Genomic DNA, 144,179 nt, shown 5'->3' on the forward strand with positions numbered 1-144,179 from the left:
AGTTGGTTTTCACCATATCTGATAAATTCGTATGGGTCACGTGAGTAGTTAACTAAGCGCTCCTTCATTTGGAAAAAAATGTTCGCAAAGGGTGACAACTCCTCCAAAGATGAACTTTTACTTTTTGAAAACACATTTCAAACTTATAAAGCAATAGAATTTATAGAATAATACGCAAACATTTACATTCTAAATGAAATTGAGATTTTATTACCTTTAGGTTCAAGTTTTTAATTACTATGTATTATTTTCCATTTTTTTTAATTATAAATTTGTGTGTATAGTATTTTTCATTATTGCTTTAAAATAATATTTTTTTTATTTTATTTTTATATATATAGCATGTATATTATAACAATTGGTATGTATCGTGTTTGGGAAAAACATCACAATAATTAAATCGACAGGGCGATTTTAAGATAGTTTAATTATGAATTAGTCAACCATATAAATTAAGCGAGTGATAAATGTCCATAGGAATTAATTCATCATAACAATCAAAACGTTTTCTACATGATACATCTCATGTTGCTAAAATTTAAGAAATAAATAAATAAATTATAACTTTATTTTAAATTACTACTATTATTACTAATTATAAAAATGATTACTATATATGTTAAACATTTATACATTTAAAAGAACATATGGAACAAGATTTTTGAACATGGAGATTTAGCCTCATTCTACCCAATACTATGGGGCAATACCATGGCTTATCAATACCATATGCCGATAATTCACTTTATATGGCACTTGTTCATATAACGTTTTTTTTAATTAATCAATTTGATTAAAGGACGAAAATGGCATAACTACTTTAGAGATAAAATTTAACCTTTGATTTGTGTATACTACTACGAATTTTCTAGAATATTCTATGGAGGTTAAATCCCTACCATCTACCTAATAATTACCGATGATTAAATTAAAATTCTAGAAGCCCTATTCGAAAATAGACATGCAGTGAAAAAACTAAAATATAAATATCATATTGTTATTAATAAAAACCATGAACATTATTATAAAAATAACAAATATTTTACAAATAAAAAAAACTTTCAATAGAAATGACATAGGAGAATTTTTGTCTTGTAGTTCATAATAGGACAAGATGGAAAGGCAGATCAAGGCATGTGCTTAAATACAGAACAATGTAGAGACCCTTAGTTCATATAACGACTAGTTTGTAAATAGTATTATTTAATTTATAATATTAATTATTAAAATCAAATAATATTAAATAAAATCTAGTAAAAAGTTAATGTTCGAAATATATATATATATAATAACAAGGATTAAAAATCAAAGTCAAACTTCAAACCGGAAGTGAAGTCAAAAATATAACAAAAAGAGTCAAGACCCTAATAATAAATAATTCAGTAAAATCCTATTAATAAATAAAAATAATTAATGAAAAACAATAAAATATTTACATAGTGTAAATAACTAAATTCAAACTAAAATAATTAAAATAGAAGAGAAAATGAATCAAGGTCAACAATAAAATACTAGGCTCAATTAATATAAAGAGCCAAAAAAATCAATTAAATAAATAAAATATAACATAAAAAAAACTTTAAAAAACTAAAAATAACAAAATGATACTTAAAATAGCCCAAAAGAAAATTAAGATAAAAATTAATAAATGAAAAAACCAATCAAAAGATTATTAACCATAACAACAAACCATATTTATTAAAACTAAATATATAGAAATATTTATTAAAAATTTTTGTATAGAAACAGATGACTATATCTCGTAGACATACTCATATAATTTATAAATTTACTAATTTCATGACCAAAGTTTTATCGTTAAAAATGTTCGAACTAGTAGCACATTCAACTTTATTGAAAAACGTGTTAAACATTAATTCGACTTAAAAAAATGCTTGAAGAGACACACACTTGTTACAGAGAGCTTTCTGTATATTATTTTTAAAATCGTTGATTCGAACCATTGGATTAAATATATTAAAATTGTTAAAATGTCGGTCGTCCACCCCATTCTTCTATATTGGTTAGTTGTTTGTGTGAGGATTGAGAAAAAGAAGGCCACGACGTAGTTAAGGGACTCAGAGAACCCAATGACAAAAGGCCGAGCACATACTTATCTTCTATACATACTTTATTTGAGAAAATCATTGAAAATTTAAAGTGTGAATTTAAAGTGTGGTCATTACTTCTACTAGTGGACATACTTTTATTTAACAACTGTTCATTCAGTTGGCTTTGCAATTTCAATCCATTACAGAAGCAGTTGGCTTTGCAATTTCAATCCATTACAGAAGCAGTTGTTTGAAAACAATCTAATATAATCATTTTCAGTTCTTTCTTCCACAATTTCCTGGCTTCAACATAACATTAATAACAATTCTAGGTTATTTTATGGTTCCAAATGATATCTCTACTTATTTATGGATTTCGTTTTTCATTTTTGTTTTGATGGACAAGCCTCTGACAAAAAACATATGTATCTGAAACAACTAAACTTGTGTTATTGGGACTGCATATAACACAAAGCCATACTCTATGTATCATTTTTCATATAGTCGAGCATTAAACAAAACAAAACAAAAAAAATTATTTCTACATATAAAAATGTGAAATATAAGAGTGGATGGAGTTACAGTGACTGCAACTATGCAAATGAGAGTTTAGCTTTTGTGAAGGGTTGGGCCTGAAAAGCCTCTAACCACTCTAATATTAGTTATAGATGTGGAACTGATAGACTATTTATAGGACCCATAAGAGGGCCTCCAAACTTGGACTTACCCTAGTATGCCCTCCCCTTTGATTCCTCTAACATCTTGGGAACATCCTAGGTATTTTTAGGCCCTACCTCCTAGTATAGTATGCGCAACTCCCTCCACATTGTCGACTCCTCTCTCAATAGCACTCTCACGCTCCCACAACAAATACCATCCTCCCTCATTGCCATCTTCGTTAGTGAACTCTCACCAAACGAATCCTACTCCAAATCTACCTTGTCATGAATCCTCCATGACAATGACTTATGGTTACTTATGCTCATCTCTATCTCTACTTGACATTTTAGAGGATTTGGCTACCCTAGTTCTGGTAATCAACCCCTATCTACCTACCACCTCTTATGATTTCCTTTGTGACCTCCTTACCTTGGATATGCTTAGTGGGGGTACCTCCTCGAATAGTTGATTTCCATCCCTCCAACTGGCATCGAAAAATGCCTCTAAAACAAGTAAAAAAAGTGTGAAAAAGAAGGTGGAAGAGTTAAATCAAGTTACAGGTGTAGGTATCAAGTTGAATGATATCACTAAGATGGAAGAGACTAAAATTGTTAGCCATTTCGCTAGTAAACAAATGGGCATGGTGCTTATACAGAGCTATATGAAAAAGCATTTTTCTCATGTGCTAGGATACTCACCTCGTTGTATCATTCTAGCTAAGGGTTGGATGGGTTGGGTCATGTCCTCTCGAGCAAATGCAAACAAACTTATTTAGCAATGATGGTTGTGCAGTTCACAAGCGTTATATTTGAAAAGCTGGACAGTACACTTCAACGTATGTTCCAAGGAACTTTCACTGGTTCTAGTTAGGGTTAGGCTTCCACCCTACCACTGCAAATTTTGGTCAAAGGAAATGTTCAAAGAAATCGATAATATATTAGGTTTTTTCTATGAAGTTGATTCCTCCTAAAAAAAGATTGGTTACATAGCAATGGCCATAATACCTTTGGGTCTGAACCTAGCATATGGCCTTCGAGATTTCATCTCCATTCAATTTTGAACAAAGAACCATAAGTAGGACCTAGATTATGAAGGAATTCCATATAAGTGTGCCCACTGTCATTCCTATGACCGCCCTGGAAAATGTTTCCCTAGCGGAAAGATTAAGAAAAAATGGACCCAAAAGGTCACAAAGGGTATGGACTCAAGAAACATCACTTTGCATAGTATGGACTCAAATGATAAATATTCAAAGGAAAATTTCTCTTCCTCCATGTTTAGTTCAAATGGATGAGGGATGCCTCTTGTGGAGACAATTTAGGGCACCCTTGCTATGACCTCAACGTTGCCTCAAATATTTTGTATACCTACTACAATGGCCACCATGGCTTCCTCGACTAGTATGTCTCCCCCATTTATCCCTTACTACTTTTCCTTTGATTTTTTAAACCTTATTTCTCTGAATTTTTCTCATGTGCCTACAGGCCTATCGAATCTCCCCAATATTTCCTTCCCTCCTCCCCCTCCTTCATTTACTTGTTTTTCCTCTCCCCCTTCCTTAAATCCTTTTCCCCTAGTTTGAGCCTTTCTCTCCTCTCCGAGGAAGCTTTCCTCCCTCCTCCTGTTCCTCCTCAGACTCATCATGGTAATCTTAAGTCACTTTCCTCTTGCCCATCAAAGAGTGGCCTGCCTAATGGTATTTTCGAACTAAAACTTGGTGGAGGTTTAGGAATTATAGATTACTAGTTGACCTAGGGATCTCTCCATGAAATAAAGTCATGTATCTCCTTATCATGAAGCAAGCCTCCTTTGAGGTTTAATAGGTAAAGAAAAAGTGCATCATCAGTGCACTTATAGCAATGGGCCCTAGGAAGGGTTAGGAATGAGGGTACTTTGTTTCAATGTAAGGGGTCCTTCCAACCCATGAAAAAACTAGGCCACAAAGAGACTGATCTCATCTCTTTCGCCTCACATATTTTTTCTTTAAGAAACTATGATTGATGGAACAAGAGTGGAGTCCATTCTTCCACCTATGTTTCCTTCTCCGTTCTTTAATTATATAGATTCCTTGGTTGTAATTAGGAGCTCTGGTTACTAGATGGAATAACTTTGTTCTCCATTGTTTATTGGCATGGGCTTCATGGTCATGTCTAGAAACAACCTTTATCTATAGAGACAATGGTTTCTCCTTCATTGCCTTAAATATATATGACCATTACATGGATAGGAAGATTTTCTAGGAAAACATCTTTAGATTTCCCTATTTTGGATCAAAATTTGTTTGTCTATTGGGGAGATTTAAATTTCTCTCTAGGACAATCTAAATTCTGGGGACCCTTGCATCATCTCGACCCTCTGGAAGATTATTTTGTGGATAGTATTGAGAATGTAGGTGTAGTTGATATCCTCCCTACAAAAATACTTCCTACATGGACATATAATATGACAAGACCTACTTACATAGCTAAGATACTTAATCACTTCCTCTTTTTTCAAAATATACTAGATCAAAATCTCCAAATATGGTAATGGGTAACTTCAAGGGGAGTTTCAGATCATAATCCAATCATCTTGGACATGAATTCTAGTTCCCAAAATCCTATGGTTCCCTTCAAATTGGACCCCAACTAGTTTGACCATTCTTCCCAAATTATTGAAAAAATCAAGGAGGATTGGTCTATATACAATCCTTCCCTAGGATCATCTCCCCTGATATAATTCTAGGAGAACATAAAAGAGACAAAAAAATTATCTCTTGGTGGGAAAGAGAGAAAAAGCTTGAGGATGAGAGGATTCTATCTGAAATTAAGGATAAATTATGAGATCTCTTGGAAAATGTTAATCATTCCTCTTTCTTTAATGATACATTAGCTACTCAAAAATCCCTAGAGGAAAAAAAAAGGGTCCTTCTTAAAAAAGAGAAGGAATGGTGCTTAAAGAGCAGAGCTCTATGGCTTCAGGAAAGGGATGAGAATACAAAATATTTTCATATAATTGTAAACCACCAATAATCCGTAAACACTATTTGGGAAATCAATAAAGAATATGGCACTAAAACCTCTTCCTTTAAGGAAATTACAAAGGAAGGAGTTTCATACTTCGAGGGCATCTTCAAAAAACATGAAAGAGAAAATAATGACAAGATCCTCCAGATAATTGAATTCTTCCCATGTTTTATAAATGATGATGACAATGAAGAAATAATGAAAGAAATCACCAAATTGAAACTGAAAGTAGTTTTACATAGTTTTCAAAAGATAAAAGCCCTAGACTAGATGGCCTCTTCATTTAATTTTGTTAGTCTTGTTTTGATTTCATCGGTGGTAACTTATTGAGAGTGGTGGAATATTCCAGACAAAAGGGTAGAGTCTTATCCCCCTTCACCTCTAGCTTTATCACCCTAATCCCAAAAATAGATAAGACGATTTATTTTGATCATTTTCAGCTTATCTCTTTTTGTAATTCTATCTACAAAATCATTTCCAAGATCATCACCATCTGACTAATGCCAACTCTATCTAAGCATATTTCATTGGAGCAATTTATTTTTTTGAAGGATTAACAAATCCACAAGATGATAGGGCTCACCAAAGTTGGACTACAATCTATCCATACACATAAGCAAAAGGTGGCCATTTACAAAGTGCAATTATTCAAGGCCTTTGATAGAGTGGATTGGCTCTATATCAAACTGATTAATCTTCATCTTGGATTCAATCCCTCCTTTCTAGACTATATTTATTGTTGTATTAGCACATCTCATATGGAACTATTGATCAATGGATCGACTTCATCCTTATTTAATCCTTAGAGAGGTCTTAGGCAAGGCTACCCCTTGCCCCCTCTCCGCTTTCTTCTTATTACTGAAGCTCCCAGTAGGGCTATCATCAATTCCAATAGACATCATATTATTAAAAGAATTGATATATCCCCAACCAATTATCTCAATCACCTATTATTCACGTACGATATCATCCTTTTCCTTTCATTAGATGTTGTAATTCTACAAACCATAAAACACATACTAGAATTATTCTCTATGGCAATAGTTATGATGATAAATCATGGGAAGTCTATTCTTGTAGGGAATTCCATAGATCAAAATTATTTTATCTTCATTTCCGCAATCCTTTCATAAGTCCCCTCACATCTTAGGGATGATATAAAATACTTGGGATTTACGCTAAAGTCAAATAATTACAAAAATGAGGATCGGGCTTGGCTCATTGCCAAAATTGAGCTAAGAATTCAAAACTGGCATAATAGATGGTTATCTAGAGTTGGAAGGCTATTTTTATGCCAGGAAGTGATTTAGGCTATTCATGTATAATATGAATCATTATCGTGGGTTCCTTTGGGCATCCTTACTAAAGAAAAGAAGATTTCCTTACGATATCTTTTGGGTTGGAAATCATGACCATAAACCTTTTGCACTCATAGCTTGGTGCTCTATAGCCCTTCCAAATCCCTTGGGAGGATTGGGATTGAAAAATATAATTTGGTTTTCAAAATAATTAGCTGCAAAAGGTGCTTGGAGGTTGATACAAGGAACTAGGCTCTAGGCACAAACTATGGTAAAAAAATACATTCTCCCATCTACTACTCTAGATTGGATTAGAGCCCCTATAAGACCTTTACAAAATGGATCTATAGTTTGAAACTATATTTTAAACTCTATGAATATCATCACTCAAGGTCTCAGATGGAAAGTTGGAGATGGTCCAAATATTTTGGTTCAAAAGGGCCTTTAGATAAGGAGCAAGGAATCACATATTCTCTCGGAACAACTTATACATGCTCTAAATAATCAAGTTATCTTCTACTTGGATCAGGCCTCCACTAGGATGGAATTCCAAGGCCATCAATCTTGGAAGAAAGCTGAGGATCTAAATATTGATGGGGACTTGGCTCTAGAATGGAATCGATAGACCATTTCTCTTCAATACAATCTCATCTCTCTCTCTCTCTCTCTCTCTCTCTCTCTCTCTCTCTCTCTCTCTCTCTCGCCTTCTAAAGATATTTTTTTTATGGTCATATTCCTATTGGTTATTACAATCCAAAGAATGGATACCTTTCCATTGCTCAACAACCCAATGTTGAGCAACCTCCCTGATAGGTCAAAAAAATATGGAAACAAATTTGTACACCCAAAACAAAATGCTTTATATAGTTGCTCTTAAAAAACAAAGCCCCAACTTGGTACATTATACAAAAAGGATCGTTCTATGTCTCTAGTACATGCTCTCTTTGTTTAGAGGAAATTGAAAATACCCCCCATCTCTTTATACAATGTCTCTTCATAGGAAGCATCTAGAAAAAAATATAAAAATCCATTGGAGAAAACTACACATGGAAAGTGAACTCAATGCATGAATGCTTAAAAGTTGGGATGGACATAAATCCCCCTAATAAACTAAGATATCTACCTCTGATAGTTTGTTGGAGCATTTGGCTAGAGAGAAACAACACAATTTTTGAAAATTAAGGGCAATATTTTATCAGAGTTGCAATAAACAATCTAGCTTTATCAAATTCTCTTCCAATACACTAGTCTACTATCAAAACCAAAAAATGTTTTGAAGTTAACATTAGTAAAGAAAATTTGTGGGCCTTCTTTGACAATAAAACAATTTCATGGGTGGCTCGAGGGGTCTCATCTATTTGTCAGATTCTCATTTCTTCTCTTTATCTTGCAAAATTACGAAGGTGTCAAACAATTATGTTGAGTTATTTACATTAAAATTACTACTACAATTGACAAAATTTCTTCATATCTCTGACCACCTCAATATATATGGAAATTCCTTGGTTGTTATAAAATGGATGCAAGGAACAACTAGGCTAAAAAATCATATGTTAATCCATTTATCTCAAAATTTTATCAATCGTGTAAGAACATTCTCTTATCTTTCTTTCACACACATCTTGAAGGAACAAAATGAAAAGTCTTATCAAATTTCTAAAAGAGGATTGAGACTGGATCAAGGACAACGACAAATCAAATAAAGAAATGAGGGCACAATCAACCACCGCTAGTTGTGCCCCTGCGCATACCTCACCAAATAAGAATTTATTTATGTAATATTATATGACATGTTAATTTTGGAGATCATAGGAACATGTCTCATATAGAAGGCACTTTATTGATGGCTTTTACAATATTCAACCTTACTATCAGTTTCAATTTTTCATAGAATATGTTGTACACAGATAGTAGGATACCTACAGTTGAAATGTCTGATGTTAAAGTTTCTTTATATTGGACCCTTTTTTTTATGGAGAAAACAAATACTTATGTTATCTCTAGAGTTTTAGGATATGTTTTATTTTGAAAATGTACTTGGTTATGAACTCGTGAGATTGGATTATTTTTTTGGAACTTAATGCCAATGGAGTGCTACCACATATATGTTAAATGTATTTTATTTTGGCTATAAATAGAATATTTATTTTTTTCTTTTCAATAAAAAAGAAAAAATGTGAAGTATATATAAAATATTAGTAATTATAAATTAATATCCTTTACCATATAAATTAAAATAATAATTACCTCACTCACGAGGCATAGAATATACAATGATGGGGTGAACTGTTAGGTCACTTTGTGATGTGAAAGTCATCAGTTTTAAACTCCTTGGAAAAAAGCAAGTCATTGTAAGGTTTGGTGTTGCGGGGTGTGATCCCTGGGTGATTTTGATGGCTTAGATGCCCCTAGATCATGGTTTCTCAAACCATAGCTCAAGCCTCAAGTAATCTCTGGAAAATTCAGACAAACAAGAAAATAATATTAGTTAATTTTAATATAGCAAATTATAATTGCCTTTAAATTTTATGAAATAATAATTAAACATGTAAAATGTCAATGAAATTTATGTTTTATGTATATTATTAATTTTATAATAAACACTGATTTCTTTCCAATTCCCAAGGGTTAGCTCAATTGGTGGAGTTCCCATTGTTAAAGTGCCTCTCTCATTGGGAGGTCACAAGGTCAATTCCCCTCGGCTGATTGGGAGGTCACAAGGTCAATTATCCTCAATGCCCTTGGGGTTGGCAGAATGTGATCCATTTCGGTTGATCCACTTACATTTTCCCTCATTGGAAAAGAAATAAAATAATTACTCATTTTTTCATTTTTCTAAATTATATTTTTAATTAAAACTAGCATATATATTATGAAAAATCCTAATATAATATTTTTAATTATTATTTTAATAGGAATATTATTAATTTTAGAAATATTATGTAAGCCATAAGATTTAAGATTCAAATATAACAATTTTAATATGTTATATTTATAGGAAAAAATAACAATAATGTATATTTAAGTAAAAATAAACATGGTTGATATCATATATGGAATTATATTATGTGAGAGTAACATTAACAATATGATAAGAAAAAAATTATATATATATTTTTAAATTATTAATTTTAAAAAATATTTTAAAAATTTTAAATAAATATCAGTATATGATAACAATTTGAATATGTGATATTTATAAGAAAAAATAACAATAATATATATTTAAGTAAAAATAAACATTGTTGATGTCATATATGGAATTATACTTATGAGAATAACATTAAAAATATGGATTTCAGAGATCTGTGGTTTGTGCTTTTTGAATTTTTGACCGGAGAATCCACAGTTGTAGAATTTATACACCAACGTTTCGAATCCCAAATGGGATCCATCATCAGGGAACAGAGAAAGATGATAAGAGAAAGATGATAAAAAGAAGAGCCACATGAAGGAAATAAATACACATGAGGGATGAAAGTTTAAAGGAACAGCACAGGTCGGCCAGAGAGATTAATAATGAAAACCTAATTTTAATTTAATTTTAAATTAATATTATTCAATTAATATCTCTAAAAATAAAATAAAAACTTTAAACTAAAATCTGAATTAATATTAATATTAAAAACTAATATATAAATTAATATTAATATCATAAAACAATAAAAACCTAAAATCTATAATGATAATGATATCTAAACCTAAAATGTAAGTTAAAAATGATAACATAAACCCTAATATATAACTTAAAAATTTTTATAAGTGAAATATGATTAATATATGACTAAATGATTGTATAACCTAAAATCTATAAAATCTATATAACATAAAATATATATAATAGAATTAAAATTAATAAAGCCTAATAACCATATTAGTCTCTAAAACTAATATAAATATTAAAATCATAATACTTTAAATATAACATAATTTTTTTATTTTTTTTGTTGAAATCTAAAAATTAATATGTAAATTAGAATTGATGTTATAAATCCTAATAACTATATAAAATAATATGATTATTAATATTTATATAATCTAACATATAATATTAATATTTATTTAACTTTAGACAAAATAACTTAATGCTTTTATGAAACTAGAGCCCTAAATAACTAAAAATTTTTACCTAAAAACCCATATCACCTAATGAGTAAAACCTAATATCTATAACAATAAATTAATTATTTTTTTTTTAGTTATAATAGAATTAATGAAACCTAATATCTATAACAATAGATTAATATTAAAATAACCTAAGAATTATATTCATTTTAAATTAAATTTTTAATTACACTCTATATTTAAAATCTAAACTATATTAAAACATACAATAATGTCTAAAAATCCATGCTTATTTAATAATTAGGGCTTTTATGGATTATAAATAACTTAATGACAAACCTAATATTAAAATAAAAACTATGTTAATATCTATAATAATAATATGTAAACTTATGTTAATATCTATATTAATAACCAACTTACCTGATCGACAACTTACCTGGGGCCGGGTTGACGTTTCTTGATTTCACTGATGAGGGGAAGCCAGCTTCCGCTAATCTCCAAACCGCTGTCTCTGTTCAGATTACAAGGATGCTTCAAAATCTCGAGGGCTTCTCTGATTTTCCGTTTCTGATGATGCTCTTCTCTCGCAATGATTGATGCGCTTTCTAAGCAGATGTGGTGTTTTGTATTAAAAATATGATTGCAAAGCTGTAGAAGTCTACACTCTCAAAAAATATATATTATTAATTTTTACGATTTAAAATAGATACATAAATAAAAATTAAAAAAATTAAATAAAAGTATAATATATTAAAATATATATATAAATATAAAATTTTCTTCACCAAAATGATATTATATCATTGACAATTTTCATCACCAAAATTATATTATCGCTGGTTACACTTTCAACTTCAGTCAATAAAAAAAGGTGCTAAACATAAATATTTTGAGACATTCTTTAAAAAACATAAAAGACCCACACTTGTTAAAAAGGGCTTTCTTTATATTATTTTGAAAATCGTTGATTTAAACCATGAATTAAATATATTAAGGTTGTTAAAGTATCGGTTTAAAAAGGGCTTTGTATATATTATTTTGAAAATCGTGGTTGTGAACAATGAATTAAATATATAAAAATTGTTAAAATATCTTCTACTAATCGTTTGTGTGACGATTGAGAAAAAGAAGGCCATGACGTAGGTAATGAACTAAGGGACGCCACTGAGAAAAGGCCGAGGACATAATAGTTATCTTAGGGAGATATTTTATATGAGATTATTATTGAAAATTGTAAATGTGTTTATTATTTTTTTATGATGAAATGAAATGATATATTAAGGTTTATGAGATTAAAAATAGTTTATGAGATCATTAGTTCTTTTTTTTTCATTTTTTGTAATTCAATCCTTTTCCGATTCAATTTGATGATGAGCTGGCCCAACTTTCCAACAATCTCCTCACTAAAAAGACAATGCCAAGGAACTGATGCTAACATGTTCTCATAACTTTCTCTGATGTCTTTGAATGCATCACATTCCAAAATGAAATGTTTTTCTCATTCCACAGCCTCAGACATGCAAAATGTACACACTCCTTCCCAAACTTTTTTAGGCCTTTTCCACCATCCTATTTCACACCAAAGTTGACGTGAGTTGGTCCTTAATTGAGCAATAAAAACCTTTTCCCTCCACAAAATGCTAGCTCCAATGAACTCTTTTTGTTGTAGATCACACGTAGGGTTGAATTCCTCAATGTAATATTTCTTCTTTCTACCCAATTCTTTTCCCCATACCTTTTTACGAAACTTCTTCATAACAAAATCCTTTAGGTTTTTGCTATTTGTGGGATAGGCATTGAGGTAGATATTCCATTTTTGCATCCATTTGTAGTTTTGTTTCATCAATGTTTTCTTTCTTTCACTCATGCCTTCATTGAAGATAACATTAGGCCATCTACCTACTCTCATTTGCTCAATTCTTTGTAGATATCTTATGAGCCGCACCATAGCAATTGCTTCAATGGGAGTTGCTCCTGTTTCACTCAACGTTATCTCATAAGGTACTAAACTTATTATTTTGAACTTGCTCATGATCAAGTGTTTTTGGATTTTCTCAATTTGTTTCCATTTTGAGACGAAAGTGCTGCTAGCCCACAATTCACACCCATATAGCATCACTAGACAAAGTAGGAGTCCAAAAAGCACTTTAATCGTTTTCCAATCCCATAACTCTGCTTCTCGACCTCTGTTTTGAAGAGCATATAATGCTTTCCACCCTTGTAAAATTCTCTTCTTTCTGCAGTCCTCCCAATTGAGTTTGTTGTTGAAATCAATCCCAAGGTACTTGTACTCATTTACTTCTTCAGTAATGTTGCCTTCAAAGAAGAAAGTATGTTGGCTCTTCTTCCTTTTATTAGAGAAACTCATTATTTTGGTCTTGCTAGTATTGACTTGCATCCCCACTGCTCTACAAAAATTCTCAAGGGCATATAAGTGCATTTCAATCCATGGGCCAATTTAGATATCAATACAATATTATCAACATATAAAAGAAGCTTTATCACAAACTCCCCCAACCAAACACCATCTCCACCTTGCAGATTTAGCCACTATTCCAATTTATCAATATATAGACAAAAAAGAGCAGAGGATAGAGGGCAACCTTGCTTGACTCCAATGTCACTTCTAAAGCTTTCTAAAATACTTGCTGAGGTTCTAATTTTGACTTTCACTTTTTCATAAAGTCTATGGACAATAGCTCTATAATTGACATGAATTTCACGTTCTTCCATTCTATGCCACAACTTATCCCTAGGGATTGTGTCAAATTCGTTTTTGAAGTCAACGAAGCAGCAAAATACTTCTTCTTTGTCCTATCAAGCCATTTCAACAATGTGTCTCAATGTGATACCATGATCCACTGTAGAATGTTTTGGCCTAAAACTCGCTTGTCCTCTTGCCCTCTTTTCTTTTACTTTTTCCCACTTACTAATTCTATCTTCTACCATGTTATCGAAAATCTTTTCAAACAAAGTATTGATTATAATTGTTCCACAGTTGGATGGATTATTAATGTCTCCACTTTTAAAAAGGGGTATTCCTAGGCTAGTTGTCCAATCTCTTGGGAATCCTTGCTGAATGATGTTGAATATTTCCATGATGTGCAATACAAGAGCGTTCATTCCCCATTTTAGATACTCTGCTTGAAGTTCAACCAAGTCCTTTACCTTTCCTATTTTCAGCTTCTTAATTCCATTCTCCACCTCCTATAATGTGAAGAGCTTTGAATTTGTGTTGATCCTAGGTGGGGGCTCTGCCTTAGATTCTTTCTCATAGAGTTTCCTTGCATATTCAAACCATTGATTGGCTATAATATTATCTTCAATTTGCTTCTTCCTTGGTTGCAGTTCCTACCATAAAAGCTTTGGATTATTCTTGCTTAAATATATTAACTCTTCTCTCCTTGTTTGCATGAACTCATCTTTTTTCCTTTTTAGTATCTTCTTATATAACTTTACATTCATCTTCTCCTTTCTTGACTTTTTCAAGGTTCTCCTTTCCATTTTGCATTCCTTATCAAACCAAGCATTTACAAGAAAACAATTTGATTCTGATTTCCTATTTTTTGCTCTTTTGCACTTCTCAAGTGCACTTTGAATTATATTTGTTAACTCATGACTGTTGAAGCTTTTGAAACCAGTTTTCACCTTCTGAATTAATCTCTATAACATTGTCTTGAAGATAGTACAATTTTCTTGTGTTAGAAGAATTTTTCCCCTTGATAGTGATTGTCGAGAGGATTGGGTTTTCCTCCTATGTTTCCTTTATTCTAACCATGATAATCTTATATAAATTGGGTAATCGTCTGATATTAATTCCCAAATATGCTCTCCAATACTAACTTCATCTATCTTTTCTATCAAGCTTTGTGAACACATCACATAGTCAATGACACTTGCCCCACTGTATGTGTTGCAAGTGAAGTTCCCAGACCTTTTCCATCTATCTAGGCCATTGCAAATAATTAAGTTGAAAGCTCCACACAGTGTAAGCAACTCCTCTCCAAAATGATTGTTGACTTTGTCATCTTCTGAACACCTCACCCTTTGGGGATTCGCCTCTTCAGTGAGCCAAATAAGATTGTTATCCTCTTTGCAACAAAGAATGCTAGCTTGATTATTTTCTATTCTAGCATTTAAATCTCCCACTAAAATAACTTCTCCTTGCTGAGAGTACATGGAAATATCTTGTTTTAAAGCTACATATGGATCCTTGCTGTCAAGACTTGAGGGGAAAAATAGTATGCTGCAATTCTTTTGTGATTCTCATTCTTTGATATTTTCAACCATATATATTGATTATTTGCATTTTCTTTAATTAACTAAATGTGATGACCTTCATTTTCTTTCACTGAAACTAGTATGCCCCATACCATTTTCCATTTTCTGCTAACTTGTTCCAAACTGCCAATTTCAAATAACCGTCAAACATAGGAGTTTTTCAACCATCATGCTCATGAGTTTTCGTGAGACAAATTATGTCTCTACCTTCCGCAATAGGCCCTAACACAAGTCCCCTCCTCCAAGGGTAACCTCTACAATTCCAACAAACTAAACTTAGGTAGACCTGGGTATGTTTTGACTGCTACACTGTTATGCAACCAGCTCAAGAAAAGATAGAAAAGATAGATCAACGCCTTAGAATTCAGCCTCTTCGAGGGGGCAACCTCCTTTACATTACATAAATGAACAATTCTTGGATGATACAAATGACAAAACCTCCTTTCTATATATAGGAGTCTAAGGAGTCATAATATAATCCAGCCGACCTAACAATAATAATATAAAGCCACAAAAATAACAATAGAGGGATTCTATGGGGCACAGAAATAACAATATGGGGGTAATAGGGGCACAACAATATAAATAAGGGGTATAACTACAATAGTAATGGGGTAATCACTAGTATTATAGGGACCCAACATGCCCCTCTCCTTCAAAAAAGTGTTGTCCTCAACGCTTGAGTAGTTCTGGATACTTCTGCATAAAATTCTCATCCTCCCATGTGGAATCTTCAGCGGATAAGTTCTTCCACTTGATAAGATACTCTGAAATTGATCGATTTCGTAGCTGTCGAGTTCTTGTTTCTATAACTGCTTCCGGTTCCAATATAAATTTTCCTTCCTCGTCAAGTTCTGGCAATATTGTTTGAATTGGGAGCTTGTCACCTATAACCTTCTTTAAACATGAAACATGGAAAACTGGGTGCAATCGAGAAGCTGCAGGAAGCTCCAATTTGTATGCCATAGTACCAATCTTTTCCAACACCTTGTATGGACCATAATACTTTGGTGATAATTTATTATCCTTCTTAGCTTGCTTTAGGGACATTTGCTTATATGGTTGTAGCCGTAGGAATACCCAATCACCTACATCAAAACTTCTTTCACTGCGATGTTGATCTGCCTGTTGTTTCATTCTATTTTGTGCCAACACGAGGTTATCCTTTAAGAGTTGGAGGACTTGTTGTTGATGTTCGATGTGATGTTCCACTGCCTGAACCTTAGAATTTTCTCTTAAATATGATGTGATGGATGGTGGTTGATACCCATAAAGTGCCATAAATGGGGTCATTTTTGTTGCTGTATGGAAGGAAGTGTTATACCACCATTCAGCTAGAGGCAACCATTTGACCCATTGTGTCTGTTTATCAGATACAAAGCAACGAAGATATCCTTCCAAACATTTGTTTACTATCTCAGTTTTCCCATCAGATTGAGGATGATAAGATGAGCTATGAGCTAACTGAGTACCAAGACAAGAAAATAATTCTGTCCAAAAATTTCCAGTGAAAATGGGATCTCTGTCACTTACAATAATCTTTGGGTTTCCATGTAGCTTTTGAATTGTTTCCATAAATGCAGTAGAAACTGTACTGGCTTTAAATGGATGTGATAATGCACAAAAGTGTGCATACTTGGTAAGTCTGTCAACTACCACCATGATGACACTCTTTCCCTCAGACTTGGGTAAACCTGTGATAAAATCCATTGAAACCTCCTCCCAACGTTGGCTTGGAATGGATAAAGGTTGTAATAGACCTGGTGTCTTAATTGTTTCAACTTTATTTTGCTGGCAAACCAAACATTCCGCCACAAACTTTTGAATATCTGATTTAAGGCCATCCCAAAAAAATTCCTTCTTAACCCTGTGGTAAGTTTTTAAAAATCCTGAGTGCCCTCCTAAGGGAGAAGTGTGCAATTCCATAAGAATCTTTTGTTTTAGCTGGGAATTCTTACAGAGGTATAAGCGATCTTTGTACCATAACGAATCATTTTGCCAGCTAAATGTATCAGAAGTACTGGAATCTTGTTGTAGCTTTTGAATAAGTGCCCACACTTCTTCGTCATTCTTCCATTCCTCCCTTGCTTCGTTTATCCAATCTGGTTGGATAATAGAAATGGCACACAACAATGCTTCCACATCCTCATCCTTTCTTGAGAGTGCATCTGCCACCACATTTTGCTTCCCTTTTTTGTAGATGATTTCAAAGTCATAACCCAACATCTTTGTGACCCACTTTTGTTGCTCTTCAGAGGATAATCTTTGTTCTAAAAAGTATTTAAGGCTATCATGATCCGTTTTTACCTTGAAGTGTCTTCCCATTAGGTAGGGTCGCCATTTCTTAAGTGCATGGAGTATTGCCAACATTTCCTTCTCATAAATAGCTTTGCTTAAAAACTTTCCCTTGATTGGACGACTTTCAAAAGCAATGGGTCTTTCATCTTGCATTAGAACAGCACCAATTCCATTTCCTGAAGCATCACATTCCACAATAAAGGTTTTTGTGAAGTCCGGTGTAGCTAAGACCGGTGCTTGGCACATTGCCTCTTTAAGATGTTCAAAGGCCTTTGTTGCTTCCGGAGTCCATGAAAATGAATCTTTCTTCAATAATGTTGTTAGAGGTGCTGCTATTCTCCCATAATTCTTAACAAACTTGCGATAATACCCTGTCAACCCAAGAAATCCTCGCAGATGCTTTATGGATGTGGGGATTTTCCATTCCTTAATGGCTTTAATTTTGCTAGGGTCTACCTTAACTCCTTCATGAGATACAATATGACCCAAATATTCCACCTCCTGGACTCCAAAGAAACATTTGGATCTTTTTGCATATAATTGTTTCTCCTCCAATAGTTGTAGCACCCTGTCAACATGTTCAACATGATCCTTCCAAGACTTGCTGTAGATTAGTATATCATCAAAAAATACTAACACAAATTTTCTAAGGAATGGTTTGAAAATTGAATTCATCAAACCTTGAAATGTTGAAGGTGCATTGGTAAGGCCAAAAGGCATGACCAAAAATTCATAATGACCCTCATGAGTTCTAAATGTCGTTTTCGGAATGTCTTCAATCTTCATTCTGATTTGATGATATCCTGAACGAAGATCCAACTTGGTGAAGTAAATTGATCCATGCAATTCATCCAGTAATTCATCAATAACAGGAATGGGGAACTTATCTTTAATAGTGAGCTTGTTGAGCTCCCTATAATCCGAACACATGCGCCATGATCCATCCTTCTTGTGCACCAATACTACTGGAGCTGAGAAAGAACTTTGACTTGGTTGAATTATACCAGCCTCTAGCATTTCTGCAACCATACGTTCAATTTCACTTTTTTGGGCATAGGGATATCTGTACGGCCTGATGTTTGGAGGAACACTTCCTGGAATCAGATGAATAGCATGATCATGATCACGCATAGGTGGGAGACCTTTGGGAGTCTCAAATACCTTGGAATGATTGTCCAGGACTTTTTGGAGATCTGGAGAAATAGATGATTCCAATGTGGAAACATCTAGCGAACATAATTGTGCAATTACACCTCTTTGCTCCTTTTTTAGAAGCTTTGTCATGCCATTAGAGCTGATTATCTTTCCTGGTTTCCCTGCAATACCCCTTAATTCAACTTCCTTTCCTTCCGTAGAAAATTTGATGAAAAGTTCTTGAAAATTAAAAGCTATTGTACCCAAGGATTGTAGCCATTGGACTCCTAGTACAACATCAACACCTCCCATTGGAATGGAAAGCATTGGGCTAGTCAATACATATTCTCCCATGGATAGCTTGATATTATGGCACTTTCCAGAGCAATTTATTGTTCCTCCATTTGCAATCATCACTTGACACTCTGGTGCTGGATATAGGAAGCAATTCAATTCTTTTGCTACCCTACAATGAATAAAATTGTGGGTGCTTCCTGAATCAATCAACACTATTACCTTTTTCTTCTTGATTTGTCCTTCTATCTTGATGGTTTGAGGAGTGGTAATTCCTGCCAATGCATTACAAGATATGGTCGGATTTATTTGTTCTTCATCTAGGCTTTGTTCCTGGAGTATATCTTCTTCTTTTGACCTTTCTTGCTCCTTTTCTTCTTCCTCTTCACAATCTATGTAGAATAATTTCTTCTCAGCACACTTATGACCTTTAGTGTATTTGCTATCACAACTGTAACAAAGCCCTTTTGCTCTTTTTTCTTCCAATTGTTGTGGTGTCAACCTTATAGGTTGTGGAAGACTAGGGGCAACAACACTTCCGTCTTTATAGTTGTGAGTGGTATGCTTCCTGGTTGCCATAATTTTGCTTTCCATTTTTCTTGCTAACCTGAATGCCTTCTCTAATGAATCAGGTTCCCAAAGGCGAACATCATGTTGGATATTATCCTTTAAAGACCCTATGAACACATCAATCCTATGCTCCTCTGGAATATCTTTTACCCTTATGTTCAATTTTTGGAACTCCTCAATGTGCTCCATTACTGAACCCTTTTGTTTGAGACTTATCAATTGGCTAAAAAAAGTGTTGCTTTTTGTATCTTCATAATGTGCTATCAATTCTTCCGTAAAAATTGCCCAAGTGATAAATTTTTTACGAGAGAAAAGCCATTGATACCATACAAACTGATTTGGTTCCAAATATACAGTTGCCATACGTACCTTTTGTGCGTTTTGCACATTATTGAGATCGAAGAATTGCTCCATCTGTAATATCCATGTGGCGGGATCCTTGCCATCAAACTTCCTCATATCGATTTTTGGAATATGGTGATTCTTCGATCCAACATTAGTGTCTATGGAATCATGATTAACATTTCTTTTGTTCTCATCATGAGTTTCCTTTACTACCTTTTCACCATTAGTGACCCTTTCTTGTAGCAACTTCTTCAATTCTTCCATGTCTGTCTTCAAATTTGCCATCGAATCCTCCATCTTAGCTTCCATGCCCTTTATCTTAGATTCCACGCCATTTACCTTAGATTCCACACCATTTATCTTAGATTCCACGCCACTTATCTTAGCTTCTGTTAGCTTTTGTGAGCGTGACATTTGTTGCACTTGTTCTTGTAATTTTGATATATCATGTAGCATTTCTTCCTCTTCTTCATGAGTCATGCTAGAGCTTTCAGGTTCCTTACTAGGTGTTTGCATTTTCTTTCCTCGGGGCATCAGTTACCGATAATAATGCTTTACTATGCCTTTTGAATTCTGTTAAACCAAGCTTACACAAAAATTTAAAAAAAACTACACACCTTTTTTCACTTTATAGAAGCCTGATATTGAATCTGATGTATCTCTGTAATTTTGAATCATCCAGTTCTGAAATTGCTACCTTTAGTAGCCTTCTGCGTCCTCTTTCCAATGCCACAAGTCTGAGCCAAATTGGATTCTCCAAGAAATAGTTATGCACAATCTCCCGCAGTGACCTGATTATAGAATGGTTCAGTAGAGCAAACTTGTATGAAGTTCCACGTGTCACTGTTTCAACCTTTGACTCTGAAAAATATATAAAAGAAAACTATAGTCCGTCCTCTTTCTGTACCTTCTTACGAAATTTCAATCCGATGCTTAGAAAGAAAGTTATGACGATTTTCCCAGGTCACCTGTTTTGAGTGTAATTCAGGAGTCTGCAAAAAGACCAACTTCCTCAGATCATATCTCCGAAAATATCGCACGAAAATATTTGAAATTCGGACCCAAGGTTCAGCGTGAATTCTTCTCAAATGGGTTTTTCTTACGACTTCTGAAACGTCACAGAAAAAAAGTTATAGCAACAATTCCACGATGCCCTGTTTGGAGCAGCGAAACCCTAGAATCCAAAGCTCTGATACCAAATGTTATGAAACCAGCTCAAGAAAAGATAGACAAAATAGATCAACGCCTTAGAATTCAGCCTCTTCGAGGGGGCAACCTCCTTTACATTACATAAATGAACAATTCTTGGATGATACAAATGACAAAACCTCCTTTCTATATATAGGAGTCTAAGGAGTCATAATATAATCCAACCGACCTAACAATAATAATATAAAGCCACAAAAATAACAATAGAGGGATTCTATGGGGCACAGAAATAACAATATGGGGGTAATAGGGGCACAACAACATAAATAAGGGGTATAACTACAATAGTAATGGGGTAATCACTAGTATTATAGGGACCCAACATGCACAGTTTGGCACATAAGACTCAAATTTGAGTCTTCACCCATTTTCATCCATGTTGCTCTTGTTGTTTTCGTCCCGATTTTCATTCATGTTTCTCTTGTTGTTTTCGTCCCTATTATTAAATTTTCCATTTTTTCTGTTTTTTCTTTACTACAAGCTTGCTATCCTATTTATCCCGGAGGACCAAACACTACAATAACAACTTTACCATTGTACAACCATGCCCTTTTCCCTTCACTTCTTGCTCTTCTAATTTTCTCCACTTCATCCCTTCTCTCATCTTGTTGTTTTTTGGTTAAATATTCATCGAGGAAAAAGTGTGAGCCTTTCAAGAGTTTTTTTTTCCCAAAAGCTGGTGTTTGTCTTTTACTCTTGCCATGGTTACTTTTATGGGTCGAGGAATCTCTTCACATATCGTCCTAGCCCTTCTTGCTTGGCAAATTTTCTCTTTCCAATGTAGTTTCTCTTTCAGAAAATCTCTTGTCAAATTGAGATTACTTTCACTCTTTCCATAATCTCTTATTCCCCTGATAATAAAGTTTGTTTTCCTGTGTTGTCTTTCTTTGTGTTCTATTTCTTGTGCTTTACAAGAACTTTCATCTTCTTCTTCCTTTACCCTTATGTAACCATTACCGTCTTCAGCTCTAGCTTTGATTTGTTTTGGACTATCTTTCCCACTGTTCCTTTTTTCCTTCTCTTTGGAAATGTCTGTTTGCTGAGATACTTATGTATCTACCTGAGTTTGTTTAGAAATTATCACATCCCTATTTGTTGTTATTAATTATTTCATGCTTTGCCATGCTATCTTCATGCTTTTCCATTCTTGTTTTCCTATCTCTAAATCCTCTTATAACATTGTTACCTATTCTTTTAAAATTATATTACCTTCCATTAGACATCAGTTTGCAACTATGATCTCTAAAATTTTGCGGACCCTTTCCTGTTCTTTGGCTTCCAAAATCTCCAGCCTTATGCTGGACTTCATCAATTCTTAGGCAAATAGATCTAATGACCAAGTAAGAGGTGTAGATGTGGGACTGTAAATGATTGATTCTTCTTTATTTTTGTTTCTCTTATTTATTTTCTTTCTCTGGATCAGTTTTCTTCTCATTTGTCCCCATTTAAGGCGAGAAAACATACGCCTTAAAAAGCTCTCATATTGCTTTGCATTTACCCAAATCCACTTTCCTGTTTTGTGTGTTGAAGCAATTTTGACTTGAACCAAATGATTTGTTTCCACAAAATCTTATATTACCTTGTCATTTTTTACATTTTTACCATTTTTAGTATTGGCAACAGCTTCTTTCCCTTTCCCTTGAAACAATTTTTCTACAGCAACATCATAGGCATCCCTACTCTTTACGCCTTCGCTCTTCTGAGTGTTTTCCTTGTTCTTGGTAGACACTGCCTCTCGACAACTCTCAGTTACTTAAATCCTCTCGGAATCAACTATTTGTTTCTCTTTTCCTCATTCATGTGTGCTTGAAGAATGACTCTATCAACGTTGATACCACCAACAGATGCTATCTACTACCATCCCAAACTGATATTGAATCCACTACGATACTGTGCTTTGGCCCTTGCCTCCTATAGAGCGCAATTTGTGGGATTGGTCATTTCATAACTTTCAATCAAATAATCTATAGAAGCTCCCTTTGCTAGCATCTCTGTAGTAGTATCTCCAACATTTCCACACCAACATTGTATCCGAACCAACAAGATTTCGAAGATTCAATTAAATAAAACCAGAGGAATTTGGAATCATCCTCAAGTCTTGTAGTCGCAGCTAATATGTGAGTTTAGTGTAAATCAACCTCAAAACGTGAAAGGGTATTGAGGCTTACAAAGCTTCTGAGCATGTATCTCTATGTGGCACAGAATGTAACTTCAATGGCTAACTACACGTTTCCTTTATTTAAGGGTGGATATACATTTATTTAAGATCTCTGCTTTCCACAGTATTATTTAAAATTATCAATGTATTACCAGTCCCGTCGGACGCTTTGTTTAGGTCATTAACAAGCTATGGAGCGCTTTCATTCAGTTGAATTTTAAAACCAATTACAAGAAGTGGTTTGGAAAACATTCCATTATAACCATATAACATCGTGCCATCCCAAGTTGCATCTAAGTTAAAGTTATAGCTAGATTTAGTCACAAGGAATGGTTGAATTTTCTATTTTAGAATAAGGTTTTCATAATTTTAATTTAATTATCAATAATTATTAGTTGGATTGTAAAATTTAACTTTCTAGAATATTTTAAAATATTTTTAATAATATACATAAATTAAAGGTTGAGATTTATCTCCAAAGTAGTTATATTTATTTTTAGGTTTTAATTAAATAAATGTCATATGAACAAACTTTATTTGAAGCGAATTATGGTTTTTTGAGCATGTGGTTTTGATAAGACATAGTATTAGCCCATGGTATTGTAGCAAAACCTATTTATAAATTAAGAATATCCATATTAAAGCAAATGTAAATCTCTTGTTCCATATTTTTCAAATCTATATATGTTTATTATTATTATTATATAATAATAATAATAATAATAATAATAATAATATTAATAATAATAATTTAACTACCTCTAAGGGTTAACTCAATTGTTTGAGTTCCCGTCTTTAAAAACACCTTCTTAATGAGAGGTCACAGGGTCACTTCTCCTCGACACTCTAGGGGTTCGGCTTTGCTAATGAGTCAACGGGAAGTGATTGAAGTGATCCCATTGGATGGATTTGCTTGGATAGTTTTCATGCACATCGCAACCATTGATCTTAGATAGTTTCTATGGGTGTAACAACCACTGATCTCTGGTGTACATGAAACACACATAAAGAAAAATAATAATTGTATTTTAAAATAAAGTAAATGGCTTATTATAATTCATGCTCTGTGCATTGACTAGCCATGACTACACTAGTTATAATTATATTCAATTCCTTCCTTGGCTTAAGCATAAGATTAATAATACTTGGACTATTCTCTAAAACAGAGACATGCATGCAATAATTATAACTATAATGTTTTTCCCTAGTCCAATGAAAGGGCTCTATGTCAACTGCTATAAATAGGGTTGGTCAGTAGTACAACCCTCAACATGTAAGAGATTATGTTGGAAAGGAAGATGAATAAACACACAAATTCATACATAGAACACATGAGCTATTATTCTTCTCTATTAATCACATAAACTTGATTGATTACAATTGAAACCAATGTGGGGTATTTATCTTTTCTAACTAGTGATTCAACTGAAGCTCACTCAGACTAACTTCATCATGCAAAATCTCACACTAACTTGAATTTTCCAAATATAGACTGAACTCAAACTAACTCACATTGACTCAAATTAACTCACACTCTTAAGATATACTTCACTACATGCGAGAGTAATTAGTTATTTTATCACTCCCCCTTAATTACAATAGCTAAACTAAAACATGACTCATCACAACTCAAACATGCATGTTGGTCTAAGTCTCAGCTAGGCTTATAACACTAAAGTTTCCTATATGAAACTCAAATACATCTTCTACTAATGGCTTAGTGAATATATAAGCCAATTGATCACTCGATTTACAAGGCTCTAAATAAACTTCTACATTTCTCTTAAGTTCTCTTATAAAATGATATCTCACATCTATATGTTTTCTCTTTTGATGGAACACACTATGATTTGATAATGCAATGATTGAGGTGTTGCCACAATAGATTGTTGTTGATTCACCTTGTTTATGCTAAAGTCCTACAAAACTCATCATAACCATATTCCTTGACACACTGTCGATGTCGTTGCTACATATTATGCTTCTACTGATGAAAGTGTCACAATAGGTTGCTTCTTGGATGCCCATGATATCACACCTGGACCAAGATGAAACACATAATTATAAGTGTTTTCCCTATCATCCAAAGTTCCTACAAAATCACTATCATTATATCCAACCAAATCTTTATTTTTTGTGATTTCATACAATATGCGACAATTTGTGGCTCCTGTTATGTATCTCAGAATTCTTTTGTGAGCTTTACAATGTGAGCCTTTTGGTGACTCCATAAATCTAGAAATCAGACTAACTTCTTGCACAATATTTGGTCTTGTAGTTGTGAGATACATAGCGTTGCCAACCAATCTTTTAAACAAAGTGGGATTGACATGTCATCCTTCACCATCCTTACTTAATTTTGTACCTATCGCTACTGGTGTGGGAAAAAGTTTACAAATTTCCATTCTGAATCTATTTAATGATTCTTTTGCATATTTATTTTGACAAATAAAAATCCATTTCTCTAATTTCTCAACTTCTATACTAATAAAATACTTCATAAGACCAAGATTTGTCATTTCAAATTATTTCTTCATTGCTACTTTAAACTAATCTAGTTCAAGATTACCAATATATATCATAGCATCTACATACCAACAAACAATCAAAATTTGACCATGCTCATTTACCTTTGTGTACAATCTTGGTCCAATTTTGCTTATGCTAAATCCATTCTTGATCATATAACTACCAATTCTTCTATACCAGGCTCTTGGAGCTTGTTTGAGTCCACAGAGCTCTTTCTTCAATCTGTAAACTTTATCTTCATATCCTTCAACTTCATAACCTAGAGGTTGTTGCACATAGATTCCTTCTTCCAGAATGAAATTTAAGAAGGTTGGTTTCACATCCATATGATCCACTTTCCACTTATTTTGAGCTCTTATTTCCAAGACTTCTCTTACCATATTCAACCTAGCTATAAGAGAAAACGTTTCTCCAAAGTTTATTCCTAGTTGTTGTGATAACCCTTTTTCTACAAGCCTTGCTTTAAATATGTCAATCTCTCCCTTTCCATTCAACTTTGTCTTGCAAACATATTTCACACCAATGAGATTTTTTCCTTTAGGTAAATCAACCAAATCCCAAGTATCATTCTTCTGTATATATTATATTTCTTCATCCATAACTTGCACCCAATTCTAATCTTTGATAGATTCTTCAAAAGATGAAGTTTGAAATGACAATAATACAAAACTTGAAATAACATCCAAATCATCATAAATATCTAGTACAATTCGCATTTTTCTCTTACCATTGCTTGATTCATCACCTGACTGATCTCATGGAGTTTTCTGATCTGTTGATTTGCTTAAATATCTACAGTATCATGGTGTCTTTGTTGTCGTGTCTCTGATTATTTTCTTCTCTTGTGATCCCTACTTCTCATTTTCTGCTACATCCTCTTCTTCCATGAGTGACACTCTTGCATCAACAATTTTGTCTATACTCCAATTCCATGACTCTTGTTCTTTGAACACAACATCTCTGTTGATTAAAGTCTTTTTGGTGACAATGTTATATAATTTATATGCCTTTGATTACTCATTGTATCTAATAAATATACAATTTTCACTTTTATCATCTAACTTGCCTCTTATCTGTTTAGGTACATGTGCATATGTTATGCATCCAAACACTCTAAAATGAGATACAATACATGACATACCTGGACATGCTTATTGCAGAACTTTGTTCATCACACTCATTCTAGGAGATCTATTTATCACATAAACAACACATGAAAATGCTTCTGCCCAATACTCATTTGACAATTTTCTTCCTTTCAACATATTCCTTTCCATGTTCATAATTTTTCTTTTCTTTCTCTCTGCCACACCATTCTATTTCATTGTGTATCTCTTCATAAATTTCCTTCTAATTCCATGTTGTTTGTAGTAAACATGGAATGCCTTCAAATCATATTCTCAACCAAAATCTTATCTAAATGCTTTGATATGATGATCACTTTGGCTCTCTACTAGGGCTTTGAATTATTTGAACTTTTCAAAAGTCTCAGAATTCCGCTTAAAAAAATAGATCCATGTCTTTCTACTGAAATCATCAATAAATGTGAGGAAGTAACAACTTCCACCAATCGACTGTGTCTGCATGGGTCCAAAAAAGTTTGTATAAACCAACTCTACTGGCTATATTGATATGTATGCAACTACTTTTAGAAAACTTACATGGTGTTACTTTCCAAAAATACAACACTCACAAGTAATAGAGGGTTCCTTGATAGGAGGTAATATTCTAACCATCCCTTTTTTATACAACAATCTCAAACCAAAGAAATGAAAATTTCCAAGCTGAAAGTGCCATAACCAATAATCATCAACACATGCAGCCTAAAAAGAACTAACCTAATTTCTGTAATTCTTTATTAGAGGGAACAATTCGTTCCTCTTCATCTGCACCTTCGATATTAGCTTCTTGCTTGGAGGCTTGTCATATATGAGACAATATTATCCCTAAAGATAACTTTTTATCCTTTCTACATTAATGGACCAACACTTATCAGATTATGTTTTAGGTTAGGAACATAGTATGCCTTTGAAATTTTGTTCAACTCCCCTTGCTTGGTCAATATCTTGACCACTCCTTTGTCGTCTACATCCACAGTGTTGTTAGTCCCTAATTTTATCTCTGTCTTAACCTATTGATCCAAATTTGCAACCAGTTTCTTGTTGCTAGTCATGGGGTTACTACAACCACTATATAACAACCAAACATTATCAGAAGGTTCATGCATGGTATGGAAATCTAGGAACATGGAGTCATTATTTCCTGTGGTTACATTTTCTCTTTGCTTTCCTTGATCAACTATCCTCTTTTTGCAATCACGTGCATAGTGACCAAATTTATTGCAATAATAACATTTCACCTTTGATTTATCAACTCTTTGATTATTGTTGAAGAATTTTTTATTTCTTCCACTTTCTTGTTGTTTCTCTTCTCTACCATCTCTCTGACCACCATTTCTTTCACCTCGACCTCTGTCTCTTGAGATAGAAACCTGGATTTTAAAAGCAATTTCTATGTAGGAATCCTTATTTATGTTTATCCTTTCTTCATGGGATAGAAGTGATGCCATGAATTCATTAAATGTTAGCACTACCAAATCCTTGGCTTCTTCAATAATTGCTACTACCACATCAAATTTAGTAGACAAAGATCTGAGGACCTTTTCAACCACTATTTGATCTTGAATGTCATCACATAATTTTTTAACTGATTTACAATGGTCAAAACTTGATTCATGAAATAATTGATATTCTTTGTTTCTTTCATTTTCAAACATTCAAATTCTCTCCTAGTATTATGTAACTTAACAATATTTACTTTAGCCAAACCTTGATAGCTCATCTCTAAAATCTCCCACGTTTTCTTTGCCGAAGACGTGATCATAATTTTTTGGAATATTGCTTTGTCCACTGCTTGTTGGATAAGTTGCAATGCATGTGCATTGTTCCTTTTTTTAGCCTTAATTGATCCCTCTGTGAATTTGTGAGGACTTCTTTTGTTGCCTCATCCTTAGGTTCAACATATCCAATCTTGATGTAGTTGCAGACATCTTGAGCCTGTAGCATAGTCTCCATCTTAGTGGCCCACATATTATAGTTCTTCCCTATGAATGGTGGAAGCTACGACTGGAAGCTCAATGAAGTCATTCTTTTTTCTTAATCTCCTGAAAAATATTTCTTGATTAATAATAAAATTTCTTGGAAAAACTAAAATTCTCTTTTTAATAAACACTATATCTATATATATATATATATATATATAATTAAAAAAAATACCATTTATAGAGCACACCCACCAAATAATAAAGGCTCATAAGAAAAAACCTTTATAACCCAACTCTTTTAATAAGCCCTTTATATTTTTTTATACAATAAAAAGAACTTTACCAAAAAGGAGTTGTCACTTACTAAAAAAAACCTTTAATATCAGTCAAATAAAAAACCATGTAACTTTAACTTTACCCCTAACGCTTTCAAGCTTGTGCACTTGATTTTTTTAATGAATTTTCATGTTTCTTTTTTAATGATGGCTGACACAATTTTTTACAGGTGACACCTGCGGCAAAAAACCCAAAATTTGCCAAGTTGAAAGTATGCCCGAAACTTTGAGTGTTTAGGCTTTAAGCTTATGATGATGATCACTCCTTAATCTTCTCCAAAATGTCACATTTGTAAGCTTTAATCTTGTTATTTTTTAAAAAAATCGTAGGCCTTTTTTTCTTAGTTCTCTTCTTGATAGCTCAACAGGCTCCTCAGATCTTATGACTCTTCCTTGACTCTAATACCAATTTGTTGGAAAGGAAAAAGCGGAAAGGAACAAATTCACACACAAAAAACAAGAGCTATTGCACTTCTCTATTATTGATTATAATTGAATCCAATGTGGGGTGTTTATCTTTAGCTCACTCGAACTAACTCCATCATGCAAACTCTCACACTTACTTGACTTTTCCAAATTTAGACTCAACTCAAACTGACTCAAATTATCTCACACTCTTAATATAGACTACTTTTCATGGAAGTAATTAACTATTTTAATTAGATTATACCATGTAATGCAATTGAAATTACCAAACAACTTCCTTTCTTTCCCCTCAATACTCCATCCTTTGTTGGAAAGGTAGAAGAGGAAAGGCACAAAATAAAAAAAAATAACAGAAAATAACACTCTCATTTTCAATGAGTTGTGGAAAGGAGTTTGTGTAGGAGAAGGAGAGAATGAACCTTCAAAGCCCACCTCAGATAAGGATATTCCCTTTTGGGAAAACAAGAACAACAAGGCCTATGCCTTGATTGCAACATCTGTGAATGAAGAAGTGAGTCACTATATTTCACCATTTTCAAATGCTTTTGAAGCCTTATGAGGTCTAGTATTTGGGGCGGGCACCATGGCATCCTCAATGCTACACCAGTTAACTAAATATTCACTCATAAATAACTCATGCATGTCAATTTAGAGGAAGGCCCAATTGAGATTATTCAGCGACAATGTACTCTTAGTTGTATAATTTTCTGAGTTGTACAGATGGTGCATGCAATCAATTGAGGGACTATGGATGGATTTCAAATTTATGGAGTGAGGATTTCCTAATTAAATATGGGCTAATTCTCTCAGGAATTGTCCAAGGAAGTAGGGGCTTGGCAGGCAGTTGATTTGGCTAAATGTTGTCTTGAGCTGGTTTGTGAAGCAGTGAGACAGATTGTACTTGTTCAGAGATTGTTCGGGTTGAACAAACATATTACTTAGATCTTTTGGTTAATTCAATATAGATATTCTAGTTTTTTAGCAGTTATTACCCCATAGAATATTTGTGTTATGTGCGATTGATATTCTTCCTTTTTTTCTTATTGCTTTAGTCAATCAATTTTGGTTTCCACTAAAGAGTAGAGTAGATTTGTGTCTTTTGTTTTAACATATCACATACGCTGTTGAATATACAAGTAAAAATATACATGGTATCAAAGCTAAACACAATATAGAAGAGGAGAATTTGAGTTTGTTGTGTAGGTGAAATCAAATTTTCAACTTCATACTTCAAAGTTAGCAATATGTCATTCTACGGTTTGAGACTTGATTATGCCCTAGAGGGAATCTCAAATTAAATAGCTTGGAAGGACAGAATGGAGCAAGTGTTGGAAGACAATGGCCTCAAGGAATTCATAGATCATGATATTCCGAAGCCTACAACATCTGATGCTAAAGATCTGGCTGAATGGAGAAAGTGTGTGGAAAAGGTGAGAAGGATTATCCTTGAAGGAGTTCAAGATCCCATTGTCTCGAATCTCCATAGTAAGGACACTCTATTTGCAATGTGGAAGGCATTGAAAGACCTATTTCAAAATAACATTAACCATAGGGATTTGGCACTAAAGGACAAACTCAGAAATATTAAGATTGAGAAGGGCAACTTAATTTCGAAGTACTTGACCAAGTTCATTCAATGTCGGGATGAGCTTGGAAGTGTCAGGATTACCATTGTCGAAGACGGTTTGGTGAACTTGACACTTCTAGGACTTCCAAAGAGCTGACATAGTTACGAGGACTCTGTTAATGGGAGGGAGAAGCTACTAGAGTGGGAGCGGTTGTGGTTTGACTTGGTACAAGAAGAGATTCGGCGGAACACCAAAGACGAATCCTCAGCAAAGCATGATGATGAGGAGAATTGTGCCTTAGAGGTAAGGCAAAGAAATGGAAGGGGAAGTCATCCCATTCCAAATCAAATTCTTGTTAGGGTGGTAAGAAGAAGGACATGTCGAAAGTAAAGTGTTTTCACTGTCACAAGCTAGGACATTTTGCCACAAAGTGACCTCTCAAGAAGGTTGGCAAGAAGTCCTCAGGAGGAGCGGTAGGTGAGGCTCTTGCTTCAGAATTCGAACTAGACTTTACCCTCATCGCTTATATGGTGTCATTGATGATGGGAAGTGTGTGGTATGTGGATAGTGGAGATTCTTTCCACATGGCTAGTAAAAAAGAGCTCTTCAGTAACTTGAAGGAGAAGGATCTCCAGATGCATATCGAGATGGGTGATGACGAGAGGTATAATGCTACTAGGATCAGTACAGTTACCTTTCAAAAGGAATCGGGTTCTCCCCTCACTTTGTAAGATGTTATGTATGTTCCTGGTTTGAAGAAGAACTTGGTATTTGTTTCCATGCTAGAGGATAGAGTATATGATGTGATATTTAGTAAGGGAAAGGCGTTCTTCTTCACATAGCCACAGGATAGGTGAAGAGGATATGGGTTTGAGTGAAGAACCTCTACAAGTTGGAGGTAGAATATTGTGGTTCCTTGAGCACAAAATCAGATAAGATGCAGAGCCGAGATATCAATGACTTGTGGCACAGGAGGTTGGGTCACTTGCACCATGGCACTTTGAAGATTATGCAACAAATTTTTACCGATCTTCCCAAGGGTACACTAGAGTAAGTAGACACATGCAAAGGGTGTACATTGGGAAAATACACCAAATCTTCCTTTCATGACAAAGACATTCAAGCATAGGCGATCCTTGATCGAGTTCACTCAAGTGTGTGTGGACCATTCTCGACAACATCCACGACTAAGCAAGGGTATTATGTTATATTTTTTGACGATTTTTCTCGTAAGTGTTGGATCTTCTTTATGTAGAAGAAAGATCAGACTTTTGCAATTTTTTTGAATTTAAAGCACTGGCCGAGAAAGATAATGGAAGGAAAGTTAAATCTCTCATGATGGATAATGGTGGAGAGTATGTGTCGAATGAGTTCAAAAACGTTTGTGCATCAGAAGGCATTTGATAGGAGTTGATAACACCTCATAACCCAGAATAGAATGGGATGGATGAAAGGAAGAACAGAAGCATTGTAGGAGAAGCACAAGAAATGTTGCATGATCAAGGCCTACCATTACACTTGTGGGTTGAAGCATGCAACACAATTGTTTATTTGCAGAATAGAAGCCCTCATCGAATTCTTGGGATGAGTACACTGGAAGAGGATTTTTCAGGGAAGAAACCAAATGAGGGACACTTCAGGATTTTTGTTTCGTCAGTCTATTTCCATGTAACCAAATATGCACAGAAAAATCATGGGCCAACAACTGAGTTGGGGATATTTGGGGGTACACTGATATACCTCACAATTATTAGGTGTGCCTTCCAACCAACAAGATGACAGTGGTTCACAGAGATGTAAAATTTGATTAAGAGAGGGCCATGAGATGTTCCCTTGAGAGGGAGATTTGATGTAGGAGCATGAGACTTGGAGGGAAAGGAACTTCAAACTTATTCCAAAAATTCCAAAAAATCTACAAGGAAAGGAGTGGGATCCTTTAGCCATCAATTTCCATGTTTTTCTAGTTAAGCATAGAGATAAAATCTATGAATAAATCATGATGTAATAAATGTTAAATAGTTAAGCTATAGTGGAGGTTCTCGAGGAGAATACCTCGCTGAATAGATAGGATTAGTTAGCATAGTGGAGGTTCTCGAGGAGGATGTCTCACAGAACTGATAGTTGCAATAAATTTAAGCCTCTATTTTAGGATTTGGTTGTTAAAATGAACTAGTATATATGTAATTTGGATGCTATTGTAATGGGATTTGGACGACATGCTTTTATCACATATCTTTCGAAGAAAGAAGAGGATTTCTCTGTGTATTGGTCGATCTCAGAGGCGTGGTGACCTCTAAAACCCTTTCTGTCCATTTGAACTTGTATTTATCTGTTAAATTGGTGTTTATGCATAATTTTGGCTTCACGCAACGCTATTTTTTAAGCTTTTATAACAGTGGTTTGGACTTGTTTTCCAACCAATACTTTGATTGAAGTCTGTTTGAGTGTGCTTCCTTCATATTGACATGCCCTGTTTCCTTTATATACGTCGTTTGGTCCTGCAAGTGAAATTCTGGGTTACACTAAGAAACCATGAAAACTTAGTCTGAATTGAGAATCCGAACTTGAAATATTCTTAAGTGTGGTTGATACCCATATCGAGTCCGCAAACACTATCACATTGCAACGCTTGAGGGGAGAAGGACTGGCCTTTTGAACCACCGAAGTCCAAAGTTGCGACACATTCAGATCTGAAACACTATAGGGGAGGTTTTATAACCTATCGGGTCCACGATAGTTATCGCATCGCAAGTTTGAAGAAACCGTGGGTGGATTTCGGCTGGATGAAAGACCGTAAACGGTATTTCATCTTTAGCTCCGATTCCATACATATTGTGCCACGTAGCATCGAGGACGGAGCGAGAAACCACCTTTTCGGGTGGATTTGGAGTGCGCAGGTCTGACGGCCGACATGTGTATGAACCATTAGATCTTGTGAGATAAGATCAACTGTCCACAGGCGTGAAGTTCAAAGGTCGGTGAGCATTGAGACCCTTGGATCTTAAAGAGATCAACGGTGAAGAGGTGCGACAGGTTTAGAAGGCAGATCTCAAGCTTATTAAGCCATGGTTTATATTACCTTTAGGTCCATTTCTCATGGAATAACCCGCCGATAGTGTAATTAAAGCGCTGATAGTGTTATTCCATTTCTTATGGAATAAACTTTGCCGATAGTGAATTTTGCATGTTAACGCATTTCCTTTGGGAAACAATGCCCGATAGGGTATTTTACACATATTTACATTATTGCCATTCTAAATAGAGCCGATAGTAAATTACGTGATTCCTATGCAATTACAACTCCGATAGTGAGAAAAGGGGCTCTATTATGAAATTGCACCCGATAAAAAGGGTTGGGGCGATTAAAGGAAAAGGATTGGTAATAGTGGCTAAAAAGGGGAAAGTTTATAAAACAATTAGTCTAGGAATAGATTACTGATACTCCAGTTGGGATTGAAGAAGAGATTCAGCCAAAATTAGAGGAAATTGTATCAAGGTTTGGTTTGTCCATATCGCCTACACCCAGGCCACCATTAGTTGTATCAGAGCCAGGTTTTAACACTGAATTGAATCTCAGAAGCAAGAGAAGGAAACCTAATATGGCTTTCAGAGTTGGAAGAGGAGTAGGGTGTGGTGGAAGAGGTCGACCAGTTGCAAATGCTAAAGTGATGGAAGCTATGCAATAGATGCAGGCTAGAATGGAAGCATTAATAGCAGGGAGAAATATAGATGATGGAGATGTTAGTGAGCCTGAGGTTGAAGGTGAAGGAGAGGAGGAAACTGTAGTAGTTAATCCTGAGATGAGATTCTTCCAGTTAGTGTTGAGATCCACAACTAGGCCAAAGGACTGAATCCAGAAGAATTGGTAGATTGGATAAATGGCATGGAGAAATTCTTTGACTATGAAGAAACAGAAGATGAGAAGAAAGTAAAGTTTGCTATCACCAAGATAAAAGGACATGCAACAATTTGGTGGGATGGAGTGCAGGCAGCCAATCAGAAATTGGAACAAGATGGTAGCAAATATAAGAGGTAAGTTTCTACCAAGTAATTATTAGAAAACCTTGTTCAGATAGATGCAGAATCTTAGACAGAGGTCTATGACAGTGAGAGAATATACAGAGGAATTCTATAAGGTAAGCATAAGAGCTAGAAATAATCAAGATATAGATGAGAAGGTGGCTAGATATGTGAATGGTCTTAATATGGACATTCAAGATGAGATAAGTATACTGTCTCCTAAAATAGTAGAGGAAGCTTATCAGATGGTATTGAAAGCTGAAGAAAAACTCATGAGGAAGCAATCTGCCAGAGGGAGAGGTACTTCCCGAGGAAGGGGAAGTCAAGCTGGTAGAGGAAGATCTACAACACCTAAAGATGGAGCTAGCAACAGCTCAACCCAGCATGCAACCATAGGAGGTGATGCAAGTGGCAGAGGGAGTTTTTCTAGAGGAAGAGGAGGCAGAGGCAGAGGAAGAGAAGTAAGATGTTACATATGTAACAAACTGGGACACAGAGCTTTTGAGTGCCCAGAGAATGCAGGAACAAGTCAGAGGAATGAAATTGTTGCTCAAGTTGAGGGAGAAGAAACAACAACAACATTGATAGAAGAAGAAAATATACCAGAGAGAGGAGAATCTTTTGTAATCAATAAAGCTTTGCTTAAGTTAGCAAAGGAGATAGTTGAACCATCACAAAGAAATAATATGTTCAGAACAATGTGTAAGGTTCAAGGGAAATGCTATAAGATTATCATTGATAGTGGTAGCACTGATAATTTGGTCTCTACATAAGTGGTGGAGAAATTGAAGCTGAAGATAATGAAACATCCAACACCTTACAACGTGTCATGGTTACAAAAGGGAAATCAATTGTTAGTGAATGAACAGAGTGAAGTAGAGTTGCAGTTGGGAAAATATAAGGACAAAATTGTATGCGATGTGATGCCAATGGATGTGTATCACATATTGCTTGGAAGACCTTTGCAATATGATAGAGGAGCTATGCATGATGGGAAAAGAAACACCTAAAAGTTTGGTAAAGATGGTATCAATCATACATTGCTACCTATGGGAGAAGAAGATGCATCAGGAAAGAAAACTGATCCAAAAACTCTATTAATTGGAGGAAAGTAATACTTGCAGCAGATCAAAGAGAATGAGGTGAATTTTGCTGTAATTTGCAAGCCCAAGGTAATAATGACTTCTACTAAAGTTTCTGATTTACCCATTGAAATTCAAGAAATGTTGGACAATTATTGTGATATCATTGTTGATGATTTTCCTAATGAGTTACCACCCATTAGAAGAATTAGCCATCATATAGATTTGATTCTTGGAGCAAATATACCTAACAAAGAAACTTACAGAATGACTCCCACAAAAAATGAAGAGGTTAGAAAGAAGGTTCAGGAACTGCTTGACATAGGATTGATCAGAGAAAGTTTGAGTCCTTGTGCAGTACCAACAGTGTTGATTCCAAAGAAAGATGGAGACTAGAGAATGTGTACTGATTCAAGAGCCATCAATAAAATCATAGTCAAGTACATATTTCCATACCTAAAATTGAATATTTAATGGATTGTTTGAGTGGAGCAAATTATTTTACAAAACTAGATCTTAAGAGTGGGTATCATCAGATAAGGATAAGAGAAGGGGATGAGTGGAAAAATGCTTTTAAGACAATTGAGGGATTGTATGAGTGGAGAGTAATGCCTTTTCGGTTGTCAAATGCACCAAGTATGTTTAAGAGACTCATGAATGAAGTTATTAAAGAATTTATTGGTAAATTTGTAAGAGTATATCTGGATGATATATTAGTTTACAACAGGTCTAAGGAGGAGCACATGAGACATCTGAATTATGTCTTACAAAGGTTATAGAAAGAGAAATTATTGCTAAATTTGAAGAAGTGTTCATTCATGAAAGAGGAGTTAGTGTATTTGGGTTTTGTTATTTCTGCTGAAGGGTTGAAGATGGATCCAGAGAAGATCAAGGCAATCATGGAGTGGCCTTCACCTAAAAGTGTTTTGAGGTAAGAAGTTTCCATGGTCTTGCTAGTTTTTATAGGAAATTCATAAAGAATTTTAGTAAGATCATTTCCCCTATTATTGAGACCATAAAGAAGGATAAACAACCATTTAGATGGACTGCTGAAGCAGAAAAGAATTTTCAGCTATTGAAGAAGAAGATCACTAAAAAACCTGTTTTGGTTCTACTTGATTTTAGTAGGCCTTTCCAAGTGAAGTGTGATGCTAGTGGAGAAGCTATTGGAGGTGTTTTAAGTTAGGAAGACAAACCTATAGTTTATTTTAGTGAAAAGTTGAATGATTCAAAGAAGAAGTATTCTTCTTATGATAAAGAGTTTTATGCAGTTGTAGTGTCGTTGAAGAAGTGGAGACATTATCTAATGTCAAAAGAGTTCATACTTTATTCAGATAACCATGCACTGCAGTATATTATGCAGTAGCCAAAGCTTAACCAGAAACATGCCAAATGGGTAGAGTATCTTCAGGGCTTTCATTTTGTCTTGAAGCATATAAATGGCCAATCAAACAAAGTTGCAGATGCTTTAAGTAGGAGAAATACATTACTTCTAGAGAGTCAAATTCAAGTGTTGGGTTTTGATTTTATTAAAGAATTGTATGAGACAGATTTAGATTTTAAAGAAGAATTTGAAGCTTGTAAGAATCCTGCATTGATGGATAGGAATAAATGGTTGGATTATTTATTACAAGATGGACTATTGTTTAAGAGAAATCAGTTGTGCTTACCAAATTGTTCTATGAGGGAGAACTTAATCAAAGAGAAACATAGCGGTGGACTTGTAGGACATTTTGGCATAGATAAGACTTATGAGGAGTTGAACAGATTTTATTTCTGGCTGAAAATGAGATCTGAAGTGGAAAGGTATGTGACAACTTGCAAAATCTGTCAATACGCAAAGGGAAGAAGCCAAAACACAGGTTTGTATGTTCCATTACCAATTCCAGATAGACCTTCAGATATGGTAAGTATGGATTTTGTTTTGGGCTTACCAAAGACTCAAAGAGGGAATGATTTGATTTTTGTTGTAGTGGACAAATTTTCAAAAATGGAATATTTTATTCCATGTTATAAAACTAGTGATGCTACTCACATTGCTAATTTGTTTTTCAAGGAGATAGTAAGACTGCATGGGTTGCCTAAGAGTATTGTCTCAGATAATGATTCCAAGTTTGTTGGACATTTCTGGAGGACATTATGGAAAAATTTGGGAACTAAACTGAGTTTCAGTTCTGCCTATCATCTACAGGCTGATGGATAGACTGAAGTTGTGAACAAGAGTTTGGGTAATCTTTTAAGGAGTCTTACTACAGAAAATCCAAAGCAGTGGGATCAAGTGTTGGCACAAGCTAAATATGCATATAATGACTCACCTAACAGGAGTATAAGACAAAGTTCATTCCATATAGTTTATGGAATGCATCCAGGAGGAGTATCTGAGTTAAGAAACTTGGGAAAAGATGAGTTGAGAAGTGCAGTGGGTGAAGATTTTGCTTCATAAATGCAAGCAATATATGAATAGGTGAAATAATAGCTACATGATAGCAACATCAAGTAAAAAACCAGAGAAAACATGAAAAGAGGAGAGGTGAACTTTGAAGTTTGAGATTTGGTTTTAGCACACTTAAGGAAGGAAAGATTTCCAAAGAGGGAGTATAATAATTTAAAGTTCAAAAAAGTTGGACCTTGCAGAGTATTAAGGAATTTTTTGCAAATGCATATGAAATTGAAATACCCCCTGATGTTGGAATATCTCCAATTTTCAATGTTGCTGACCTGTACAAGTATGAAGGTGAAATTGCAGATGATACAGAAAAGGATCAGGAGACATAGGAAATTGATTGGGTAAAACAATTACCTACATCCAAGGAACTGTGACCAAAAAGGATTCTGGACAAGAAAGTGTTCAAGAAAACTAGAGGACATGAGTAATTTCAGTATTTGTTTAAATGGAAGGATCAACCAATTGCTGAAGCTACTTGGGTAACAGAAAATATGCTACAGAAGCTGCGCAGTTCTATAGAAGAGCTCATGTATAGGAGCCCATCAAGAATTTTGTCCTCAGGAGTCTGATGTAGGAGCATGAGACTTGGAGGGAAAAAACCTTCAAAATTATTCCAAAAATACAAAACAATCTACAAGCAAAGGAGTGGGATCCTTTAGCCATCAATTTCCATGTTTTTCTAGTTAAGCATAGAGATAGAATCTAGGAATAAATCATGATTAGATAATAAATGTTAAATAGTTAAGCTGTAGTGGAGGTTCTCAAGGAGAATACCTCGCTGAATAGATAGGATTAGTTAGCATAGTGGAGGTTCTCGAGGAGGATGTCTCCTAGAACCGATAGTTTCAATAAATTTTGGCCTCTATTTTAGGATCTGGTTGTTAACACGAACCAATATATATGTAATTTGGATGCTATTGTAATGGGATTTGGACATCATGCTTTTATCACATATATCTCAAAGAAAGAAGAGGATTTCTCTATGTGTTGGTCGATCCCGGAGGCGTGGTGACCTCTGAAACCATTTCTGTGCATCTGAACTTGTATTTGTATGTTAAATTGGTGTTTATGCGTAATTTTGGCTTCACGCAGCGTTATTTGTTAAGATTTTATAACAGTGGTTTGGCCTTGTTTCCCAACCAATACTTTTATTGAAGTCTATTTAAGTGTGTTTCATTCATATCAGCGTCCCCTGTTTCCTTTATATATGTTGTTTGGTCCCACAAGTGAAATTCTGGGTTACAATAAGAAACCATTAAAACTTAGTCCGAATTGAGAATCCGGACTTGAAATCTTCTTAAGTGTGGCTGATACCCATATTGGGTTTGCAAACACTATCACATCGCAATGCTTGAGGGGAGAAGGATTGGCCTTTTGAACCGCCGAAGTCTGAAGTTGCGACACATTCGGATCTGGAACACTATAGGGGAGGATTTATAACCTATCGGGTCTGCGATAGTTATCGCATCGCAAGTTTGAAGAAACCACGGGTGAATTTCGGGTGGATGAAAGACCGTAAATGATATTTCGTCTTCGGCTCTGATTCCACACATATTGTGCCATGTAGCAGCGAGGACGGAGGGAGAAAGCACCTTTTTGGGTGGATTTGGAGTGCGCAGGTTTGACGGCTGATATGTGTATGAACCGTTAGATCTTGTGGGACAAGATCGACGGTCCACAGGCATGGAGTAAGTTCAAAGGTCGAGGAGTGATGAGACCCTTGGATCTTAAAGAGATCAACGGTGAAGAGGTGCAACGAGTTTAGAAGGTGGATATCAAGCTTATTAAGCCATGGTTTATATTACCTTCGGGTCCATTTCTCATGGAATAACCCGCGGATAGTGTAATTAAAGTTTCGATAGTTTTATTCCATTTCTTATGGAATAAACCCCACCGATAGTGCATTTTTTGTGTTAATGCATTTCCTTTGGGAAACCATGCCCAATAGGATATTTTACACATATTTGTGTTATTTCCATTCTAAACAATGTCGATAGTGAATTACATGATTCCTATGGAATTACAGCTCCAATAGTGAGAAAAGGGGCTCTATTATGAAATTGCATTTGATAACAAGGGTTGGGGCGATTAAAGGAAAAGGATTGGTAATAGTGGCTAAAACGGGGAAAGTTTATAAAAAAGCCAGTCTAGGAATAGATGACTGATACTCTAGTTGGGATTAAAGAAGAGATTTAGCCAAAATTAGAGGAAATTGTATTAGGCTTTGAACGTTTGTCTATATCACCTTCAGCCAGGCCACCAAGATTCAACTACATGTTTTTGAGGAGCTTCTAGCTCCTAAGGAGGAACCTAAAGATGATGTGTAGAAACCACATGTAGAGGATCAGGAAGTGGAGACACCCACTCATGCAGAGTCTTGCACCAGAACGGCTGACAGGTTATTACATGATGTTAGAGAGAATGTGGGAGAACCCAGATCACAACACGAGTAGAGGAGGTCACCAGAGAGGTACACTAGATACATGGCTCTGATGGGTGGATGTGTAGATATTGAGCAATCCTATTTTGAGGAAGTAGTGCAACAACCAGTTTGGGTTGATGCCATGTTTGAGGATTATGACTCCATTGTCAGGAACAGTTTTTGGGATGTGGTCCCGAGACCGGCAGACAAGTTAGTGGTGAGGGCCAAATGGCTTTACAAGTTAAAGCGAGCATTGGATGTTAGTGTGGGGAAACATAAGGCCAGTTTTGTGGCCAAAGGTTTTTCTTTGGTGGAAGGGATTAATTATGATGAGACTTTTTCTCCTATTGCAAGGGGATTGATTACGATGATATTTTTTCTCTTGTTGCAAGGTACTCATCAATCAGATCTATTCTAGCATTGTCAGCACAGATGAGATGGAAGATACATTAGATGGATGTAAAGATAACATTCCTCAATTACATGATTGAGGAAGAGGTGTATATTGAGTAGCCTGAAGGATTTGAAACCTTCAACAGAGAGTTGCATGTGTTCCAACTCAAGTGAGTATTGTATGGACTAAAACAAGCACCCTGTGCTTGGTACATAGGGATCGATAGCTATTTCACCAAGTTGGGCTTCACCAAAAGTGAAGCAGATGCGAACCATTACCATTTTTTGGTTGAAGGTAAATTGTTGATTATTTTTTTATGCGTCGACGATTTGATTCGGATAGGTGATGATAAGTTGATGAAGTCTTGCAAAGAGGATCTTGCAAGAGAGTTCAAAATGAAGGACTTGGGGATCATCCACTGCTTTCTTTCTATGGAAGTATGGCAAGCAGATTAAGAAATTTTTTGTCTCTCAAGGAAAATATGCCAATGAGATGCTCAAAAGGTTCCACTTGGAGAGCAGTAAACCCATGGAGACTCCTCTAGGAGGTAACTAGAGGAAGGAGGATGCTACTTCCAGTGAAGTAGTGGACGCTACTATTTACATGTAGCTCATGGGTTCACTTATGTATTTGGTGAACACATGACCGAACATCTGTTATGTAGGTAACCATCTTAGTCAAGCGACGGTTAAGCTGACCAAGTTGTATTGGAAGGCAGCCAAACATGTGTTGAGATAGCTCAGACACATTACTCAGTATGGTTTATGGTACAGATGGGTAGATGGAGTCAAGATTCAAGGCTTCACCAATGCAGATTGGGTAGGAATTCCATTCGAGAAGAAGAGTACATCAAGTGAGATCTTCAATATTGGGTGATGTTGACAGTGCTGGACCCACCAACATTCAGGGGCTCTCCCCAATATGATGTCCCAAATAGGCCTCACACCATTTGGTTTGGGAGTCCCATCCAATATAAAGGCTGAGTTTCCATATACTTAGAGATATGCCTTCACTCCAACTTTCAGCACATGAGAGCATTACGCTGGTATCTTCAAACAACAAGGTAAGTGTGCCTAGTGAGTGTGTAATGTAACTTGTGTCTCGTTTCTCTTACTGCAAAAGGGGAAAGTAAAATGAGCCTCTAAGTGAGAGGTAATAGTACCACCCAGGAAGGGACACATGCGAACCAGAAAGGTTTGTCCGGCATCTAGCAGAATAGTCCACAATGGATATGGTAGTTGTTAAAACCGAAGTGTAGGGGACAACACATACACCACCTAGTGGAATAGAAACACACGGATGTGACAATCGTTAAAACCAAAGTGAATGGGAAAACACGTACACCACCCAACAGAGAAGTTCACATGGATGTGACAGTCTTTATAACCAGGAAACAAAGATGATCTATCTAGTTTCCCATGGAGTAGTCCACAAGGATGAGACATCGGTGATAACCAGTACAACACATTCACAACATTGTAAGTACTAAAAAAACCAAAGCAGTTTAATTATATTAGAACAAGTGAAACAAACATGCATTACAAATGCTGAAAGAATAGTCTTACAAACATCTACAAAACATGCATGAAAATGTGCCAACCTTAACAGGCTTCTGAATTAAGAAAAATTCCCAAGACACATATATACACCATACATCACTAGTCCGAGTAGTGGGATATTGGAGCCACTCCTTGCTCCTCAAAGAATTGACTTTCTACTCTCAACGCTATGTGGGAGGAGCCAATGTGAAAAGTCCTTTCTCATACAATGGTAGGGGTATATATAGCCAAAGGTGATGCTTGACCCTTGTTACTCCTAGACTACCCTTGTGACCATTGAACTTCCTATGAATTTTCAACTGACATCACTCTTCAACTTCTTGTGTGTGTCCATTGAACTTCCACTTTACATTATATTTAGTTGCAACAAATATTACCCATAGTGGTGATGTGGCCCTGAAAACTCATAACACAACTTGACACGACACTGCTGAGATGTACTGGTTGGCTATGGTGTTCATGTCAAGCTACTGCACTACTAAGTGATGTATGTACTCTCAGGTGTGCTTTGTCTTCTCCTCTGCATGACTTGATGTTGCGGGGCCTTCAATGGTCTTGGCCTTTCAAGATGGTTCAATGCATGTGTTCCTTTCGCTTGCTGCTTGTTGTGCTTTGTTCGTCCATCTAGTTGCAAGTAATTCTTCTAGTAGGTGTGCTCCTTATTCATCCCATTCATCGTCTTGCCATGATCCATCTATGTAGTTTATCCTCGAATTCACTTATGACAGGACAAAAGAAAATGCAAAACCTCCTAGTCTAGCATGATGCATTGTTTTCATGTTTTGAGCATGGGACAAATGACAGGATGGGAAGAGGTCACAACAACTACGCAATGTGCAATTTGAGGTGACAGGGAGGGAGGAAAAGTCACTGAGACAGTACAGAGCACAACTCAGGCTAGGATGAGGTACCTCTGGTCACAGTCTTCACTGTTAGGGAAAACTGCACAGTAACCATTGGGAGGTAGAATTATGCAGTGAAGGACACCATTAGCAGCTGCAAGGTGGTACCTTGCGGAGAAATTCTGCGTAGTTCTCGGAGAGAAGAAAATATAGGGATGTAGAGTTCCATCTGGGCAGTTCTATGCATATTCCAGGAGGAAGACATGATAAGGAAACAAGGGACCAGTTGGGCATTTCTACGCAGTTCCCAAGGGGAAGAGAAGACAAGGCAACAGAGGACCAGCTAGGAATTTCTAAATAATTTTTTAGAGTAGCACAGGCCTAGGTCTCTGTGCAATGTGGGGTTCCAGTAGGAAGCAAGGAGGCTTGATGACTATGCTTGGGAAATACGAGTTCACCAAGGTTGTGAAGTAGCTTTTGCATAGTTCTGGGAAGGAATACAACTACTCATTTCAGGGATTACGTAGTGAAGCTGGCCCGGAGGATAGCCTCAAGCACTATGCATTTCCAGGAGACAAAGAAACACCATTGAGGGCTGAGACTATGCTGTGCAGCTCAGTTAGGGTCCGGTGAAGTGGAGTTTTTCCTTTGAGAGAATTTCAGGAAAATGGCTAAGTGTGAAAGGTAAGTGAACTCGTGAATACTCGACAATGTGATCACACACTTAACATACTTCAAAAAAATGATGGCAATAACCACTAGGAAAACATAGCATAGCATGACCCTCTGGGAGAATTTCTAGAGGTGACAGTGACAAGTGCGACACTTCGGATAGACCTTCGAATGCCCACAACGACACTTTCTTGACAATGCTTACAAATTTGTGTGTGAGTACGACGAATGTTCCTAGAGATAGGTCAACCCAAACAAACAAAGACAAACCTTTGAAATCACTAGAACAACATCAAAAGCATCACAAAGAAATCAACATGCCAGAAGATGATGGTTGGTTGAGTAAGAAAAATGGAGTAAGACACGTAGAGGAAACATAGGGAATGACTTTCAGTGCTTGCAACTATGCATGTTATTGAAGACAAAATGATATGACAATGATAAGCAGACCTTCAAGCTACACTAAGAGGTCTATTTCAAAAGATGTGCTTTGTTTTCATACCTACCCTCCAAGGATTGTGCATTAGATGGAGTCTTCATGTGGTCTCAATCTTCTATCATACCTTCGATTCCTTAGTCTACTCATCTTCTTCTTCAGCTCCTTGAGATTCCTCTAGCATGTCCTCCTTCTTGTGATCACTTAGAGACACATCTACGCAATTTTAGTGGCTAGTGACTTGTTACGGGATGAGGACCTAGGAGGATACATCTATGCATTTTCAGGATGCAAGGCATACTAAGCAGCTGATGGAAAAAACTGCATAGTTTTAGGATGCAATGCACTGCTGTAGGATGAGGCCCTCGGAGGACACATCTGCATAGTTTCAGGATGCAAGGAAGACTGGGCAACAAAGAGACAAAACTGCACAGCTTCTAGAGACAATGGGTTTCAGTTTAGGGAAGGACACTAGAGGAAATCACTGCGCAGTTCTAAATGCTAAGCAAGGCTAGGCAAATTTCCCCTTGAAGCAAAATAAAATTCCCTTTGCATAACAAGTGATAATCCCCACACCCAAAGATGACACATATTGTAGGAAGATAAAATTGTGAAAAACTCTTCAGATCGAAAAGGGTATCTTGAAATCATTAACTTATGAATAAGTGAATAAGGAATGATTAATCACAGGATCCACATTAGGCTTTGAAATTTGAGTACATAACAAAATTTTGGAGGGTGTTGCAGCCACTACACCACTTGGTGACACACTGGTTGAATTCCATATTCTCTGTCTTGGTTCATTTTAGTGCAGGGCCTTGGTCCATTATGGAGTATTGATTCATCATGCATATTACCTCGGCTTCCCCACTTACCCCATGGGAAGACATGGTCCCTTGTGTGCCTTCTTAGTTGAACACAACATAAGATTCATCCAAATCACAATGTTTTGAATTGGGAAGGGTAGTTTAGCTCACGAGCTTAAGATTTTTAGAGTATAGTTTTTAATCTCTATTGTTGCTCCACTGTTAGTAGGCCTAGACAGTACCTCGACGGAGTCACGCACGAACCTAAGCATTGCTCCACTGCCAGCGAGCCTCGACAGTACCCTGGTGGAGTTTCCTGCTTCACCTCTCTACACAGGAAGACTTTCCCTTCTTTCACCTTTTTTTAATTTTAAAATAGAAGGAACTTATTTATTTTTGGGGTAGAAGAGGGACCCTAACTTATTGATAGCAAGAGACATTGTTCCTTCAAAGAAGCATGTAAAGATCTCTGATTCAAGTTTGCTCATTTAAATTTTCCCCTACTTCGTTTCTACATGTTGGATAAGCTTGAACACACCAGAGGAGAAGACTGAGTACAGGCGTGAAGTTTCCCAGGCTGGACACAAATTCATGGTTTGACCAAAACTCTCCTTATAGACAGATCATATTTTCCGTCAAGGCTTCATCGACCAAAAGTTATAATAAAACACAAAGAGGATAGACATAGGATTGGCCAAGTGCTGTAGTGTCACAAGACCCTTTGAACTCCAACCACATACACATTCAGAAGCCAGGACGTAGGTCCAGGCACAACACTTATTCGCGTAGCGAAAACAAAATGACAATTCAACATGAAAGGGAAAAATAAGATGAGAGGAAAGGAGTACACAACAAGCAAACAAAAATAGAAGATAAGAAAGAAAAATGGCCAAAGAAAATAGGATGTAAAACCATGGTAAGAAAACCATGATGGACTACAAGTGCAAGATGAGTGCAAGGAAGGGAAAACTAAGATGCAACTATTTCTACTTCTATCCTGATAGCTAAATGTTTGGGATTACGTGAAATGAAATTTCCAATGAAGCAATTGTAGTTTCTCTCGACCTGCATCCACAAACATACGAATGATTAAAACAGAGAAAAAGTAGTGTGCAAGAGAAAAATACAAAAACTTGAAAAATTTTCACATGGGAAGGAAGGTCTTTCCTGTGGACAGAAAGGTGTGTCACAACCAATACATTTACCCAAGGCATGTTCTTACCTCTTTGATGGATACCATTTTTCAACAAACCTTGGAAACCTCTTGCGAGTGCATCCTCATCTGCACTGAGCCTCTTGGCAAGTGTGTGGACTAATTAAAACTTGTAGTCTGCAACAGAGGTTTCCAAATAAGATTGTTCCAACCATTTAGTGATTGGATCATAAAATTCATTATGGTTGTCTTGAAATCCTCGTGATCTTTGAGAGGATGAATTCTCAATTTGATAAATGGGATCACAATGGGAATCTTGTAAGGAAAAATAAATCTGATCATTCTCAACACTCATGCCAAGACAGTGAGGACCTGCCATAACCACCAGTGCTAGCTAAAGTGCCTCATTTTCTTGATGGAAATCTAAACAGAGAGATGTTAAACAATGAATATCAGAGAGCACAAAGCAACTATCATCAGATTTGCTAATGGGAAAATGATAAAATGAATGACAGTCACCCAAGATAGAGCAATGATCAGATGAGCTAGTTGAGACGTCAAATTCCCAGTTTTCAATGAACAAAGAAAATTCCATTTGAACAATCTTGCGAACACTCCGAATAATGGAACCAAGTTAATTGTGAGCTAGATATGATAAACACATTTGTAGTGAAATGTTCGCAAGAAGGCTGAGCAGTTGATCATGAAGAGGAAAATTTGATAAGTAAGATCGCAGGAAAAAAGAGTCTTTGAGGTGATCAAATTCAAAATCCCATGATTTCATAAGAGACAGACACTCCCAATGTGATTTCGATGTAAGAGATGTGCATGAAGATGGACGTGCTGTAATTGATTCATGAATTCAGTCATAAGTTAAATTTTGAAAATTTGAGCAATTACATCCGGAATACCAAACATATTTTACATGTGAATTCACATCGAGTGCAACCATGTAGATAGATGGATTATGCATGAGAAATTAGATCTGATTTGGTTCCGGGGACTTGCTAGAGTCATGATGTCTTGACATAACCATCAATGGATGTTGAAGTGCCTCGACTCCGTTGCATGTCCCGAAACTTTCTAGAATTGCAGAATCCCATTTTGGAGCTTAAACTAGATCATGCATGGATTGAGGATGGTTGTTGTTGCTGATTTTAAAACTGTTCTTTGGATGGAAGCCATATCTGTCATAGGTTTCAACAAAAATCAGATAAATCAATTGAAGAGGCTCTTCTGATGGTACTTCCAAAGATAAATGAATTGGTGATCTCGCATGAGCAAGTTGATTTGATGAGTTATCTTCATGCAACATAAGAGATGATGAAGGGTGGGAAGAGTCTTGTGCAATCAAACTATTTTCATCATGGATAGCCTCACTGCCTTGTGTTAATTGAGGAGATAGATCATTGGATGAAGAAGCAATATAATATGGAGTATCTCTGCCACATGTGAATGCATTGTGAATGGTAGGACACAAGGGAAAGTTAGGTGAAGAGGAAGTTTCGATATTGATGTCTTCTTTGACCGAAGCACATTCTAGATATGAGTTAGAGTCTTCATGAGAAAACGGAAGATCACATGATGTGTTTGGGCATTACTCACAAAATATGGAAGTATGGGAGTGATGACTGCCCAAGACTGAGGGTTGATCGAAAGAATTAATTGTACAAGATGTTCCACTGAGATTAGAAGATTGAGAATCATTCAAAAATGACAACTTATTATTTTGATGTGGAAAATTTTGAAACAGAGAGGGAAGATTGATAGTTTCCTCACCTTTCTTCTCCTCTACCTATGTAATGTGACTACCTCGCCCCTAATTGTAATTTGAGCCAGATGCTTGAGAATCAAGATAATGCAAACAACTAGCTAGTGAAATAGATTTATCAAGTGAGTCATGGTACAAGGAGTCATGGCTTGTAGCTGATAGAGGATGGCAGAGATGCAGATCAGATTCAAAACTTGACTTATGAACAATGACATCCTCTTGTGGAATGGAGGAGTGAGTCTTCATTATAGGCTTCCTAAGCCATTCTTGAATTTCCCCCATTCAAACATGAGACAAATGAGAAGATGGGCTAGGGACATGCTGTGAATATTTCTCAGCTTCGTAGTCACTACTAGGGGCCACCCACATTAGGACCGGAAAAGGAGGAGGACAAGGAAAAAACGGGGTGGTGGGCTCCTCCTCTATAATCTGAGGTGCCTCATGATTTGCAAGAGTTGGGGAGGAAGGAAAATTAGGGGGTTCACTATATTGGTGAACATGAACCAAGCATCTAAACTCTTGTCTCAAGAAATCTGAGTTCAAAAGTTGTTTAGGAATTTCACAATAGAGGTGAAGTGATCAACAAAGTCCTCAACTGATTCGTCAAGCTTCATTCTTAAACTGCAATTTTTTTAATAGATATCACAATGGCTATACTCATTGAATTTTTAAACCATCATCACAACAAGCTGACTAAATGAATCAATAAAGGCAAAGGGTAATTTATGACACCGGTGTTTAACATGACCTTCGAGTGTGGAGGTGAGTAGTACAACCCAAACATCTTCAGACTTTATTTGGTGACGATGACAAAGAGTCATAACTTGAACCAAATGTACATAAAACGACAGTTCACCCTCACCATTGAAATTCAACTTGGACAGGTCACGAATAACTTCCCTATGGATGGTACATTTAAGATTTTTAGAAAAACTACCTGGGATTATGATTTCAGGAAAAGCCATTTTAAAATAAGAGATTCAAACCAGACTCTATGGGTGTAGCCTGTCATCTGGCCCTCCTTCTAGCGCTAGAAATGTTGGTGGTGCCAGACCCACCAACATTCAAGTGATCTCACTAGCTTTGAAGTCCCAACTAGACTTCACATCGTTTGGTGTACTAGTCCCATTCGGTATAAAGGCCTAGTTTCCATATACTTAGAGATATACCTTAGCTCTAGCTGTCAGTACATGAGAGCATTGTGCTGGTATCTTCAAAAAGTAAGGTAAGTGTGCCTGGTGAGTGTGTAATGTAACTTTTCTCTTGGTTCTCTTACTACAAAATGGGAAAGTAAAGTGAGCCTCTAAGTGAGAGGTAATAGTACCACCCAGGAAGAGACATGCATGAACTAGAAAAGTTTGTCTAGCATCCAACGAAATAGTCCACAACAGATATGATAATCATTAAAACCAAAGTGCAGGGGAAAATGCGTACACAACCCAGTGGAATAGTCCACACATATGTGAAGGTCATTAAAACCAAGGTGAAGGGGACGACGCATACACCACCCATTGGAGTAGTTCACACGGATGTGACGGTCGCGATAATCAGGAAATAAAGATGGTTTCTCTAGTATCCCATGGGGTAGTCCATAGGGATGAGACAACAGTGATAAACAGTCAACACATTCCCAACAATGTAAGTACTAAAACAACCGAAGTAGTTCAAATATGGGCTAATTCTCTTAGGAATTGTGCAAGGAAGTAAGGGTTTGGCAGGCAACAAATTTGGGTAAGTGTTAGCATGAGCTTGATTGTGAAGTAGTGAGATAGATTATAATTATGAAAAGATTGTTCAGGTTGAAAAAGCATTGTATTTTCTTCTCAGATATTCTAGTTAATGCAATATATGTACTCATGGTTTTTAGCAGTTGATTTCCCCAGAGAAACATTGTGTTATGTGTGATTGATATTCTTCCTTTTCTACTTCTTGTTTTCATCGATTAATTTTGGTTTCCATTGAAGAGTAGAGTAGATTCTTGTCATGTGTTTTATCATATCACATAAGTTGTTGAATCTACAAGTGAAAATCTACACTTGTATTCTAGGAAAACATAGCAAACAATATTTTCATGATTCTCATTCCATAGCACATAGAAAACGTGAACTTATCCATTCAGACTTATGTGGCCGAATGCCTCTTCCTTCTGCAAATGGAAATAAATATATGATGACATTTATTGATGACTAAACCAAAAATTTTTGGGTTTATTTTTTGAAGAACAAATCTTATGATTTTCAAACATTCAAGAACTTTCATGCATGGATTGAAAATGATGCACAATATCATATTGGATATATCCGCACTGATAATGGAAAAGAATACACTTCAAATGAATTTTGAAACTATCTTTGCCAGCATGGGATCAAACATCAAACAATTGTGCCTTATAATCCCTAATAGAATGGAGTAGCTGAAAGAATGAACAAGACAATCTTAAATATGGTATGTTCCATGATGTTTTTCAAGAATGATAAACTGATGTTTTGGGCTGATGCAATTCTATGTGTTTTGTATATAAATAATAGGTGTCGTTTTAATGCTATTACAAATGAGACACCTTATGAAATTTGGTATGGCCACATTCCTTCGGTAAAGCCTCTCAGGGTCTTTAGTTCCACCTGTTATGCCTTGATACCTAAGGAACAAAGAAAAAAACTTTGTGCAAGGAATCACAAGCATATCTTTTTGGGGTATTAAAATACCTCCAAATCATACCGTCTCTATGATGAAGTTAATAAGAAGTTTTCATTGTCTAAAGATGTGATATTTCTTGAATCTTCCAAGGCTAACAATGTTGTTGAGCAGCAAATTGATCACTTGGATAGATTCGGACATGCCAAGTCCTTTCAAGAATTTGATAATGAGTTCCACATCTTGAAGGGGGAATTCCTATATTGCGTCAATCTATGAAATATTCTTTTGGAGCACTCTCTCCCCCACATGAATCTTCAACCATTAATGACAATTTGAGTGATGTGATTGATAGAATTTGGAGACTCAATCTTGATTTAGTCCCATCTTAGTCAACTAAACAGCCTGGGCCATCTCAGAAAGGTCCTCCAAAATGGCTAACATAGAAACTTGAAAGTGTTCATCCTGATGAGGTTGGAAAGACATGAACAAGAAATTCAACCAGGCCAAATGGAGGTGATGTAGACGATTATCACCTATTGATATGGATGTTTCTTATGATTTTGAACTGAATCTTTCTTCAAATTTTGAACCAACTTCCTTCAAAGAAGTTGCTTCTCATGATGAATGGAAAGAAGCGATGTAAAAGGAGTATGATGGCTTGATAAATAATGGCACTTGGATGCTGATTGATCCTCCACTAGGAACCAAACCAATGGGCTACAAGTGGGTCTACAAGAATAAGCATAAATCTGATTGCTCACTTGACAAGCATAATGCCAGGCTTGTGGAAAAAGTTTTTACACATAAGTAAGGGGTCGATTATGAGGATACTTTTCCCCCACAACAAAATGGGCTACCATCCGAACACTCTTTTCCTTGGAAACTTAGAACAGATGGAAAGTCCATCAAATGGATGTAAAAACTGCCTTTTTGAATGGATATCTCAAAGAGAATATTTTAATGTCCCAGCCAGAAGGAATTTTTGTGAAGGGCCAAGAACACAAAGTATGGAAGCTTGTGAAATACTTGTATGGCCTAAAGCAAGCACTGTGAGCCTGCTATGAAAAGTTAACTAAGCATCTTCTGAAAATCAAGTTCAAACATTATGATCTTGATGATGCAACTTTGTTTATCAAGAAAGTTGGAAAAATAGTCGTATATCTTCTGGTGTATGTAGATGACCTTTTGATGACTGGGAACAATGAGAGCTACATTGCAACCATAAAGAAGGAATTGAGGAAAGGTTCACCATTATCTTGGTATTGAAGTAACTCAACATCTAAATTTTATATTCCTCCCTCAAAAGAAGTACATTGGAGATCTGTTGAATAGGTTTGGCATGGATGAGTGCAATCCTTTGACTACTCCAATGGAATAGAACTTGAAGCTCACATCTATTGAAGGAAAAGAATTTGAGGATGCAACAAAGTATAGATAACTTGTAGGAAGTCTCAACTAACTAACTACTGCCAGACCATACATTTCATTTATTTTTGGAATCCTCTCTAGGTTTATGCAAAAGCCTTGTGAGGCACATTGGTATGCTACAAAATTATTTCTAAACTACTTGAAGGGAACTCAAGACTTTGGACTCAAGTATACACAGATGGGTCACTTCAACTTGATTGGATACTATGATTCAAACTTTAATAGAGACAAAGAAAATAGGGTATCTACTTCAGGTTATGCTATGAGTCTCAGATCAGGAGGTGTCTCCTAGAGATCATGCAAACAATTAGTTCTAGCAGATTCCACAACTGAGGTAGAATATGTGGCAACATCTGAAGCAACAAATTAAATTGTGTGGCTAAGGAAAATTCTAGAATATTTTCAAGAGAAATAAATGCATTCAACTCCTCTCATGATTGAAAACGCTTCTGCAATAAAGTTGGCCAAGAAACCAAAGTTCCATGATCGAACAAAACACATCAATACAAAATACCATTTGATTTGACATCATGTTGAGGCCAATACAATCCATCTACGCCATTGTTCCACAAATGAGCCGATTGCAAACATCTTCACCAAAGTGTTTGGAAGAGAAAAGTTAGAAAGATTCAGAATGATGCTTAGACACACTAACATCCCTTCACATTAAGAAGGGGAATATTGACACCTAATCTTTGGGATTAGGAAATTCATGTAAATAATGTAAATAGAAAAGAAAGAGATTAGGAATATGAAGAGACACTCGGAGGTGAAGCCCAAGAGTGTCTCCCTCCATATTAATATCCATGAGCAATCTTAATGCAAAAACACAATTCGCATTATGGAGTTACCTCCTAGCCTAACGAATTCACACAAAACACACATGAGCTACAAATTTTCTATTGATCACACAAAAACTTGATAATTACAATGAACCTTGTGAGGGGTATTTAAATTTTTTCAACTAGAAACTTGCCCAAAATAACTCAACATGAAATCACACACTAAATTCTAATTTACCCAAAATATGAATTAACTCGACTTGACTCAACTTGACTCAACTTGACTCAGATAACTAACTCTCTAAATTTAGCCAACTCTTCATGTGGGAGTAATTAGTTATTTTAAAACTTCCCCTTAACTATGACCATTAAACTAAGAGATGACTCGACAACTCAAACATGCATGTTGGTCCATGTCTCAACTATGCTTACAAAACCCAAGTTTCCTCTATGAAACTCAAATAAATCTTTTGCTAATGGCTTAGTAAATATACCATCGAATTGATCACTCGATTTACAAGGCTTCAAGTGGACTTCTCCATTGCTCAGAAGTTCTCTAATGAATTGATATCTAGTATCAATATGATTTCTCTTTTGATGAAACACACTATTCTTAGATAGTGCAATTGTTGAGTTGTTGTCACAATATATTTTTTTTTATTCTTATTGTTTCCATTTGAGTCCATCCAATACTCTTCTTAACCATACTACTTGACATGTTTCTGATGTTTTTGCTACATATTTTTCTTCTCCTGATGATAGTGTCATAATAGGCTTCTTCGTAGATGCCCATCAGATGACACCTAAACCAATAAGGCACACATAAACAAAAGTGCTCTTCCTATCATCTAAACTGTCTGCAAAATAATTGCTAATGTATCCAATCAAATCCTTCTTCTTTGTGCTTGCATACATTATGCCATAATCTCTAGTTCTTGCTATGTATCTCAATTATTTTTCATGCTCTCCAATGTCTATCTTTCATAGTCTCCATAAACATGGAAAATAAAATAACTCCTTGCATGATATCCAGTCTTACGGTTATGAGATACATGAGCCTTCCAAACAATCTTTTGAATAGAATTATATTGACATCTTATCCTTCATAATCCTTGCTTAAATTTGTACATGTTGCAATTGGTGTAGGGACAAGTTTGTAATTTTCCATCCTGAATCTTTTCAAAAAATCTCTAACATATTTATTTTGACAAATAAAAATTTCTTTTTCAGATTTCTCAGCTTCTATGCCAAGAAAATACTTCATGATTTTGAGATTTGTCATCTCAAATTCTTTCTTCATGATTGCTTTAAATTCATCCAATTCAAGATCACCTGTAAAAAGCATGTCACAATATATGAGCAAAACAATCAAAATTTTTCCATGCTCATTTACCTTTGTGCACAATGTAGGCTCAATGTTTCTTTTGAAAAATCCATTCTTAATCATGTAGTTTTCGATTCTACTATTCCAAGCTCTAGGTGCTTGCTTCAGTCCAAAGAGCACTTTCTTCAACCTATAAATTTTATCTTCTTTACCTTCAAATTAATAACTTGGAGGCTACTACACATAAATTTCTTCTTCTAGAATTCCATTCAAGAAGGCTGATTTTACATCCATCTGATATACTTTCCACTTGTTTTGAGCTATTGTGGCTAGGATTTCTCTTACACTATCCAATTTGGCTACCAGAGCAAACGTTTCTCCAAAATTTATTCTCGGTTTGCTATGAGAAACCTTTTGCTACAAGTCTTGCTTTAAATCTATCAATTTATCCTTTCTCATTCAACTTTGTCTTATACACCCATTTCAACTAATGAGATTTTTATCTTTTGGAAAATCAACTAAATACCATGTATCATTCATTTCGATAGCTTCAATTTATTCATCCACGTCTTACACCCAATTTTTATTTCTGATTACTTCTTTAAACGAAGAAGTTTGGAATGACACCAATGCAAAGTTTGAACTAACATCCAAATCATCATAAATATCTTTCAGAATTCTCATTTTTCTCTTATCATTGCTTTATTCATCACCTGATTGATTGCTAAGAGAATTCCAATCTATTGATTTTCTTGGAGATCCATGTTGCTAAGAAAATATTGGATTACATGTTGGTGTCTTCTCTTGTGATTATTGCTACTCCTTCTCTGCTACATCCTCTTCCATCAATGGTGATTGTGCATCAATTGTTTTTTTTATAGTCCCATTCCATGATTCTTGTTCTTTGAATACAACATCTATGTTAATTATGGTCTTCTTGGTGAGAGGCTTATGCAATTTGTAAGCTTTTGACTGCTCACTATAACTAGTAAATATGCATTTTTCACTTTTATCATCCAACTTACTTCTTAGCTCCTTAGGAAAATATGCATAAGATACACATCATGTTAGGCCCCTATACTACTAGTGTAGCCCCTTATTGTTGTTAGTACAACCCACTTATTATATTGATGTACCCATGTAGTGCCCATATTGTTACTATTGTGCCCCATAGAAGCCCACTATTATGATTATTGTGCCCTTACATTATTATTGTTATGTTGGCTCTGATTATGTTATGACCCCTTAGACTCCTATTTATAGAAAGGAGGTCTTTTCATTTGTATCATCCAAGAATTGTTCATTTATGTAATGTAAAGGAGGTTTCCTCCTCTAAGAGGCTGAATTCTAAGGCATTGATCTATCTTTTCTTGAGCTGGTTTCATAACATTTGGTATCAGAGGTTTGGATTCTAGGGTTTCACTGCTCCAAACAGGTCATCGAGGAATTTTCGCTATAACTTTTTTTTCTGCGATGTTTCAGAAGTTGCAAAAAAACCCATTTGAGAGGAAACCGTGCTGAACCTCTGGTCCGAATTTCAGATTTTTTTCACACTATATTTGCGGAGATATGATCTGAGGAATTTGGTCTTTTTGCAGACTCCTGAATTACATTCCAAACAAGTAACTTGGGGAAAATCGTCATAACTTTCTCTCTGGGGATCGGATTGAAATTTCGTTAGAAGGTACAGAAAGAGGACGGACTGTAGTTTCTTGTATATCTTTTTTAGAGCCAAAGGTCGAAAAAGGGACACGTGGCACGTCGTACAAGTTCGCTCTACTGAACTAGTCTATAATCAGGTCACTGTGGGAGATTTGACATAACTCTTCCTTGGAGAATCCAATTGAGATCAGACTAGTGGCATTGGAAAGGGGACACAGAGGGCTACTACAGGTCACAATTTCAGAATTTAAAGATCCGAAAGTATAGAGTTACAGTATCCGAAAGTATAGAGTTACAGTCATTTCAAGATCGAGCTCCTAAAATCAAGAAAAAGAAAGATGAGGAAGTTTGATGGCAAGGATATAGTAAATTGGATACTTAAAATGGAACAATATTTTGATCTACATGGTGTGCCACTATTACAAAAGGTATGTATTGCATCTTCATATTTAGAACTGGATCAATTTTTATGGTATGAAGGGCTCTGTTCTCGTAAAAAACTTGTTACATGGTCAATTTTCACAGAGGAAATGATAGCACATTATGAGGAAACAAAGAGCAACACCTTTTTTAGAGCAACACCACAACAATTGGAAAGAGTAAAAGGCCTTTGTGACATAGTGGAAAGCAAAATTATGGAAACCAGGAAGCATACCCCTCACAACTATAAAGATGGAAGTGTTGTTTCTCCTAGCCTTCCACAACCTACAAGGGTTACACCACAACAATTGGAAGAAAAAAGAGAAAAGGGGCTTTGTTAAAATTGTGATAGAAAATGCACTAAAGGCCATAAGTGTGCTGAGAAGAAATTATTTTACATAGAATATGAAGAGGAGGACGAAAATGATCAAGAAACATCAAAAGAAGAAGATATATGCTAGGACCCCACCCCAGAGAAAGAAGAAATGAATCAGACCATATCTTGTAAAGCATTGGAAAGAATTACCACTCCTTAAACTCTCAAGATAGAAGGACATATCAAGAAGAAAAAGGTGCAAGAAGTGAAAGATCACATCGAGAAAGAATAAATGAATTCAACCATATCTTGTAATTCATTGGTCGAAATTACCACTCCTCAAACTATCAAGATAGAAGGACATATCAAGAAGAAAAATGTTCAAGAAGTGAAAGATCACATCGAGCATCAAGAAATGAATCCGACAATGTCTTGTAAAGGATTGGAAGAAATTACCACTCCTCAAACTCTAGAGATAGAAGGACATATGAAGAAGAAAAAGGTTCAAGCAGTGAAAGATCACATCGAGCATGAACAACAAGTTCTCCAAATTTTAAAGGATAACTCCACTTCGGTGCAAAATCAAACGAAACAACAGGTAGATCAACATCGTAGTGAAAAATGTTTTGATGTAGGTGATTGGGTATTTTTACTACTACATCTCAAGCAAGCTATTTATGAGAAGGAAATGTTGGCAATACTACATGCACTTAAAAAATGGTGACCTTATCGAATGAGAAGACTCTTCAAGGATGAGGATGTAGAAGCAATGTTTTGTGCTATTTCTATTATCCAACCAGATTGGATAAACGAAGCAAGGGATGAATGGAAGAAGGACAAAGAAGTATGGCCACTTATTCAAAAGTTGCAAAAGATCCCAATTCAAACAATAGTGCCAGAAATTGAAGAGGAAGGAAAAATCATATTGGAACCTGGAGCAGTCACAGAAAAAAGAACTCGACAGCTACGAAATCTATCAATTTCAAAGTATCTCATCAAGTGGAAGAACTTACCCACTGAAGATTCCACATGGGAGCACAAGAATTTTATACAGAAGCATCAAGAACTACTCAAGCATTGAGGACAACGCTTTTTGAAGGAGAGGGGCATGTTAGGCCCCTATACTACTAGTGTAGCCCCTTATTGTTATTAGTACAACCCACTTATTATATTGATGTACCCATGTAGTTCCCATATTGTTACTATTGTGCCCCATAGAAGCCCACTATTTTTATTATTGTGCCCTTACATTATTATTGTTATGTCGGCTCTGATTATGTTATGAACCCTTAGACTCCTATATATAGAAAGGAGGTCTTTTCATTTGTATCATCCAAGAATTGTTCATTTATGTAATGTAAAGGAGGTTTCACCCTCGGAGAGGCTGAATTCTAAGGCGTTGATCTATCTTTTCTATCTTTTCTTGAGCTGGTTTCATAACACATCCACACACTCTGAGATGAGATAAGTTGCAAGACATACCTGACCACGCTTCTTCTAGTACTATGTTCATCACACTCTTTGTAGGGGATCTGTTTATCACATAAACAATGCATGCAACTGCTTATGCCCAATACTCATTAGAAAAGTTTCTTCCTTTTAATATGCTCCTTGCCATGCTCATAATTTTCCTATTCTTTCTCTCTCCTACACCATTCTGCTACAGTGTGTATCTAGTTGTAAGCTATCTCTTGATTCCATGTTGTTTGTAGTAATCATGGAATATTGTGATATCATGATCACATTTTTTCTCTACTGAGGCTTTGAATTCTTAAGACTTTGCAAAAGTTTCGGACTTCTACTTCAAAAATTAAACCCAAGTCTTTCTACTATAATCATCAATGAAAGTGAGGAAGTAACAACTTCCACCAATCAATTGTGTCCTCATAGGTCCACACGGGTTTGTATGCATTAGCTCAAGAGGTTTCTTTGCTCTGTATGCAACTCCCTTTGGAAAAAATTCATGGTGGTGCTTTCCAAAGATGAAACACTCACAAGTACTAGCAGATTATTTGATGAGAGATAATGCTCAAACCATTTGTTTCTGCTACAACAATATTAAACTAGAGAAGTGTAAGTGTCCAAATTGAAAGTGCCATAACTAGTATCATTAGAACATGCAACTGTAAAAGGAATAACCTAATCACTATAATTAATGATTAGAGGAAAGAGTTTGTTCCTATACATCTACACCTTTTCTATCAGCTATTTTCTTGGGGGATTGTCATATATAACACACTCTTGTCCTTGAAAACTAACTATGTTTCCTTTCTGCACCAATTGACCAACACTTATCAAATTATGTTTGAGACCAGGGACATAATATACCTCTGAAATTGTCTTTGGCTCACCTTTCTTAGTCATAATGTTGACAACTACTTTTCCATCTACATCCGTAGTCTTTTCAGTCCCCAACTTTACATATGTCTTCACAGATTGATCCAAATTTGTAACCAAATTCTTGTTGCCTATCATTTGGTTACTGCAACCACTATCTAATATCCACACGTTGTTAGAAGTTTCATGCATGGTATGGCAAGATAGGAAGATAGAATTAGTATTCTTTGTATTGACATTAGCTCTTTGGTTTCCTTGATCAACTATCTTCTTCATGCAATCACGGGCATAACGACCAAATTTATTGCAATAATAACATCTCACCTTTGATTTTTAAACTCTTTGATTATTGTTGAAGATTCTGCTATTGCTTCCACTTTCATGTTCATTCCCTTTTTAGTCATTTCTCTGACCACCGAGTCTTCTCCCTTGTCCTCTACATCTCGATTTACCTATGCCTCGACCTCTGTCTCTTGAAATAGAAAACTGGCTTTTGAAAGTGGCTTCTAAAGTGGAATCCTTATTTTTGTCTATCCTTGCCTCATGGGATAGAAGTGATCCCACAACTCATTAATTGTCAATGTTTCCAAATCATTGGCTTCTTCTATAGCTTCTATTACAACATCAAATTGGGTAGAAAAATATGAGGACATTCTCAACCACTATTTGTTCTTTAATATCATCACCATAAATTTTTAACTAATTTCTGATATTCAAGACCAAATTCATGAATGAAACGATGTCCTTTGTTTCCTTCATACGCAAAATCTCAAAATATCTTCTAGTATTCTGCAACTTAACAATATTGAATTTGGCCATACCTTTATATCTTATCGCTAAAGTCTCCCATTTTGTCTTTGCTAAAGACGTGATCATAATATTTTGGAACACTCCTTGATCCACTCCCTACTGGATATGTTGCAATGCTTGTGAATTCTTTTCTTTGTATTTCTTCCATAGTTCCCTCTCTAAATTAGTGATGGCTCATTCTTCTACTTCATTCTTAGATTCTGGAAATCCATTCGTGACATTGTCCCAAACATTATGCGCTTTCAACGTGGTCTCCATATTAATGGCCCACACATCATAATCCTTTCCTATAAATGGTGGAAACTGGGGTTGGAAGCTTGATGAGGCCATCTTAAAAAATATTTTTAAGAAAACCCTAAAAATTCTCCTTTCCAATAAACCCCAAGTTTTGTTTTTTTTATTAAGAAAATCTTTTCAAAAACATTTCCTTTTATAAACTTTCCAAAGCCTTTATAAAGAGAGGAATTTTAATAAAAGACTTTTAATATGCTCCCTTTTAGTAAAAGAATCTCTTAAAACCTCACTCAATGTATATAAAAGAAATTTGGGAAAAACAAATTCACCATATAAATCTTCACAGTTTTAAAAGATATGCACTTTTCTCTATTAGCACTCATGTTGTGATGATTGATTGCATGTTAATGCCTTTTATGGCAATGATAACCCCCGCTAGTCCTCTAGTGCTACAAATGACAAAGGAAACCAATGTTCTTACAATGTGTGGTAAGTTTACAACTTGTAACACGTCCCTTTTCTAAGTCCTCGTGCATTATAACGCCTTGTATACCACTGCAATGTGTGTTATATCTCTACCAAGAGAAAACAAATGTTTCTCTCTTCTCTGTCATGGACTGCTATTGATTCGCTTTCCCTTGCTCTTTGTAACCTCCCTCTGATACCAATTTTTTGGAAAGGCATAGGAGGAAAGGCACAAAATAACACAAAAGTTCACAAAAAACACATATGAGGGGCAACTCTTCTATTGATCACACAAAAGATTGACAATTACAATGAACCCAGTGAGGGGTATTTAAACATTTTCAACTAGCGACTCGCCTAAAATAACTCAACTTGAAATCACACACTAAATTCAACTTTACCCAAAATTTGACTTAACTAAAATTTACTCAACTTGACTTAGTTAACTGACTCTCTAACTTTATCCAACTCCTCATGCGAGAGTAATTAGTTATTTTAACATCCTCTAAAATCCTAGATCTCTTTAAACATGTAGGTGTTTTAAGCTTGTCCTACAAATCAAAATCAACTTCAAAAAACTAGGTCAACCTAGGGTTTCATAATTATGTATTGTAGATCATTTTGATTTGAAAATACCCTTTTGAAGTAGGAGGAAGACCAAGACTTTAGTCTCTCATACCATGTATTTACATAATGAGTACCTTTTGTGCCAACCGTTTCATAAAATTTGGTGTTGCGTGAGGATATGCGAAATGTGGGAGGGCAAGTAAACACCCATTAAAAATTGTAGAAGATAATATGGATTCCAAATGCATCAATGGATTTTTTGTCATTATTCTAGGTATTGTTGCCACAATGCTTTCATGGGCAGTGTTTTGGCTTACAAATTTCTCACTACCCAATCAACATATATTTCTTTCAATGTTTCTGCTACGCTCTTCATGTTATTCTTATGCAATTTTACCATAATTTCACTTACTAGTATTCCCCACCTAATACTCTCCACGAGTTCCAATGGTGTTATAGCTGATGATAGATTTAAAGGGGAAATCGGTGAGGAAAATTATTGTCAACAACATATTGTATCTTGTAATGAGACATTTGATCAATAGGAAACACCAAGTTGCGATGATGGACAACTAGATGAAAATATGATTTTTATTGACAATGTTGACAATGCTGGTGATAATACAAGATATAATCCCAACAAGTCAATGAAGGCAAGATTCATAGAGATATTTAAGTACATAAAAATTTCTCTGTATCACTAGCCAAGGTGATGCACTTTTTGAAGTTCCAATAGCTAGACACACCAAAAGCCACAATGAATTGACTTCCATGCTTGATGAAGATTTTAGCAAGAGAGTGGACAAACCCACAACTAAATTCAATTATCAAGTGCGTCTACAAAGGCAATAGTCTATGTCTCACTGTTGGTTTTATCTTAATGTTTTGTACGCATATACATTGTATATGATATGCTATATAAGTTATTGTATGATTATGTCTGTATCCATGTTAATTTTTAGATACTACCTCAAGTGTTAATTTCAGTAAAGACTGTCTCCCACACTATAATTCAGAGAATTGTATTATTTAAAAGCTTTGTGTATAATATTGAAAGAATTTGTGCACACAATTCCTTTTGGTGGAAATTTGGTAGAAACTGTTTGCTAACTATGAATATGTAGGCTATAAGGTTTAGCTTTATCTTTTTTATCTTTATAAATATGGATTTTTTCGATTCACCATAAGTTCAGATATATATTTTATACTTAGATATTGAATATGAGAGATTATCCAAACAATCCCATTTTTATTCCTTTAACTTGCTTGAGAAATTATAACATAGGTAGTTCTTCCCATGGAGCCATAGTTTGAAAGTGTTATAATATCATTCAACACTCTTGTAGTTCTGATGCTCTAGTATGGCCTTGGGAAACCCTTTCTCATATAGACTTGATCATTTATTAAAAAACAATATTTTAAATTACATATGCAACTATTCCCTTTAAAAATCACATACACACGCAGGTACCATAATACAAAACCTTCTTATATTATTTAAAATATGAAAAAATAAAATAATATCCTATTTTTTGGGCAGGGTTTAAGGGTTTCACCGAAAGCTCACGTACACGAGCCCGTGGCCTAACTGAATCAATTTATTTCTAGTGGTATTTATACACCTCATGGGAAGGCCTAATGAAATCAAGGAGATAGGATATTGACATTATAGTCTTTTCGGTCCTGAGATCAAGTCTGATTTTCCCTGTGCCTCCTACACTCCTAGTCATAGGAAACCCTTGTTTCCTAGCATAGTTTCTCATCCTTTATTATATGGCATCCTTTTTCACATTTTTGAGAGGATATCTTTGAGGCTTAGACTAGATGGATCTGGAGGAAGCTTTCGTTGGTGCCATGGTCGGATCAGGTTGTATTTCTCCACTACTCTTTGTTGATATCAATAAAAAAGCTCTATCTAATTTTCAATATGTTACAATCTCATGTTTTTATGATTCATGTGTAATATGTCATGATTTATATGTTTATGCTTGATGTTATAACATGTTTATTATGCATGAACTTTGAACTACTTGCTATGTATATGCTTCTTTGAACTATGTTGCAGGCCTGCTCACCTGGGAGGAAGCAAAGGGTTTGGACCCTACAAGATCAACATCGAACATAGGACCTACGGGTACTCCTCTCAAACCAAAATTTGGTAGTTTTCATAGTTTTCTAGCTTGAACGTATGCTTCTTGTTGATTGTCTGCCTTCATTCTATTGAGGTTGTCAAACCTTGCCTTAGGGATGTTTTTGACACCAACAGAAAGTGTTTGATACAACAACATTGTGAATAGACAGACATTTAAGTTCCTTCAATGTGTAAAGTTGTATTTTATAACTCAATAAGAAGAATATATCTGAGTGATATTTATCTTGAATATATATATATATATATATATATATATATATATATATATATATATATATATATATATATATATATATATATATATATATATATATATATATATATATATATATTATATAAAATAAAAACAAATTGGTGTTAAATAGGTTTTTAATTTTCTTACAATATTTGCCTCTAGGGTTTTTTTCCTGAACCATCAATGTCATTCCTTCTAATGACACCCCCATGGTGGGTGGGCGTGGCCCCTCTGAAAGAAACACAAGTACTTCCAAATTCAATTAGGCTACCTCATGCAAATTCTACAATTCCTTAACTCATAAACGATAATCAGAGGTGAACCCATCTAATACAACCAACAATGAAGTTGTTTCTTCTACCTCTACCACTCTAGCAATGAAAAATACAAAATATAATGGTCCTTCTCTTCCTCAAATAGTCAAATACCGCCTCCTTGAAATACCATCAGAAAAAATAGGTGCAAAAATCAAATATATGAGAGAGCATGCAATAATATGAAAACTCGTAAGTCTTTGGCCCTAAAAAAACCGCTTCTCAGCTGGATCTGAAATAATTAGATACTCAAAGGGGATCTCAACCTCAAGTTTGGTTCCAATGGTTTCTACATGTCCATATTCAATAATATAGAGGACAAAGATCACATATTTCAAGGAGGACTATATTTCATGAATTCTACCAAACTATTCATGAAGCCATGGGTTTAGAGATTGTAGCCTGACAAAGAATACTTTTTTCTAGACCCAGTCTAGATCTATCCATATTCTCTCCCTCAGAAGTTTTGGGACCCTAAAACCTTAGAAAGAATTCATAATTCCATCGTGCATTTTTTTAATGATCTCGTACACCACAAAGTAAGGTCAATACACTTCATATGCTTACCTTTGTTCTTATTTAGACATATCCAAGCCCATTCAAGCAACCATTCAGGTGAGCAGTCAAGATGAAATATGTAACATCTAATAGATTATGAGAAAATCCATTTTAGATGCCAAAAATCCCAAAAACATAGCCATTTATTCCAACTGTTCCAAGAAAACCAAGTCCAACAAAATGTAAAAGTATATCTATATTTGGATCAAGATGGGTTTACCATGGTCACCAATAAAAAGAAGACATCCAAAAAGGAACACAGAATCCAACCTTTGAAAATGCATCGAGCCATAACCGGTACAAATTCCTCTAATAGCTAAAAGGAAACGAGGCAGCTATCAAAGAAGAAAATCCCAAAAGATAATAAATTGGCAAAACCAATCAACAACCACCCAAGCCAACCAAAGATGTGCATGCACATTTGACTAAAAAATATTACTAGGAGGATCTAGAAATGGAGGATGACATCTATGCTTTTTCTTATGTAGAAGATTTTGAGGAAATGGATATGCAAAACGTTGATCTACAATCTCTTGTAGAGGAATGGAGAAACAAAGACCCAAAAACCATTCTCAAGGAGCAAGTTTGAATCATGACCGAAGCATAAATTTGAAATCAAGATCTAATTCTCCACCAAGCTCATGAAATAGGTAATACCCCTAACCACAAATCTTATTTTACCCCTCATGCAATATAAAAAAATGTCCCCACATATCAATTGAGTAATATGAAAGATCCAAAGAAAAAAGTGGGGAAAAGAAAGAGTCAATTACTTCAAGACCTAAGGGATTACTTGGTGAATACAAGTAGTGTCACCAATGGATGTCATATTTCATCCCTCCTCTCAACATAATCAATGAAAGTCATCTTTTGGAATGCTATGGTTCTTAATGGAAAATCTAAGCAAAGTCTCCTAAAAATCATAATCCACCAAGAACACCCTAAAATCATGATGATTTAGGAAACAAAATGGTGTTCTGAGTCTCTAAGAAACCTTTCAAATAATGTCTAGAGAAACTATTATTATCAAGCGTAGGATTCCCAAGAACAATCAGGAAGTATTGCTATCATATGGAACCCTTCCTTAGTTACTCTTCAGGATTCCTTTTCTCTACCCTGAATCTTAACCACTAATATTAATCACATTGGTTCAACCAATTCGAGCTTCATAACCAATGTTTATGGCCCTAGTATTCCCAATGACAAAAATTTGTTCTGTCAAAACCTCCAAAGAGCTTCAAAGCCTATAGGATAAATATTTTAGATCATAGGTGGGGATTTTAACATGATAAAAAAATATCAATTCAAAGAAAGGTGGGATTAATAGTCTCAATGAAGGAATCCCCCTCTTTGTGGATTTTATCAATAACTCCAAACTTATATATCTAAGCACACTTAATGACTTATATACCAAGAATAATAAGTGAGGCAACACATTTAAAATAGCTTCAAGACTTGATAGTTTCCTCATATATGAGTCTCTCCATATTTAATGCACTAATTTTGAGACTTTAATTCTCCCTTTCCATGGTTTGGATAACTAGCCCATATAACTCTCTATGGACTGGACCAATAGTCCCAAGAATAGGCCCTTTAAATTTGAGGATTTTTAGTTATGATATCCTCATTTTCTCTCTCATCTAGAAACATGGTGGAAAGAATCAGATCGTTTTTCTCAACCCTTATGTATTGCTTCCAAAAGAGGTTAAAGTATCTCAAAATGAAAATAAAGAATTTGAATATTGAAGATTTTGGTAATTCCTTAAAAAAAACTAAAGTTATAACAAGAGATTCCTACCATGTAAAAAACAATAATATCGAATGGTATATATAAGGAATTGGAACATCAAGAAGTAGTCACTCACCTATAGCTAGAGGAAATCATTTGGAGACAAAAATATTGAGTATAATGGCTTAATGAGGGAGAAAAAATTAATAAATTATTCCACAGATCCATGATCAACTACAGGAAAAGTAATAGAATATCAAGCATCAAAACACCTAATCACCAAAAGTGGAAAGCCATGATGCAATAGTGTTGGGAAAAATACTTGGGGGGGTGGAGGGGGGATGAATGAGTATTTTAAATTCAAACATCCAAAATTTATATTCTGAAATATGTACATTACTATTATTAAAGCAACCTGCTTATGCATGCTACTTCAAAGAAGGAAACTAGTGTATATCCAGTTTACTGATTTTTCATGTATTCTATCAAATTATTATCTTTAATCATTGCATTAGTAGATTAATTACTTTTAATTTTGCTGTAAATAACATAAAGAAATCACACCAAACATACATAGAACACCAGGATTTTAGGTGGAAACCCAATGTGGGAGAAAAACACCATTGTTGTTGTATCTCTCTTCTTTCTTACGATATAAAGAAGAATATTACATTTGTACTGATGTAGACTCTTTTCAGTACATAGGCACCCACCTGCAAAAGGCTACAATCTTCTCTCATTCTCCAGCACCCAATGGAAGGGAGCTACAACCCCCTGAACTCATTTACTCACTTCTACTGGAAGGGAGCCCCTAGCCCCTTTCTAAAGGTTGCAACCCTCAATTCATTGTGTACCACTTTTCATAATATTTCAGACTAGATCCACATGTCACACAATCATCATACAACCTGTAGGACCCATATTAACAATAAGCTCAGACAAATATGTCAAATTAAAGCATTGAATATGATTCACTCTCACGCTGCAAAACAACTAAATTTCTGAAGCATCAAGTCTCTGAATGTAGAAACCAACTAGAAACCAAAAACATCAAATTATGTATGAGACTGTACAAAATAGGATTTGTGTATGTACGTGTCTTCTCCATATAAAACCTACATATAGATCTCAGAATACTAAACATTGAATCATTTACCACTAAACCATAGATAGACCGTTTCACCAGTTACACATCACACCATAGATCATACACCCAGTCAAACTTTTGTCCCATTAAAACTGATCAATTCAACCAAATCACCTCAATATTTACTGTCAGACGCAGATCATCATGATAGAGACATCACCAAAAAATTGCAGCAAGTAAACTAGACATTATGAACTATAAACTAATCATCAGTTCAAACCCTAGTTTGTATACACAACTTCCACAAGGAATATATGCGTATGTACGTGCTTACCATATACAAAAGCTATGTACAAATATTTACATACTGAAAAATATTTCACAAAAAATATACGTGACCCTACAGAGATGGATCCACGTATGTACGCAACTATTCCCAAATATACTTGCATATAGATCTGAAAATTTTTCATTGTAAACACAATTTCACTTTCCACAACCTTTATTGGCAACATTGCAGGCTCATTAATAAATCGTTTGGATCACAATATTACCATAATCATAGATTCATCAGTGTTAGATATTTATACATTTGCAACAACTAAACCAATCAAGCATATATGTCAACATACTTCAGATCTTTCAAGTCGGAGTCTTCTCCTTTCTCCCTAGTGCACACCTATTTTAGATTAAGTTATTCATAGACAACCCAATACTTTCACACATAACACCTTGATCTCCATCTCCTTATGTATCTTTAGCCTTATCCAATACCTTAGGCCAATCCTTTAGTAATGTCATTGGTATTCTTTGACAATATCAAATAGTTGTTTACACACTCATTACAATGGGCCAATACGATTGTAAATACCCTTGATATTCAAATTACCATGGTGTAGATTCTGTACACGAATCTTCTGCACAATACCTAGGGATGTACGCAACCTTTCTTCTCAAGACCCGCATATACTTTCTTAAACATTTCTTTTACCATCCATATTTCTTTGAACTGAAATTCCTTTTTCGATGTCACTTGTAAAAATTGTACCAGTCTGCATAATCATCTTGTTATCACAAAATTTGACATATTTATCAAGTAGGTTGCCATCAAGGATAACAAATTAGCCATAATTCTAAAAATTTCCCCCTTTGGACTTGATGGCAACCACTTTAGTGTTTGGTCACCATATGTAAACATCTGCAAACACGTGTACATACCAAAGCATTTTTCTCCAAACACCAACCTTCTCTCCCCCTTTTGACATTAAGGGAAAAGGGCTAACAAATGATGAATGAATAGTTCCCTTCCTCCTTTGTAGAGAGGATCATTATAGTTCTGATCTCCTGAGTATGATAAATACATGCATACCATGCTCAACCTAAGCATATGTTGAACCTTCTAAATATAGTCAATAGAGTAAAACACTTTATGACTCAACCAAAAATGACCGTTCCTATGAACAATGACATATGATTACATAAATCACCCAACACAGTGGGGTTACATATGTTGGTGCCCCAAATTGCCTTATTTTTACCCCATTTCTATAAACATTAACCTCGGTTTTATCTCAAGTTAAACCTCTCTTTCCTGCACTAGTCCATGATAACTACCTATTCCTGCATATGCTTCATAGTTTACATTAAGATGTATTAAAGTGCTTTATTAATCATTTTTACATAGATTTCATGCCTTTTAAGTACTTATTGTAACTTATGATAATTTCCTAGAAGTAATTGAGGATATTAGTGTTAATTATGAGTTTGAATGATCAGTGCAGGCTGATTCCTGCACTGCCACGATGATTGGTCCGAGATTTCCATGAGTTGAATCTTTCCACGCGGAAATTTTGATCCATGACTCTGAGTTCGGTTGCTGATAACTTGAGGATGGATATCTGTGGTGCATGATTAGGGATGTTTTCCAAGGATGGTCTACAACCAGCGAAGTACACGTTCCATTATAACTATTAGCCGATTTTGTAATGTTTGGTTGTTAGTCTATTCGGCTAAAAGGACTGAATAAGAAAATGACTGTAATTAGTGGAATACGATTAAGGCTGAAAGGATGTATAAAATATAGATTGTAGGTAGAAATAGCTAGCGATCCTTAGACTATAATTTCATCTTCTATGTAATCTGGTATCACCCTCGAGTCTAGGCTGGACTCATACTACTATGTACATTTTCTGATCAAGTAATACAAGGAATCTGCCATGTTATTCATGCACTATGTTTGATTTATCTTCGTTGTGTACTTAACTGTTGAATTTTTTGGTTTCTTAAATGGGAAATGAGAAGGTTGGCTAGGGCCCAACCAACCCAATTCATTTACCCTTGTGCTTTCATTATTCGGAAAGACTGTGTGGATATTTCCCTTTGCAGTTGCGTGGTGTGAACAATTTTATATTTATTTCTGAACTTCTGATTTCAATCTATTTCGGTGTTAAGTGTGAAACGGATCCATGGCTTGGGAGTTAATTGAGTTATTTCTTTTCTTGTCTTGGCTTGGGAGTTAATTCCTTTTTCACATTTCTTTACTTGTAGTTCTTGTCTTGATTTTCTTCCACTTGGATCGTGCAGGAAGCCCTTTTCCTGTACCAGTGCATGTGATTTCCTACACTCTGGTTCAGTCATTTATTTTACAGCAAACGTTGCATTTCTTTCCCTGATTATCATTTCAGTTATTCTTGCAAGCAAATGGACTATTAATTTCAGTAATTGTATTCAACATTAAAAGTATATTTCTGAAGGATCTAAGAACAATTACATGAATTTATCATAGACACGTTATACTTTCATTTTATGCTTTACGACCAAGGAATAGAAGCACTTTAAGTGGATTGTCGAAGTTAGATGATACATGCAGATCACTTAGACTACTGATTTGATTACTTCGAGTTGCTTTCATTTCATGAATTTTACTTCCTTTGCAAGATTTAATCAATTAAAGCATTTGTTTTCCCTAGATAATTTATCTCAGAATTTTATTTGCAATTGCAATTCCTTTTCAGCATGTCTTTCAATCTTTTCGAAAGTAAATTAGAAACTTGGTGAAGGAAACTATGCCTCGGTGTAAGAGCTGGTCTCTTGTCACAAAAATAGAGTGATCTAAGCCTTGAGGCTTAGATCACCTCCACAAAGACATAAATCTTCAGTAAGGGAGGTAGAATATACTTTTACCCAGAGGCACTGTGCCTGCACCAGTGCAAGCACATTGCAATAGTACAAGAACAGGTTGTTTGTGTACAAGGAAGATCGAGAGGAAAACAGATCTCTGCAAGGGCCCATTTGTGTGAATGCTAGCCATCTATTTAAAGATAAACATAGAATTTCCTTCCAGAATTTAAGATTGCTTCAGTTGTGTGAAAGCTCCTTTACTTGATTTACTTGCAAATTGTTCTTTTATATTCTAGCACTAGAGTTGCTTTGGTTTCAATTTCCTTTAAGATTGTTTTCTGTCTGATTCTACAAAGATTTCCTTTAAGGAGTAGGATTAAAAATAGGAAAAGGTCATACCACTTGTGGCATTTCCTATGCTTTGTCTCTAAGTTTACGAAACCCCCGGATTGAAAATTAAGCGTTGAGGAGTTTTCTTAAGTGCAATTCCTGCACCCAACATTTTGGCGTTGTTGCCGGGGAGGTGATTTGAATTTGCAAGAATTTTCTATTTTTACAATAGGGGTAAGTGTGCTATTATTTTTATTGCAGTGTTCTTCTATTGTTTGAAGGAATTTATAGGTGTTGAGTTATTTTTTTGAAGATTGGAGCTTTTTATTTGAATTTCACTTTGTCATTGTTTGAAATGAATGCCTAAAAGAGATAGGGGTCTGAAGCCCACTAGGGGCCAATGAGATACTGACAAATATGAAACCAAATCACATATTGGGCCTTATTTGGTAGTTAGAAAGTCGAAACAAACTCAGACTCATCACGTAGGAACAATCCACTTGGGCTCTGGTAGCAATAGTCCAGGTGTGACACGGCCCATAAAGGGGAAGAAGGGGAATGTTGGAATCTGTAGTCAACCTTCTTAGCCTATTAAGAGCGATTCGTGTCGAAGAAAAAAAATGGCAGATGAGGAAGACCATGTAGAAGGAAGTGGTGAAAATCAAGTAAATGAGGAACAATCCACTTTTGGATTCCCGATTGTGAATCCTAATACACAAGTACAAATGAAAATTATTCCACCATCAGCTCTTCCTCATTTCTATGGTAAGGTACATGAAGATCCAGAATATTTCTTATTTGATTTTGATATTTTGTGTAGAAGTTATGATTATTCATCTAATTCCCATAAGTTAAAATTGTTTCCCGCAACTCTCAAGGACACAGAACTCTGCTGGTTCATGGGACTAGGAGGAAACACTATAACTTCTTGGGAGCAAATGAAGAGAGTGTTCTTATTGAAATATCAGGAATATTTTAAAACTAGAGATATTCAAGATGAAATCTTTACTATTGTGCAAAATGGTGATGATATGCTAGAGGACTACTTGGAGAGATTCCTGTACATCCTCCAAAGGTCAAAGCACAAATTTGATCTAAGTACCATTAGAATATTGTTCTTACGTGTTCTTACTGATGATGCTAGGAATAATCTAAATCTATTAGGACAAGCTTGCTCAAAAATATTTTGATCAGATATGTGACTTGTGTAGGAAATTCTCGAGGAACCAATATAGATCCAGTAAAGGAATTCAGAATAGAAATAGGAAAACTGAATCTATTGATGCTATGATTATTGGATTAGAAAAAAAAATGGACAATATGAAAATTGAAATAATGAATACTGTTAGTAAACAAATAGACTCTTTGAAGTTTCAGCAAAAACTTGTAGAAGAGCAAGATTCATTGTCTATTTTCTATCCAAGATGTAGAAGAAAGCATCCTTTAAGAAAATTCCCTCTAGATATTAAAGAAACTAATAAATGTGCAATTTTTGCAAAGAACCATGCTACAGAAAAATGTCCTTCCATACCTAGGCTAAATGATATACTGGAAGGAGGACACCTGAATCTGAATCACTGCATGCTATGGGAGCATGAAGAAATTGGGCTCATGTAAGTGTAGGTATGGTTCTTGAACCTCCACCACATTTTTTTGGTTATAATTCACATTCATATTCCTATCCTAACACTGGTCACTCTAAACATTGGCAGCATGGGAACCAATATCAGTATGGACAACCCTCCCAATCTTGGCAACAAGGATGGAGAGGGCCAAACCATTCACATCATTCTTATCCTGCACCTATGCAATCATACCCTCCTACATATGCACCTTACCTAATACCACAACCATCATTACCTCAGTGAGTCAACCTATACCACTATTACCTTTACCTCCACTGTTTCGACCTTCTCAGCTACCTGCTCAACCTTTACCCAACCCCAATAATAAAGCGGTACAAATGATCCATTCTATGAACCCGCTTTCTTCATCCAGATATCAGACTATGCCAGTTGGAGTCAATGATCTCCAATTGAGATTAGGGAAGGTAGTAACCTCAGAAAATCAAAAGAATCCTATGTTCATTTTCAATGAGAAAGGAGAGGAGGAAACTCCTAACCATTCTGAAAAAGATGACACCATTCAGCCTATCCCTATACATTCTGAGCCCTTGCCATCTTCTTCCAACCGACCTCCCTATCCAGAGAGGTTAGTTGTGGAGAAGAAAGACCCCATTCCTGAGTCTAGCCTGGCTTCTGAGCTTAGGAACCTTTTCATAAGGGTACCTTTGCTCCAAGCTATTAAAGAGATCCCCATTTGTACAAAAATCATTAGGGAACTCTGTCTCAAGAAGCCAGGAAGGAGAAGAATGGAACCTCAAACTATTCAATTTTTTGGTAGAGCAGCGGAGTTAATGATGGGGTGTATGCACATGGAAAAATATACCAACCCCGAAAACCCTGTTGTCTCTTTTCAGATAGGTGTTGTCCTTGTCTCCAATGTACTTATATACCTAGGGGTAGCCATTAGTGTTATGACCAAGCAAACCATGGATCAACATGGATTGGTCCATAATCGTCCTACTCTCACTGTGCTTGAACTAGCGGATAGATCTAAAATCAAACTGGAAGGGGTGTTGGATGATGTGGTCGTTTCACTAGACTCTTGGGAATATCCCACAAATTTCATTGTACTTCAGCCAAAGAATCCTGTGGGAGGGCATCCCTTGATCTTGGGACAACCATGGCTTGCTATGGCCGATGCTTATATCAGATTTCGTTCTGGTGATATGTATATTTCCCATGGAGATTCCAAGAATAAGGTCACCTTATATCCACTCGTTAGATCCATTCAGGAGCTCTAAGACACTTTATGGTTAGAATATAGTAGTGATGAAGAGACTCAACCTGTTTCCTTGATACATCAGAATGTTGAGTCCTCACAAGATGGTGAGATTCAAGACTTCTTGAAAAATATAGACACCATGCTTAATTTTGAGTCATTGAGTCAGATTTTTAGTCTAGATTTTTAGGAAAAATATGAATCTCTACCTCCATCACCACCATATCTAGTGACACCTTTATGTACTCTTGAGCTTCATACTACTCTTGTTGAGATTAGTCTAGGTAAATCCTTGTATATCAGTTCAGACTTGGATCCTTCTCAACAAGAGCAACTTGTCAATTTGTTGTGAAACCATCTCGATGCCTTTGCATGGGGTTATGAAGATATGAAAGGAATCCCTCCTGAAACTTGTACACACCATATCTATATTCAGGATGGAGCCCGACCTGTCCGACAACCCCAAAGGCGAATGAACCCAGCTCTAAGAGACATTGTAAAGGAAGAATTGCAAAAACTCTTAGATGCTGATTTTATCTATCCCATTTCTGATAACGAGTGGGTCTCTCCATTAGTATTAGTCCCAAAGAAAGATGGAAGATGGTGCATTTGTATTGACTACAGAGAATTTAGCTAAGCCACTCTCAAAGATTACTTCCCCCTTCCTTTCATTGATCAGGTACTCGATACCCTTACTGGTAAGAAGTACTTTTCTTTTCTAGACGGCTTTAGTGGATATAACCAGATACAGATAGCACCTGAGGATCAAGACAAAACCACTTTTACATGTCCATGGGGTACATTTACTTACCGAGTGCTTCCTTTTTGGCTATGTAATGCCACGGCTACCTTTCAGAGGGCAGTCTTGGCTATTTTTGCTGACCTTGAGTGTGTAGAAATCTATATGGATGACTTCTTTGTGTTTGGTGATTCATTTTAGGAAGCCCTCAAGAATATAGAAAAAGTGCTTCTTCACTGCCAAGAAGCTCATCTCACCTTGAGTGACAAGAAATGTAGATTAATGTGCAAGGCGGGAGTGGTTCTTGGCCATCTTATTTCCGACAAAGGTATCCAGGTTGACCCTGCAAAAATAGAAGTCATTTTGAGTCTCCCTATACCCAAAACTCAAAGGGAAGTGAGAGGTTTTCTAGGACATGTGGGCTACTATAGGAGATTCATTGAGAATTTCTCAAGGATATCTACCCCCCTTTTCTGACTTTTGGCTAAGGATAGTGAGTTTTCTTGGTCCACAGCTTGCCAATAGTCCTTTGAGACATTGAAGGAAAAATTAGTCTAGGCACCAGTTTTGAGAGGACCAAATTGGTCCCTGCCATTTCATATTTCCTCTGATGCCTCAGATACTTCTATTGGCGTAGTTTTAGGACAATAAGAAGACAAACAATCTTATGTTATTTATTTCATAAGTAAAAACTTGTCACCCGCCAAACTCAATTATATTGTTACTGAGAAAGAGTTTTTAGCTGTAATTTTTCTATTAATAAATTCAGACATTATATTATAGGATATGAAGTCTTTGTACATACTAACCATTCTGCAATAAGATATTTGATGAATAAACCATTAACTAGCGGTAGAGTGACTAGGTGGTTACTATTGTTACAGGAATTTAATATTACTATTGTTGATAGACTAGGAAAATCAAATGTAGTAGAAGATTATCTTTCAAGGTTAAATAATCCTGGTGAAGAAATTCCTGTTGATGATGATTTTCCTGGCAAACATCTTTTTGTTGTGTCAACAAAATCCCCATGGTTTGCTAACATAGCTAACTATTTAGTCACTAGAAAATTACCACCTCACTTATCTGCTCGTGAAAAGTGGAATATCATTCAGAAAATGCTACATATTCCTAGATGCAAGGAGACATCCTTTACACCAGAGCAAATCTCATTATCTATATATCTGTAAGAGAGGGAGAAGTGTTTTATATTTTAAAATCTACGCATGATGAACCTTGTGGGGGTCACTTCGTTGATAAGCAGAGTGCATGCAAATTGTTACGAGCTGGCTATTTTTGGCCTTCCTTGTTTACGAATACCAAACAATATATTAAGTGATGTGATAGCTGCTAGCGCGTTGGCTAGCCTAATCAAACCAATGAAAGGCATTTATGTCCTCAGGTTATGATTGAGCCTTTTGAAAAATGGGCCATTTATTTCGTAGGACCAATAAATCTAGCATCATCAAATAAAAAGAATATTTTAGTTTGTACATATTTTGTTACAAAATGGGTAGAAGCTAAAGCTGTTTCTTTTTCTACTGAAAGAGTTGTTGTTGATTTTATTTTTATCGAAATCTTTACTAGATTTGGTGTGCCTAGAGAGATTGTTTCTGACAATGGACCACAATTTATTTCTAATCTGGTATAGGGTGTGATGGAACAGTGTAAAATACGGCACAGGAAATCTACACCATATCACCCGCAAGCAAATGGTTAGGTGGAGTCCACAAATAAGGTGATTGAGTCCATCCTCACAAAGATGGTAAATATGCACAGAAAGGATTGGGCTGACAAATTACCAGAAGCATTGTGGGCCTATTGAACCACTTGGAGAAACAACACAGGACACACACCATATGAGCTGGTGTACAGAAAACAAGTCTTGTTGCCAATATAATTCCAAATCAAGACTTTCAGAACTGCAGTTCAATTGGGGCTAGATAGAGTTGAAGCACATCAACAATGTCTTCTACAATTAAATGAGTTAGATGAAGTCTGAAGGGATGTTGTTCAATAGAACATCTTGGTTCAACAATAGCGCAAGAAGTGGCATGACAAGTCCATTTAGAAGAAGCAGTTCCAACCAGGTGATTGGGTACTCCTTTATGATTCTAGATTCAAATATTTTAAAGGAAAATTCCATACACGTTGGATGGGACCCTATGAGGTGGTCAAAGTGTTCGAAAATGGAGCGGTAGAAATAAAAACTATTGATGGACGGAATTTTGTGTTTTTGGTAAATGGGCATAGATTGAAGGTATATTTTCAACCCCTTACTAAAGGAGATTTTATGCAGCAAGTCCAACAACCATTTGAAAAAGAGTTGGAAGGTGGTAACCAACCTGTTGAAGATTTGATTCCTTCTTTTCCTTACTGAAAAAATAATAAAATCAAAATAAAATGACAAAAATAAAAAGTATAACAAGAAAAAAAAATTCCTGTAATTATGAAAATCAGTTGACTAACATGATTGCAGAAGGATTAACCTAAAAACTAGCATGCTAGTAGGAAGATCGAAATTTTAATAAAAAGGGAATGTTACTTGATTTTTAGGTATGTTGGCTGCCACCAAGAATAATCACGTTCACAAAACCGAGCACTTACCCAAGTTTGGGGTAACTAGCATGGACATTTTTATGCAAGTAAACTCTTACTTCTCACTGCAGTTATTTTTTCTGCACCAGTGCAGGCAGATTTCAAGATAAAACTTTTTCTTTCTTCTATTTCCCATTTCGAAAATTTCCAATAGTTTCTTTTCTAAAATCCCTAATGAATTACCTTCCTCTTTCTTCTAAGAAACTACCCTTGCCTGATTTCGTAAAATCCCTCTTTTCCCTTGATTTTTTTCACACATCTCGTTTCATTTATCCCTCTTGGCGATATTGTTTCAGGAATCCCTGCTGTAATGTTCCTTCCCATTCTAATTCTTTTTTTACCCCCATTCCCACTTCTTTATTCCCTCATAAATTGATTGCAGAATTTGATGTAGTCAATCCAGAAGGCATGCTCATGAAACACCAAAGGATGGCGAATAAATTTATCTTGTATAATGAGGCAATTTTTTTTTAAGTCCAACTACAGAATTGTGTTCTATCAGATTTTATGTTTTGGTAAAAGTCCTTGGTGCAACATGCATAATGCAAGCACAACGAAGTGCAAGCAAGGTTTAGTGCAGGAACATAGTTGATTGTGAAAGAAATTAAAATTCACACACTCCAGGAGAGTTTTATCAAGGATATTTATAGATCTTTGCTTTCTTGCACATGAGTACTGATATATCATAGCATTGCATGTTTCAATTAATACTTTGTTTCATCATTTACTGACTTAGGAAAATCTTTAAAGTGCAAGGTGTATAGGGTTTTGAAATCTATTTTTTTTAATAAGTATTGAAGTATGTCTTGATTAAATTATGAGGCAGAATGTGGGATAATATTGTTGTCTGATAGCCTGTATTCACCTTCCTTGAAATAATTTCGTATTACTTGTCCATTATTACCTTACCCCATAACCCAATCATTGTAACCATTACACCACCGCCACATAAACCTGCACTCCACCCAATCATTATGACTCACTTACAACGGGTTGATACAAATCTATGCCTAATATGAACAACTGGTTTCATCATGACCGGGTGAGTGGGACTGAAAAGACGAAGGGTGACGAACCTCCAGCATAAAGCTCTCGGCAAAGCATTGGTGTCACTTGCTGGAATTCTTTCGAGGGTGTGATCAGAAAGGGTGAAGTGCAGTTCGAAATGGCACTTGTAAGGAGTGAGCCATTGTCTTTGTAGGAGATTGAGCAAACTGCAGAGTACCAGAATAGTCTTGCACTATTGCAAGAATCTGGGTTCCTGCTATTCTTACAGAAGTTTGATGGCTTTGACATGGCTATGGTACTGGAGTTTGCAAGGACATTCAAAGGAGGCTGAGTCAGGGTCGGATTGTTGAAGTTCAAAGTTACAGAAGATTCTATTACGCAAGCTACAGGCTTGCCACTTATAGGAGAGCATAGGTTTAAATAGGAGTGGCTCGGGAAGAAACGATGGCACTAGTTTGTGGTTGAAAAAAAGTTTAAGGTTTACTGGAGGAAGGGACTTCCGCAGAGCGCCATGATCGGGAAGTGGCAAGACCTCCTGTTCATATTGCATAAATTCATGACTAGGGAGGGACGCTATACATTGGCGTTCGTGTATCACCTTCAGTTGTTGCTACACTTTGAGTTGGGAAAATTGATTAATTTCCCTTACTACCTACTTAGGAGTCTTAAGAAAATGGTGAAGGGAGTGCAGAGTGGAAATGCAAGCCAAGTTGAAAACAAGTTCTACCATCATGGGCTTATCTTGATTCTAGTCAGGAAGAAGCTAGAAGAAAAGGAGTAACTTGGGGAGCATTCTTGAAGGAGTTCCGAGCAAGGAGTGCAAAGAAGTCTGCTAGCACGAGTACAAGTAAGAAAAGGAAAGCAGAGACATCATATCCTGCCGAGCAGAAAGATGAAAGCACACCAATGCAAGCAGGGAAGAAGACTGTTGAAAATACTCCACCCTCGACTAAGAAGAGAAAGACCAGAACCTCGGTGAGGAGTAATACTGTCTCCCAAGGGACAAACCAGTCGAGCTCTCTGATTATAATCGACGAATCACCCCAAGTTTACTCTAAAGTTCATAATCTCTCAATGTTTGCAAATGCAACAGCACACACTGTGGAAGATGAGGAGAACACGGAAGATGATGTATTGTTGTCAAATTTTGTCAGCAAATTAAGGAAGAGGAAGACGACACTGAGTACTGGTGAAGTCCAAATAGAGAGTCATGAGGATGAAGAAGAGCATCATATAGAGACCCTCGATAATTTCAGTGAACCATACATTGAAACCCTTGGTGATTTTGAGGAACATGGTACTGAAACCCCCGCTATTTTAGAAGAACAGTGTATTGAAGCCCCTACTATTCTAGAAAGATACGATACTGAGACCCCTACTGGTCTGAACAAGCAGTGTACTGAGTTCCCTGAGGAACTGGAAGAATAGGGTGTTAAAAACCTTGAGGAGTTGAGTGCACAAGGTACTAAAACCCTTGGCACGAAGATTATGGAGGGCATCAAAACCCTCAGTGACAAGGAAACACCAAGTGTAGAAACCATCAGAGACATCATAATGCAGATATTTGATGGCCTTAACCTTGACGATGATGGGACCCAATTTATTTCCGTTGCAGAGAAGAAATTTACACTTGAAGATCTTAGCATGGCACCCTCTACTCTCTACCTCAATAGCCAAACAATAGAATTGGAGCAACAATTTCATGACCTAGAGGCTTTGAACCAGGTCATGAAGGAACAAAGTTAGCAGAAGCAGAGCAAGGTGGATCTACTTGCAGAGGTAAAAAGGCAGAAGCAAAAAGTAAAAGTGTGGAAGTATCGGGCTTCCAAATGCTACAAATGCCTCAAGAAGGTGACGAATCAGCTAAGAAGAGTCTAAGGGAGAAAGTCGAAGATAGTGAAAGAAGGAAGAAGCATTGAAGTTCAGGATTGAGAGTTGGCCACTCATTTTTTGAGGATTTTGTTTGCAGAAGGTAAAATGTTGTGTGAGGACACACAATAGCTTAGGGATGGGAGGATGTTGGTGTCCAAAATTTCCCTATTTTTACCCCATTTCTATAAACATTAACCTTCGTTTTATCTCAACTTAAACCTCTCTTTCCTGCACTAGTCAAAGATAACTACCTATTCCTGCATATGCTTCGTATTTTACATTAAGATTTATTAAAGTTCTTTATTAATCAATTTTACATAGATTTCATGCCTATTAAGTACCTCTTGTAAATTATGATAATTTCCTAGAAGTAATTGAGGAACTTAGTGTTAATTATGAGTTAGTGTAATCAGTGCAGGCAGATTCCTGCACCACCATGATGATTGGTACAAGATTTCTGTGAGCTGAATATTTCCACACGGATGTTTTGATCCATGACTCCAATTTTGGTTGCTAATTAACCGAGGATGGATATAGGTGGCGCACAATCATGGATTTTTGCCATGGATCATCTATGGCTAGCAAAGTACACGTTCCATTATAACTGTTAGCTGATTTTGTAATGTTCGGTTGTTAGTCTGTTAAGCCGAAAGGCCTAACTAAGAAAATGGTTGTAATTAGTGGAATATGACTAAGGTCAAAAGGATGTATAAAATATAGATTATAAATAGAACTAGCTAGCGATCCTTAGACTGTAATTTCATTTTCTATGTAATCTGGTATCGCCCTCGACTCTGGGGTGGACTCACACTACTATGTACATTCGCTGATAAAGTAATATAAGGAATCCACCATGTTATTCATGCACTGTGTTTAATTTATCTTTGATGTGTACTTGAGTGTTGAATCTTTTCATTTCTTAAACAAGAAACGAGCTGGTTGGCTAGGGCCTAGCCAACCCAGCTCGTTTACCCTTGTGCTTTCATTATTCAGAAAGACTGTGTGGATATTTCCCTTTGCAGTTGCATGGTGTGAACAGTTTTATATTTATTTATGAAGTTCTCATTTAAATCTATTTCAGAGGTAAGTGTGAAATGGATCCATGGCTTGGGAGTTAACTGAGTTATTTATTTTCTGTAATTCCTTTCTCACATTTCTTTACTGGAATTTCTTGTCTTGATTTTCTTCCACTTGGATCATGCAAGAAGCCCTTTTCCTATACCAATGCATGTGATTTCTTGTACTCCGGTTCAGTCATTTATTTTACAGCGAACATTGCATTTCTTTCGTTGATTATCATTTCAGTTATTCTTGCAAGCAAATGGACTGTTAATTTCAGTAATTGTCTTCAGCATTAAAAGTATATTTTTGAAGGATTTGAGAACAATTGCATGAATTTATCATAGACACGTTATACTTTCATTTTATGCTTTATGACCAAGGAACAGAAACACTTTAATTGGATTGCCGAAGTTAGATGATACATGCAGATCACTTAGACTATTACTTTGAGTTGCTTTCATTTCATGAATTTTACTTCCTTTGCAAGAGTTAATTAATTAAAGCATTTATTTTCCATAGATAATTTATGTCAGAATTTCGTTTGCAATTGCGATTCTTTTTCAGCACGTCTTTCAATCTTTTCGAAAGTAAATTAGAAACTTGGTGAAGGAAACTCTGCCTCAGTGCAAGAGCTAGTCTCTTGTCATAGAAACAGAGTGCTTTAAGCCTTGAGGCTTAGAGCACCTCCACAAAGACATAAATCTTCAGTAAGGGAGGTAAAATATACTTTTATACAGAGGCACCATACCTGCACCAATGTAAGCACATTGCAATAGTACAAAGAAGATGTTGTTTGTGTAGAAGGAAGATCAAGAGGAAAATAGATCTCTACAAGGGCCCACTTGTCAGACTATTAGCCATCTATCTAAAGATAAAAATAGCATTCCCTTCTAGCATTTAAGATTTCTTCAATTGTTTGAAAGCTCCTTTACTTGATTTACTTGCAAATTGTTCTTTTATATTCCAACACTAGAGTTGTTTTGGTGTCAATTTCCTTTAATATTGTTTTGTCTAATTCTGCAAACATTTCCTTTAAGAAGTAGGATGAAGAAAAGGAAAATTTCATACCACTTATGGCATTGACTGTGCTTCGTCTCTAAGTTTATGAAACCCATGAGTGGGAAATTAACTGTTGAGGAGTTTTCTTAAGTGCAATTCCTACACCCAAGAACATATTTGACCCAATATTACATCAATTTCCCAAAATAATGGTATTACATACAAAGTATGACTTGATCCCAGTATCCATACATGACTAAATATTACAATGACTACATCATGGGCCTTTACATGAACTTTACATCAAGGGACATATATGACATTTATAACCAAGACCAAAACCTCAACAATGAGGTTGTAAGATGACGATAGTAATCATAAACCACCATATACCATATAGGAACCAGTAGCACGAATATTTGATAGCAACAACATAAAACCAACATGAACATCATCATCAAGAAGCAAGATAGGGAAATGGTGCATCAAACTCTTAAGCATCATTTATAAATAGTGACAGAGAAACAACATATAAATATCCAATAGTAATAGTAGAAATAGCCAGACACCAGCAAAGATATGCAAAAAGACAAGCTTATGAAACCATAATACCAACAAGGACTTATAAGGTTATAATAGTTGTTCCCTGTGAACCAAAAAAATGCACTAAACCAATGTCAAAAGCGAAAGACCAAACTTGAAATGGTGAATACATATAGGAGCCCCCCCCCCCCTGAATCTGTGCCCTTCTTATTTATTACTAAGATGCATATGCATTTGTCTGACTCAGAAACCACATATACATACGAGTGTCCTTCACACCATCCACGTACATAAAATAAACTGTAGTGATTTATAGTCACAACTCCCCACGAACATGAAATATATGTTAGAATAATTAGCAGAGTGATGAAGCATGAATCATTCCTAATTTATGTTTGAGATATTCAAAGGAATCACATGAAAGTGCCTTTGTAAATATATCTACAAACTGTTCCTTTAAAGGAACATACTCTAGTTTGACCTTTTGTTCAAGCACCCGCTCTCTCAGAAAATGATATTTGATTGGAATGTGCTTAGTTTTTAAGTGCATGACAAGATTTTTAGAGATATTTATGGCACTAGTATTGTCACAGAGAATAGGTACAGGTTCAGGAAAAATGATTTGACTATCTTGTAATGTTTGGATCATCCATAGAAGTTGAGTACAACAAGATGCAGTAGCAACATATTTTGCCTCAACAGTAGATAAAACGATGGAGCTTTGTTTCTTGTTGAACCATGAAACCAATACGGGTCCCAAATAAAATTCTCCTTCACTAGTACTCTTGTGATCATTAATATTACTTGCCTAATCCGCATATGTGTAAGCATGAAGTGCAAAGTTTGCATTTTTAGGATACCATAAACCAAGATCTTGAGTTCCTCATAGATACTTGAATATTCTCTTAACTACCTCAAGATGAGTTTCCTTAGGATTTTATTGAAATCGTCTAAGATTTCCAAATGCATGCATAATATATGGTCTTGTGCCTATTAGGTAGAGCAAGCTGCCAATCATAGATCTGTATTTTGGTTGATTTCCTAGAGGAGAATCATTATTTTGACTAAGATTGAATCCTATTACCAGTGGTGTCTTGTTCCGAACTTAAACTGGAATGCAACAAATTATAGATATAACCATAAATACAGAGATGCAACAGAAATAACACTTCATTTCATTAATATCAAATACTAAAATAATCTTACAAACAAAATGGAAATAAACTAGCTTGAGTGATGGTAGATTATCTCTAAGAAGAGATATGGCAACTAGATGCCTTTGAATTGTGTTACAATGAGGCTAGAAGGCCTATTTATTATTGAGAAACAATGTAAAACCCTAAACATCGAAAAACCTAACCCTAGGAGATGAAGTGCGAAAACTATGGGTAGTGTTTGGGTAAATTGGTATATCAACTTCCCGGGGTCGTAAATTTGGCATATGATCTCTGATTTCCATGAAAAATACCTCGTGAGAAAGATCTGTTTGAGGAATACAACTTCTCAATGGAAAACATGAGTTAAAGAATCATGTTTGCCCCAATTTTCCCAAAAAACACATCGTTTAGGGCCTCAAAATGGCTCCGAAAGTTTAGTACCCGAAGAATTGCCAAAAATAGTAAATTGTGCTATAATTAAGGAAACTGAAAAATTGAAAAAGACAGTAGTGAGGGTCCAAGCGCAATAGATGGGTGGCCACTAAAATCCACCTAAATCATGTGCATACAGGCTTTTGACTCTTCCATTCCATATTTATTCAAAATCTATTTGAGGTACTTGGTTTGACAAAGAAAGATACCATTCTTAGTTTATTGAACTTGAACACCAAGGAAGTATGTCAGTTCACCAAGTCAAGACATCTAAAATTTTTACTGCATAAGTGAAGCAAATTCTTGACTCATATATTCTACATTACTTCCAAATATGATGTAATCTACATAAACAACAACTATCAAAAGTTAGTCTGTATCAAATTTGTTATATAGGTTGTTATCTACAGACCCTTTTGTGAAGCCTTGTTGTTGAAGATAAAGACGATAATAGCATGCATGAGGATATTTTCTTAACCCATACAGTGCCTTCTTAAGTTTTCAAACAAGATTTTTATCATTCCCTAGAATGAACCCTTCAGGTTGTTCAATATAAACTTTTCCTTCTAGACCCCCATTTAAAAATGCAGATTTAACACCCATTTGATATACTTTAAAGTTATGAAAGCTTGAAAATGCAAGAAACATTATTATGCTTCAAGTCTAGCTACAAGTGAATATGTTTCTTCAAAGTCTATCCCTTCCTATTTAGCATAGCCTTACATACAAGTCTTGCTTTCTTTTGAATTAATTCTCCATGGACTTGGTATTAATTTCCATGTATGGTTCTTTTCTTTTTGATCAAGTTTTTCATTCATTGCCTTAACCCAACATTCATCTTTTCTTGCTTGATTCAAATTTTGACGTTCAATTGTGGATAGTAAGGCTAAGTAACTAGAGGTTCCAACAAGAGTTCTTCTAGTTTGTATTCTTGCTTCCTTTTCGCCTATAATTTGAGATTCAGGATGATTTTTATGAACATACCTTGAAGGAGTCTTTTCAAATGTATCTATATTTTCATCTCACTCTTCTGGTGCTTCTCCATTTCCTTCTCAAATAACCTTTTAGCTTGTAGTAAGGAGAGATTCATTATCTACTGGTGCTTCCTTTTTGTTACATATGGATGCTTCATCGATCACAACATTTATGCATTCAACAATATTTTGAATCTAGTATAACATTTATATCCCTTGCTTCTAGAAGAGTATCCAAGAAGGATTCCTTCATTAACTCTAGATTCAAACTTTCTAAGCTTATTATCATTTTTCTTTATGTAAAATTTGCTTCCAAAAGTTCTAAAGTGTTTGACAATTGCAAGAATACCAAGCCATAGTTCATGTGAATTTTTATCATTGTTTACTCGAACATGAGCTTTGTTAAGCATATTCATAGCTGTATGTGATGCTTCTCCCTAGAAGGTATGAGGTGTTCCTGAATCATCAAGCATGGCATGTGCCATTTGTTGGATTGTTGTGTTCATTCTTTCTGCCACTCCATTTTGTTGATGAGTCTTAGCTATAGAAAATTTTCTTTTGATGCCATGCTATTCAAAAAAATTGAAAAATTCATTTGATATAAAATCTCCTCTATCAGATCTAAGACATTTTATTTTCAAATCTAACTCATTTTCTACCAGAGCTTTGAATACTTTAAATTTATCAAATGAATCATCTTTATGTTTTAATAAACCAAACCAATTCATTCTTGTAAAATCATCAATGAATAATATGAAGTATTGTTCACCATGGGGAGACTTCTTTCTCATTCTTTCTCATAGGACCACACAAATTGGTATGAATAAGTTCAGGTGGCTTACTTAAAGTATCTTCTTTAGCTTTAAACTGAACTCTATTTTTTACCAAATTGAAACAATTTGTAGATGTTATTTTTAGGTGGATAGATGTTGGTCAAGTCATGAACGGCTCCCATTCTTGTTGATTTATATAGTTTAGAAAATATAAGGTGTCCCAACCTTTTGGGCAAAGCCAACTTTGTTTAGATTTACTTAAGTAACAATTCTCTTGGCTTCCTTCCAATACATAGACATTTCCTTGAGTTCTTGTTCCCTTTATTATTATCTTACCTGTATCCAAATTTCTTACCATGCTATTCTTTAATCTGAAAACAACTTCATGCCCTTGGTCACACATTTTACTAACACTTAACAAGTTATGTCTTAATCCATTAACAAATAAAACATTTCTAGCCTTGACATTTGCTTTTAACAACATAGTTCCTTTCCCTTTGATAGCAGTAGGTGAGTTATTACCAAAAATTACATTCTTTTCTTTCTTTATTTCATTAAAAGAAATAAAATTTTCTTTGGCACCTATCATATGCTTTGAACATACACTGTCAATGTACCACATATTTTCTTGATCTCCAACATACAAAGCTAGACCATAATTTTCAAAGTCTGTAATTTTTTTATTCTATACCTTGGGTCGTATTATCTTCTATTCATGCTAGTAAGATGGCCTCATTCTGCAATCAATTTATTTATGACCAAAGTTATGACAAAGGAAACATTTAATTTCATCTTGAAGAGGTGAGAAAACATTATTAGAACATTTATTTTCTCTGATCTCATTCTTTTGTTTTCTCACTTGTCTAGTCATAATATTTTTATAAGCAACACACTGAACAACTTTCCGACCAAAATTATGACAAGTGAAGAATTGACCATTGAAGTATGAATACCTGGGAGTATAATACCTTATTGAATAACTTGTCCTTTGATTATGGTACGGTTGTTTTGTTTTAGAAGTATTTGATCCTTCATTATTTTGTTGAGAAATATAATTCTGATAATTACTTCCTTTTACTCCATTGACGTAACTTCGTGTACCTATTTCATAAGATTTTACAGTTTTTTATGATTCACCATTTGAATTGTATCCAAGACCTATCTTGATTAGAGGAGAGCATTGCACTTTGATGCTTTCTTCTAAAGTCTCATATCCTTTACCAAATATAATATTTATATCCTTTGTTTATCAAGTTCATTTCTTAGACCCACTATTTGACGTTCTAGTTTTTCGCAATGCCTTTCCTTTTCTAGAACATGTTTCTTCAAAACTTCTTCAACTAATTTAGTTTCCTCTAAATGGATTTTTGGTTACGTTATTTCTTCAACAAGAGTACCTTCCTTATACATATAAATTTCCTTTTCTTCTAGAGCATCCATAAGGACATCATCAAATTCATCCACACATTTTTATTCAAAATCCATAAGCAATTAATAATCTTGATCAGATTCAACATCCTCATTATTGGAAGAATATTCACTATATTCATGACTATAAAAGACTTTCTTGCTATCAAAACTTCTGTTAACATTCCCTTCTAAAGAGTTCTTCCCTTTCTCATGGTTTTCTTTATAAGGACATTTAGAAGCATACTCACCTACCCTTCCATAGGTAAAACATTTAAAAGGAATCTTACCTCTAAACTTGTCAATTCCTACTTGAAGTTTCTTCACAAAATTCACTTATTCTTCGTCTAAAATGTAACATGTTTCCTTAAGCTCTTCCTTTTCCTTCCCTTTGTATGTAACTTTGAATGATGCTTCTTTGATATCTGATGGACTGCCTTTTCTCATTTCATAGGCTGTTAAAATCCTATGGATTGGTTCAATAGTGAGATTCTTCAAATCCTGCATTTCTTCAATGGCAAAAACTTTGGAGTTGAAATTTGAGGTTAGAGATCTTAGGATTTTCTCAACAACATTAGAATATTTTATTTCATCACCAAGATTTTTCATTGAGTTAATGATCTCATTTGCTCTAAGGAAAAAACTTGCAATACTTTCATCATCATGCATCCTAAGATTCTCATATTGAAATCTAAACATTTGAAGTTTAACTCTCTTTACCTTAGTGTCACCTTAATAGCTTGGGATAATTTTGTCCTATAGAGTCTTTGTAATATTCAGTTGCATGACCTTCACAAATTTTGATTCATCCAAGCTTCCTAAGACAACATTTACTGCCTTTGCATTGGTTTCACATTATTTCTTCCTTGCATGATCTGTGGGAATAGAGGATGGGTATTGATAGCTTCCTTCAATGATTTCCCATACATAAGCTCCAAGCGACTGTAAATATGCTCCCATTATCACTTTCCAAAATACAAATTTAGTTCCATTAAACAAAGGTGGCCTAATAGAAGATAATTCATCTCGACTGCTTATATTGATGGATCTCCTTTTAAGCGATCAAGCTTCTACTGAGGCACCTTCTTTGATACCAATTGTTGGGAAAAATATTGGGGGGGGGGGGGGGGGGGAATGAGTGTTTTTAATTAAAAGTTATAAAATTTATATTCTGAAATATGTGCACTACTATTATTAAAACAACTTGCATATGTAGGCTACTTCAGAAAAGGAAACCAACATATATCTAGTTCACTGTTTTTTCATGTATTCTATCAGATGATTATCTTTAATCATTGCATCAGTAGCTTAATTACTTTTCATTTTATAGTAAAGAGCATAAATAAATCACAACAAACACACATATAACACCAAGATTTTAGGTGGAAACCCAATGTGGGAGAAAACCACCAATGTTATTACCTTTGTCCTCTTTCTCATGATATAAAGAAAAATATTAAATTTGTAATAGTGTAGACTCTTCTCAATGCGCAACCACCCACCTGCAGAAGGCTACAACCTTCTGTCATTCTCCAACACCCACTAGAAGGGAGCTACAACCCCCTAGACTCGTTTAGTACTAGATCCTACCGGAAGGGAGCCCATACCCCCTTTCTGAAGGCTCAAATGATCAACTCATTGTGGACCACTTTTTAGAATATTTAGACTAGACATACCTATCACACAACCATCATAGAACCCGTAGTCCACCTTTCATAAAAATTTCAAACTGGACCCATATCAACAATAAACCCAAACAAATATGTCAAACTCAAACATTGGATGTGAGACATTGTCACGCTGTAAAATAACGGAATTTTTGAAGCATCAGGTCATTGAATGTAGAACCCAACCAGAAGAAACGAACATCCAATTTTGTACGTGACTGCACTGAATAAGACTTGCATATGTACACATATCCTCTCTGTATAACACCTATGTACATATCTTAAAAAACTGAACATTGAATCATTAATCACTAAACCATACACAGACCATTTCAGCAGTTACAGATCAAACCATAGATCATATATCCAGTCAAACTTTTGTCCCATTAAAACTGATCAATTCAACCAAATCACCTCAATATTTATAGTCAGACACATATCATCATGATAGATACATCATTGACACACAGCAACAAATAGACCAAACATTATCAACTGTAAACATCAATCTTCAGTTCAAACCCTATTTTGTATACGTGACTTTCCCAAGGAATATATATGTATGTATGTGCTTACCATACACAACACCTACGTACAAATCTTTACATGCTGAAAAATATTTCGCATAAAATATACGTGACCCTACAGAGATGGATCCACGTATGTAGGCGATTATTCCCAGACATACCTTCATACAGATCTGAAAAACTTTCGCTGCAAACATAATTTCACTTTTCCAAACCTTTACTATCAACACTACACGATTCTGAATAAATCATTTAGATCAGAGTATTACCATCATCATAGATTCATCAATTTTAGTTATTTATGCATTTGTAACAAGTAAATCATTCAAGCATATATGTCAACATACTTTAGATCTTTCAGATCTGAGTCTTCTCCTTGCTCCACGGTGCACACCTATTTCAGATTAAATTATTCATAGACAACATAATACTTGCACACAATACACCTTGATCTCCATCTCTATATGTAGCTTTAGCCTTAACCAATACCTTAGGAAAATACCTTAGTAATGCTGTTGGTATTCTTTAATGGGATCAAATAATCATTGTCGAACTCATTACTATAGGCCAATACCATGGTAAATAACCCTAATATTCAAATTACCATGGTGCGTAATCTCTACATGACTCTTCTGTACAATACCACCATATGTACGTGACCTTGCTTCTCGGTACTCGCGTATACTTTCTTAATTTTTTATTTTACCATCCATATTTCTCTGAACTAACATTCCTTTTTCCATGTCACCTATAACATTTGTACCAGTTTGCATAATCATCCTGTTATCACAAAATTTTACATCTTTATCAAGTAAGTTTCCATCAAGGAGAACACATTAGCCATGATGCCAACAAATAGTTGTGGAAATCATGAATAATTTCCAAGTCACTCACATAAACAGTTTCCAAAAATAAGGCATGCTATTAGGAAAATAATAGAGCACATTCCAAAACTTATAAGAAATGAACAAAATGATCTCCTTTTGAATGAAATCACCACACAGGAAGTGGAAGAAACTATATGGAAATGCCTAAATTCAAATCCCCTAGTCTTGACAGCTTTACCACCCATTTCTAGCAAGCTTGAAGGATAATTCCCAGGTGTGATGTTTGGAAAGTAGTAGAATACTCTTGATGTTCCTCCTCTATCTTTATAACCCTTAATGCTACCTTTATATCTCTTATTCCTAAAAATTCCCGTGCTAATTATCCTTCATATTTTAGTCATATTTCCTAATGTAATTTTATCTATAAAATCATCTCCAAAGTTATCACAAAATAAATAAAACCCATTATCCCCTCACTTTTCTCTCTTGAGAAAATTGGTAAGGGGGAAGGAAAGAAAATTATGGATAGAATAATACTATCTCATGAACACATTCACTTTATTAATTCTAATAAGTCTCTAAGTATGCTCATCAAACTTGATATGCCAAAAGCATTTGAAAAATTGAGCTAGCAATTTATTTTTCACATTTTCACTACTTTTGGGTTTACAGAAAGATGATTTCATTATGCTATTTCCATTGTTTCAAAATTATTCTTCTTCATCCTAGTTAATGGATCTCCCTCTCCCATTTTTATCCACTCAAGGGGCATTACGTAAGGAGACCCCTTTTCCCCTTATATCTTTCTCCACATGTCTGAAGGGATGGGTATATATATCAACTCAACCCTATAGCTTGGCTAGCTAAAAGTTTTTCCTCTTGTTTCCCATGGTCTCTCTTCTTGAAACTAGTATTTTGTGTATGACACTATTCTCATGGGCATCCCCAGTTTCAAAGAAGCCACTACCCTTAAAAACATCCTTCAAGACATATCTGATGCTTCTCGAACCTCCATTAACATGGAAAAAACTAAAATATTATTTTTTAATACCCCATTAGCTATCCAAATTCACATATCTCATTTTCTGAGTTTTCAAAGGAGCTCTCTTCTATGCAAATATTTTCGAACCCCTCTAACTCGAAATTGTCTTAGAAAAAAATTATGGGAAAATGTTCCTTCTAAATTTGATGTGAAACCTTCCTGTTGGACTTTCAGATTGCTCAATCTAGTTGGTCACTTGATCTTTCTCAAATGCATCCTTCAATCATTCCCCCATATCTTCTCTTATTAATGTAAGCCCCCAATGCCATCATAAAAAATATAAAAAATATTTGACGCAACATCCTCTAGTGTAGCACTAAAAGAGACTAAAAATGGGTTCTAGTTGCATGAGAAAAAATCTATCCTCTGAAAAATGGATGTCTTGATCTCCATGATCCAAATGTTCTCAACAGAGGCTTAATTGCTAAACCTAGTGAAGATGGATAAAAAACTTGGAGGTAATATGGAAGCATAATGATGTAGGAGTATCCTTACTTCCAAAGCATCAAATTTTTTGAAGGTAAGTAAAAAAGAGGGGTCTCAACATTTGTTGAGGAAATAAATCCTTGATGTAATTAAATCTATGTTTTATACAATATGCCAATATTGATCATTAGGAAAAATAGAAAAAGAAAAATTTTTATCTCTTCATTAGGGATAGTTAGACTTATGATAGTTAGCCATTGAGTCTTAATATAATTAGTTAGGGATGAGAGATTGCACAGAACAAATCTTGGTATAGAGTCTAAACTAAATTAGTTATCATTTTTCAAGGTTAAAAATAAAATCATTGTAAGCCTACTTGCATTGGAAAAAATGATATACGTGGGAAGTGTGTGAAAAAGAAGAGGGCCAAGGGCTTAATTCCTACATTGGAAATTCGGACAAGTGTTATGTATGTTTGAATCTGGCTAATGAAAAAAAAAAGTATATGATCTCTTATTGCGATATAATTGTATCTTCTTGATATGGTAATGATTGTCTTTTCATAAGAAACGCTCTGTGTATATATATTTCTTGTATTGGAATTGTCATGGTATCTTGAGAGAAACATTGATATCAAGTTCCTAAAATCTAACTTTGTTGGTGAATTTGTGTTGTTAGTGTCAGTCTTTGAAGCCTTCATCCAGTGATCAAACATGCTCTTACAAAGTGATTTCAGGGTGTCAAAGTCAAATTTTGTCATTTCAGTGAGTCTTCAAGTAAAATTTCGTCACAAGTATTAGGTCTAGGGTTGTTTTCACTCCTCCCAAAGTCTTCCAAGTATTGGTCCATGTCACCCATTCAGCTTAGTGTACCATCATTCAAAGAGTTGTCATCATCATTTTAGGTTCCAATGGGTCATTTTACACCTTGTTCATGCTTCAGTTGTACTTGGGTAGGCCTCATTTCCCTCTCCTAGGGTTTTGAAGGTATTTTTTCTTGGATGGCCAAATGATCAAAAAAACTTGTGTCCTGATGTTCATAAACCTTCCCCTATCCATAATATACCTTCTTAAACAATTCCCATCACTGATATCCCTCAAATTCGTCATTTTCCCATAAACCCTAGCTTATTGCTACAATTTGACAATTTTCTAGGTTAGGCCTGTGTTTTTCCCTTTTGGACCCCTTCCCCTCACTCAATATTTGAAATTACACTTTCAACTACTTCCTAACATCCCTCCCTACTTCCAAAAATTTTCTCAATAATTTAGAAGCCTCTCATCCCCTTCATTTCCCTTCATTTCTACAAATACCCTGTTCCACATATCGGGATAGGTTTTCTTCAAACTATGTTTCTGAGCAAGAAAAGATGAATTTGACAATCGTGAGAGAGGTATTTTTCCATCATTGACCCAAGAAGAAAAAACTATTTCAGTTTTTACACAAGTTTCATGGTTTGGGATAAATTTCGAAAACAGCATTGGCCTCAGGAGGATTGATGCACTTCTGGAGTGACCTTGGGAAAATCAAGATCTCACCTAGTTGGGATGTTAAAGTGACTTGATGATTTAAATGATATCTAAATAGAGAGATATTTCCAATGATCTATCATGAGCTCAATTTGGAGTTGAGAAAGACCTTCAAAAGTTGACTGCAACAGCACTCTGCATTTAGGAAACCTCATTCTGCACGTTTCGATCAGTCTTTGGAGATTTGACTTTTTATAGGGCAAATGAACTCCAAATTGAAAATTCAAGATGTTCTAGAAAGTAGACTTGAAAAGCTTTCCAACAAGCTATCACATACCCAATTTTGACATTGGGAAGGTAGTCAAAACTCTCCTTGAAGTTGGAGTTGCGCATAGGAACAATTGTGCTACGCATTGGGAGGCGGGCACTATGCATCAGGGAGGTGCTGCGCATCAGAGCCAAACTTCCTTCCAAAAAAACAATGGCACTGCACATTGGGCTGGTGGTGCTATGCATTTGAGCTGTGAAGCTTCTAAACCTCTAAAAAGCATCTTCAATCACTGCAATTTCCTCATGTCACCTCCTATCAAGTAAGTAGAGCCTCTTTTCAGTTGAAACTAGGGTTTACATGAATTTTTGGTGGTTTATACCTCTCTAAAAACTAAACCCTAATTTGTCTCTAAACGTACCTCATACATTTCATACCACAACTGTTTATCATTCTCCTTCTAAAACCCTATGCCCCTAAATCCATTTGCTCGAAACCTATCTCCTAATCCCTTCCCTAACTCCCTAGACATTATTCCCTTCATCTATTTTTTCCAAACACAAAACCCTAATCCCTACATCCCACTATTCCCAAAACCTATTCTACATAAAACCATAACCCTCCACATACAAAACTATTCTACCTACGCCCCTACAAAACTTACCTATTCCCTTAAAAACCCTACCCTCTCTCCTAAATCCTGTTCACATTCCATAAACTCTATTTACATCTCATACATTCACATACCCCTCCATACACTCTGTCCACTTCATTCCTCCACTTTATTTTCACTTCACCATTGTCCATACAACCACAAGTGTTCACAGCCATAAAAATGGAGAGATATTTTGAACTTGTTGACCATGAGGAGACACAAAGAGTTAATGTCATTGACTTGGATGCTCAAGATCCAAGGATTGTCAAAGACATGATCATCAAGAAGCAAGAGGACAAGATACAAACTTTGTTAGTTAATTTAGAGAGGGATAAGTGGATCATGAGAGAGAGATATGGCTTGAAAGGGTAAATATCCACCTTGAGGGCCTGCTGAAGGAAGCAAATAGAGACAACAAGATGCTAAGGCATATAGCCCACCATTATTTGACCCAGAATAGAATATGCAACAAGAGGATCAAGCACCTTAAGGAAAGATTAAGGAGGGCCTTAAAAGGAAAAAAGAAGGATGAAAAGTTCAACATTTTGGCTGATGTGACTTTAGCCCAGAAAAGTAACCCATGATGCAGCTTTGAGCCAAAATTGGGCAAATTTTGAAACAATTTTGTCATTTTCCAAATTTTGAATTAGGCAACACAGGAAATTCCAGCTGATGAATTGGTGCATCCTCTCGACAAATGGCTTATAGATTTGGATTTATCATCAAAAAATAAGCAAACCCAACAAAGTTTCATCAATTTTGGAAAATATTTGGGCTACCAAAGGGCAAAAAACACCCAAATAATGCCCTCTCTGCCACTTTTTGGACCCACAAGAAGCAGTCTTGGGAGAATCAACTTTTAGAGGGTCAAATCAACCCCAAATCAGAAAATTAAAAGTGTTCCAAAAACTAGACAGGAATATATTTCCAAAAAGCTATCTTGGGCCTAATTTGGATGAGTGGAAGGCCTCAAAAGGATTCCCTAAAGCGGCATTGCGCATTGAGCTCAGGGCGCTGCGCATCAGGCAAATTTTGTCAATTTTTCCTAAAACTCAAAATTTCACCCAGTTTCTTTAGTGTTTGACTTTTCCTCTTGTTTAGGTAAATATATGCATGGTAAATGATGTATTTGATGTAAGTATAGATGAAAATCACCTCATATGGTAGATACATCAAGTTCCAAGTGGTTTTGAGCTGTAATGAATTGGTTCCCGAAGTTTTAGAGGCAAGTTGTGCCATTGCCTACTTTTGTGTTCCTAGATTAGATATGGTTGAAACCACCCCTTTTCTCATGGATTTGACCTTGATAGCTAGCATGAGTGGTTTCCTTGCCTATATTATGTAATTTCTTAGTCATTTGTAAAGGTTGGACTTTAGTGGAAGTGGTGGTACTCATTGAACATTTGTATCAGCAGTTTGGCAAGGAATAAAACTAGGTTTCATAGCTATTTTTGTGGGATTCTTGTGATAGTGAGTTTATGTATTGTTTATTATTTGTAATGAGTTTTTCTTTTGTTTTATATGTATCCAAATCCATATTTATCTTCTGAAACTAAATGAATCAAGGTGAGCGGACAAAATACATTGCTGTGCTTTGTCTTGGGAATGCATTTGGTTTTCAATGTTTTCAACTGTTTGAAGAGGATTCATAGTTTCTTTATGCCCTCCTCAACTCCTCAGTTGTCTTAATCTACCATATTAATCCATTTCTAGTACATAAACCCTTTTCTACCTCACCCCACAAAACATGACTATACCCCTGAGTTGATTTCCCGGACCCAGTCTGCCTTCTCCAATTGATCCAACAACCAAAACCTAAAAATCAAGCCAGAAACCTTGAGCTACTATACCTAGCCTAGGATCTATAGTAAATTCAGTCATCTCAAACCCTAATTTCCAATATCCTAATTGAGATTGACAAGGAGAGTGCCCTCTCCCGACCTGGTAGGGCTAGCTACTAGGTTAAGCGTGGTTTGATGTTACCCTAGGATTGCCTCCCTTAAGCCTGAGGTCGATCTAGGCTTTAACATAGTGGCGACCATACTAGGGAATGTAGTTTTATGTTCCTCAACAAAACGTATCAAGTTCAAATCTGATTGTTGATGGTGGACAACAATCAGACATAGGAATGCCGAAATCATTCACCTGGCGACTCCAAATCAGTTTCGAGATCAGATCCAAGGACTCCACTGGAGGATGAACCTGACCAACAGAAACATGAAAGGAAAATATGGAAATATGAGGTATTCAAGTTGGAATTTCATCCAAGACATTATGTTCTTCGTTATAAATTATTTCTTCTCTTTTCCCGAGAATGTTAAGAAGGCTTTACAAGGCATATTGTATTCGAGGAAAGATCCTAGACCTTCGTTTGATTCTTTCCCTTTGAAGATTGTGGATACAAAATATGTGCATGCCTTTGATCTTGATCAAGACCCTTCTTCTGAATTTTATGATGATCGTCTTCAAACTGATGAGCCTCAAGAGACAAAGACTGATTCTATACCTTCTGTACATATTCCTATACCTTGTAAAATTCCAGATAGATACAAGCCTCTGATTTTACCTCCTATATCCCATGATTTCCCTAAAAATCATTACCTATATCTACCAAGATTTGATGGTGAATGTGACAACATCATTGCTGAGAGACATGTACTGAATTTTGTGTCTTTCCTTGAACTTTTTGAAGTTGATGAAGAGGATGTCAGTATTAGGCTTTTTTCTCTTCTTTTCAAGGCAATGTCAAGAGTTGGTTCAAAACCCTACCTGATACAAGCATCTCAGATTTCCAGTAGTTTGTCAAAGTTTTCCTCGACAAGTGGGTGGTCAGACAAAACCCTTTCTTGATTATAGAAGAGTATAACCATCTTAAAAGATTACCAGGGGAGATAGTACAATAGTTTTCTGCTAGGTTTAACTAAGTCTATTTTTCAATGCCGGTTAATATAAGACCTCCTCCTAGATCCACTCTCTTGCACTACCCAGATGCCTTTGATCCAGAAATGGAGTTTCAGCTGAGAGAAAGGAACCTTGCAACACTTGAAGAGATGCAAAACAGTGCAGTAGATGTAGAGGCTAATTTGCTAATCAGAAGGGCAAATTTGAAGGAAGAAGAGATGAAGAACATAGGAATCAAAATCTTTAGAGGTAAAGCTCAACATTTTGGTAAGTCCAGTGGAAGAGATGATGCAAAGGATCACCACAAGGAATGGGTATAATATTCAATACCATGGCTCGCTGATTGAAGAGGAACAAGTTGCTGATCCAAAACAATTTCTTTATTATCCCAGTTGTCATAGACCTGATAATGATTATTTTATAGATCATCTTGGAGAAGAGAGATCTGTTGATATGACATGTATGCTTGATGATGTATTTTTTACTGATGATTTGCCTCAGTTTGATCAGTATGATGATGATTATGTCCTCCAAACAGAGGCTAGTTTTGCAGATAAATTAGTAGCTAGTTTGTGGAAGGAGGAAGTCCACTTTAAGCAGCTCGAATATAGTGATTAGCTTATGCATATCAGCTATGGAAGTGAGGAGGAAAGTGAAACAAATTTTGAAGTAAGTGAAGGATCTTTTCCTTCTTGTTTTACTTCGTTTCAGTTCATCAGAGACAACTTTCATGCAATCAGAAATCAACCGTCCATAAGTTTTGATCTGAACCATATTGAAGGCAATGAAATCCTTGCTCAAGACTTCTCATATCTAGATTTGCAGCCCCCGAATGCCATTGATTGTCAAGTTGCAGATGAAGACTTGGAAGCTGGAACATATGATCAAATGATGCAAGATGATTCCGCACCAATCTGTTTCGAATCATTTTAGTTTTTGAAGGGAAATTTGCATAGTATATCTTCAATAAAGGATGAGCAGCCTATAGAAAATCATGCCATCTCATTGGAACCAATCGAAAATGGGTTGCAACAGTCTTTTCACATTTTTCACGATCCAATAGCTGATGTGTTGGATGATGTTTGCTGTCAAAGTCCTTCTCCACTAGCTAACTGTGAGATTGAAACAAGTATTGATACAAACTTGATCTGGCAGCCGGTTTCTTTGTCATTTTCAGCAGTAGTCTTGTCACGAAGCTCATATGAAAGTTTGCATTCATGGTACGAGGAGAAGAAAAGTAATCCATTAGATGAGCTGAGTCCCAGTGCACATGAATTTCAAGATCCTTATGCAATATTTTTGGAGTCAGATAGAGAATCCATATTATTCAATTTGGGAAAATTTGGATCTGTTTACAAGATTTCATGGGAATTGCATTTCAGTAGTTTTCTCTTGTTGTTCATAAGAAAGCGCTTGCAGAGAATTCAAACAATAGCGAGAATGCTTACTTGGTTGCATTGGTTGTTTCATTTCACATGATTAGGTGATGAATGGAACAATTAGAGTAGGTTTTATTGAATAACCTCCATTCTGAGTATAGTTTCCAGTATGTCAGTTATGTTTTAGTATGGAGTCAATTTTTAGTAGAATAAGATTCAGTTTGTGCCTTTGAGTCATCAATTTTCAGTCATCCAATTCAGTTTGTGTTTTTGACTCCTTGCCTAATGGATAAGACTAATAGGTCTATGGTGTTCTTAGCACCTCCAAGGAGATACCATCCCCATTAGAGCCAATGTTAGTGTCAGTCTTTGAATCCTTCCTCCAGTGATCAAACATGCTCTTACAAAGTGATTTCAGGGTGTCAAAGTCAAATTTTTTCATTTCAGTGAGTCTTCAAGTACAATTTGGTCACAAGTATTAGGTCTAGGTTTGTTTTCACTCGTCCCAAAGTCTTCCAAGTATTATTCCATGTTACCATTCAACTTAGTGTACCATCATTCAAAGATTTGTCATCATCATTTTAGGTTCCAATGGGTCATTTTACACCTTGTTCATGCTTCAGTTGTACTTGGGTAAGCCTCATTTCCCTCTCTTAGGGTTTTGAAGGTAATTTTTCTTGGATGGCCAAATGATCAACAAAACTTGTGTCTTGATGTTCATACACCTTCCCCTATCCATAATATACCTTCTTAAACAATTCCCATCACTGATATCCCTCAAATTCGTCATTTTCCCACAAACCCTAGCTTATTGCTACAATTTGACAATTTTCTAGGTTAGGCCTGTGTTTTGCCCTTTTGGACCCCTTCCCCTCACTCAATCTTTGAAATTCCACTTTCCCCTGCTTCCCAACATCCCTATCTACTTCCAAAAATTTTCTCAATATTTTAGAAGCCCCTCATCCCCTTCATTTCCCTTCATTTCTACAAATCCCTTGTTCCACATATCGAGATAGGTTTTCTTCAAACTATGTTTATGAGCAATAAAAGATGAATTTGAAAATCATGAGAGAGGTTTTTTTCCATCATTGACCCAAGAATAAAAACCTCTCTCAGTTTTTACACAGGTTTCATGGTTTGTGAAAAATGTCGAAAATAGCATTGGCCTTAAGAGGATTGATGTACTTCTAGAGTGACCTTGTGAAAATCAAGATTTCACCTAGCTGGGATGTTAAAGTGACTTCCTTGATGACTTAAATGATATCTAGATAGAGGGATATTTACAATGAGCTATCATGAGCTCAATTTGGAGTTGAGGAAGAACTTCAAAGGTTTACTACAACGGCACTCTACATTTAGGAATCCTCATTCTGCACATTTTGACCAGTCTTGGGAGATTTGACTTTTTATAGGGCAAGTCAACTCGAAATTGAAACATTCAAGATGTTCTAGAAAGTAGACTCGACAGGATTTCCAACGAGCTATCACACGCCCAATTTTGACATCCGGAAGGAAGTCAAAAGTCGCCTTGAAGTTGGCGTTGTGCACAGGAACAGTGGCGCTATGCATTGGGAGGCTCGCGCTGTGCATCAGAGCCAAACTTTCTTCAAAAAAATACACTGGCGCTGTGCATCAGGGAGGCACTGCGCATTGGGCTGGTGGCACTATGCATTAGGCTGTGAAGCTTCCAAACATCTAGAAATCATCTTCAATCACTGCAATTGCCTCATGTCACCTCCTATCAAGTAAGTAAAGCCTCTTTTTAGTTGAAACTAGGGTTTACATGAATTTTTGGTGGTTTAAACCTCTCTAAAAACTAAACCCTAATTTGTCTATAAAACTACCTCATACATTTCATTCCACAACTATTTTTCATTCTCCTTCTAAAACCCTATGCCCTAAATCCATTTGCCCAAAACCTATCTCCTAATCCCTTCCCTAACTCCCTAGACATTATTCCCTTCATCTATTTTTTCCAATCCCCAAACCCTAATCCCTACATCCCACTATTCCCAAACCCTATTCTACATAAAACCCTAACCCTCCACATACAAAACCTATTCTACCTACTCCCCTACAAACCTTACCTATTCCCCTAAAAACCCTACCCTCTCTCCTAAATCCCATTCACATTCCCTAAACTCTATTTACATCTCATACATTCACATACCCCTCCATACACTCTGTCCACTTCATTCCTCCACTCTGTTTTCACTTCACCATTGTCCATACAACCATAAGTGTTCACAGCCATAAAAATGGAGAGAGATTTTGACCTTGTTGACCATGAGGAGACACAAAGAGTTAATGTCATTGACTTGGATGCTCAAGATCCAAGGATTGTCAAAGACATGATCATCAAGAAGCAAGAGGACAAGATACAAGCTTTGTTAGTTAATTTAGAGAGGGATAAGTGGATCATGAGAGAGAGATATGGCTTGAAAGGGTAAATATCCACCTTGAGGGCCTTCTGAAGAAAGAAAATAGAGACAACAAGATGCTAAGGCATATAACCCACCATTATTTGACCCGGAATAGAATATGCAACAAGAGGATCAAGCACCTTAAGGTAAGATTAAGGAGGGCCTTAAAAGAAAAAAAGAAGGATGAAAAGCTCAAGATTTTGGCTGATGTGAGTTTAGCCCAACATAGTAGTCCATGATGTAGCTTTGAGCCAAAATTGGGCAAATTTTGAAACAATTTTTTCATTTTCCAATTTTTGAATTAGGAAACACAGGAAATTCTGGATGATGCACGGTGCCACAAAAACCGTGCATTGAATGGGTGCATCCTCTTGAAAAATGGCTTATAGATTTGGATTTAGCATCAAAAAATAAGCAAACCTAGAAAGTTTCATCAATTTTGGAGAAGATCTGGGCCACCAAAAGGGCAAAAAACACCCAAAAAATGCCCTCTCTACCACTTTTTGGACCCAGAGGAAGAAGTCTTGGGAGACTCAACTTTTAGAGGGTGAAATCAACCCCAAATTATAAAATTCAAAGTGTTCTAGAAGCTAGACAGGCGGATCTTTCCAATAATCTATCTTGGGCCTGATTTGGATGATTGGAAGGCCTCCAAAATCTTTCCTAAAGCGGTGCTGCACATCACGCAAATTTTGTCAATTTTGCCTAAAACTCAAAATTTCGCCCAGTTTCTTCAGTGGTTGACTTTTCCTCTTTTTTAGGTAAATGTATGCATGGTAAATGATGTATTTGATGTAATTATATATGAAAATCACCTCATAGGGTAGATACATCAAGTTCCAAGTGGTTTTGGGCTGTAATGAATTGTTTCCCTAAGTTTTAGAGGCAAGTTGTTCCACTGTCTACTTTTGTGTTCCTAGTTTAGATATGGTTGAAACGACCCCCTTTCTCATGGACTCAACCTTGATAGCTAGCATGAGTGGTTTCCTTGCATATATTATGTAATTTCTTAGTCAGTTGTAAAGGTTGGACTTTGGTGGATGTGGTGGTACTCATTGAACATTTGTATCAGCAGTTTGGCAAGGAATAAAACCAAGTTTCACAGCTATTTTTGTGACAGTGAGTTTATTTATTATTTCCTCTTTGTAATGAGTTTTTCTTATGTTTTATATGTATCCAAATCCATATTTCTCTTATAAAACTAAATGAATCAAGGTGAATGGACAAAATACACTGTTGTGCTTTGTCTCGGGAATGCATTTGGTTTTCAATGTTTTCAACTGTTTAAAGAGGATTCATAGTTTCTTTATACCCTCCTCAACTCCTCAGCTATCTTAATCTACCATCTTAATCCATTTCTAGTACATAAACCCTTGTCTACCTCGCCCCACAAAACATGATTGTATCCCTGAGTTGATTTCTCAGACCCAATCTGCCTTCTCCAATTGATCCAACAACCAAAACCTAAAAATCAAACTAGAAACCCTGAGCTACTATACCTAGCCTAAAATCTACATTAAATTCAGCCATCTCAAGCCCTAATTTCCAATATCCTAATTGAGATTGACAACGAGAGAGCACTCTCCCGACCTGGTAGGGCTAACTACCAGGTTAAGCGTGGTTTGATGTTACCCTAGGATTGCCTCCCTTCAGCTTGAGGTCGATCTAGGCTCTAACATGTGTTTTACCAATCTGTGTTGAGAGTAAATGAATACTTTGTGAACAAATTGTATGGACTTACTGTCTCAATAAAATTCCATGTAGAATGGGCTTTTGTTGTTTCTTGACAAGTTAACTCAGCCACAACATGACATAGTTCAAGAGACTGGAAAATGTATCAAACCATGCTCAATGAAAATTGACACTATATGGAGAAAATAGGAATTGCATCATAGAGATTTGTGGCCATGTTCGGACAACAATAAAAATTGATTCTTGGTGATTTACATTGAGATAATATTCTAGTCTTTAACAAAAATTTGTTGAAATTATCCCTATAGTGGTTGGTACTCGTTATGCATACATTCGAGGTTATGCATACATTCTGGGTTGAAATTCATTTAAAAGGGAAGAAACCATATCTAAATTAAATAGTTGACCATAACAACAACACATGTTCCTAACTTCGAAGTGTGAGGGAAATTGAAAGCATGACAACTAACCCAAGCGTGGGAGAGAAACGTTGAAGCCAATGTTGAATATTGGTGTTTATATTATTAGGTACCAAATTATTTTTGTGTACGCATTGAAGGGGAATTGTATTTATGGAAATAAAGCATTATGTGAATCAAAGGTGTTGAGAATCCATTAAACCTATTAATCATGGTTGTGAGGGTTGAATGGTAGTCTCAGAGCGTTTGCTATTAATGTGTCTATGAAGCATAAGTATATGTTTGTAGAGTGATTGATTTAAGAGATAATGTAGAAGGAATATTTTTTAGGTCTGATAACATTGTGATATGCTATAGGAACATATATTTCCCTTAATCAACATCATTGGCTACTAGTAATTCACTATTCATTTTAATAAACACATATCTCGAAGTGTTATGAGTTTATGAATAGCTGAAACTAGACTAGATGATTCTGGGTGGTTTAATCAATTTCATGCAAACATAGTTCACTTCCTGTTAGGTGTATTCAATTCTTGTTAGAAGAACATGGCATGTTCATACTAATTGGTTCAGATAGTCTATGGTTGAATATTTTTGGGGAATCTGTTGAAGGAAAGATCATTATGGATTGAGTTCTGAGCCATGCATTAATCAGTTGGGATTCAAGAAAATAAGGTCATAGTTTAGCATGCATCTATATTGAGAAGAGTTGATGGTGAAGGCATTGATGTCCTATGAAAACTAGGAGCTTGCATCAAGTGGTATCAAAGCTAGGTTAAAGCCTAGTTCTTTTGAATATTGAGGAAATTTAATCATAGTGAAAGCACCAAAATCATACTAGCGTAGGAGACATCAATAAAGGTATTGAGGTATTGTTTTCAAACATTAAATTTTGATAGTGTGAAGAAGATTTGTTTGCAGTTGTTGAATTAGTTAGAAGAAATGGTTCAGGATAGATAAATGTTGTAACAAGACAACGACATATGGTGACATTGGTTAGCACAAAGAATCAAGGTTTGAAAAAGGCATCATTTGAATGTATGAAATGTTGAAAGAAAATATACATGTGCATAAGTGATAAAAATAATTTTGTTGGAATGGACTCATATTTGGAGTTAGAGAATAGAAAATTTGGATTAAGGAGGATATTTTGGCCAAGAGGTGAATTTGAATCCTTGATCTATTGAAATATAATAAAAGAATTCCCTACGGTTAAATTTGAAAAATTAACAAGTACTTGTCTTACAGGTAACAATGAGAGAGAAGGAAAATGTGGTAGAAGAACCTTACAACAGAGAGTCGTAACAATTCCAACAAATTTAGAACAGATTGAGAGTAGGAAATTTAAATCTCTTTTGGTTGAGATGGATCACAATTTTAAGTTTGATTTGTAGATTGTAAGTGAGGAATTTAAAATTTAAAATGGTGTCTAGATTGTAGATAATTGAAAATAAGGAACTAATAATTTCTTGGTTGAACTCTGAAGGGAAGGAAAAGAAAGAAAACTAATGTTCTTTGAAAATGAGAGAATTTCTATGTTGGGAAAAATGCAGTAGTGCATGTCCAAGTGTTGTGGGGAAAAATTCCTATGCAGGACGATCCTATCCACCTAAGGTGTGACAGAGCCTTAGCAACAAACAGATACAGCTATTCTGGTTCCTTCCTTTATGAAATATGAAAGAGGGGAGATTGATGGACTTACCGTTGTCTTCCGTTTGTCCCTCGATCCAGATCCTCTTCCCTTTGGGTGTTCACAGCTACTTGCCTCCTCGCTTGCTCAAGAGAACAGCTACTTGATTCCCACAAGATCACAAGAGAACAGCTACCTGTGACAAGAGAACAACTACTTGCGACAAGAGAAGAACACAACACAAAGGCAAATATACATATTCATAAATGATTCAGGATTAGAAGTAAATCAAATACACTAATGCAATCATACAAATACACCAGTATATAGGAGAAAACCAAGACAGCTTTATTGATTGATAACAGGGTTCAGGAAGAGATACAACCCAAAGGGCTCCAATCCAGCATCTCTTTCCCAGCAGAATGGAATTCCTTCTTCAGCTCCCTTCAAAGCATTAAGCACCCAATGATTCCAGTCTCAAACCAACAACAATTCTTTGCAATAACAAAATTCCAGCCTCTAGATCTCATGGAGGAGAGATCTATATATAGTTATTTTGGAGAGAGGATGAGTCAGCTTGAGATCTGACTAGTGTCCTCTCCTTCTCTCAGTTCTTGAGTCCACTTGGAGGTTCTTGCTTCCACTTGGAGATTTGGAACCTCTTACTCATCACCAGTAGAATTCCCTGATACAAGTGTCATTTTGGAAGCTTCCTGGGCATTGACACATTGAGGAATGAGCCTGCCACTTGTCCAATTACGCTCAGCGCAGGTAGCCTTTGTTGGAGTTGACATTCAACGCAGGTAGACAGTGGAGCAGTTGACATTCAGCGCAGATGCTCAGTGGAGAAGTTGACATGATCCAAAATTGGCTTGTTTTTGAGTGTTTTCAAGTGGAGAACTTCTGTGAATTGCTGTGGTTAGCTGGCCTTGTTCCTCTAGGGGTAGGAACAACATGTTTAGGGACTTTGGATCCCTTGATTATGGACATTTCATGCTCAATGCTGTAAGGCACAAAAATGTCTATAACTATTTCCCCCTAAAGTATGAGGCCGTTTATCGGGTGAAATGCTTTATCCAGGAGGGTCCGAAGTTCATCCATTTGCTGGGAGGAGACCTGTAATAAGATACAATACAATACATTATGATTCATACTGCTTTCATGATCTAGATGAGGCGGGCATTCCCATGCTCAGCTTTATAAATTCATTTTTGTACATAGAACATACGATCGTCAGTTGGTAGACTGATAATTTTGGTGAAATTATCATCCTTTGAGTAGGATGATCATCTGCTACAATGATGTACATGTCAAATGTCTTTATTTTCCCTGAATATATATCGCAGCCTGGATGGATGAAACTAGATCCGGGGTCTTCAAACTCGTTCAATCTTCACTCTAAGTACAAGTCGATCCATGTGAGAATTGCGCTGAAGTCGAACATGGAAAGACATCGCTTGATTACCAGTCAATGATGTAAACCGTTAACAAGCGCGAGAGGAATCACCGATAATGATAATGACCCTCAAGGTACTGCAGTACAATTCACGTGGTGTGAATAAAGGACTTGGCGTCGAACACCACGCAAAATCTTCTGGTCAAAGGTCATTGATGTATACCTGTCGCCGGAAGTGAGAAACTTGCCATTGAGGCATGCAAGCTTCAAAGTACTGAAGGGGTTGTTCCTAGATCAACTTCTTGGATAATGAGCTGATGTCGACAAGAAGCGATCCGTCAAAGGAGGGCCTTGATGAATCCCACATCAGTGACACAGAACAGAGCTAATGATTTTAATGGAGGTGAAAACGATCTGTGACATATGATTGAGGGTGGCGGTCATGAATGGATGAAGGATAATGTATGGTAGTGGATGGGACCCGCTTGACTCTTTCTGAACGACTTCTCTTGAACATATGGCGACACTGATGCGATGGATCGGTAGCATTACCCCAAATATGGATGGTATGGCGAGACCATGGTGATGTGACCGGTGAATGAAACAACCCAACCCGAATGTGGTACGGAGGAAAAGTGTCATGTTCAAGAACGACCTGCTATCATCAAAGTTTTCTTTAGTTTCTCCCAATTTTTCCCCAGTCATTGCTGACCAGTACCTCTTTATTTTTGTCAAGCTTGAGGAGGATAACATATGCTTGTTCTATAACCTGCCCTTCGGGCAAGCCCATCGCTATGTTTTAACGAGCTTAGCGATAGTGAAACTCGTTCTCGTCTAAAGACAAGTTTGTCGCTATTTAATAATTTTAACGAGTCTAACGACAAGGATAACTCGGTCCTTTTCATTTTTAGAGAGTCTGAAAAGGTACATAAAGTCAACTCCAAAATTCCTTTTTCGTCATCTAATCCCTTAAGTCCGAAAAAGTATAAAACAATACAGAAGGGATGAGTTTTCGATAGTTTTAACGAGCCGAACAAAACAAGCGCTCGATCTTTTTGTGCAATAATCCCTCAGGTCCAAAAAGATTAAAATCTAGAGGAGGGATAGCTCTTCCGGTCATTTTAACGAGCTGGAAGGCCAAAACTCGGCAATCTTTTCATATTTTATGAGTCAGTTGAAAAGAGCTTAAAGAAGACTCGTCTTTTGAGGAACGAGTGATAAACAGGGTTAGCAGCAGATTCCAGGTACAGGTTGGAATTTTCCAATCACGGCAGTGTCACAAGGATGGCTAGGTGAAATCACTCTTCGTAGCTGTTCCTCAAAATGGGTAAACAATCATATGGAGGTGAACGATCGGCCAAATGAAGAGTGGAGGTGGCAGGTGCAAACACGACCAAGGCTTTTATGGCTGATAAATTTACGATCACAGTGGTTATTTACCGGGATAGGTTCATTTTTTAATGAGCTTGAACTCTAGAGGAAACTCTTGCTCACAATCACTTTTCTATTTTTTAACAAGAAAAAATTCCGCGTTAAAACTGCTCGATTTTGCGCTTATTTTTTAACGAGCATGAACTTTATGCTAAAACTGCTCGATAATATATGGTCAAATATTTTGATTTTTACCATGACTAGCTTTGCCCTTTTCAAAGATAGTACTGTATCCTCAATCGCTGCATTAAACTTAGTTAGAAATGAATAATATTTGCATGAAAATGAGATTATAACCCTAATATTTCACTTTGAACTACGTAAAAAGCCATTAAAAGGTGTTTTTACCTCTCATTTTACCATTTCTTTTGAACTTGGTTTGTTGGAGCTCTGGAGGCGCCTCTTCCCCCTTGATTTTCACCAGCTAATTCCGTCAGATTCTGAAGACGATTTTCGACGCCGTCTGGACTAGGTAGGAGCTAAACTCTAGCTCTTTCTTTTCATGGTTTCCTTTTTCCATTTTGTGCATGTTTTCCTGCCCCCATGAGCCCCTGGGGTTTGGTTAGGGCGCTCTGCCATAAGCGCAGGCAGTCCATTCGAAACCTGCGCTGAATGTCAAGCTGCCTTAAGGTAGTTTGACTTTCAACGCAGGTAGGACACTAGCCACTTGCGCTGATCATAGAAAAGCAGTTCTATTGCACAGTTTTTGATGAAATTTTGCCTGTTTTTCATCAAAACCAGGATCTTACTCTTTCTCTTGTTTGTTTTGCAGGGACTCTTGAGCAAAATGTCCCTTACATGGCGAGAACGAGAACATGAAGAGGAGGACATGCTTGCCCTCCATGACCCTGTCACGGTGAACGCACTGCGGAACTGTGGCCTGCTGAAGTTTTTCCGTATCTCTAGCATGAGAGCACAGATCTCTTTACTGCAGTATATGCTTGATGCTTGGGATCCCATCAACCAAGTATTCCAGATTAGGGGAAAATCCATCCCCTTGACCATCGTAGACATTTACTTCTTGACTGGGTTGTCAAGGCGGGGTGCCCCCATTTCTTTGCTAGGTTCGGCCCGGGGGAATGACTCCGTGAGAGATTATATCCGCCAGTATTGCAGGGAAGGTTCCCAGCCGAGCAGAGACGGCAAGGTTGTTATCCGTGAGATTACTGACAGGTCCCTCAGGTCCATTCTGTATACTATTGGTAGGATGGCCGGTAGCGCATCTCTACATGTTGCCAACAGATCTTATGTACAGCACGCCTTGGAGTGCCTCCAACCGAAAGTATTCAACTGGTGTGATGCAGTACTTGTTCAGATGAAAAGTCAATTGACCAAGGTAAAGGACGGGAAGCTGAAGAACTTTGGATTTGGTTCTATTTTTACTGCCTTCGCCTTGGAGAAAATACCACTGATGCAGCCTCAGTATATTGCACTCGACTTGCCTTCTCCGACCGAGCCACGCATGCAGAGATGGGTCAATCACATGTCTAGGCATGCTGGTCAACCTCAGATTACTTTCACTGATACCTTCTTCAGGTGGTTCGAGCGCCAGGAGATGGTCTATTCTGATTATCCATATGTGGGTATGGATTTCCGAGGTGATCCGGATTTGGTGTTACCGGATGGCGAACAGTGGGGCGCTATTGGTAAAATCTCTGACCATATCACTGTTTACTGCTTTTATTCATAATGTTGTTGTGCTCTATTCTATCAAGACTTTTAATCAAACTCTTGTGTGCATGCAGATGTTGGTCCTGTTCGTCCAGCAGTTTGCCTGAGAGCGCCAGTAGCTGCGGCATACTACTGGCATGCCAAGATGATGGACTCGTCTCTTGCGCATGATTGCACAGGCCGTGACGTGCTATCATGAGCATCACTAGGCTAGGGTGCCCCCTAGCACTTTTGAGTTTTTGGGTCATATGACCGATTTTTGTCTTGGTTACAGAACATTATGTATGAATGATAAACAGCTTATATATATTTTGATTTTCGAGTTTTATTATGGTTGAGTTATATGATGCATATGTACAATCATTGATGATGTGTCTCTTTTTATAAATGTTGCAAATGTCTATCTAACACATAGTTTACTAATGAGTCAGTTAATGTGTTTAAGTTTCTGGAAATATGCTGGTATTGAATTGAATCAAACTGTCTTTCCAAAATCTTAACCCTTAGGAACATGCGATAAATAGCTGGATTGCGAACGGAATATATACCACTGAGTTGTAGTATTACGAGTTGTGAGTCTAGCCTAACAATTAGTCGGCGTATACCACGGGTGATGGCATCAGAGAGTAGTTCTATCAACGCGCTATACTCAGCAATGTTATTCGTTGATTGCCCAATACACACACCTCTGAAACTTACTAACTCGCTGCTTGGATCAAAAATGGCCCAGGCTGCGGAGGACAGGTTCCGCGAACTACGACTCGCTCCGTCGGCATATCCAACACATGTCTCTAGAAGGTTTGACATCTGCAATAAATGTAAAAAGTTGGATCACTCGACCAAAACAAACACTTTAGCGAAAACAAAATACGACAAAAGCATACAGGTTACTATCTAAGCATAGTAACGCTTGAGGTACAACCCATTGCGGGGTTGCGCCAGTGGGATTCCGTCATAATCCATTAACTCGTAGGCTCCTTTTGCTAACACTTTTTTTACAATATATGGGCCCATCAATAAGGAATTAAATTTACCTGCTCCCAATTTATCGGATTCTTGGTCATAAAGCAAGACCAAGTCACCTTCTGAGAAGACACGGGGTTTGACATTTTTGTCGAACTGTGCCTTAACTCGTTTCTTATGGGCTTCGTTAGCCAAAGCGGCATCACGACGGGTTTCATCCAATTGGATTAATTCCAAGAAACGAGCCTCTTCTTCCGAAGTTCCAGGGAGGAGATCAATTGCGAGTTTAAGCGACGAAATTTCACACTGGATTGGCAAGACTGCTTCTAGGCCATACACCAGTTGAAAAGGTGTGAACCCGGTCGTGTTCTTTACCGATGTTCGGTAAGCCCACAAGGCTGAGTATAGGATTAGGTGCCACCTTCTTTTATGAACCCCGATCATCCTTTGCAACATACGCTTCAGGACTTTGTTGATTGCTTCAACTTGTCCGTTGGCTTGTGGATAATACGGGGTAGAGCTGTCGTGAGATAGCCCTAGCTTGGCAGCTAATTCAACCATCATGTGATTGCGAAAATGTGATCCATGATCTGTTACTATAGCTTGTGGTACGCCGAACCTGGCGACTACATGATTGAAAAAGAAAAGGGCGGCTGTTTCACCAGTGTTATCCAATGTAGGCATCGCCTCGGCCCATTTGGTAAAATAGTCAACGACAACTATAATATACCCATGCCCCCCGGTCGAGGTGGGGTTACATTGCATGAAATCGATGCCCCATTTGGCGAAAGGCCCAACAGCAACTATTGGCTGTAAAGGTGCGGGTGGTCTTCTGGTTTTGCTATCAAAAATTTGACAAGCATGGCAACTTCTGACTGTGATTATGCAATCTTTGAACATGGTTGGCCAGAAGTATCCTGCTCGTAAGATTTTTTGTGCTGTTGCATATCCAGATTGATGCCCCCCACACGCTCCTGAGTGACACTCATTCAGGGCTTTCTCGGCCTCTTCATGGGTGAGACACCTCCTCAGAACTGTATCGATACCACGACGGTAAAGTGTATCGCCGACGATCATGTAGTCTTTCGCTTGGTATCGTATACGTTTCTGTTCTGAGTGAGAGGTGTCAGGCCTGAATTTTTGGGTTTGGAGATAAATTATAATATCCCCACACCACTCATTGCTTGTAGATATTAGAAACAAACTTTCGTCCATGATTGATTCTTCGGAGGTTTCATCGTTGGACGACGATGGGAGGTCGCACAATAATTCTGCGAAAACTAGGGCTTTCTTTGATTTGGATTTTACAAATTCCAGATCAAACTCTTGAAGGATCGCTATCCACTTTGAATATTTGCCCCCCAGCAACTATCGCGACAGTATATAAATCATGGGGTTGCAATCTGATAAAATGGTAGTTCTCCGGAAGAGGACATAATGTCGAAACCTTTGAATCGCTTGAACAGCTGCAAGTGCTAGTTTTTCAACATAAGAATATTTACTTTCTGTATCATTTAAGTTTTTACTTAAATAATATATAGGTTGTTCAATTCCATCGACTTCTTGAACTAAAACCATCGCAATGGTCGTATCCGCTGCAGCCAGATACAGGTTAAAATCTCTTTGATAGTCTGGGGCATACATTCATGATGCTTTTACTAGAGAATCTTTCAGAGCATCAAAGGAAGCTTGCGCCACCTGGTCCCAGACGAAAGGTACATCCTTTTTCAAAAGACGAGTATAACCTTTAGCAAGTTCTGCGTAATTTGGAATGAACCTCCTCAGAAAGTTTGCTTTCCCTTGGAGTTTCTGTATCTGAAGCAAATTTGAAGGTGGAGGCAAATTAATGATTGCCTGAACCTTGCAAGGATCGAGATGAATCCCATCCTTGGAGACTACAAAGCCAAGTAAATGACCAGAACCGACGCAAAATACACATTTGTGCGGATTGAGTCTTATCTTGTAGTGTCGGCAACGTAGAAATATCGCTCTTAAATGCTGCGGATGATCAGTCCGCTTTCGCGAATGAGCCGGAAGGTCGTCGAGATATGGTTGAACGATGTTCTTGATGTCATGGAAGGCGTAATTCATTGCCCTCTGAAACGTCGCCCCTACGTTCTTTAAACCAAAGGGTAATTTTCGATAAGCGAATGTGCCCCACGGACAGATAAATGTAGTCTTTGACTGGTCCTGTGGGCGGATATTTATTTGATTATACCCGGAAAATCCATCCATAAATGAAAAGATTTCACATCCGGCGCATTCATCAATTATCTGGTTGATGAAGGGTGTAGGGTAGTTGTCCTTTGGACAAGCTTGGTTTACATCCCTATAATCGACACACACTCTGATTGTCCCTTGTTTTTTCATAACAGGGACAATATTCGATACCCAATCGGTTAGAGGAACTGGGTAGATGAACCCAGCATGGAGAAGTTTTTCAACTTCCGCCTTAATGGCAGTGGCTTTCTTGGGGTGCACCTGCCGAAGCCGTTGTCTTACTGGTTTGAAATCAGGATACATTTTAATTTCATGTTCAACGATACTCGAGTCAATGCCTGGCATTTCATCATATGACCAAGCAAAGACATCTCTGAATTCGCGAAAAAGAGCGTTATATATTTCTAGTTCTGAATGGGAACAACCTTTGCCGACATAAATATTCTCTACAACATTTGTTTTAGTTGAGATATTTATGGCTATAGTCTCTTCAATATTGGATAAGTTTTGCTCGGAATCCACCGTATTCACAGTATTTGATAGGAATTCAAAAACTGAAGGGTGATAAAGGTCGTGTTGATTATCTTCTTGATATTCCGGAAGAAGGGAACGATGGTGGCAATCATTCCATGGTGCCCCCTCAATCAACATTGATTGTAGGATTCCTTCGTCAGTCCCATGTACTTTCGACCAAGGATCTAATGGGGTACCATATTCTCTAGACCTATCTACCCAAACGCTTGATGAGCGTTGATTTGGGTTTGCCTCCCATGCTCGAAACATTGATTGCTACAATACTTCTATAGGGCTTAGGGGCAAAACCATCGCATGATCCATTTCGCCATTGTCCTCTGGGATCTTTGTGGAAGATACCATGTTGCAGGCTCTTACGAATGGAGGTGGAAGTGCGAAAGTTCCCATTAATGTGGGGTCTTTCAGTAGGCCTACTCCGATGTCTTGAAGCGAATGGTTGCTTCCATGGATCATTGGAATGCTTCCTGTAACTTGTGAACCATTAGGGAGGAAGTTTTGTTGGTCGACGATCGTAATCCCTCCTTCAAACGGGAATGTGATCTTCCTAAAATAAGTCGACACAACAGCTGCCATGGCATAGATCCATGGTCTTCCCAGTAGGATGTTGTAGTCAAGGTTCCCATCAATGACTTCAACATCTATTTCTACTGTTTTTCCTCCCAGTTCAACCTTCAAGTTATTAAGGATACCGTACGGGGTATAAGTCCTTCCGTCGAAAGCTTTTAATGTCGACGAAGATCGTGACAAGGTTGGAGATCCTAAAGTTTTCCAGCAACTCATCGACATAATACATGTAGATGCCCCCTCATCAATAATTGTTCGGTGAACAGTTTTGTTGAGGGATTTCACTTGAATAAGGAAAGCTAGTTGAGCCGGTAACTGAGGATCGTATCCTTTGTGATCAAAAGATACAAGATTGGAATCCTTAGGATCAACCCCACCAATAGCTGATAACAAAGCCTGCCTTTGGGATGGGAAATTCTGTAGTACTTCAAGAGTCGACATATCGGATGGCGATTGGGCCAAATCTTCCAATATGTTATAATGTTGCGCCGCTCTGGCGCGAGGATTAAATGTCGACTTGTGTACTACTCCCTTAGGCGGTTTTATTGTTAATTCAGGAATGATGGGCGGTACAACATCTGTCGAAGTTGTTGTCGAACTACTTGGTTGATCTTTACCTTTGTCGTTCGACAGCTACGGATTCCCGTAATCTTTGTTCCTTGTCGAAATCAAAGCATCATTCTGCTGTTTTGAAACCGACAACATAAGTACTTGCGACGGGGAAGCATTTCCACTATGAACCAGATTTTGACCTGGGTTGGGAAATGGATCAGTTAACACAGCTGAGACGGCAAGTTTGTTATCCGTGAGATTACTGACAGGTCCCTCAGGTCCATTCTGTATACTATTGGTAGGATGGCCGGTAGCGCATCTCTACATGTTGCCAACAGATCTTATGTACAACACGCCTTGGAGTGTCTCCAACCGAAAGTATTCAACTGGTGTGATGCAGTACTTGTTCAGATGAAAAGTCAATTGACCAAGGTAAAGGACGGGAAGTTGAAGAACTTTGGATTTGGTTCTATTTTCACTGCCTTCGCCTTGGAGAAAATACCACTGATGCAGCCTCAGTATATTGCACTCGACTTGCCTTCTCCGACCGAGCCACGCATGCAGAGATGGGTCGATCACATGTCTAGGCATGCTGGTCAACCTCAGATTACTTTCACTGATACCTTCTTCAGGTGGTTCGAGTGCCAGGAGATGGTCTATTCTGAGTATCCATAGGTGGGTATGGATTTCCGAGGTGATCCAGATTTGGTGTTACCGGATGGCGAACAGTGGGGCGCTATTGGTAAAATCTCTGACCATATCACTGTTTACTGCTTTTATTCATAATGTTGCTGTGCTTTATTCTATCAAGACTTTTAATCAAACTCTTGTGTGCATGCAGATGTTGGTCCTGTTCGTCCAGCAGTTCGCCCGAGAGCGCCAGTAGCTGCGGCATACTACTGGCGTGCCAAGACGATGGACTCGTCTCTTGCGCATGATTGCACAGGCCGTGACGTGCTATCATGAGCATCACTAGGCTAGGGTGCCCCCTAGCACTTTTGAGTTTTTGGGTCATATGACCGATTTTTGTCTTGGTTACAGAACATTATGTATGAACGATAAACAGCTTATATATATTTTGATTTTCGAGTATTATTCTGGTTGAGTTATATGATCCATATGTACAATCATTGATGATGTGTCTCTTTTTATAAATGTCGCAAATGTCTATCTAACACATAGTTTGCTAATGAGTCAGTTAATGTGTTTAAGTTTCTGGAAATATGCTGGTATTGAATTGAATCAAACTGTCTTTCCAAAATCTTAACCCTTAGGAACATGCGATAAATAGTTGGATTGCGAACGGAATATATACCATTGAGTTGTAGTATTATGAGTTGTGAGTCTAGCCTGACAATTAGTCGGCGTATACCACGGGTGATGGCATCAGAGAGTAGTTCTATCAACAGGCTATACTCTCATGCCGGCGATGGCGTGATTGGCACGGCAAACGCGAAATCGATAAAGGCTTCGTCTAAGAAAGCCCGTAAGAATTCAGATCAAAATACAAAAGAAGAAATTCTTGCTTCGGAAGTAAATGCCGTATCAGCAGATAAAGGCAAAGAAACCAATCAACCAGGAAGCAAGAAGAAACAAAACAAAGGGAAGAAGAAGAAACAGGGTGAGTCATCTCCTGGAAAAACTTCTTCAAACCCTCCTGGGTTGGGAAATGGATCAGTTAACACAGCTGAGGTTTGCGAACTTTTAAAGAACCTCTTCAACTCAGCTTTGAATGGACAATTTTTTGTATAATGATCCTCCTCATTACATATTTGACATGGATAATTTTGTTTCCCTTTCCCAGGAGGGTTTGAGGAAGTTTTTCCAGGAGATGACTCACCCTGTTTCTTCTTCTTCCCTTTGTTTTGTTTCTTCTTGCTTCCTGGTTGATTGGTTTCTTTGCCTTTATCTGCTGATACGACATTTACTTCCAAAGCAAGAATTTCTTCTTTTGCATTTTGATCTGAATTCTTACGGGCTTTCTTAGACGAAGCCTTTATCGATTTCGCGTTTGCCGTGCCAATCACACCATCGCTGGCATGAGAGTCACTATTGGATTTAGGAGGAGGAGGAATTGAAAATTCCGGTCTAGGGGCGTCAGGTATTTTGTCGTAGAGCGTGCCAGACTGAGTATAAACTAAGTCTAGATATTGCGCACAAGCAATAACTTGCTCCTCTGTTACGACCCCCCCCCCCCCCCTTTGCCACATCTTCCGTTATAGCAGGAAGTAACGACTTTATAAACCATTCAGCTAATAGCTGATCGGGAACGTAAGTCTTTACCATCCTGCGACGACGACGCCACTCATGTATATGATCATCCGATATGGGTGGCCGTTGTCTGCTTGAAGTTGGTTAAGATTTCTGTTCCAGTTTCATACCTTATCGGTAATTGAAAATGGGTTAAGAAAGTCGTGGCTAGGGAGCTAAAATTGTCGAACGAGGCTCTAGGTAATTCAATATACCATTTTGCCGCTGGACCCGTTAACGTCCTCTGGAAAAGGCGAAGCCTTATCGAATCATCATTTAGGGTGTTTGATGAACACCACAGATGAAAAGTCATCACGTGATTCAATGGGTCTTCACTTGGATTTCCATTGAATTTAGGAATGTCAGATGGAAGTTTGTGGGGAATCGCTGGCCACCAAGGGGCGTAAACAATTGGATCATTGGTTAACCGGTGTAAATCAGGTAACTCTTAAGTTGCCACAAATGGTAACTGTTGATTCAGATTAGGTGAAGCATACCCAGGGTACGATGGGATCGCATGAGCAGTGGGCCTTTGCATACCAGCATAATGTAATTGATGTTGGTATGACTGATACGGTTGGTGGACTTGACCACCGTAAAGCGGTTGGTTTTGACCGTTTTGAATATACGGTTGTCCACTGTTTGCAAAGATCTGCTGCTCAGAACCTTGGTACACTTGCTGGAATTGTGGTTGTTGGTATTGCACTAGCCACGGTTGTGAAGCCATGTTATGTTGTGCTATACTAATTGCTGGACCAAGGTGTGGGGTAATTGTACCCGTTTGGACCTGTGTCGCCCCACCAGTTGGCGATTGCGGTTGTGACCTAGGGTCAAGGGGCTGTTGCATTACAACCTGGGAGATCTGAGGTTGACATACAACAGGCATCGCTTGAACTTGTTACACTGTTACAATAGCCGGTGTGGTCGGGATGTTCGTCGTAGGTACGAACTGTTGCATAGAATATACAACCCTTGGTTGTTGAGGTAGCATAGGTACCCAACTACTTGATGTTATTCCAGTATAACCTGAATACTGTTGTGAACTCCCGTATGGATACCCTCCCGGAGGGGGTAATGAAAGGGCATACTGCCCCCCATACGGTAGCAATCCGGAACTCAAGGGGATTGTTTGTCCTTGGGGACTGGATTGCCCAAATTGACCTCCAAATCGATCAATCTGGCGACTCTCAACACAAGAGTTGCCGGATATTACTCCGGATGAACAAACTGGAACAGACCATACTGTCGAAATAGTCCCTTGATGGACTCCTTCTAGCGGTTGCGAGCTAGTCGGGACAGATGGTATGCCGGCAAACATTGTCGGAGTGACGGCAGGGGCTTCTGCTGTCGCTGTGTCGTTTGACACAGTCCTAGATGTTGACGGTTGTTCAGACATTTTGAGTCTATCCAATAGATTGCCTAGCGATTCTACAGGAACTTCCACTTGTGGTGGATTAACTGCTGACGAAGGAAATAGAGTGACCCCGACTCCAAAATGGGTTGGAGTACTTGCTTGTGGATCCTCTACAATTTCCTCTATCGCAATCAAACCCGGTGGAAGAGGAAGACCGTCAGGTCCATAAAATATCTCTGGTGCCGAAGAAGGGGTTGAATCGACAACGACAATTGTTTGGGGAGCAAGACTCTCTAAACCGGTTACAGATGGAACTGGTTCAGTAACGCAAGTATTTGCCCCCAGACTAGGATCAGTATTACTATCCCTCTGTGGCTGTTGAACTTCTTCTATGGAGGCAGGGTTTCCAGAAATGTTTGGAGTAACCAGAATCTCAGATGTGGTTGGAACACTTGTTCTAACTTTGATAGGAGTGTTACACTAAAAAATGTCACCTTGACTACTTACAGTTAGTATGGCTCAAATCAACAGTCATGCTACCCTCTTAGGCAAGTCTCATGCCTCTGTTATCCATCTCAAACTCAAAGAAGAGAGAAAGTCTTGTAAAAACTATGTTTATCTCTGGGGTCGCAGGTTCTCTCTAGCCTTACCTGCGGGGACGCGGACCTTGTTCACAAAATATGCGTCCATGGACGCTCTGTATGTTAAGGGACAGGTGCGTCCCTCTGTAAAAGGCAAAATGCGCGAGTTTTATCTTGAAAAAGTTACTTGTGGTTACTTCTAGAACATTCTAGAGGTCGGTTTGATGAAATGGATGCGCCTCCAGTTGGTTCATGTATCTCTATTAAGGGGGAACTTATCCCATCAATAAGGGAGCTATCCCACCCATAGAGGGGGATGATCCCATTGATAGTGGACCTGAATAACCTCTTTACAGCACTATAAATAAAGGCATTGAGCCAGAAGGAGAAGAGGTTGGAGCTATACATTTTCTTTGGGTAAATGCTGCAGGATTTAGGTCTTCCATTAGAGCCTTTGTGAGGAGAGATTGTCTTCACTTGATTCTACTTGGGAGAGGGTGAGCTTTGTCAAAGTAGAGGAAAACCCTTGATGGACCCTGGGAGGAACTTGCACAACACCAAGGCCAGGTTGTAAGAGTTTCTTTGTTTCGTTATTAATACAAACTGGTTTATTTTTCTCAATAGCTTGTGTTAATGAGTTATTTCATGTGTTCCTTGGTCTGCATGTTGAATATATGTTTTATTATATGAAATGCAAGTGCTTGGTAATTGTTTGATTGTTTGTGGTTGCAGGAATTGACTTGAAGGAGGAGCTCATCCGGATCGTCAAGAACGGACTTCAACAACAACGTTTTGGAATAAGGTAAGCCTAAACACTTGTAGTTTTCATGTTGTAAAAGGTGTATTTAGAGAAAGATCACTCCATTTTGTCTTGTTTGTCATTAGAATGTCTTAGACTTCTAGGAAGGTCAGTCGTGTCCGCACCCTTGACAGATTCCGTGTGACAAATTGGCGACTCCACTGGGGAATCCATTAATGAGAGAGTCTTTTCCTTTATATGAACTTTGCTTTGAGAAAATCATTTTTATTTTCTGGTTTTTGACTGTGAGAATTAGTATTTGGGTGGCTTAGCTTTAGATTTAGTTAGATTGGTTTTTCTTCATTTTCCCAGAAGGACGCAGTCTCTGAGTACTGCACAGTGCGTCTTTGGACGCGCTGTTGCCGTCTGCACAGAGCGGGGCCGCACCTGTGACAACGGGTTGCCTGCGTCTTCCTGTAAAACTTAAGAAAATTCCATTTTTGCTTCAAATTACTTTTAGATTTTGTTTTTCCTTAGTGTTTTCTGCCCAGATCCTTTAGTACCCTGTCAAGAATTTTCACCTAAACTTGTTTTGTGAGCTTTGAGTGTTTTAGTGGTTTTCAACGAAGTTTAGACCTAGGGTTTGATTTTTGGAAAGGCTTTGTAGTGACTTTGATAGTAGAAAGTTGTCCAGCCTTAGATCTCTCTGGTTAGTCAACCTTCTTAGAAGTCGGGCCTGTCGTAAAGTCTCCTTTTGTGAGCAACTTGCCATTTGAGTTGTTTTGGGTCAAATTTCGAATTACTTGTTTATAAAGTATTGATTTCCATTTTACAAAAAGAACAAAAAGATTAGAGTTTTGTTTTGGCTAGTTTTTGATTCTGCAATAAGCTAGTCCTTGATTTGATTGTGATCAAGTAAAACACCTTAGAAATAATCATTGTTAGTTTTGGCCTCGTTAAGATTGCTTAGAGTAAATTTGCCTTTAGTTTGCTTATGAGTGCATTTTCATAGATTTTAAGAGTTGTTAAGATTGATTTTTTGGTTACATTAGATTTACTTGTTTTATTAAAAGAAAAATACAAAAACATCTTCTTAAAAAGTCTTGTTTCAAGTAGCTTTTTGTTTTCAAAAGAAGAAAAGAGTTTTTTCGTGCATGTAAAGAGAAGTTATGTTTTTATGCTTGGAAAAGAAAAACGAATTGTTTCTTTGATTGTCTTCAATTAAGAAGTTGCTTTTATAAAGATTGCATTCTCTCAACTTTTTAGTTAAGCAATTCATCGAAAAAGTAAAGTAGTGGATAAATCATTCTAGGTGCATTTTGTAGTGGTTTCGAGTCGAGTCAACACACCACTAGTTTCACTTCCATCACCTTTTGACTTAAGAAACAACCTTAAAAGTAACGCTTAAATTAAAATCAATCTAGTAATCTTTATTTTTCTAGGGCTCTGAAGCACCAACATAGCTTAGGCTAGGGTCTTGGAGTAGGTGAGTACTTAACTCTCCAAGACTACAAAACCAAACAGATAGTCTATCTTGAGTAGAACAAATCCAATTGTTTCAGTTACATTCTGGGAAAGCTCCTCTTAAAGGAGAAGCACGAGCTCGTGTCCGAACCAGTGAGGGGATCATTCCTCCCTCGTTGGGAACGACGCCAGGCAGTACGTATTACAAACGGTAAACCTCGGATTAACCATTGTCGAGGAGCCAGGGGTCACTTATCGGTAAACCTTGGATTGTTGTCAAGGAGCCGGTAAGGGGATTGGAGCTTGCTACTCTGCCCTTGCGTGCTGTCGGAGTTTAGACTGTTCCCCCAGGTGTAATTGTTGTGATTGGTAACCTTAGTGGCCATAATATCTAGGATTCTACCCAAGGTGACGGTGGAGGGAAGGTCCCACTGTACCTGGAGCAGACGTCGGTTATACTCACTTGGATTTTCTGGGGGGTTCGCTTCACTTCGAGACGGTTAAAGTGGAGGAACTTGGTCCAGTCTATTCATTAAGCAGGTTGCCGGGGTAACTGTTCCACCCACTATTTCTGTACTGAATCCTGCGAGGTTGGGCCTAATCACCAACTAGCGTTTTTGGTCCGGAAGACTACTGTTTGTGTGTGGTTTGACGCTCTAGATTATTTAGGCGTGTGCTTCAAATTTGATTGGTTCTTTAGAAGACTTTAGGTGGTTTGATTTGAAATTTTTTACTTTGTTTTCGTGTGTTGTAGTTAAAATCTTTAATTGTGGCGGAATTACCGAGAAGGTCCCGTCGAATTGCGGGGCAGTCTCCTGAAGTTGTTTCTGTGGCCGAATTGTTGAGAAGATCCCGTAGACTTAGGGGATCCCCTCCTCGAGACGACCCAGGTAATTTAGAAGGGTTAAAGGTCCTTGTAACTCCTCCTAGTGGCAGTAGAGTAGGATCACCTGAAGAAGGAGAATTTTCCTTGGTAGTCCATCCAGATTACCAAAGTTTAGAAACAGGTTACAATCCCGAAGCTGTTACAGTTTCCGAGCTTGCTGGTAGTTTTTCATCTGCCAGTGAAACAGGCGAAGAACCTGAAATTTCAGAACCTGTTACTCCAACTCCTAGTGTTCCTGATTCACCAAGAATAGAAAGAATTATCACCGAAAATCTTCCTGTTGGATTAATTGCTATAGAAGAACTTGTTCCAGAGGAAGAAATAGGCGTTTCTGATTCTGAAGATCTAATTACCCTTGATCTAAGGGAGCGTGAATCCATCTTTTACAGTCCTCCTAGAAGTGAATCTTGGTACCTTGCATTAACCAATTTTTTAGACAACTCAGTAGGTTTTTCTACACCTCGTACTCCGGTTCCACCTAGAGGAATTCATTCTCCTGTAAATATGTCTGGTCAGTCATCTGTGTTTTCACAAAGTCCTGAATCATTTTTACATGGCGGTCCTTCTGTTCCTACTGGGTATCAATCACTTTCTGGTACCTTTGCGGGAGCATCTCCTCAACCTGTTGATCATGGGTTATTAGTTGGAAACAGTGGTAATGTACCATTGAGTATAGGTGAAGTTTATATGATGTCAGGTTCAACTCCCATTAACCAACCTCAAGGTGGCCAATTACCGCCTGGGGGGCAACCTTCGTTAATGCCTGGGGGGCAACCTCAAGGTACTTCATTCGTGACTGGGGGGCAACCTCAAGGGTATCAACCCCAAGGGTATCAACCCCAGCCTCAATATGTACCCCAAAGTCAACCTCAGTATCAGTATCAACCTCAAGGATGGCAACCTCAAGGATGGCAACCCCAAGGGTATCAACCCCAAGGGTATCAACCTCAAGGATACCAACCTCAAGGTCAAGGTCAACCCCAGTATTCGTATTTACCTCAAGGTTATCAACCTACGGGTCAATACCCTGGTCAAGGTTATCAACCACCTCAAGGGCAATCATATGGGACTGCACCTTACAGTTATCAACCCTATCCTCAATACGGCTATGGATCTCAGTATCCTCAACCTGTTACGAGTCAATACCCTGGAATGTTAACATGGGATCCGTCACAGGGTCAACAGATGTCGCAACCAAGTATACAGTCGGTACCTCAAGCAGGACAACCTGCAGTTCCTGGTCCACCCCAGCAACCGCAACCTGTCCAGTCAAGTGTTCAGACCCCTGTAACTTCTGTAGTTACTCAGCCGCCAATTGCACCTAGTACTCCACCTCACACGGCTGCAGCAACTACCGCTTCATCTACCATGCTTACTTCTGGAGTATCGGCAGCTCCGGTTTCTACTGTCCCTGTAACCACTCCTCAGACATCTGTACCGTTGTCTGGACCCACGGTTCAAACCACAGTCCAGATGCCTGCAGGCCAACCTGGTACAAGTACGGTTGTTACTACTCAACCTCAATTTGTTCAACCTCCGTACCAGGGACAGTATCAACCTGGGCAAGCTGCCCAACAACCGGTTTACCAGTATCAACCGTATCCTGGGTACACTTATCAACCACCTCAGCAACCCCAGTACGGTCCGGTTAATCCTGGTTTTCCAGGAGGATATAATATCCCAATGCGACTCCTGTTCCTAGTTATCCTGGATATCCTCCTCCTGGGGCTGGTATTGTGACTCAGAGTTTTAGAGATCCTAACCGGCAGTTACCGTTTATTGCAACTTTAGATTTACCCGACTTGACGCGCCTAACGAACGATCCAATTCAATATCTTCCGTTCTGGCCGCCAATGCCAAATAAGTTGCCCAGCGATATACCCAAGTTCGAAGGTAAGTCTGGAGAGGATCCGTCTAATCACGTGATGACTTACCACCTCTGGTGTGCATCAAATTCCATCTCAGATGATTCCATCCGCTTACGTCTTTTCCAGCGTACACTCATTGGTCTCGCAGCCAAGTGGTACATTGAGTTACCACGGGCCTCTTTTTACAACTTTAGCCAGTTAGCTACCTCGTTCTTAACTCATTTTCAGTTACCAGTCAGATACGATAATGGTACAGAGTTATTAACTTCGCTAAAACAATCGACATCCACGTACATTTCTGATCACATCCATGAGTGGAGACGTCGAAGAAGATTAGTGAAAGTTTTTATCCCGGACCAAATCTTAGCTGAATGGTTTGTCAAATCATTATTACCAAGAATTACTGAAGATGTAGCTAAGGCCGGAGTAGTTACTGAGGAGCAAGTCATTGCTCAGGCACAATACCTTGACTTAGTTTACACTCAGTCGGGTACGTTACATGAGAAAATTCCGGATCTTCCAAAGTCAAACCAAATCGCTGCTGCTCCTTCGGGATCTCATGCCGCTGATGGTATGATCGGTATCGTGACTACGAAGAGTAAGAAGAAGTCTTCCAAGGCCTCCAATACTCCAATTATCACTTTGCCTGATTCTCCGACAGGAGAGTCTTCTCCTCCTGAACTTACCGCCGACATTCACGCTGTAGAGTCATCTACGGCCAAATCCAAAAACGGTGGAAAGAAGAAAGGAAAGAAGAAGGCTAAAGCAGACAAGGCTCCAAAGGAGAAAACGGAAAAGTCGGAAACCAATGACGAAAAGCGCAAACCTCGCTATCCTTGTCTTATTTGTGAAGAAGATCATTTTACGAGAGACTGCCCTCATCGGGCCGAGGTAGTGAAAATAGTCAAAGGTTCTCCCACTCCTGCTGTGTTAAAAAATCCATTTCCAGAGCAGGAGAATAAGATGATAGGTTCTTCTTCGAATGCCAGTGAAGAACCCATTTTGATGATGTCTCATGTCAGGATTGCGACTCGATCGCAAGATTATGGTAGTAAGGCTCCTGTTGATGGAAAGGAAGCAGAATCTTCTCACTCTAACCCATCAACCTCAGCTCCTGGTTCCGATCCACTACAGATCGAAAAACCTAACCCAGACTTAGTGATTAAGCCGCCCGCCAAGGGTGTACTTCGAAGGTCTGCTTTCAATCCACATGCGAGAGCAGCCCAGAATTACAACATTGTTGAAGACTTAGCTGTTTCACCTTCAGCAATGTCGGCACTCGAAGTGCTGCAATCATGTCCAGCGCAACGAAAATTGCTTTTGTCGGCTATTGGAGCTGTCGATGTTCAGGACCCGAACCTAATGATCTTTGATCTAGAAAGTAGTACACCGCGTCTCCCCCATCAAATGGCTTTCCAAATTCCAGTGATAGTCAAAAACAGGCCTATTCATCGGACTGTGATTGATGAGGGAGCTTCTACGTGTATTATGTCGATTCAATGTTGGAGATCGCTTGGTTCTCCTTCGTTGAACCAATCCCCCACCATCCTTAAGGCCTTTGATGGCCGTGGGTTCCGTCCGTTTGGTATTCTACAAGAATTGCCTATAGGGGTCGAAGGTAAAACCGTTAGTCTGGATGTGGAAGTGGTTGATGCCCCTCTAGACTACAACCTTCTTTTGGGTCGAAGTTGGTCATATGCTATGACAGCGGTCGTTTCATCGGTCTTCAGAGTCATTAAGTTTCCACATAACGGTAAGATCGTGACTATTGATCAGCTGACATACTTTTCATCCGACCCAACCTCTTTAGAAACTATCCAGCATGTTGGTAAAACGACAATCCCTTATAGGGACATTGGTGTAGGTTTAGTTAAGGATTCCGGTTTACTGGGAACTTTTCCTCTCCCTCCACTCAATGCAGACCCTTCGTTTGCAACAATTCATATGATCACGTCAGAAAACATTATTTATGATGATCCTTGGTATGTTCCCTCTGACTCTGAGCTAGACTCACTCGGTGATGTTATGCCGTTGAGTCCGTATGAGATTGCTTATGAAGCTCTTATGTCTTTTACCGACTTTCATTCAACCGACCAAATGAATGTGGTCAGTGAAGAGTCACTTTTCACCTCACCCTTAGAACGGATAACGTTTCCCGAAGAAGTGTCATCTGACGAACAACTTCGCGAAATCCTAAGTGTAGATGATCTACCATGGGAAGATCTCCATCACAGATCTTCGTTTTTACCTAAGGATGATGCATTTGAAAATGATTTTTCATCTATCTTTACCGCTGAATATGTCAAAGACGCTCAGGATCCAACGAAACATTCTGATTCAGAGCTGAATTTAGGGAATATTTCTCGTACTATTCCCATTGATATTTCAGTGAAGCCCGGAATCGAGGAGAACATTCATATAGGTGCCGCATGTACTGAAGAAGAAATCCAAACTTACAAGGCCCTATTCCAAGAATTCCGCGACGTGTTTGCCTGGTCTTACGAGGAAATGCCGGGAATTGATCCTGCCATTGTTGTTCATGAAATCAAAACCTACCCGGATGCTAAACCCATTCGGCAACGGTTGCGTCAGATTCACCCTCGAAAAGCGGCTGCGATTAAAGCAGAAGTCGAAAAGCTGTTGAAAGCAGGTTTCATTTATCCGATCCCGTTAACGGATTGGGTATCGAATATTGTTCCCGTCAATAAAAAACAAGGAACAATAAGAATCTGTATCGACTATAGGGATATCAATCGAGCTTGTCCAAAAGACAACTATCCTACGCCTTATATCGATCAAATAATTGATGATTGTGCCGGAAGTGAGATGTTTTCCTTCATGGATGGTTTCTCCGGCTATAATCAAATCAATATTCTACCTGCCGATCAACCAAAAACGGCATTCATTTGTCCATGGGGGACATTTGCTTATTGCAAATTACCTTTTGGACTTAAGAATGCCGGGGCCACTTTTCAACGGGCAATGTCTTATGCATTTCATGACATCAAGCACATTGTGCAACCCTATCTCGATGATTTGCCTGCTCATTCTTTACAACGAGCTGATCACCTTGTCCACCTACGAGCAATCTTTATGAGGTGTAGGCATTATCGAATTCGGTTGAATCCCCACAAGTGTGTTTTCTGTATAGAAACAGGTCGATTGCTGGGATTTGTTGTTTCAAAAGCCGGCATTCGCGTCGATCCCTCGAAAGTCGAGGCTATCATCAAATTGCCTCCTCCTTCGAGTTTGCGCCAACTCCAAAGTTTGCAAGGGAAAGCGAACTTTTTACGCCGATTCATCCCAAACTACGCCGAGGTCACTAAAGGTTTTACACGGTTGTTGAAACAGAACGCACAATTCTTTTGGGACGAGATTGCCCAACAATCTTTTGATGCACTGAAACACGCGTTGACCCATGCACCGTTATTGCATCCTCCCAACTACAACCAGGACTACTTCTTATACCTCGCAGCTTCGCATTCCACCATTGGAATGGTGTTAGTTCAAGAAGATGAATTCAAAGCAGAGCATGTGATATATTATCTTAGTAGAACCTTAAATCCCACTGAGTTAAAATATTCGCATGTGGAGAAATTGGCCCTGGCAGCCGTTCAAGCTGTCCAGCGTTTTCGTCACTACATTCTTCTCCGCAAGACTACAGTTATTTCGGATTGCAACCCTATGATTTATATTTTGACAAAACAACTGCTAGGGGGCAAGTACTCTAAATGGATTGTTATCCTGCAAGAGTTCGACTTGGAGTTCGAGAAGTCCAAGTCTAAGAAATCTTTAGTTTTTGCGGAATTGATGTGTGATTTCCCGAGTGCTGACACAGAGACTGTGGCAGAGGAGTCCATTGTGGACGAATCTTTGTTTCTTATTAGCACTTTAGATCCGTGGTATGGGGATATAATCATCTATCTCCAAACCCAAACCTTTCGGCCTGAAGCTTCCAAGGAAGACCGTCGAAAAATTCGGTTTCGATCCCAGCAATACAGAATTATTGGAGATACACTTTATCGCCGGGGGGCAGACTTAGTTTTTCGACGTTGTTTAACTCACGAAGAGGCTGAGAGAGTTTTGAATGATTGTCACTCTGGAGCATGTGGCGGTCATATGTCTGGGTATGCCACAGCTCAGAAGGTGTTGCGCGCTGGCTATTTCTGGCCGTCTATGTTTAAAGATTGTATCCTTGCTGTCAGAACATGCCACAACTGTCAAGTGTTTGATCGAAAGATGCGCGCTCCACCTGCTCCTCTCCACCCTATAATTGCCGCTGGTCCATTCGCCAAATGGGGCATTGACTTTATTACTTGTAACCCTCACTCGGCCGGGGGGCATGCGTATATCATCCTCGCGGTTGATTATTTTACAAAATGGGCCGAGGCGATGCCTACATTCGACGCAAGCGGCAAGACAGCTGCAGTTTTCGTATTCAATCATATCATAACTAGGTTTGGTGTCCCACAAGCAATCATTACTGACCATGGGAGCCATTTTCGAAACGTCATGATGACTGAGCTTACAAGCCAGCTTGGTTTGCGCCACGATAGCTCTACTCCTTATTATCCGCAAGCCAACGGTTTGGTTGAGTCAATCAACAAAGTTCTAGTCATCATGATTCGACGGATCATTGGTATCCATCGAACGAATTGGCATAACATGTTATTTTCGGCGCTATGGGCATATCGAACTTCAGTGAAAAATTCAACAGGTTTCACCCCTTTCCAGCTAGTTTATGGCTTAGAAGCTGTGTTACCTATTGAATGCGAAATCCCATCACTTCAAATGGCTGTCGAATTACTTCCAGCTACTTCCGAAGAGGAGAAACGGTTATTATACTTGGCTAAATTAGATGAGACTCGACGTGACGCTACTTTAGCTATCGAGACTCACGCGAAACGAATGAAAGCTCAGTACGATAAAAATGTAACCCCTCGAAGTTTTTCGGAAGGAGACCTAGTACTATTATATGATCAAGCTAACGATAAGCTAGGTGCCGGAAAATTCGTTCCCATGTGGCATGGGCCCTACATTGTAAAGCGAAAGCTAGCAAAAGGGGCTTATGAGTTAGTTGATTTTGATGGGGACTCTTTGGGTAAACCCAGAAATGGACTTTACCTAAAGAGGTATTATGCTTAAAATGATGGGTATGGAGAAATTTTTAGATAGGTTAGATTTTCTTTCTAGCTAGCAAGTGTGTTAGTTTAGTCAGTGTGCTTAGCTTAGCAAGTGTGGTTTTTCGTCATTATTCTGGCTTATCTTGGTTTTACTCTTGATATTGTAGATGTCGACGCCTCTCCAAACATACATTGGATTTGCTGATGGTGCTTGTCGTAATACACGGAATATCTCTTCCGCAGCTTGGGTTATCTATTCGCCCTCTGACGAGTTAGTTTCTATGCATGGGGTAAGCCTCGGTCAAACAACGAATAACATTGCAGAATACAGTGCAGTGGTTGAATTATTATCCGAATCTATTTCATTTGGAATTCGACGTTTGATAGTGAGGTTAGATTCTGAACTTGTTGTATTACAGCTTAATAGAGTTTATGCCATTAGAAATCCTGTGTTATTAAGGTTGTTTTTGAGAGTGCGTCTCTTGGAACGTGAATTTGATTACATTGAATATCAACATATTCCAAGGTCTTTGAATACATTAGCAGATGCAATTGCTTCTCGAATGTTGGACAGACATTTACGATAATCATGCAAGTAAATTTAAAAACATTTCATCACATATGTTAAACAAGATAAGCCGGTAATAGTGATATATATAGATAGAAGTGTGTCAAAAAATATATACATCGTCTTCGATCATAGGTTTAAAACACCTTATGATCGGCAAAATGATAGTACAAAAAGTCAAAAATGTCACATGTGACTACAAAAGTGACTAGTCAATCACTGGTGGTGCTCTCTGTACGACACCACTGCGCGGGCTACCTTACGCAAAAATCTCCTAAACGGTCCAGGGACCGCGACTACGAAGCGCTGAAGCCTGATAGGAATGTCATCCATAGTAGTCTCAGGTATATCTGCCGTGAGACGCTCTAGATCATGCTCCAACTCAGCTAGTACTTCTGCTGTCGCATCCTGTGGGGCCGGTACCGGTGCAGCTGGATGTAGTCTATCATAAGGCCGGAGGTTGGCTGGACGCTGTGGACCAACATCTGCATTTTGAAAGATTTACTATTAGTTTTGAGACGATATATATAAAAAATACAAAAAATACATAACTAGAAAACTTGTGAAAATAAAAAGTACCTCTGTCGTCCCATTGTTCTCCCTGTGGAAGAACCATGTCCGGATCACCTCTGAAATCCATTCCGGCATACGGAAAGTCCTGTATCACAAAAAGCTGGCCCTCTAACCAGTCAAAATAACTATCTGAGAATCGAACTACTGTCGCACCCTCGTCAGGATGCCGGGCCATCACCGCAACCCATCGTATCAGCTTTGGCTGCTGGGGACCCAAGATATCAACAGTGAGTTGCTGAGGGATCAGCATTGGAATTCTCTCCAAGGCAAAGCTCACGACTATAGGCCCATATCCAAAAGTCTTTAGTCGTCCGTTCTTTGCCTTGGTCAGTTGGCTCTTCATATGAGCCGACACAGCTTCACACCAGTTGAAAATGGTGCCTTGGTAACAGTCAATTGCCATCCGCATTTGGGATCCGGAAGCAATGTGTAAAGCGGCCGCGCCGCAAATTCTGGTAACCGTGAACGCTATGACTTTGAGTTCCGGCAGAGTGATGTGTTTTATCTCTATGCCTTTTGAATGGTGAGCCCCAGGTGTGCACCAATTCTCGCGGAGACTATCAAGGGATTGGCCACCCGGCCTAGTCCCCGCAAGACTGAGTTGCTCACCTCTGTTTGGCAAGCCAGTGAGAAAGTATACATCCGAGGGCTCTATCTCGAGCTGGTGCCCTCCTATGTAAAAGCATTGTTCTTGTACGTTCCATCGCTCAACCAGCCATTCCAAGAATCTTACCTGGCCCCTCATGCCCGGTATGGTCCAATATTTGTATAATCCGCATGCTCTTAGGGCATCCAGGGAAGGTTGATGATTTATTGCAGCTTCATCTTCCTCTACATGCTCTCTTTCTCTCCAGTCTAACATGATTAATGCCCTGCATATCAAAAAAAGCAATTAGAAATTAATTTGGGAATTTTTGGTGGTTTTTTGAGAGAGTTGGGGTTTTGAAATGCGCGTTTCTCGGAGGACGCACCCCGGCTTTGTAGCACAGGGCGCCCGGACGCAGCTGGCCTGAAGGCGGGCTGCGTCTTCCGACCGTTTTCCCGTATGAGAAAAAGTCGGGGGACGCAGGTCACCCGAAGGGCACCTGCGTCCGCCGAGAGGCGCATTTCAAAACCAAAACCCCCCCAAAAAATGAAACTAAAACCTAAAAATTGATTCTAAACGGATAGAAATGCAGAGTAGGATGTGTAAAATACCTGGATGAGACGGCGTTCGATTCCAACGGTCAGATTTTCCGCAGCGACCACGGGAAGTTTCTTGTCAAAAGCTCCTTTTTCAACCTCAACAGTGAAACGGTAAAAATGACATGGTAAAAGGTCTTTTTATAGGTTTTTTGGATGAATTAGTTCATTTTTTACCATGAAAAGATGTTTTTGAATGTATTTTTGCCTATTTTAAACAGGTATGAGTAATGTGTCGCTTTTGTGCAGGACAAAGGGATTTCGAGGGAAATTGTAATTTTTCACAAACAAAATTTCAGAGTCATCTTTTAAGCCCTTTTCTGACTCCTAAAACATGAAAAGATCGCCGAGTGTTTCTTTTTCACTCGTTAAAACGGAATTAAAAGACGGTCCCCTTTTAGCTCTTTTCTGACCGCAAAATCAGGAAAAGATTGCCGGGTTTTTGTCGTTTCAAACTCGATAAGGAAATAAAACGACGTGTCCTTGATCGCTTTTTACTTTTCAGGTTAACGACACTATTATGAAAGTACTCCTTGGTCGCAAGATCAAGCGGTTCCCCCAGGTATTATTTTATACTTTTTCGGGCTTGAGGGACACAAATATACGAAAAAGTTCAACGTGGAGTCTCCTTTAGTTTTTTCAGACTCTCTAAAATTGAAAAACGCCGAGTTTTTCCTATACTGGGCTCGTTAAACTTTTACAGTAGAGGACCTGTTCAATTACAAACAGGAACGAACCACTCCTTCCTAGGGTTCGAATTTAAACTAGGTTGGACTCGTCCGAAGGATGAGCTTATAATCAAGCATATGTTATCCTCCTCAAGCTTGTTAAAAATAAAGAGGTACTTGCCAGAAATGGTGGGGGAAAAAAGAGAAGAATGAACCTATTTGTCACCTTTTGTCTCAGAAGAAACTTTATTACCGCTCTTGAACACGACACTTTTCATTCACCTGGGTTGGGAAATCTTTTACCTCACAGTTGACCAAATCACTTTGAAAGTCTTTAACCGGGTTCCAGGGGTTAACTTTGAGTTATACGTCACCAAACCATCTGTTGTGTCGTTATGTGTTCAAGAGGTCTGCAAGAAAAAACTTTCATCTGCAAAATACTTGTCATCCATTTGACCATCCCTGAGTCAGTCCTTACAGCAACATTTCTTCAACTTGAACAATGATTTCGTGTTGCGGGCTTGCCTGCAACGGGTCGCTTTCTATCGACATCGACACATTATCTAGAAAGTTGACTTAGGAATCGACAGTACCTTGAAGTCTGCATGCATCAATGGCAGGTTTCTCGCCTTTGACGTCAGTTTACATCATTGACTTTCGATCAGAGGATTCCGTGAAGTGTTCGACATCAAAACATCTATTCACATTTCACGGGTTGTGCTTGGTACTTTGAGAACCATTGACATTACTGGTGGTTTCTCTCACGCTTGTTAACAGTTTACATCATTGACTGGTAATCAAGTGGTTTCTACCATGTTCGACATCGAATCATTTAATCACATGGTTAGAATCGTACCAATTCGGGAAGTAGAAGTGAAGACCCTGGATCTAGTTTCTACCATCCAGGCTGCGAGGAGTTTTGTATTCATTATCTATGTAGACTAATCATAAACAGATGGCTGCGTCCATACTGTGTCTACAAAAGTCTATAAAAATGATGTACTGCAAGATCATTCCTGTATCAGAATAGTTAGTCCATTAGTTAAAGTTTTGAGTCTGAGTATGGGAATGCCTACCTCAGTGATGATATAATCTTATCCATGTATTTTGTGTTGAAAATTGCAGGTTCCAACCAGGCCATCCACAAGGCAATCCTTGAAATGATAAAGCGCTTCACCCTTCCTAGAATTACAAAACCCTATTCTATTCCAGGCTTCGCAATTTAGGGGGCAATCTGTTACACTAAAAAATGTCACCTTGACTACTTACAGTTAGTATGGCTCAAATCAACAGTCATGCTACCCTCTTAGGCAAGTCTCATGCCTCTGTTATCCATCTCAAACTCAAAGAAGAGAGAAAGTCTTGTAAAAACTATGTTTATCTCTGGGGTCGCAGGTTCTCTCTAGCCTTACCTACGGGGACGCGGACCTTGTTCACAAAATATGCGTCCATGGACGCTCTGTATGTTAAGGGACAGGTGCGTCCCTCTGTAAAAGGCAAAATGCGCGAGTTTTATCTTGAAAAAGTTACTTGTGGTTACTTCTAGAACATTCTAGAGGTCGGTTTGATGAAATGGATGCGCCTCCAGTTGGTTCATGTATCTCTATTAAGGGGGAACTTATCCCATCAATAAGGGAGCTATCCCACCCATAGAGGGGGATGATCCCATTGATAGTGGACCTGAATAACCTCTTTACAGCACTATAAATAAAGGCATTGAGCCAGAAGGAGAAGAGGTTGGAGCTATACATTTTCTTTGGGTAAATGCTGCAGGATTTAGGTCTTCCATTAGAGCCTTTGTGAGGAGAGATTGTCTTCACTTGATTCTACTTGGGAGAGGGTGAGCTTTGTCAAAGTAGAGGAAAACCCTTGATGGACCCTGGGAGGAACTTGCACAACACCAAGGCCAGGTTGTAAGAGTTTCTTTGTTTCGTTATTAATACAAACTGGTTTATTTTTCTCAATAGCTTGTGTTAATGAGTTATTTCATGTGTTCCTTGGTCTGCATGTTGAATATATGTTTTATTATATGAAATGCAAGTGCTTGGTAATTGTTTGATTGTTTGTGGTTGCAGGAATTGACTTGAAGGAGGAGCTCATCCGGATCGTCAAGAACGGACTTCAACAACAGCGTTTTGGAATAAGGTAAGCCTAAACACTTGTAGTTTTCATGTTGTAAAAGGTGTATTTAGAGAAAGATCACTCCATTTTGTCTTGTTTGTCATTAGAATGTCTTAGACTTCTAGGAAGGTCAGTCGTGTCCGCACCCTTGACAGATTCCGTGTGACAAGGAGATTTTGAACCGGTTAAACGAGTTCGCTTTGTCCGTACTGTTTTCGATTCCGGAGACAAAGACGGTTGACTCGTAAGCCTCCGCGAACGACGGGGTTTCAATTGACTTTCTTCCACGATTGCGGATTACTCGATCAACCAAAATAAAAAGGGGAAATTGATGTTTCCGAATTGAATGAATTTTATTAGACGCTTTAGACACAACTTTCTTTTTCACTTTTAAAGAGTCGAGAAAAAGCTAAAGATGACTCTAGTCTCCTTCGATGTTTTAACAAGCCTGAAGTGAAAAATGCTCGAATGGACTTTTTCTGTTATAGAGTCTGAAAAATGCCAAAAGGAACTGCTCTGGAGATCTAGGCAGAGGGTGTGCCAAACGTTTCGCAAAACCACAGAATACTTTTTAGGGTATGGGCGGTCGATCTTCGTGAATGCTGTGTTCACTGCATTGCGATCAGTAGGGCGGCCGACACGGCTTCCTAAGGATAAAGGATATATGCCTATAGGGGTCTCCCAATATATACACGACGGTATGTGGGAGCACAATCCGTATTAGCGCTATCGTCCCTCAGGAGGAATCACCCACCTTCCCCGAGATCGACAGTCACTAGGTTTAACGACGCCGGAACACGTCTCTAGCCTAGACCTCTATGTTGTGTGTTATGTTACAAAGCGTTGTTAGGTTCATTTAGTTTATTTTAGGTTGATCATTTTTAAATTTTTCCTTTCAAGGTTCACCACGAGATGTATGATACAAATTCCTAAATGCAGTCTAAGATGATAAGCAAGCTTTATAATCTTTTCAACTTTGAAAATCCTAGCTACTAAGGGAAAAGAAAGACATTATCTTTTCTCAAAGAGCAATCATCACACTCTAATGCACTTTTCCTAAATCCAACATGCAAACTTATCAAATGCAAAATGCACAATGCAGGTGTTTGTTTTCCACTTTCTTAGTATAAATGCCTACAAAGAAAGCTTTTTGTACAACTTTGAATTTGCTTTTGAGATGATCAATACAAACAAGTTCACTTTTCGAAATCAGAGAAGATAGAAGAGATTAAAACACTTAACGATTTTCGAAATAAAGACTTGTTCTGACACTTCAAAAGAGACAAATCCAAACCAATAAGCAAAAGTAGATCTATAATCAATCTGTAAACATCCAATGAACTCTCTTCTAAGATCACAATCAATCAGATCTGAATCAAAGGCTACAGGATGACTACTTTACTCATGCAAAGGAAAACTGTAAATGACGCCACAAACACATAAAAACATTCACAGTCTTTTTGTACAAAAGGAGGCGGAATCTAAGCAAAGAAAAGGAGTTATCAGACTGGTACCTATGCTGGTTAAAGGTTGTAAAAAACAGAGATCAAAACAGGGCAACATACAGCAAAGAACCCCAGATGCACAAGGCTAAACTGGTTCAGCGCAAGTCCAACACTGTGGAGTTGACATTCAGCGCAGGTAGCCTTCACGGGACCTGCGTTGAAATGCAGACTACCTTCACAGTGCCTGCGCTGAAAGAGAAACTCTCGTTTCCCTTGGGTTCTAGGTCACAAAATGCTCAAAAATCAACTGTTTCAGGCCAAATCAGAAACACAAGCAAGGTATAAACAAAGGGATGCTTTGAGAGGGTACTAAAGACTATCACAAAGGATCATCAAGTCATTTGTGAGTCCATTGTTCAGATCATAGACAAAATCCAGTGAAGGATCAAGACAGCAACAATCTACTTTACAGAAGCAGTTCGATTGTTGCTGTTGAGTCTATGAAGTAAACAAATGACAGAAACACAAATGAAATGAATAAACAAATTCTTCCCCATTGGAGTCGCCAATTTGTTGTGGGGAAAAATGCCTATGCAGGACGATCCTATCCACCTAAGGTGTGACAGAGCCTTAGCAACAAACAGATACAACTATTCTGGTTCCTTCCTTTATGAAATATGAAAGAGGGGAGATTGATGGACTTACCGTTGTCTTCCATTTGTCCCTCGATCCAGATCCTCTTCCCTTTGGGTGTTCACAGCTACTTGCCTCCTCGCTTGCTCAAGAGAACAGCTACTTGATTCCCACGAGATCACAAGAGAACAGCTACCTGTGACAAGAGAACAGCTACTTGCGACAAGAGAAGAACACAACACAAAGGCAAATATACATATTCATAAACGATTCAGGATTAGAAGGAAATCAAATACACTAATGCAATCATACAAATACACCAGTATATAGGAGAAAACCAAGACAGCTTTATTGATTGATAACAGGGTTCAGGAAGAGATACAACCCAGAGGGCTCCAATCCAGCATCTCTTTCCCAACAGAATGTAATTCCTTCTTCAGCTCCCTTCAAAGCATTAAGTACCCAATGATTCCAGTCTCAAACCAACAGCAATTCTTTGCAATAACAAAATTCCAGCCTCTAGATCTCATGGAGGAGAGATCTATATATAGTTATTTTGGAGAGAGGATGAGTCAGCTTGAGATCTGACTAGTGTCCTCTCCTTCTCTCAGTTCTTGAGTCCACTTGGAGGTTCTTGCTTCCACTTGGAGATTTGGAACCTCTTACTCATCACCAGTAGAATTCCCTGATACAAGTGTCATTTTGGAAGCTTCCTGGGCATTGACACATTGAGGAATGAGCCTGCCACTTGTCCAATTACGCTCAGCGCGGGTAGCCTTTGTTGGACTTGACATTCAACGCAGGTAGACAGTGGAGCAGTTGACATTTAGCGCAGATGCTCAGTGGAGCAGTTGACATGATCCAGAATTGGCTTGTTTTTGAGTGTTTTCAGGTGGAGAACTTCTGTGAATTGTTGTGGTTAGCTGGCCTTGTTCCTCTAGGGGTAGGAACAACATGTTTAGGGACTTTGGATCCCTTGATTATGGACATTTCATGCTCAATGCTGTAAGGCACAAAAATGTCTATAACACCAAGTGAGATTGGACAAGAGGTAATTTTAGTCTTTTTGTGTTCTTAATACATTAGGAATAACATTGGTTATTTGAATATAGCAGTTCTGTGGAATTTCCTATGATAGGGGCTTATAGCTAGGAGAACTATAAATAAGAGAAAATAATGTTTTTAATTGTGGCAAAGAACCTTGATAAGTTCCATCTAAGGTTGGAAGGAAGAGAGTGGCAAGAGGAAAAGTTGGATTTCTTGGATAAGTGAGTTAAGTTAGTGCAATAGCCTAAAGAGAAACGAGTGCTGAGAGGAGAGATGTTCTAGAGGAGAGAACCCAAGAATACTAAAAGACTAGGCCATGGAGGAGCTTGGTGAGGTCTTGGTTAACAAGTCAATGGAAGGGGCTTGTTACGTGGGCTTGACTACAACTCACAATGATAAAGAGGAGTCTCAGAAAGGGAGAAGGAAGATGATTATTGATGGTCATAGAAAAGGTTCAATGAAAATCCACAAAAGAATGAGAAATGAGGCGTTTGATAGGGAACCTGTTGAGATAAAAGTATGATGGAATGTACTAATGGAGCTACTATAAGAAGGTGAATAAGACCAAATATGTGGATGGATTTTGTGGAATGAGGTGAAATGGCATAAGTTTCAAATAAAGATGAAGCATAGGCTACATGCTTGGTTGAGGAAATAACTCAGGGTAGGAGTAATGGAAGTTCACTATTGTGAACTGGAGCAAGGATCAATCCTTCATGAAGATAAGGATGAAGAAGATGATGAGATCCAATAATCTCATGTTTTTACCAATGAAATTTGTAGTCATACAGTTGTTGGAGGTACCAAAGGTGAAGCACAATCACTAAGAACTGTCATAGTGGTTAAGGAGGAACCATTACAAGAACCTTTTGTTGAAATGAGCAAGGACATGTTGGCTTATGAAGAAAACCAAGAGAAGGATAGAAGAGAAGAAGAACAACATTTGGATATAATGTTGAATGATGTGGAAATCAAGTTGTTGGAAAGGATGCCAAGTGAATTTTGGAATGAAGTGTTATATCATTTAACCCAAGTAAATGATGTTGATAGGAGACTAGTGTAGAGTATCATAAAGTGTGTTGAGGAAAATTAATTATCTATCATTTAATTGTCAACCTGGGGGTTTCATAAAACTTGTGAAGCGTGAGTGCACTGTATTTGCTAGAAATTAACTTCTAGTTTAAATCAATCTAACTACGAAACCAGATAATGACAAACCAAATTCACCTATTCTAATTCAGCAATCAATTCAAAAGAAATTATAGTACAATTATAGTACAATGTGCATAATTGAAATCTTAATATTTCACACTTGCAGGAATTGAAATTACATGAAATGAAATCTACTCTAAGGGATCATGTGTGCATTATCAAATCAGGATCCTATGAAATGAATAATTAAACCCACATGACATGAAATGAAAGAAAAAACAATCATTCTTAACCTCTAGATATGAAAGCAAATAAAAACAATCGCACTTAACCTCCAGATATGAAAGCAAATAAAAAAAATCACTCTTAACCTCTTACACAGGAAAAGATATGAAAGAAATAAAAACAATCACACTTAACCTCTCACATAGGAATATATGTGAAAGAAATAAATTTTAATCTATGAAAGTAATAAATCTTAATCTATGAAAAACAATAAATTTCACACATTGTAGGTGGTCAATCCAAAATCATGAGAGATGGAAAGTTGAGAGGCTCCAAATTCAAGCATAACCAAATCAAAGTGAACATCACTCATGAACATGGTGCCAAATCCAAATTCTATATTCAAAACATGGGCATTTCCCAAATTTTACACGTGCCTTTGAAAGGAGAAGATTTTCCTATTTATACAAAAACATAAGAAGCTACCTCATTAATGTAGGTCCAGTATTCTCCCCCTAGATCCCTAGAAAATCTCATAGAGTTACAACTCAAATAGGTAATGATGAGACACATATAAAGTTATAACTCAAATAGGTAATGATGAGACACATATCCTCTTTGACCTTTATCCAAATCTTCTTCAATATCTTGAAGGGAATTCGAATTTGAGCATTGGAGGCCACATAAGGGTGCCTTGGAAGCTTCCAAATGACCTACACATGTCATGAAACTGAAGCCACTTTTAAGTATTAGCAAGTACATGCCATTTTTCTAAGTTTTAAACATAAATTAACTTAAAATTCTAGAAATCATTAGCTTTTGGAAAACACAAATGGAACCCATATAATTATGAAAATGGAGGCTAGTGAAAGATTTATATGGCTATGGAGTTGTTGCATGTGAATGAAATGGTGGCAATAAAGGTGAAAGTGGATGATATTTTAAAGAAATTTTGGAGACTCTACATACCCCCCAATTGACGCTATTACATGTCCTCATGCAATCCATTGCATTGCTTAATCATGATCTTCTTTTGAATGAGCTTGTCTTATATCAATTGTCCTTAAACTTTGCATTTGACAATTTCATTTATTTTTGCAAAGCATTCCTTGTCATACATTGAATTGCAACATGCTTGGTTGGTTATTGTGTGACAACCCAATTTTAATTGGTATTGTTCTTGTGTGACAACTAAATTTTAATTGGTATTGGTTCTTGTGTTTCAATACCTTGTTTCTTTTTGTTGCACCAAGATTCATTGAAAACATTTAAGATGCATCTTTGAATCAGCCATATAATATGCTCATCATTTAGTCTTTATTTGAAAATCACATAAATTTTGAACCATAATGCAATCATAATGATTAAGACAAGTATGTTAGGATGAAATGAAGTGATATGAAGAGTGATCATAAAAGGATGTTGTTCGCATTATGATTCTGGTATGGCTTTATGATACATATGTTGTACTTGATGGCAACCCACTCATCTCAGATGATAAATTATAGTGTAGAAAAGTTCACGCACTTATATGCAGAGAAAAGCTTATTCTATGTAGAGAAAAGTTCACGCACTTATATGCAGAGAAAAGTTTATTTCATGTAGAGAAAAGTTCACGCACTTTTATGCAGAGAAAAGTTTATTTCATGTAGAGAAAAGGTTCATGCACTTTCATGTTGGAGAACTTACCTTTGGTCCATGGTAGTTAGTCCTTGGTATTTGAACCTATGAGGAAAAGCGCGTATATGTTGGAGAACTTACCTTTGGTCCATGGTAGTTAGTCCTTGGTATTTGAACCTATGGTTTTGGACCATGGTATCTCGTCAAAAGTGTTGATCTCACGCAATTTCATGGTTGGTTCATGGTATTAGTCCAACAGTTTTTTTTTTGATCCTATGGTTTTGGCCCATGGTATTGTGAAAGGCCTAAGACTATAAAAGAGGAAGGAGATCATTTGGCAAAGCATCTTCTGAATTATCGAATATCTGATAAAGTGTTAGATCTGGAATATTGTGATTGGGTTATTGTTTTAAAAGTTTGATCTATGAAAGGGAAGTTGAAAGCAAATCTGTGAAGGGTGATTTCTCGAGCGCTGCAGCTGCGGAAGTGCGGAGGTGCCACAGAAGGCGCAGTGCGAAGGCGCCACAGAAGGCGCAGTGCGGAGACGCCACAGAGGCGCCACAGAAGGCGCAGTGCGGAGGCACCACAGAAGGCGCAGTGCGGAGACGCCATAGAGGCGCCACAAAAGGCGCAGTGCGGAGGCACCACAGAAGGTGCAGTGCGGAGATGCCACAGAGGCGCCACAGAAGGCGCAGTGCGGAGACGTCACAGAGGCGCCACAGAAGGCGCAGTGCGGAGACGCCACAGAAGGCACAGTGCGAAGGCGCCACAGAAGGCGCAGTGCGGAGACGCCACAGAAGGCGCAGTGCAGAGGCGCCACAGAAGGTGCAGTGTGGAGATGCCACAGAAGGCACAGTGCGGAGGCGCCACAGAAGGCGCAGTGCAGAGGTGCCACAGAAGGCGCAGTGCGGAGGCGCCACAGAAGGTGCAGTGCGGAGGCGCCACAGAAGGCGCAGGTGTGGTGGTCGCGGCGCCACAGAAGGCGCAGGTGCGGAGGTAGTACAGATATCCGCAGATCTATACCAGTCAAGTTGCGATCCCTGCTTAAAATTTGTTTTAACTGCCTTTGACTATTCTGCAGGGTTTTGGGTGCATAACTGATGTTTGGTTACTGGTATTCAGTTCAGATAACAGCATGATTAATGACTTATCTTTATGTACTAGATCTGGTTGATAACTCTCATAATATCATTGTATATGTATGGATCTGGTGATTGGGTGATTCAGAAGGTTGTTTGATTATGAGCTTCAATGTTGTTGTTGGGTCCAGTATGAAAATTGGATCAAAAGTGGCCTTTCAGATTATGTGTTGTGCTTCAGTGTATCCAGTCTGAAAATTGATGAAACGTGGTACCTGGAGGAGAGAAGATTGTAGGCCAGCGCCTACGTACTAGTATCTAAGCTAGTACAAAAGCTAAGGGAGATCTTTGGAGCATTGTAGCAGGTAGCAACCTGCGTACTAGTAAATGGATCGGCTAGTACAAGAGAAAAGGGGGTTGTAGCTCCCGTACTGGTATAAGACTACACCAGTACAAATATTGTAAAAGGATTTTCTTATTAAGAAGAAGATTGAGATGACTTGCAGCAGGTGGTTTTTCTCCCGCATTGGGTTTCCACCTTATATCATGGTGTTCATGTGTGTGCCTTATGTGTGATGATCTATTCTCTATTACTGCATCTGTTATCTGATAATATGGTTGATAATGTTCTAATGCACTCATTGAAGATCAATTAACTTAATCATAAGAAGTTGTGGAAGTAGCATATATGAATCTGATTATGGAAATGAAAAAGTTTTATTAATGTGATAATACTAATTCACCCCCCCCTCTCAGTATTATTTCCAAAAATTGGTATCAGAGCAGGTCCTTTGATAGAAGCTTGATCGCTTGAAGGAGATCCGTGGAACAATGGGAAAGAAGCTTAAGAAGAAAGCACCTAAGAAAAAGAAGTCATCTCAGAAGAACTATGACAATGGGAGAATCGATTGGGGATTAGGTATAAGAAGCTCTTCAGATTCAGAATCATATTCAGAATCATTATCAGGTATGAATATATTATCCTCTGATGTTCCAACTATCTTTCCTTTTGGAAGAGATGAAAGTGATAGAGAAACTACTGAATTTTCTCTTATGGGTGAACAAGAAAGATATCAAATAGAGGCAGAATTTAAAAGGCTGACAGACAAAATTAGAGATCAACAAGATCTATTGAACAAAAGGGAATGTGATTTCAAAGAAGAAGCTACCAAACTAAAGGCCCAACTAGAAGAAGGAAACAAGGTAAGAAAGCTACTCAAGGACAAGGAAGACCATTGTCAAAAATTGCAGCATGAAGTGACATCATTAAGAAAAGAAGTCAACGAAAGAAGCACAACCATCAAGAAACTCAAAGATAGATCCAGCTACTATGAAAATCTTGAAGCTACAATCCTCTCACTAAAAGGAGATCTTGAAGAATCAAAGAAGCAGAATACAGATCTACTCCAAGCTATTGCAAAGCAAGAAAACGAAGTCACCAGCTTAAAATCTCAACTAGAATGTGCCTTCCGAGTTCATCAAATGCAGCAGGATCTGAATGAAGAACAAGAAAAGGAGATTCTCAAACTAAGGGAACAAATGGAAGAAGGAAGGAAAGCTGAAGAAGATTTGAAAAAGAAATCTCTTGAAAAGGAAGAACAGCTTCAGGTTGAGGTAAATATCTTGAAAGGTAAACTAGAAGAAAAGGATAAGCTTTTACGATTTCAAGATAGTTCTAAAGTCTTGGATGATATTCTTAGTAGTCAAAGGTCTCCTGCTATAAAGACTGGTCTTGGTTTCCATGAATCTGTTGAAGGTGAATCTAGTTCACAAGGTGAGGCAAGGAACTCTAAAGAGAAATCTAATGTGATCACCGAAGAAATGAAAGATCAATCTCATCATCAACCAAGAAAAGAGATTCCTCAAAGAAAATCCTTTACTCCTCCTATGAATAATGTTGAATGTTATGTATGTCATAATCTTGGAAATGTTGCAGCTAGATGTAGAAGAAGAAGGGTTCAAGACCATTATGCAGAAACATCATCACATTCAAGGTACTTTTATGGATATTGCTTTGCTTGCAATATGTTTGGTCACAAAGCTGCTGATTGTTACAGGAGGAATATGAAACATGTAAGATATTATGCATGTAACAAGCTTGGACATATAGCTAAGGAATGCAGGAACAAAGTGTGGGCACCATATCAAAAGGAGAAAATGTCATCATCACGCTTGAAGATATGGAGGAAAAAGGAAGTACAGTTAGAAAAAGGTGGCACTGCACAATGTACAGACATACCAGAATCAGAGGGAGCTGAAAGTACAAAACATCAGTGTCCTGAATCTCATATGCAAACTCCATAAAGGAAAGTTGCATATATACGTGAGTTAGTTACTGCACAGTCGCGTACATGATTGTTTGAAGAAAGGCAGTAGGGACAGATTCAAGAGAAGGATCAGTTTTGCTCTAGTTAATAATAATGATGTGTGGATATGATGGTTAGAAGTGTTTTGGTTATAACTTGATATTGATGATGTCTTGATACTTCTTATTGATATGCATGATCAAACAGATGGCACAGGTTTAGAGGGAGCATATGGACTTAATGCATTATTGGCATTATGGTTAATAGTCCTTGGTGATGATACTTATATGGATAAATGATTCATCTTGCTATGGTTATGAGTTGTTCACATGGTTCTTGGATCAGATTTATGGTTGATTCTCTAATGATGCTTGCATGGGAAGCACTTAGTTTGAATTCACATCTTCTTGATGTTGAGTCACTCATATGCTGCTATCGTCATATGCATAAAGATCATATATTACAGTTATGATTCCTTTCATTCTTGGCACAAATGGATGAGGATTGTTGGCTGGATACAGGGATGATTATTCAAAGTTGCATTGTTGGAGACATGATGATAATGAGCTCTTATCTATATGATGTTAGGATTGTTTCATACATATGTTGATTAATGCATATATTCCCAATTGATGATACTTGATTCATGTAGATCTGGATGGCTATGATGTTTCTCACATAGAATGTGAAATTCTGTTGATGCGGACATACCTTGATGATTCATGCACTAATACAAGTTGCGAGTCTAGTTTCTGTTGACAGATACTATGGAGCAGATCATAAACTGTTGTTGGTGATGTTCATCTTATTTAGGTGATGTCATATCAAGACTCATGATGTAATAGT

This window comes from Pinus tabuliformis, chromosome Q (genome assembly GCF_031772625.1).
Source record: "Pinus tabuliformis cultivar Carrire ecotype Pingquan chromosome Q, CPIR1, whole genome shotgun sequence".
NCBI lineage: Eukaryota > Viridiplantae > Streptophyta > Pinopsida > Pinales > Pinaceae > Pinus > Pinus tabuliformis.